Here is a 140855-nt window from a genome sequence, read left to right on the forward strand (position 1 = left end):
ACAATGATCTCCAGAGGTTCCAGAGGAGTCCCCAGAACAGAACCAGCCTTTTTTATCAGCTTGTTGAGCTTTTTTAAGTCCCCGGCTCTGATGCTGCTTCCCCAGTAGATGATGGCAGAAGAGATCACACTCTCCACAACAGACTTATAGAAGATATGCAGCATCTTGCTGCAAACACCAAAGGACCTAAGCTTCCTCAACAAGTACAGTCTGCTCTGTCCCTTCTTGTAGACGTCTTCACAGTTGCATCTCCACTCCAGTCTGTTGTCCAGGTGAACACCGAGGTATTTATACTCCTCCACCACCTCCACTTCTTCTCCCATGATAGAAATAGTTTTTGACTTATTCCTGTTTCTCTTACAATCTACAATCATCTCCTTTGTTTTAGTCACGTTCAAAATGAGATGATTCTCATGTACTGTTACAAAGCTGACAGAGGTATTGGGATCATTTAGCTGCAACATAACAATACTTGCCAGAAATAATGTAAAGAGATTTCTGCATTCATCCATATTCCAGGAGCCATCTTTTAATTACCCTCATCATTGTTTTCTCTGGGTTTTGAGTGTTTTTTTTGTTTGTTTTTTTAGATAATAAAGAGGGCTCCAGCATATAATTTAAATTCAATTCAGCATAAAATTTTTTTTATTTTTTCATCGATTACTTTGAACAGTTTTTCCTGACAATAAATAAAATCAACCAAATTAAATTGATACAAAAATTAGATTAACTTCTTCAAAGTTTCAAATTGACAATAAAGACAAAAAAATTTAATGATGCATTAACCATTCTGTAGTGGTTCTTTTTTAGAAACTAGAATGGTGCAGTCCAAATCTTTCTATTCACTTGTTTAATAAAATAAAAATTTAATAATTCGTATTGCAGGCTACACTATTAAAACCTTATCTGCTTCTCTTCTAAAGTGTGAAACTTGGAGGAAAGTAAAAGCAAGTTTCTGAGGGGGGTTTTTCTCAAAGAACATAAATTGTTCGAATTTCATTAGGCTTAAAGAAGCATCTGATGTTGTTATTTTATTGACCAGCCTTAGACTTAATTACATTGTACCCTATGCTGGTAAATACAGTGTTGTACTGTGTGAAGTCTCATGGTTCAGAGCTACCAGAAGTACTGCCTAATAGTTTCAGCCAGCAACCTACATAGCAGCAACTTCTCCAGATATTGCTGGGTAAAGAATGTGGTAGACTGGAGTTGGCTGTCACACTTTCTTATTCTAACTGAGCTCTTAACAAACCTTTAAAGATAGAGTGTTGTGAAAAGCTCCTTTATAGATTTCCCGTTTTGCTTTTTTCCACTCATATCTGTTTCAGATCAAATTTTAATATCAGACAAAGAATAGCTGCGTAAATACAAAAGGCTGTTTTAAAATTATGATGTATTAAGGGATATATGAAGACAGACTACTGTTCAAAATTGTGTAACCAGGTCTTATTTTTTTTATTTGAACCTTTAAACTTTAATGATGTACCGTTACTTAGTTACTGTAGAAATGACTGAAATGTGTGACACTCTGCCCAGTTCAAATTATGATTTCACTTATTAAAGGACAAACGCTATACAAATCAGCCTGACTCTTTACGAAAAAAAATTGGCTTCTGAACCTGATACCCGGTTGTTCCATCCTAGGCAGCAACAACTGCCATTAAGTATTTGTGATAACAATTAAGCTTCTACTTTAATGTGAAATGATTTTTTTCCACTCCTCTTTGCAGAATTGCTTAATTCAATCAATTCAAAGGAATTTAAGTAGAGACTTTGACTAGACTGCTTCATTTTGCTTTTTTTAAAGGTTTTTCAGAGGTGAACTTGCTTGTGTGCTTTGGATCATGTTGCACTTGAGCTCAAAGTCACAAACTGATGGCCAAACACTCATCAGGATTTTCTGATAGAGAGCAGAATTCATAGAGGATTCACCACTTTTCTTTTGCCTCACTGTAATTCACTGGAGTTTCAAACCCATAGAAATGCCCCAGTAACCCCTTTCCAGACAGCAAGATGTCAATAACTTTGTTTCTCATCAGTTATTACATATCTTTAGATCAGGTCATGATGTGTTGCCTACTTCCTGTTGTCAGAGAGGTTTTATTAAAGTTATTTCTTTATTCTACAGCTCTCAGATTAATTAGAACTTGGTGTGGCTAGTGAAACTGAGCCAAAGAATTTGGTTAATCATAATTAATGCATGATTTAGCAAGCAGGGCAAGCATATTTTTTTTTGTCATTGTCTGCTATTGTCAAGTTTGAATAAGCATCTGATTTTTCTAATCACCCATGACTCTGAAAATTACAATATGCTACATTTTATACTGTGGTAATAACAAGCGATGCGACAACCATGGTCTACTCTAAACAGTAATATCCTGCTTTAATAGCTCCGCTTCTGACATTTTTTTTTTATGAATCACTTGTAAAACGTGATGGCCAAAATATGGTACATTTAGAACGTTTGAATTGAGATATCATCTCAAGACCCAAAACTTGATGTTTTATGACCCCACAATGACGTGATGAGCCTAAGGTTGGGAACCACAGATCCACAGTAGATAGTTCCTTATTTTCCAAGAAGTACGGGGAGGTGAATGGTTGGATGTTAGGAATCCGTTGTCAAAATAACCTCAATATGGGCAGAACATGCGGTTGATTCTTCAGCCTCATGCGGGACTCGACTACATCAGATGAGTTGTATCTTCAGCAGCAGCAGGCTGAACTTCTTACGTCTCCAGTCAGTCCAGAGAGCCAGCGCTCACATCGAGGATATCCTCAGAGCAAACTTTTAGGAAATCCAAAACGGACCGAAATGCGAAAAGATTATTTGAACGAATATGAGCCTTTGCTTATGAAAGGAGGCAAAGAGCCAAAAGGGTTAAAGGTATGCGGATTTGTGACGATTTATGACTTTAGAATAGGTTGGATAATCTTGATGCGGTAAATCTGATTTTTCTAATTCAAACTTTTTTAATCCTAATGATGCGCTTGTTTTTTTCTGTCGGCGGTTTTTCTGTTTCCAGTTCCCAAACAAATTTCTCCTGCTGGCTATGTTTGCGACATGCATAGGAGGCACATTTCAGTGCGGATATAATATATCCGTCATCAATGCGCCCACTAAGGTAATAATCCTTCTCACTGAAGCTGTGCTTCAGACAGATGCATTGTTAGGGGGTGGGGGTTGTTATTCTGTTGAATCAGTGGTTTACCTTCAACAGCGGGAGAGAGCATTATGATTATTAGTTACAATACTAACAATAATCACCTACTAACAAGGTAATTAATTGTTCATGTCAATTTAACGCTTGTTAGTGGTGGCTCGCACATCTGCGCATGCTTAAAGCGGTGACATGTAAAGACCACTCGAAAAAGCCCTGCATTCATTCTTTTTCAGCTAGTTTTATTGGTGTTCAGTGGTTAACCACAACATGGTGGTATGACTGAACCAGTACAGACTGGACCAGACTGGTGGCACATATATGTGCCATGAGGGATGTATGAATTTCTGAAGACAAATTGGGTTGTTTTTATGAAATTTGTCACACTGTGGACTTCTCCACAAGGACCAATTCTTAGAAATACCAATAAAACAAAAATAAAATGGTTTTCTTGTTTGACCAAATATGGAGTTTAAACAAAAATTCAACTTTGAAGACTCACCTCTGCTGTCTCCGCTTCAACCAATCAAAGTCAAGTCCTCATCCTTCTCCAGCCAATCGTCTTTCAAGCTTCGCTTTAAAAGACTTTCATTCATGGAACCACCCGATCTTCAGCCAAGCCTCGACCCTCATCCACCCCATCTCCTCCATCCGGCTTTCAAACTCCTCCAGGCTCCCTTACCTCCTCAAGTCTCCACTCCACCACCAGTCGGATCCCAGGGGGAAGACATCTCTAATTCTAATTCTAAGATGTTCCTCCAAGCTCACATCATTCTCAGCGTTCAACTCTTCCTCCAGGGTCCGAGCGCCAAAGAAATAACATTTCGCTGATAAACTTTTCTAATTGTCATCCGTGTTTTCCTAATTTCTGAGTCTTTACAGGTTGAAATTATATTGTCCGTTTCCTTTTTGAATATAGGCTCTTATTCTTTCAACATTGACGCACAGAGGTTATTGAATTTATGCCATAAATCATTGCAAGATACAAGTTTGAAATCGGTAGTTTTGCATTGGTTAAGTGGAGAATCTTTCCATGTCTTAGCTCACATCAGCACTATGTTATCTTTTGCAAACAACATCCTCCATGATTATTGACAACCCTGGAAAATATGTTTGAAAGCCCAAAAATATAACTTATCTTGGGAAAATGTCCCACTGAAAATTTTAGAAAAGCCAACCTTAAATATACTTACATTTAAGTGGAAAAAATGTGGCTACTGTATGCTTAGAAATAAGTGCCTGATGAATTATTTCATATCACACAATTACTTCTTAACATGGGGTACGCATATAAACGCATATATTTTTCAAAAATGTTCAGTGTGAGGTTTTACAACTGCAATAAAAGAGATATAATTTATTTTTAGGATGTCTGACACATTCTCAGCAAGGGTGCCAGTGAATAGGGCAAAATTTAAACCTATGTGCTAAAAAAATCTAAAATCTGTGCAGTTACCATATAGCAAATTTTGACATTAGACAAAAATAACCTGAGTAAATACAAAACACAGTTTTCAATAGATGATTTCATTCGTTAATCATAACTATGTAACCAAATCTTCTTTCTTTTATTTGAACATTAAATCTTTGTGATGTACTAGTTTGTCTTGGTTACTGTGGGAGAAATATGTGAGACTAGTTTCCAATACTTCTAATATTATCATACCATTTCTTTTCTTATTTCCAGTATGTGCAAGACTTCATAAACCAGACCTGGATGCAGCGTTACCAAACAGAGATATCAAAAGATGGGCTCACACTGCTCTGGTCCACCATTGTGTCTATTTTCACAATAGGGGGATTTATAGGAGTATCAATTGGCGGGACTTTGTCTGTGAAGCTGGGAAGGTACAGTAATTTTGAAAGAATTAAATATGTTGGGCATTTCTTTTTTTTGTACAAAAATCTAATATTTTCCTGTGGTGTGGTTTCCTTTAGGAGAGGGACACTACTCGCCAATAATGTGATTTCATTGGCTGCTGCTCTGCTGATGGGTCTGAGCTCCTCTGCAGGCTCGTTTGAGTTGCTCATCATTGGACGTCTCCTCATTGGAATAAATGCAGGTAAATACAATATTTTACAAACACATCTAAAGTTCTCTCTAATATCTGCTGAAAAATCAGAACAAGTTCATCTATAGTTCCCTAGGCGCATGGCTTTGTCTGAAACAGCAAATTATGTCCCTAACACTTTCAAAAGAGAATATTTTTTTAACACTTTTAAATACATCAGTTTGCACAAAGAAATTACACAAGAACAAACAAAAAAAAAAGTCATAAAAAACATTAAGAATTTATTCAAGCTTACCCTGGCAAAAATACATTATAAATACAGTATAACTACAATGAATTGCAAAAGATTTCAGACTTCTTGAACTTTATATGATAGGCCAGCATAGAGTAATAATTAAAGGTGAAGTGAAAAGATAAGAATACAATGTTTTTAACTATTTTAGATTGTTCAGATTAAAATCTGAACAGTCTGTTGTGTATTTGTATTTACCCTGAGTCAATATTTTGTAGAGGCCCATTTATTTGTCCAAAATAGCTGAAGTTCAGTCAGATTGAACGGAGATCATGTGTAAACATCAATTTCAATTTCAAAGTCTCGTTACAGATTCTTAGTTGGTCTAGAAAGTAACTAATCTATTATAACACACGAATATGCTTTGGGCTGAACCATTGCATACTAGCTCTGGCTGCATGTTTACAGTCATTTTTTGGCTGGATGACGAACCTCTGACCCATTCTCAAGTCTTTTGCAGCTTGTTGCAGGTTTTCTTCTTGGACTGCCTTATACTTAGCTTCATCCATCTTCCCCTAAACTCCAATTAGCTTTTCTTTTTCCTGCTAAAAAAACACAGTTCCTCACCACAATGCTGACACTGCCATGTTCCACCATGTGAATGCCATTCAGGGTAAAGTGCGATGTTAGCTTGCTGCGACACATAGATTTTACATATAGGCCTGTTGTGACTATGAATCTGAAAATATTATTTAATATTTAATAATAATTAAATATTTTATCAAATATTATTTCAGTCTGTTAAGGCTTGTCCTGTGAATACCAGCCTATTAAGGCGGTGGTATTAGGACAAAATCAAAAGGGTGAGGCAAGCTCTGACATTATTGAACAGCAAAACTCTGCACACACATGGAATGAATTCACACAATTTCTTAAAATACAAACATTTATTAACAAAATTAAGTCAACTCAAAGTCAAACATATTTCAACCAACAAACTCTTTACCATGCTAAAACAATCCAACTAAACTACCTAGCAGAATTAAAGAATAACGAAAACTAATGGACTATGTACAATATAAACAAGTTGATTAAAGATGATTGAAAACAATGACCAAAAGAGTGATACAACATTAACATACAATGTTTATGTTTGAGAACCAAGGATTATCTTGAAGAATCTGGAAGTGAAGTGAAGTTAGTCTTGGAACCAACTTAATCAGCAAACGTTTAGACAACCATTCACAATGCAAGATCAGATAAAATATTATTTTAATAAAAAATGTTTTAAAGAATGATCTGCTGAATAAAACCAACCTTCTGGATGACTAATTCTCAACGGTGTCTCATTAGCTGCCTTTATTTATTAAAATAATATTTAAAGAAATATTATTAAGGAAATGGTCAAATATTTAAGGAAATATTTTGGAAAAGAGCCAAATCTTTCTGGAGAAATGGGGCTTAATGGTGTTTACTTAGTTATCAAATTTTGTAAAATAATGTTAGGGAAATATTATTTACTGGATTGAAAACTAACAACCTTTCTTGGTAAATATTCTTTAGCAACAAGCATATATTCTTAGCTGTTAGCAGTTAAAGGTAACAAAAGAAGCTGATTGCTGAGCACCAGAATCAAACACACACCCATAAAAAATACCGTCAATAAAAGGGTTAAAAGGCATATGCGCGGACGGCGCGTTATGATCAATCTTCTGTGTTTAAAATTACCCCTTTAAATAAAGTTTGTCTTAACTTTAAAAACACACAAACACAGAACACAAACTGAGCACGTGGTGACCAGATAGCCTGCTAGCACTAAGATAGCTGAGTTTCACACAAACAAAACCAAACTTCATAAAATGAAAAACATTCAGATCATAAATCTCTCTCTATTACTCTGTCCAAACCCTAACCTCATATGAACCGTGCTGATGAGTTGTCCGGGTGACAACGAAGATTGAAGAAAGCTCTGTGAACGGGCCGCCCAGAGCAGTGGGCGGCCCGTTCTGTCCACTGACCACACTGCACGTTACCACGGTGATGCGGCTCCCATTGTCCTCCTTTCAGACTGGGAAAACCGTTCCACTCGGCTTCATAGAGACAGCGTCTCTGCAGAGAATTCTCTGGAACACCGTTTGCTTCTGCAGGCCTCAGAGAGAAAGTCAAGCAAGGCTTGTACCTTAATTCCCGTTCATGAATGAATCTACCGGATACACAGACAGATTCATTTGTACTTATCTTAGTGCATATGATCAATGATCAAATGACACTCTCGGATCCAGTGGAAAAGTTATGTCTGTTTGCCAGCAAAGAGACATTAGCGCGTTTTGTGTAGGCCCTGACATGACTTACACAATCATGCAGAAGACTGCTGACCTCATACTAGTCAAGTACACAGTCACTAACACCCACACCAAAGAAAGTAAGCCACAAAAGGTCATTGCTAAAGAAGCTGGAACCCTATATTCAAGCATATTAAAGTGAAGTTGAGTGGAAGGCAAAAGTGTGGTAGAGAAAGATGCACAAGCTGTCCCCCAAGAGTTTGGAGGACATTTCTATTTCCTGGACTGCTGCAGGAGTCAGTGCTTCATTTGCCTCCACACACAGACATATCCAGGACATGGGCTACAATAACTCCAACATACCTTGTGTTAAACCATCGCTGAACCAGGTACCATGTCAGAAGCTTGTCATCTGCTTTAAGGAGAAAAAAGACTGGACTGCTGATCTTTAGTCCAAAGTTTTTTTTTTTCAGATTAAAGTAAATGTTGTTTTTCCTAAGGAATCGAGGTCCCAGACCCCAAATTGTTTGAAAGCCAGGGTTCGTTTTTTACAGTCAGTAATGATTTGCCTTCCTCTGCTGAAAAGCTCTATGGAGATTCAAGTTTTCTTTGTACCAGGACTTGGTAGCTGCCCACGCAAACCCCTTAGAGAATCTATGAGGTATTGTTAAGAAGAAGATGAGAGGGATAAGATCTAACATTGCAGATCAAAGGGACCTAGGCTTCCATTACACCTCAGCAACACCACAAGCTGATCGCATCCATGCCACGCTGCATTGATGCTGTAATTCGTGCAAAAGGGGTCGCAACCATGTTTTGAATGTATACAATATTGTAATTTTCTAACAAACTGACTTTTGGGTTTTCATTAGCTGTGAGCCATAATTATCACAAATAACAGAAATAAACACTTGAAATGTATTCCTATGTGTAATGAATCAATTTTGAGTTTGATAACTGAAATAAATAAACTTTCCAATAAAATTCTAGTTTGTTGAGACAACTGTGTAAGACTGTGCCTTATTATTTTTGCAGGCATGGCTTTGTGTGTTGAGCCTATGTTCTTGGGGGAAATAGCTCCAACGTCTTTACGTGGTGCTATGGGAACGGGCTCCTCCATTTTTCTCACTGGTGGCATCTTGTCTGGACAAGTGATGGGCCTCAAGTAAGTAAAAAATTTGTTTTACTAAATTCAACCTGCTGCTGTAAATTGATATATAGCTGAAAAAAGAAAACTGATACAAACATCATTGGGTGTTGATGCAGAGAAGTGCTTGGTAAAGCACAGTATTGGCCCCTTCTGCTCTCCACCACTTGTATCCCAGCGTTACTGCAGCTCCAGTTGCTGCCCTGGTTCCCTGAGAGTCCACGCTACCTGCTTATTGATAAAGGAGATGAGGAGAGGTGTAAAAAAGGTAAAATACTTCAATGCAAGTGCTGTTTCTTTACTCCTAATTCCAATTAAAGAGGGTTTATGTGTTGCATGCCAAGAAGACTTAGTGCATGTGATGGTGAAACCTAGAAGGCCAAATACTTCTCAAAAACTGCCAGAGGTTATCAGTTAAACCATGTGAGCTTCTTCTGATAATTTCATAATGATGTGAAGAAACTGTGGTTTGACCTTTGGTTTCTTAAAAAAAAAGCAGCTTGTTATAGTTTGACCATGTGAGCGGAAACGTGAACAGAGGTCCTCTTTTTCTGTCTGCAGCCCTAAATCAGCTGCATGGCTTAGCAGGCTCTGACAGTGTGCTGGAGGATATCCAGAGGGAGAAGAACAATTTGGTTGGTTTCAAAGCCAAGAAACCCTGGGAGCTCTTTGCAGATCGCAGTATACGCTGGCAGGTCATCACTATCATTGTGCTCAACGCAGCACAACAGTTGAATGGTGTCAACGCTGTATGTATGAGCTTCCTGCACAGTCACCTTCAAAAAGTTTATAAAATGAAAGTTTTAAAAAGCTTCCCTTGTCTGTATCAACCACAGATGTACTTCTATGCTGATTATTTATTCAGACAAGCTGGAATTGCTGAGGAAAAAATACCTTACGCTACCGTCGGTACAGGTGCCTGTGAATGCCTCACTGCTTTAACATGTGTAAGTATGCGCTTGTTATGACATATTTAAGAACATTTCTGCAACAAAAAGCCACATAATAAAGGTTTTGCAAGTGGCAGACAACTATCAAAAAATAAATCGGCAAATTGTTTAAAAGATTATACAATAGACTGGGGGGTTTTGAGAGGAAACATCCCATTTAAAGCTTGGAGATGGTTTTTGGTCTTGTGACGTATGTGTCTTCCAGGGCATGCTTGTTGAATCTCTGGGAAGGAAAGTGCTCATCTCAGGAGGATACATACTGATGAGCATCTGCTGCATTTTATTCACAGTGACGCTCGCTCTGCAGGTAATTCATCCTAAGGATAGATCTTTAAATTAGCCTTCATCTATTATTTTTTACTTTTTAACCACTAACGAATTTACACAGCCAATAAAAAAAACAATTGGGTAATACAATATGGATTTCCACAACTAGACTTCCCCAGATATAATGTTTTTAAACCGCAGAGCAGATAAACTTATGTGCATTTATTTTGATGACATCACAAGAGGCAGCTGATCAGCTGATATTAGTAAGCGCTATGGTGGACAATTCACTTTAAATAGATTTTGGCCTAAATTCTGAATCAATGAAGTTGAATTTGGATTACACTTGGTTTAAACTCATGTGTTTAAAGCCTCCACTGGTGGTGAAGCTTAAGCTTATATCTTCATATTCTTGTTTGATTTATTTGATCTGACTGGTTTATTTGCATATGCATGTCCCGTGAAATGATTGGGTGCCGTATTCTGCATGTAATCTGAGCTCACCTGAGAGTGATGGGATTTGACTTTCTTTTCTCCGGTGTTGATTGGCACGAAGGCAATGTTATAGAATGTTGTAATTATTCATATGAATATATTATTTAATATTAATATTTTAATATTTTTATGAAATAATATTTCGGTCTGTTAAGGGTTGTCCTGTTAATACCAGCCCAATAAGGCGGTGGTATTAGGACAAAATTTAAAGGGATGAACCAAGCTCTGACATTATTGAACAGCAAAACTCTGCAAAAACACGGAATGAATTCACACAATTTCTTAAAATACAAGACTTTTTTAACAAAAATAAGTCAACTCAAAGTCAAACATATGTCAATCAACAAACTCTTCACCATGCTAAAATATTCGTTTGTTCGTCATCTTCCGCTTTATCCGGGACCGGGTCGCGGGGGCAGCAGACCCAGGAGTCCCTCTCCCCAGACACCTTCACCAGCTCCTCCGGGGGGAGCCCAAGGCGTTCCCAGGCCAGCCGAGAGACATAGTCCCTCCAGCGTGTCCTGGGCCTCCTCCTGGTGGGACGTGCCTGGAACACCTCCCGAGGAAGGCGTCCAGGAGGCATCTGGTATAGATGCCCGAGCCACCTCAACTGGCTCCTCTCGATGTGGAGGAGCAGCGGCTCTACTCTGAGCCCCTCCTGGATGGCCGAGTTCCTCACCCTATCTCTAAGGGAGTGCCCGGCCACCCTACGGAGGAAGCTCATTTCAGCCGCTTGTATCCGGGATCTCGTTCTTTTGGTTATGACCCAAAGTTCATGGCCATAGGTGAGGGTAGGAACGTAGACCGACTGGTAAATCGAGAGCTTCGCTTTTCGGCTCAGCTCTCTCTTCACCACAACGGACCGGCACGGCGCCCCCATTACTGCGGCAGCTGCACCAATCCGTCTGTCGATCTCCCGCTCCATTCTTCCCCCACTCCACGAAGGTGGAGATCTCGGCAGCCCAATCCCCGGATACTTAGGCGTAGGCCCCCCATGCTAAAACAATCCAACTAAACTACCAAGCAGAATTAAAGAATAAGGAAGACTAATGGGCTATGTATAATATAAACAAGTGGATCAAAGATGGTTGAAAACCATGACCGAAAGAGTGATGCAACATTTATGTTTGAGAAACAAGGATTATGATGAAGAATCTAGAAATGACGTTGAGTTAGTCTTGGAAAAACTTAAGCAATAATTGGTATACCTTTAAACAACCATTCACAATGAAAGATCAGATAAAACATTATTTTAATAAAATAATATTTTAAAGAATGATTTGCTGAATAAAACCAACCTTCTGGATGACCAATTCTCAACGGTGTTTAATTAGCTGCCTTTATTTATTAAAATAACATTTAATGGTAAATGGTAAAATAATATTTAAGGAAATATTATACTTGAATAAGAACCTAATCTTTCTGGAGAAAATGGGCTTAATGGTGTTTACTTTGTTTTCAAGTTTAGCAAAATAATATTTAGGGAAATATTATTTTTGTCATAACTGTTGTTTTGGCTGGACCAAAAGGCAGACAAGCATGGAGAAAAGCAGAGAGGGGGTCGAAACTCCTTTAATTTAAAGAGAGTCCACTTACATGCAGGCGAGGTACTGGATGACAGGATAATCCTGATTACAAGGCATCTTCAAACTAGAACTTAACAGGATCCGGAGCAAGAACGAAATCCAAAGAGACATAACGACACCGCGTGGAACAAAGGACGAAGGCAAACTTAAATACAGACAAAGGTGGGCATGAAACAATAGGGCAGGTAATCAGAGGAACAGGGAACAGGTGAGACAAGGAGGCAGGGAAGCAGAGAGGGCAGATGAACCAGATAGGGACAGATGAGGACCTGGAGTAGCTAGACGAAGAACAAACTGTAACGCAGAAACCAGAACACAGAACAGAAATACGAAGGACAGGGCAGAAAATAAACTTCAAAACTAAAAACGGAGGAACAGATCTAGACAGACAATCATCAAACCCATAAAAACACAGAACCTAGACAATCAATAAGAAACCCAAATTCACACATGAAGCAAAGAAACTAAAACTACCATCACCAGAAGTAAACAGGAAAAACACCTGACTAAATGAAAGTAAACAAACACCAAACCAAAAACCTCTAGCTAAAGTAAACAAAAACCCAAAACAAAGTCCAAAACCTAACATCCTGACAATTTTACTAGATTGAAAACTAACAACCTTTTTAAATGATCTTTAGCAGGCAACCGCGTGTTCTTAGCTGTTAGCGGTTAAAGCTAACAAAAGAAGCTTATAGCTTCTCATCAGAGTCAAACACATACCTTTACAATACCATTAATAAAAGGGTTAAAATACATAAGCGTGGATGGCGTGTTATGGCCGATCTTCTATGTTTAAAATCACCCTTTAAATAAAGTTTGTCTTAACTTTTTTTTAAAAACAAACACAGAACACACAAACTGAGCACATGTGCCAAGCAGATAATCTGCTAGCACTAAAATGGCTGAGTTTCAACACAAACAAAACGTTATAAAATGAAAAATGTTTAGATTATTTAATTCTAAACTACTTACTCTCTGCCCAAAACACAACCTCTTATGTGAACCATGCTGAGGAAAAGTTGTCCGGGGCGACGAAGTTGAATAAAGCATCCACAGTGAACAAATGGCTGCAGCTAACCTCCGTAGCTGTGGGGTGGGGCGGCTTGTTCTGTCAGCCGGCCAAACTGCACGTTACTGCTGTAACCACGGTGATGCGGTCCCGTTGTTCTTCCTTCAGACCGGGAAAACTGCTCCACTCACCGTCGTAGAGACACGGTCTCTGCTGGGAACTCTCTGGAACACAGTTTGCTTCTGTAGACCTCAGAGAGAAAAGTCAAGCCACGCTTGTACCTTAATTACCCCCGTTCATGAATGAATACCGAATACACAAACAGCAATTCATTCCTACTTAACTTAGAGCATATGATCGTGTGATCTTATGACACTCTTGAATCCAGTTTGAAGATTAATGTCTGTTTGCCTGCAAAGAGACATTAGCGCGCTGTGTCCCTCCGTCCAGTTCCGCTGGGGACCTGCGTGGAAGAGATCAGTTTGTTGCAAAAGCGGGGTTTTTATTCGGACAGTGACGTCACGGGAAGTCCGTTGTTACCCCTTTTCCTGGCTGTGCGGGAAGTAGGTTAATGTGATTTATTTTGAAAGTTCCAGAAAAGTTCGTACTGGCCTTTCCTTTTGTAACCATGACTGGGTCCCAACAACACTATACTGTAGCTACATGCATGAAGGGGTTACCTGGGGGTCTGGGCTTTATAAGTCTGCCTTGCAATCAGTTTTGGTGGATGTAATGAAATTTAAAAAACATCTTAATTAAATATTTTAACCAGGTGATACACTTTTAGGATAACTGATCGCTGAAGATCTTTATTAATGAAATTTTGACGTAGTTTGCCCTTGTCTTTTTTCCCAAATGTGCTTTTTTGTCTTTGAATTTTCATGAACTTCATGTAGCGTTCTCACTTTCAGCTCAAGCATCCTAGCTGCACAGAATACGAGTAAACACCTTTGAAGGAAGAATTTGACAGAGAAAATGTAGCGTTGGCGATGTGATAAAACTCGTGATGTCACGGTGTGGTTTTGGATCGGACCAAATTGCAGACAAGAGCTCAGCTGGATCATTTTTATGATTCATCGGTTTATTTACAAGATTCAAAAACGTAGCAAAAAACACTGCAGGACTGAACCAGAGTCCAATTACAAAAACTCACAAAATCACTGCAGGTAACAAGGCAAGACGTAGCATAGATTTTCCAAGGCGAGGCAAGGCATAGCATGAACATGGGCGAGAACGAAGTATGACAAACACAAGGAACCAGCCAAAGACACAAAACCAACTTATATACTGTGAGATAACAAAGGCAGATAATCAACGGAACAGGGAACAGGTGTGACAAGGAGGCAGGGAAGCAGAAGGACCAGGTGAAACAAATACAAAGGCTGAGGAAGAGTGAAGGACTAATAAACAATAAACATAAAACACCATCTAAGCAAGATAATAAATCAGAGGAGGAAAAAGAACTAGAATAACTATGAACTAAAGTACACAGAGAAACTAGAGGGAAACCATAAAAACAAAAACAATAACTTAAGAATAAACAAAGAGCCCACAAGAAGAATCTAAATTACAAAATAAACAAACCAAACATAAACAATAACTAAAACTGGGATAAGAACAAATACCTAACCATAAATAAAACACAGAGATACTAACTAAGAATCCAAGGATGAATAATCATAATAATAATAATAATAATAATAATAATAATAATACCACAAAAGAAACTAAGAACTAGAGGAAGACAAAACACACACGGAGATGGTAGAGGGAGAAAAAGGAACTAATAAACATGAAGCCAAAACCAAACTAGAAACAACTAAACAAAAGTAAAAACACAAAACAGCAAACTAAGTCCAAAATGTCATGTCCTGACACGTGACCCCTATTCAGAGGCTTCAGTTCTTGATGCAGCCCGTTGCGGGTCCAACTCCCGGGCCCAGCTTTGTTTGATGTCTTCCCCCTCTCTCCACCCCTTTCCTGTCAACAAGAAAACTTTTAATGGTTAAACACAACATAACTCTGATCAGATATCTAAAGCCTTTTATGATGTCACCAGAGACGTGGAAACTTGCTTTTAGGAGTGTAAACAAAAAAAGTAGACATTAAATGTTTATATAGAGATGACAAAAAATATCAAATTTGTCATTGGTTGGTTTCACAGTAAAGTCTGACTTGTAGCTTTATATTGCAGTGTCAAGCTTGTGGTTATTCATCTTTTCAATGATTGTCTCTCTTCCTTCAGGATGTCAGCCCAATTTTTCCATACTTAAGCGTGGCCTGTGTTTTTGCTTTTGTCTTAAGTTTTGGCTTGGGACCAGGTAAATTGGTTAAGTATGAAATGCATGCTATTTCATTGTCTGCATCAGTAAAGCAACAGTTTTTACTTGGTTGTCTCTTCCTCTGAAGGTGGTGTAACAAACATTTTGACCACAGAGATGTTCAAACAAACCACTCGGCCTGCAGCATTCATGATTGCAGGATCAGTGAACTGGCTAAGCTTCTTCTTTATTGGCTTGCTCTTCCCCTTTATTGTGGTAGGTGTTCAAAATAACGTCTGGCTTAGTTTTACGAATGCTTTGACAATATTTGTTGCATGTGCAGTGAGCTAAAAAGAAATACATATTTGTCCTTTTTGAGGACGCCATATTTTGAAGAAATTTCATAAATAGAAGTGTTAATTTTGATAATAATACGATTAATATGTCTATTGATAAATTTCCCTTTTTGTCTGAGGTTGACTCTTACAATCTGTTCTACCATCTATTTCTGAAATTTCTGGTTGTATACAGGAGACCCCAGTGACAAACATAAACTTTTGTAGTTTATGTATGTTTCTTTTTAATTGCTTTTAACCTGAACCTGCTCATGTCCAGCAACATTAGACTTAGCACTGGTTTCTGAGTCTGGTATGCAATCAGGGGCCCCACGCAACAAAGCAGGATTATTTTCCCTTCACTCTATGATTTTGTATACATCTTGACTAATTTAATTTTCCTCTCTCCTCTGTTCTTTTAGAAAATTAAACCATAATGTGTCAATCTAGTGCATGGTTCCTGATTAAGGTTAATAATGGGATATAAAGCACTGGATGATACAGAAAAATCCAACTTGGTTCTACAGCAAATTTATTAATAAGCAATAATCTCATTAGGTGAGAGATTTTCCACAGCAGCGGCTGACAGAATTATAGTACTTAGTGAAGGATTTTTGCAGGCTGAAAACAGTGACCTGTCGTTCAGACAAACATTATTCTTATCTTTGCTGGAATTAGGTTTAAAGTAATCTTTTAATTTTGCCAATATGTTGCTATGAACTGGAAGTTGAAGTGGCCATGCCACCCCAACTTAAATCTCATGGAGAATTTGTGGAGAGAGCAAAAGATTAGGGTAATGGGAAGGAGGCTTTCCAACCTCAAAGACTTGTGAGCCACTGGTCGGTTTATGTCATATATATTTCCTATTTCAGCAAGTGTTTAAAATAGCTTTTAGTACTCGAACTTGGCATGTGTACAGGCTAACAAAGATGCCTGAGTGGATGCTTTTATCCATCAACAACATATGTTAGTTTTATTAGAATTTAAATTCAAAAAAATATACTGAAATATCGAGTGTATTGCTTGCTTTCGTGACATCAAATTGAAAGTTGATGTTTTCATCTCAATATAATCCAAATACAGCTATGAAAAGTTTAATGGTTTAGGTTGACTTTTGTTTTATTTTTCTCAGATTGGGCTGCAGCACTATTGCTTCCTGGTTTTCTTTATCGTCTGCATCTCCGTAGGGATATACATAATCCTTGTTCTTCCTGAAACCAAAAACAAAAGCTTTGTGGAAATCCAGAAAGAGTTCCAGTCCAGAAGGAGTAAAGAGACCAACTCTGATGAAGCAGAAGCTTTACTTATATCCACTTCCTTATGATGTGCCTCTGGTCCAACATAAAAGCAAACAATAACCTGCTCATCTGTTAAAAACAGATGAACAATGAAGATTTATCATCTGCACAGAACACATCAGTTATAAACAATGCAATCTACCTGTGGAGTATTTCAAGATGTGTCATTGTTATTTTGTTTTTCTGCTGAAAACTTGAACTGTAATGATTTGCGTTAATTCTGTTGTGCAAAAATGTGGTTTACACAATTTTCTAAAAAGGTGCTGTATTGCAGTTCTACGAAAAGGATAAGCACACTAAATAAAAGCTTTTGTAACTAATGAGAAGTCTGCATGCCACTGAGGCTCCTTGGTGTTTAATTTTTGTAATCCCTCAGGGGGCATGTGATCTGTTAGACAAAGTATTCACTGAAGTTTTGGTCATGCCTGGTTTCGGAGGAAAGTTAGACGAGAATTAGGGGGTGTAATTTAGGTCAGAGAACATAAGATTTAAGGCTGTTGGAAAGTATTTCAACAGGTATTGAGTTTCATATTGCTAGATAAAATCTATTTAGACTGCTATTGTATAGAGCTTAATTTGAAAAAGCTGTATATATATATATATATATATATATATGTATATATATATATAATTATTTTCCAAATGTCTTCATTGAGATCAAAGTCGAACCACAGTCAAAGAACTTGTTTGTGTGCACAAACGTGGTGAATAAAGCTGATTCTGATTTAACAGTTTTTATTTTGGTTCCAAGTTAGTTGTTAGTTTGCTGAGAGTTTAATTTGGAGAAGTGAATGTTTCTTTAATATGCTTCAGGAGAACCAACAAACCAAGGCAGCTGACTGCCCGGTTACAATAATTTGACTGGACATGTATTTAGCTAATTTATTAACTCCCTTAACAGAATTAACCTTAAGAAAAACCTTCTGACGTAGTTGTACAAATATCCCAGATTTATGAGCCATCTTAGGCTCATGGGCTCAGACTACCACCTTATTGAAATGATGTGCTTCACTTCGCAGAAAAAATGAGGTTAATCAGTGTGCTACTGGTATTGAGAAACAAGTTCTCAGAATTAGGGAAAAGACTTCCTCTGAATATTTTCAGTTTTATACACGTCTCACAAAAGTGTTCATGCCCTTTATCACATTCAATTCAATTCAGTTTATTTTTATAGCACCAATTCACAACACCTGTTGTCTCAAGGCACTTTACAAAGTCAGTTCAATCAAATCATATAGTTTTCACGTCAGGAGCATACATTCCAATTGATCCTAACTATCAAACAGTGCAGTCAGATTCCATTTATTATTCAAATTGGTTAAAACATTTTTCTGTCTAAGGAAACCCAGAAGATTGGGAGTTTGAGAGAACACACAGAAGCACTGATCCTGTCATTTTACATCCACAAGCCTCATCGTATTTTATTGGGATTCCAAGATAATTCTTAGTATAACCTCCTTTTGCTGCAGTTACAGCTGTACGTTTTTCGTGATATTTCCCTTCTTGTTTTGCACATCTAGGGACTGAAGATTTACACATTTTGCTTTGCAAATAGCCTCAAGTTCAGCCAGATTGGATGTGTGAATATCGGTTTTCAAGTCTTGCCACAGATTTTCAATCCGATGTACACCTGGTCTTTGATTTGGCTATTCTAACAATGGAGTGTGTTTTGATTTCAATTTTTATTATTGTAGTTCTGGCTGTATGTTTAGTCACTGTCCTGCTGGAAGGTCAGCCTCCACCCCTGTATCAAGTCTTTTATAGTCTCTAACAATGATTGTTCCAGTATTGAGCTCTGTCATCTTTACATTAATTCTGTGCAGGATCCATGTCCATGCATCAGTAAAGGAGGATGCTGCCATCACCATGGTGTGTTCAGGGGTGATATTCTCTGCCCCAAAGTGTTTTGAATGCAAGCCAAAGAATTCAGTTTTGACATTATCTGACAAGAGCACCTTTTTCTCAATGTTTTCTATGTCTCCTACATGGCTTTAAGTTTACTTCCTGAGATTTTCTTTTTGCAATGTATTTCTACTTGACACGCATAAGGACTGTGGATCTCCAACGGTCCTCTAGAGTTGCTATGTGCCTCTTGGTAATTAACTGCACTATATGTTTATTTAAGTGTATCAGAACAAAAGGGGCTGAATGCAATTGTACACCACAGTTTTTCAGATTTTTCCTTTTTCTGTTTTTTGCCAAATATTTTGTAAACTATCATTTTCCTTCCACTTCACAAGCAAATGCTATTTTCTGTTGATATACTACATAAAAGCTCATGAAGTCACATTTGAGTTTCTTATTGGCTTGGTTGTAATGTGGCACAATGTAGAATAATTCAAGGGGTATGAATACTTTGACAAGGCACTATATCATTCAAAGGATCTAAACCAAAGCAATAAGAGCAGCAGTTCAAGTGAAACAGACCTATGTAGGGATATAAGATTACCTGAATGTGGATCTGTTCACAATATGGGTAGCAATAGATTGAGCAAAGGGCAAAATTATACTTTTTAGTCATGTGTTCTGTAATATTTAGCATTAGAGCAACTTCAGCTTGAAATAATCAATACCTGATGATTAAAAGAAAATATGGATGTTTTTAAACATAGTGAGAATAAAGGCAGATTGAAAATAGATGATCTAACTCCCAATTATTGTGATAGAATAAAAGAACATGAAAACATTTGATCAAGAACCATTAAAGAGATATGGTAATCATAATCCAAACACTTAAAGGCGATACTTATTAACATACATTTTCTTTATATCAGGTAGCATCCATCTATGGCAGATTACAATTGTCCAGATATAGAAAAAATACAGACATAAAGAAGTTACTCAGTAAATTAAACACAATGCCAAATGACACATGACTATAGTGAAAAATGAACCTCCACTCCAATGTTGTTCTGGCACAAAAAGCTGCTTTGTAGCCAAGTGAGGACAAAACAAATAGTCACAATCTCAGCAACAAAAACACAATATACTACAATTTGGCAATCCCAAAACAGTCATCAAACATTAATAAAATATTGCAAAATGAGTGTTTAACTGTAGGTTGTTTTGAGTGTACTTTCAAGTACTTTATTTCCTTCCTGTTGGAGCAATTTGAATCTCCTGGCAGAGGAGATTTCCATGCAGAGGCTATATGGGGACAAAAACTGGAAGGGTGATACAAAACCCAATAGACTGAAAGTTTATGCCAAAACTAATAAGTCAATATCTACTTTTAGCTAATTTAATTGGGTTTTTATGGATTTTATGGAGTTTATTATGGACTTCTGAAGATTGCTCAAATAAGAGTTGAAGAGCTGGAGGATTTGGAGATGGATTTGTATTTGTTTTCTGAGCGCAAAATGAATTATTGAAACTGTAGTGCACCCTTATGACCAAAGGGTGGCGGTAATCACCGCCAAACCACAGAGAAGGAGAAAAAGAAGAAGATGAACTGCTTCCTCCTCATGTCAATATGGCGATGTAGGTGTTCGGTCCACGTTGGTTTGTTGACATTTTTTAAACACCTTTATACCTACGGTTTTAGTGGATTTACAGCCACATATACCTACGGTTTTAGTGGATTTACAGCCACAACAACCATGTCAAGACTGATCGTTAAAAACCTCCCGAATGGGGTAAGTAAGAATGGGCTCTGGTAAATTTAGCTAAAAACATTAGCTACAGATAATCTGAAGATGGTTTCTTGTGTTCAGATGAAAGAGGAGAGGTTCAGGTCGATGTTTGCTTCCTTTGGCACCGTGACAGACTGCTCACTGAAGTTCACCAAAGAGGGAAAGTTCAGAAAGTTTGGCTTTGTGGGCTTCAAATCCGAGGAGGATGCGAGCAGAGCGCTAACACATTTCAACAAGAGCTTTGTGGACACATCCAGAGTAACGGTGGGATTTCTATCAACCCCAAAACGCAGATCATTATTTTAACTGTTGATTCGTCCAATCATGATGTTCGTCTGCGTTTAGGTGGAGATGTGTAAAGCGTTTGGAGATCCCACTAAAGGAAAAGCCTGGAGTAAACACTCTCAGAGAACAGAGCAGGAAAAACTCTCTGCTGCTGCTCCCAAAGACACCAAAAAGGTAGGAGGGAAATCGCTATTACACCTATAGACATCATTTGTTAATTCAGCAACTGTTGGTGCATCTCAGTAAATCAGAATATAATTGAAAAGTTAATTTATTTCAGCAATTCAGTCAGAAAGTGAATCTTACATTTTACATGGATTCATTATTTCCAGATAAGTGTTTATTTCAGCTGATGTTGATGATTGTGGTTCACAGCCAATGAAAACCCAAAATTCAGTTTCATAAAATGTCATTATTAAAAAGTAATACCCAACCGTGTTAATGGAAAGTTGAGTGTAAGGAAAAAGTGTGGTAGAAAAGGGAGCACGTGCAACAAGGATAGCCGCAGCCTTGATGGGATTGTGAAGCATTGCACATTTAAATGTTTGTAGGAGATTGACCAGGTAATGACTGCAGCTGGATACAGAGCTTCAAGAGTCACCTCACACAGACACATCCAGCACATGGACTACAGCTGTCACAATCCTAGTGTTGAACCAGAGATGTCAAAAGTGTCTTATCTGGACTAAGGAGAACGGGGCTGGGCTATTTTTAGATAAAAGTAAAGTTTGCATTTCATTTGGAAAAAAAGTGGAGAGGCACTGAATCTGTGTTGCTTGGGCTCCAGTTTGACGTTTCCACAGTCTTTGATGATTTAAGGTGCCATTTCATCTGCTGCTGTTGGTCCACTGTGTTTTATCAAATCCAAAGCCAACGCAGCTGTCTAGAAGGAAATGTAGAGCATTTCATGTTTCCATCTGCAGACAAGCTTTATGGAGATCCCTGGAGTTTTCATTTTCCAGCAGAACTTGGCACCTGCCCACTTTGCCAAAGGTACCAAAAGCTGGTTCAATGACCATGGTGTTACTATGCAAACAGTCTGTAAACGGGCCTGACATTAATCCCACAGAGAATCAATGGAGAGGTGTCAGGAGACGCAAGTGCCATATTAAAACAACCTTGGCTTCCTGAACCACACAGTAGATCCACACACACTGCATTGCTGCAACAGTTCATGTTGAAAAATTTCAGACCCAGTCCTGAGAGCATATACTGTGCATTGAATTGACATTTCTGAATTAAAAATCCATTTTTTTAGTGTGTCTTATGTAATATTCAAATCTTCTGACAAATAGAATTTTGAGTTTTTATGAACTAAATGCCACTATCATCAAAATTGACAAAATTTAAATACAACAAGCGTCCTCTTTAAAGAAAAAAAAAAGTTACGGATCTTTCAGAGAGGAAATTGTGTTAAACCAGCAGAAAACAAAGGGACATGATCTGATTTATGTATCAAACAATTCAAAGAATTTACTAAACTCAAAACAAAGAGCATCGATTTTTGTGGGAATTTTCAGATTTGATGCATTTAATTTGATGCCAGTCGATCAATTGGTGCAACCCTAATCTGAGAAAATGTAGTCAGAAGCAACATTTTTCACATTTTTTAAGTAAACTGTACTGTATGGTTTTTTTTTATTTGTTTGTGTTTAAATTCAGAAAAAGACGGGAAAAAAGGAAACAAGCAGTGTACTGGGAACTGTGAGTAAAACAAAACTGCTTACAAATATAAAGAAGTATTAAAAATACTATGAAATGCAAATTTTTAGGCTACTTTTAGGTCAAGATTTTAGATTTCTTTAAATTTTAGATTTTAGGTCAACACTTATTAGTAATGGCTTTTCTGTTGCTTTTTGAATAATTATTTTAATGTTCACTTCCTTGTCCTGTGTCAGCTGGAGGAGGAAGATGGATTTATTGAGTTTCTGTCAGTGCATCAGAACCGCAGCCAGGCTCAGACCTGGGCTAATGACATGGCTCAGCATCCGACTGACCCTGGTAGCATACAAAAAGAGAAGAAGAAAAAGAAGCCAGCCTCTGATGATTACCTCAACTTTGACTCAGATCAGTCAGAAGATGAAAAGGAAATGGAGGATGGTGATGATGATGATGATAAAGATGAAGGTTGGTGGTTTTTTCGTATCCTTCTGTTATATGGAAGCGAATTTCCTAAAAATGCTGCATGTTTCACAATTAAAACTGTATCAAGTTTAAGTAGAATTTGAACATATTGGTGTTTTTAGTTGCCTCTAAAGAAGCCATGAAGTCTAGCCTGTCAGATATGGACTACCTGCGCTCCAAGGTGGCACAAGTTATGGAGGAGAGTGATGAAGAGAATGAAGCCAATGAAGAGAAAGGTGATGGTCCCGTTCCGCATGGAGACAGTGCCTATGAGAGCGGTGAACGAGAAAACATCTCAAAGTCTAAACCTATCTCTGGAAATAGGAAACAGAGTGTCAAACAGGAGGTATAAGTTGGTAAAACTGCACATTAAATATTAAATATAATCATTTGGTTGTAAGTTTTTGTTTACGCGGCGTCTCTGTGTTCAGACGGAGCCGACGACAGAGTTCACTGTGAAGCTGAGAGGAGTCCCGTTTAATGTGAAAGAGGTGAGTTAAGCCTCATCACTGAGGATGTTCTGTTTCAGTAACATGCTGTGTTTGTTAAACCTTTTTAAAATAAAATTCTTTTAGCAACAAATCCGAGAGTTCATGACTCCGCTGAGGCCTGCAGCAATCAGGATCGGGAGGAATGAAAGTGGAAACAGAACAGGTGTGTTGCTGAAAGTATGAAGATAAAATGTTTGCACCATTTACCTATCTATGGTCTCAGTTTAAACAATTTAAAGGTCAATATGTTAAAACAAGCTACATGTGACTGCTTTAGGGTATGTGTATGTGGACGTGCACTCTGAAGAGGAGGTGGAGAAGGCTCTGAAGAAGAATAAAGACTACATAGGTAAAAAAAATAAATCAATAACTTAATGAAGAATATAAAATAATTTAGAACTAATAAGATCACATTGATCACTTTTTATTGCTTTTATAGGAACAGGTGGTATTGGATGCTCCTGAGAGTTTTATTAAAGACATAAAAAACAGGTTCCTGCTATTTAGAAGTCATGTATCGAAGAGATACATGACATAATTATCTGTACAGTGAAATGACTAATTTTAAAATCTTTTGAGACCTCTCTAAGCCCCTAACATTGCTCATTAACTGCTGCAATGTTCTTTCTGAAGGCCTGAGACAGTTCTGCTTGTTTTCCAGGGGGTCGTTACATCGAAGTCTTCCGTGTTGATTCTTCAGGAGCGAAAAGCAAGAGGAACAAAAACGACAAAGAAATTGACAGAACCTTCGCCAGGAAGCTGAAGGAGGATGAGGAAGAGGAAGATGTTTCAGAGTCTGGTCGACTCTTCATCAGAAACCTTCCTTACACCTGCACTGAAGAAGAAATCGAAGAGCTTTTTAGTAAATACGGTGAGTTAAAGAACCAGTAGTGAACATGCAGTTTTTTAGTTGTGCCTACAAAAATATTTTGTCTCCCGCAGATGTTTTATTATTCTTCGTACTTCACAGGCCCTTTATCGGAGATGCTCTTCCCTATTGACAATCTGACCAAGAAACCTAAAGGATTTGCTTTTGTTACCTACATGATACCAGAAAATGCTGTGGTAGCTCTCACAAAGTTGGATGGACATATATTCCAGGTATTTATTTCTCATTCTTTAAAAATGTACAGGACTTCCATCACCTAAAAGGGTATATAACCTATTTTTTACCCTTTTTTACTGTTCAGTTGTGTTAAGACTTGTAACTCAACGGTAACAATCACTACCGTGTGTAAGCATGAAACAGAACATAAGCACAAGACAGCAGAGGAAACAACTGAAAGTTGCAGACGAGTGATTATGTTATGCACAGAACATTGGACTCGAGCATCAATGCATGAAACAGTGTCCCCAAAAGAGGAAAATGGTGAATGTAGAGTCTTCAACTTGAATGTGAGATCATAAGGTGAAGATTTATATGGGAAATTATTCAGTGAGCAAAAGGATGTCAGGTTAAATGAGAATTCACTCTGATGGAAACAGTGGCCATGTAAAACATAGTGGCAGTGAATGGAAGTAGCTGAAAGTCTCACTTTTCAAAACATAATCAGTCAGTGTTTTAATTGTGAGGGTTAAACTGAACTACTTCAAGCTAATCCAAAACATGTGATGATTGCCAGGAATTCAGTTGGTTCAGGCATGATGGGAAAAAAAGAAACTTTTTTTCTGAGAAACTTTATTCTCACAAACAACACCCTCGATTGCCTTCACTGTCTGCTGGTTCACTAGAGCTGTATGGCGTACCATAAACTGTTGTTTTCACTCCTCAGCTTTAGGTTGTTGCTTGTCATGTTTCCATCTGTTTTTGGTGTGTAGGGAGAAATCCAAAAACTCCATCCATTAGTAATTTTTTTTCTTTACAACTACAAATAGTGGGCTGCATGGTGGCGCAGTTGGTGGCACTGTTACCTTGCAGCAAGAAGGTCCTGGGTTTGATTCCCGTCCGGGGGTCTTTCTGCATGGAGTTTGCATGTTCTCCCGGTGCATGCGTGGGTTCTCACCGGGTACTCCGGCTTCCTCCTACAGTCCACAGACATGCCAGTTAGGTTAATTGGTCACTCTAAATTGCCCTTAGGTGTATGAATGAGTGTGTGCGTGGTTGTTTGTGTGTTGCCCTGTGATGGACTGGCGACCTGTCCAGGGTGTACCCCACCTCTCACCCATAGACTGCTGGAGATAGGCACCAGCTTCCCCGCGACCCACTATGGAATAAGCGGTAGAAAATGACTGACTGACTACAAATAGTCACATATATTTTGAGTGTGGCTCCAAAAGTAGTTTTTTTTTAATAAGGTGTATTTTAAAATATCTTTATGGTGACATTTGCTCTTTAAAAATATTTTGCAGGGGGCTCTCAGTTCATCATAACTGAGTAGCAGCTCAGGCTGACAGGGTGCGTTATTTTTTTCTTGTGATTTTAGGGTAGAATGCTTCATGTTCTTGCCTCCACTGTGAAGAAGGAAATATCTGAGACTTCAGAATCTGGTGGTCCTGGCTCTTCATCATATAAACGACAGAAAGATGCTAAAAATAAAGCTTCAAGTTCTAGGTATGCATAACACGATAAAAGACCTTCCATTTCTGGGTGGTGTTGCTGTTTTAAATTGCACACTAATTTTCTTTGTCTTTCCAGCACACACAACTGGAACACGTTGTTTTTGGGTACAAGTGCAGTGGCCGATGCCATTGCTGAGAAATATAACACTACAAAAAGCCACGTCTTAGACCATGTGAGTGACCCTACATCTGGGGCTTTATGCTGAATTATTTTATTATTTTTTTGAGGATGAGCAAAACTAATTAAGTAAACATTCTCTGTATTATCTTCCAAAGGAGTCAAAAGGAAGCGTTGCTGTGAGGATGGCTCTAGGAGAAACTCAGATTGTCCAGGAGACTCGACAATTCCTGCTGGACAACAGTGTTTGTCTAGACTCCTTTAGTCAAGTAATTGGGAGGAAAAAATTTGAGATTCTGTATGCATAATCCATTCATATGTGTAAACATCTAGTTATATTTGTACAGGCAGCAGCAGCGAGGAGTACGACTGTGATCCTGGTTAAAAACCTCCCTGTGGGAGTGACAACAACGGAGCTTGAAGAACTTTTCTCGCCTCACGGCTCTTTGGGTCGAGTCCTGCTGCCGCCTACAGGACTCACCGCCATCATCGAGTTCCTGGAGCCAACCGAAGCCAAGCGAGCCTTCACAAGGCTGGCTTACAGCAAGGTGTGTGAGACCTTTCATCCACAGCGCCTTGCAAAAGTCCTTATATGTCTTAAACATTGTCATATTTTTTACAACTTCAAACGTCTCTGTATTTCATTGATTTAGGATGATAGACCAAAAGAAAATTGTGCATAGTTGTGAAGTAAAAAGAAGAGAACAAATGATTTTCAATTTTTTTATAAATGCACAGCTAAAAAGTGTGGCAAACCTTTGTATTCAGCCCCCACTTGCACCTCTTTTTGGGTATATTTCCACTAGCTTTGCACATCTAGAGCCTGAAAATTTCCCCGAATCTTTGGAACATAGTTCAGCTTGAACTACTTTGAATGGATAGCATATTTGAACAAGAATTTTAAGTCTTGCAACTGTTTTGCAATTGTATACAAGCTTGGCGATTATTCTAACATGATTATAGTTAAACCATTCTGTTGTATCTCCGCTGGTATGTTTAAGGTTGTTCTGTGTGATGGTGAACCTCTGCTCTGGTCTTAAATCTTTTGCAGCCAACAATAACTTTATTTTTTTCCAATCTGCCACATGGCCTAGATTTGTGGTAGACATAAGTAATAGTTGCCTTGTTAACAGATTTTCCACCTGAGCTGTAGATCTCCCCAGGTCCTCCAGAGTCACTATGGGCCTCTTGGCTGCTTCTTTTCCTTTTTTTCCCCCAAAGACCTCTAAAGCCTTCAAAGAACAGCTGTGTTTACAATGAGATTAAGTTACACACAGGTAGACTCTATTTACATATGCCCCTTTTTCACAGGCTCTACTTTGGCAGGCTCCGCCTCAGCCCGTTTCCATTACTGGCTTTCTTGGTACCTGTTCGTAATCAGGCCCCATTGGGGTTGAAATGTGTTGTGAACAGACTGCTGTTAAATGAGGGGACATGAGCGTTGTCAGCAGTATGTCGGCGGCATGAGAAAGTGTTCATCAAGATTGTAGAGAGAATGACAAGCCATTGATTGTACAGCACATCGCAGTGTGAGGAGAAGCTCAAAAAAACTCAAGAGCGACTACAAAAATATTAAGGACCACAATGGCCGAAGCAGGTCAAACTTAAAGCTGTGGCGGCGGTTTGTAATCACTGTTGCAGGACATGGTGTGCGATGGTGAGAGTTTATTTTACTTTGCATGTTTGTACTTGAAACTTATCCCATGTTTGGTAGGCTCACACGAATCATAAGACAGTAAGGGTTAATGGCAGCACAGTGGTGACGGCTGGAGGTGGAGTTTCATGCCATAACTCCAGCTGTCAGTGAGCCAATGGAAACACAACAGGTTTCATGTGAAGCAGAGCAAGACCAAGCAGAGTTTAGGCGTGTGGTCCTGGAACCGTGAATGGAAAAGAGGCATATTCAGGTTACTTCTGGAGGCAGTTGGTTGCACTGGATTTTCTTTAGGGGTATCAGAGTAAATTCTGCAGAATTAAAAAACATTTTGTGCTTGGAATTTTTCACAATGATGTGCTACTTTATGTCACAAAGAAAATTTAGATAAAATACATTAATATTTGTGGGGGTTTTTTCCTTAAACTCTAGTTCCATCATGTCCCACTGTATTTGGAGTGGGCCCCTGTTGGAGTGTTCACACCCTCCAAACCAGAAACAGGTAAAATCACCTACACACTGGACAGCCTTTATGTTTGTATTATAACACTGTATTGTTTCCTGGACATTATTTTAGAATACATATTGGGTCTGCCTAACCAAATACTTCCAAAATAATCTAATATCAGATAAAAAAGAGCCAGTGAAGGAAGAGAGCAAGACAGAGGATGAGCAAGAAGAGGAAGAAGAAGAAGAAACTGTACCTGGTTCTACACTTTTCATTAAGAATCTAAATTTCAACACAACAGAAGAAAAACTACAGGAGGTAAGTCACCTCTCACACCTCTGCTATGTCTAGTGACATGTACAGTAACAAACCAGTATATAAGATGCTGTTTTCTTTATTTACTGCAGGTCTTCTCCAAAAGTGGAAAGGTCAGGTCTTGCAGCATTTCCAAGAAGAAAGATAAATCAGGTATTTCACATTATTACTTGAATCCTATTTTGATAAAGGACTGGCAGTTCATCTAAGAGCTATGTTCGTATGAACTTCATTTTTCTTTTATCTATAAATATTTGAGTTGATTTGTATGCTTCAACTACAACAGTGATCCTGCCTGTGAGGTCCCCATCCCACTAATTGGTCAACAAAGATAACAAAGATTTTAAATGTCTGTTTGAGTGTGAAACATGGTAAATGGTTACAAATATAAATACTTATAAATTTATGTTAAAACTGACTGAGGTTAAATAACGCTAAGCTACAGGAAGTTCTGTTCAGAGCCTTGGTAGTCCTCTGTCTCCGTTATTCCTTCCACTTTGTGTAATGGAGTAGCATACAGCAGGATGCTTCCACTGAAATGCTTGAAAATAGGTACAGTGTTATTTAAAAGCCTTGTTGTGGCATTCTAGCTAATTATGACATATGCTGCTGTTGGCATAACAGATCATGCTAGTTACGTTTTGAATAAATACTATTAGTAGCATTTTAAATAATGCTAGCATATTAACACATGGTAGCATTTTGCCCATCTTGACTTATTAGATAACATTGGCCATTGATAGGTAACATGCTAACATTGCATTTTAGCTGATAAAAGCAATTTGGAAACAATTTGCACCTTTGCAGATTTTTATTTATTGTTAGCAACGTGCTAACAGTAGCTTGTAGCTATCACTATTTTATTAGCTAATGTGACCACAATACTTGTACTTGTACTCGTCGTCTTCCGCTTATCCGGAACCGGGTCACGGGGGCAGCAGACTCAGCAGAGACACCCAGACGTCCCTCTCCCCAGACACCTCCTCCAGCTCCTCCGGGTGGGACGTGCCTGGAACACCTCCCGAGGAAGGCATCCAGGAGGCATCCGGTATAGATGCCCGAGCCACCTCAACTGGCTCCTTTAGATGTGGAGGAGCAGCGGCTCTACTCCGAGCCCCTCCCGGATGGCCGAGCTCCTCACCCTATCTCTAAGGGAGTGCCCGGCCACCCTACGGAGGAAGCTCATTTCAGCCGCTTGTATCCGGGATCTTGTTCTTTCGGTCATGACCCAAAGTTCATGGCCATAGGTGAGGGTAGGAACGTAGACCGACCGGTAAATCGAAAATTTAGCTTTTCGGCTCAGCTCTCTCTTCACCACAACGGACCGGCACAGCGCCCCCATTACTGCGGCAGCCGCACCGATCCGTCTGTCGATCTCCCGCTCCATTCTTCCCTCACTTGTGAACAAGACCCCGAGATACTTAAACTCCTCCACTTGAGGCAGGAACTCCCCTCCAACCTGAAGAGGACAAGCCATCCTTTTCCTGTCGAGAACCATGGCCTCGGACTTGGAGGAGCTGATCCTCATCCCAGCCACTTCACACTCTGCTGCGAACTGCCCCAGCGCATGATGTAGGTCTTGGCTAGAGGGGGCCATCAGGACCACGTCATCTGCAAAAAGAAGAGACGAAATCCTCTGGTCCCCAAACCAGACCCCCGCCGGCCCTTTGCTGCGCCTAGAAATCCTGTCCATAAAAGTTATGAACAGGACCGATGACAAAGGGCAGCCCTGCCGGAGTCCAACATGCACTGGGAACAGGTCCGACTTAGTGCCGGCAATGCGGACCAAACTCCTGCTCCACTTGTACAGAGATCGGATGGCCCCTAATAAAGGGCCCCCGACTCCATACTCCTGGAGCACCCCCCACAGGGCTTCACGAGGGACACAGTCGAATGCCTTCTCCAGGTCCACAAAACACATGTGAACCGGTTGGGCAAACTCCCATGAACTCTCGAGTACCCTGTAGAGGGTATAGAGCTGGTCCAGTGTTCCACGGCCGGGACGAAAACCACACTGCTCCTCCTGAAGCCGGGGTTCGACTATTGGCCGGACTCTCCTCTCCAATACCCTGGTGTAGGCCTTACCAGGGAGGCTGAGGAGTGTGATCCCTCTGTAGTTGGAACACACCCTCCGGTCCCCCTTCTTATGAAGGGGGAACACCACCCCAGTCTGTCAGTACAGAGGCACTGTCCCCGACCGCCACGCAATGTTGAAGAGGTGTGTCAACCATGACAGCCCCACAGCATCCAGAGATTTGAGGTACTCAGGGCAGATCTCATCCACCCCCGAAGCCCTGCCACTGGGTGATGAAAGAGTCCAACCCCGAGTCCCCGGCTTCTGTTTCCACCAGGGAATGCGTGATGGCAGGATTGAGGAGATCCTCAAAGTACTCCTTCCACCGCCCGATAATGTCCCCAGTTGAGGTCAGCAGCCTCCCACCCCCACTATAAACAGTGTTGGCGAAGCACTGCTTCCCCCTCCTGAGGCGGCGGACAGTTTGCCAGAATCGCTTCTAGGCCAACCAGTAGTCCTTCTCCATGGCCTCACCAAACTCCTCCCAGGCCCGAGTTTTTGCCTCTGCCACCGCTCGGGCCGCGGCACACTCGGCCTCACGGTACCCGTCACCCACCTCAGGAGTCCCACAAGCCAACCACAGCCGATAGGACTCCTTCTTCAGCTTGACAGCGTCCCTTACTGCCGGTGTCCACCACCGGGTTCGGGGATTGCTGCCGCGACAGGCACCGCAGACCTTACAGCCGCAGCTACGGGCAGCAGCATCGACAATAGATGTGGAGAACATGGTCCACTCGGACTCTATGTCTCCAACATCCCTCAGAATCTGGTCAAAGCTCTCCCGGAGGTGGGAGTTGAATATATCCCTGGCCGAGGGCTCCGCCAGGCATTCCCAGCAGACCCTCACTATGCGCTTGGGCCTGCCAAGTCTGTCCGGCTTTCTCCTCCTCCAGCGGATCCATCTCACCACCAGGTGGTGATCAGTGGACATCTCAGCCCCTCTCTTCACCCAAGTGTCCAAAACATGCAGCCGAAGGTCTGATGATACGACAACAAAGTCGATCATTGACCTCCTGCCTAGGGTATCCTGGTGCCAAGTGCACTGATGGACACCCTTATGTTTGAACATGGTGTTCATTATGGACAATCTGTGACTAGCACAGAAGTCCAATAACAAAACACCACTCGGATTCAGATCGGGGAGGCCATTCCTCCCAATCACGCCTCTCCAGGTGTCACTGTCGTTTCCCATGTTGGCATTGAAGTCCCCCAGCAGAACAATAGAGTCCCTGGGAGGGGCACTATCCAGCACCCCTGACAGGGACGCCAAGAAGGCCAGGTACTCCGCACTACCGCTCGGCCCGTAGGCCGAAACGACAGTCAGAGACCTGTCCCCAACCTGAGGGCACAGGGATGCGACCCTCTCATCCACCGGGGTAAACCCCAAGACGAGACGGCTGAGCTGGGGGGCAACAAGCAAACCCACACCAGCCCGCCGCCTCTCCCCGTGGGCCACTCCAGTAGAAGAGAGTCCAGCCCCTCTCAAGGAGATGGGTTCCAGAGCCCACGCTGTGCGTGGAGGTGAGCCCGACTATTTCGAGTCGATATCTCTCGACCTCCTGCACCAGCTCAGGCTCCTTCCCCCCCAGCGAGGTGACATTCCAAGTCCCTAGAGCCAGCCTAAGCATCCGGGGATCGGGCCGCCGAGGTCTCCACCTTCGTCCGCCGCCCAATCCTCTTTGCACCGGTCCCTCAAGGTTCCCCCTGCAGGTGGTGGGCCCAATGGGGGATGGCCTCGCCTCTCTCGTTCGGGCTTGGCCTGGCCGGGTTCCGCGAGGAGCAACCCAGCCACCAGGCGCTCTCCGACGAGTCCCGACCCCAGGCCTGGCTCCAGGGTGGGACCCCGGCTCCGCCGTACCGGGCGACGTCACGTGCCTAGATATAATCGTCATCATGAGGGGTTCTTGAACCGCTCTTTGTCTGACCCGTCACCCAGAGCCTGTTTGCCATGGGAGACCCTACCAGGGGCATTTAAGCCCCAGACAACATAGCCTCTAGGATCATTCGAGCACTCAAACCCCTCCACCACGTTAAGGTAGCGGTTCAAGGAGGGGCCTAAATTTAATTTAATGTTTGCCATTTGATTGCAAATATGCTAATGCTAGCATGATGCTGTTTTGAGCATTTGGAAAATGCTAACATTGTCATTGTTTAAGTGTCAAAAAGTTTGGTTACAGACACCTGATAGGCTTTAAAGATCAAAGCAGTTGTGGTTTAGGCCCAATTCAGTAATTATGGGACTGGGCAGTACTCATTGCCTGTGTTTACAAGTGGGAGGCACCATTAGAATATGTGCAGGAGTTTTCTGGTTTTATTATTCTGCATGTTTTTTGTGTTTTTGAACATTTTTGGCAGAAAAAAAGGGGAAACCTTTCAGAAAAATTTGCTTAAAATTATAAAACCAAAATATTTTATTTAACATAGATCAATTTTTATTGGTTTATCTAATTTTGTGATTTTCAAAAAAATAAAAAGTAGTTAATTTATTGTTTCTAGTTGTTGATTTTTTTTTTAATGTTAGCAATTTTTAAAACAACTTAAATACACAGTCCTTTTTACATGTTCTAAGTCTAGTATTGTAATTTGTCATTGTGTACGATAATTTATCTATTTCTTTGATTTTTCAATGCTCTTATCCTCCGTGAAATCTTTTTTGGACTTGCAGGTAACCTGTTGTCCATGGGTTACGGTTTTCTCCAATATCAGACAGCAGAGGCTGCACAGAAGGCTCTGAGGCAACTGCAGGTAGCCACGCCACGTTCTCAGTGAAGCGCTTCCACTTATCAACTCCACACCCTGAATTTAGAATAATGTGTGTGCTCTCTCTCCTCTAACACTGCTACAGCACTGTATGGTGGATGATCACCAGTTAGAGGTGAAGATTTCTGAAAGAGCCACAAGGTAAGTTGTGTATTCCATTTGGTAATACAGGCAAAAAAAGTTAACTTTTGCATAACAATAAATTCCTAAAGTCACTGTTTACTCAGTCCTTTCCCATCTGTGTGCAGGACTGCTGAGGTGTCGCACAAAAAGAAGCAAGCTGAGAAGAAGCAGACAGGCTCCAAGATCCTTGTGCGCAATGTTCCTTTCCAAGCCACTGTCAGGGAAATTCGAGAACTCTTTTGGTACCACTCGCACATCCCTCACTGCCCAATTTATTTACTGTGCTTGTCCTGTTTGAAGGTTTTGACAACGATTGTTTGCCTCATATTTTCAGTACATTTGGGGAGCTGAAAACGGTCCGTCTTCCAAAGAAAGCAGCTGGTTCAGGGAATCACCGGGGCTTTGCCTTTGTTGATTTCCTTACAAAACAGGATGCCAAGGTTTATTTTTCTTAATCTATAATATACATTCTCAGATGCAAAATTCAGTGATTTAAATTATATATTTGCTTAAGTATAGCAAACATATTATAAATTGTCTTATTTTCTTTTGTTTGCAGAAAGCCTTTGCTGCACTCTGCCACAGCACCCATCTGTATGGAAGACGTCTTGTGCTGGAATGGGCTGATGCCGAGGATACAGTGGAGACACTGAGACAGAAAACAGCCCAACATTTTCATGGTGATCTACCAAAGAAGAGACGAAAGGCAGATGTTATGGAAGGGATACTAGAGTCAATGGAAACTGATGGAGGTGTTGAAGACTGAGGTCAACCAAATTCTGATCAGAGGAGATTTGAACTGTGAATAATAGCAGATCTGACTAGAGAATAACTTATATTTGATGATCTTGCAGTGATTTTTACAAAGATAAAATCTTGACTGTGACTGTATTAAGTTTTTATCTAAGATAGTCTACATAAATATTTACATGCTGAATAATGTCTCGTGTAGTTTATTTCTTACCAACGGAGGTCGGTGATATATCAGTTGCAGTCAAGTCGACTTGTTTAATAGAATGACAGGAACCCATATTTTTAGTTTTCCAGTACAATAGACTTTTGTTTTATCGCTTCTATTGTTCCAGCATTTTACAGCTAGTTCTATCATTTTCTCACTGTTTTACCTCATTTTATAATTTTTTTCGTTTATTCATTCTAATTTTTGCATCCATTATTTCAGCCTGTGTTGTTTGGTTCTCTAATTCATAATTCTTTTGTTTTATCTTTTGTTCTGTTTTATCTTTCTTTTATATCACCAGTTTTTCTCAATCGTTTTATCATTTATTGTAGCCTCATTTTTATTCTGTAGTTTTAGTGTTAATTCTTCTCATTTTATTTGACTATTGTTTTATTTGTTCTACTAAATCATTTGCTTTATTTATTTATTTCCTATTCTATTGGAAAATGAAACGGTATAATTTGTGGCACCAGTGGTCTTTGTTTACAGTTAGTTGGGCAGAGAGAACAGGGGAATAAAAGACGGGCTTTTATTTTGAAACGGAAACGTTGTGGTAAAGTCACGTGACGACGGTCGCTCTGTGTCATATGACTTTCTGACAGCAACATGGCGTCGATGAATAACAAGATGTTTGTCCCTAAAATTCCGCCACAGATTTTAAGCTTGTTTGGGATTTTATTCGGCTTGTGTTGTTCGTCCGTCGGAAGTGAAATCCAAACGGCCATTATAGACAGGCAAAGCGGGCAGCTGTCTATCGTCGAAGGTTTTCACAAAGATTTTGTTGCCTGGGCAAACTTCACAGACAACATCAAAACATCAGGGTGAGTTCAAACATACATGTCAATTTAGGCAAAAGTCGGCGAACGTTTAAAATAAATTTTAAATAAAACTTTTATGCGATGAAGTAAATTTGTTTTGATTTAAACGTTTTTGTATTAAATGCGGTGGAAATATAAACATAAGCTGACTGAAACTGGACCAAAGATTTCCATAACGTTTGAAACAGACATTTTCTTTATAGCATCTGTGAAATGTTTGGACTCTTAACGCTAAGTTCAAGCCTAAATGCAGTAACTGATTAGAATGGTACATATAGAATTAATTGAATCAATCTATTTTATTCTGAAAAAATTATGCTTGACAAACCTTATTTACTTCTAGTAAAAACCTTCTCTACAACAGACCTATAATTTCCTTGTATCATTTAAAACAATTTCAAACTAGTTCTTGTGAAGAAAGATATTAAGAAGGATGGATTTATTGATTGTCAAACAAACTCATACCTTTGAACTATTCATGCACAAAAAGCCTGAAAGCTCATAAATCCAAGGGCTCAAGTACTTTTTTATCTACAGGTAACATATTAGAAATAAAAAATCACAAAATTTGGAAATACCGCCAAAGGCAAGAAGCAAGAAGTTGAGAAGACTGGTATTTTGTACTGGAAGATCCTTAAGAGTAGCATGTATTTCTTATGAGGTGGTCACGAAGGCATGATTAGCATACACACAGACATTTCACTGCCCTTTTTAAATTTATATTTCCATTCATTCTGCTATGCTCTCATGTCAGTTGGTCCTTTTTGGAGATCACTACCAGCAGTCGGTACAATGACAGCATCCAAGCTTATGCTGCTGGAGCAGTTGAGGCTGCAGTTACATCTGGGGTAAGCTTGGCCCTCTTTCTGACCAAAGATCAGATGTTTCTCTTTAGGTTTTTCTTTACTTAAGGATTTTGTATACAGGTCCTTCTCAAAATATTAGCATATTGTGATAAAGTTCATTATTCTCCATAATGTCATGATGAAAATGTAACATTCATATATTTTAGATTCATTGCACACTAACTGAAATATTTCAGGTCTTTTATTGTCTTAATACGGATGATTGTGGCATACAGCTCATGAAAACCCAAAATTCCTATCTCACAAAATTAGCATATTTCATCCGACCAATAAAAGAAAAGTGTTTTTAATACAAAAAACGTCAACCTTCAAATAATCATGTACAGTTATGCACTCAATACTTGGTCGGGAATCCTTTGGCAGAAATGACTGCTTCAATGCGGCGTGGCATGGAGGCAATCAGCCTGTGGCACTGCTGAGGTCTTATGGAGGCCCAGGATGCTTCGATAGCGGCCTTTAGCTCATCCAGAGTGTTGGGTCTTGAGTCTCTCAACGTTCTCTTCACAATATCCCACAGATTCTCTATGGGGTTCAGGTCAGGAGAGTTGACAGGCCAATTGAGCACAGTGATACCATGGTCAGTAAACCATTTACCAGTGGTTTTGGCACTGTGAGCAAGTGCCAGGTTGTGCTGAAAAATGAAATCTTCATCTCCATAAAGCTTTTCAGCAGATGGAAGCATGAAGTGCTCCAAAATCTCCTGATAGCTAGCTGCATTGACCCTGCCCTTGATAAAACACAGTGGACCAACACCAGCAGCTGACACGGCACCCCAGATCATCACTGACTGTGGGTACTTGACACTGGACTTCTGGCATTTTGGCATTTCCTTCTCCCCAGTCTTCCTCCAGACTCTGGCACCTTGATTTCCGAATGACATGCAGAATTTGCTTTCATCCGAAAAAAGTACTTTGGACCACTGAGCAACAGTCCAGTGCTGCTTCTCTGTAGCCCAGGTCAGGCGCTTCTGCCGCTGTTTCTGGTTCAAAAGTGGCTTGACCTGGGGAATGCGGGCACCTGTAGCCCATTTCCTGCACACGCCTGTGCACGGTGGCTCTGGATGTTTCTACTCCAGACTCAGTCCACTGCTTTCGCAGGTCCCCCAAGGTCTGGAATCGGCCCTTCTCCACAATCTTCTTGAGGGTCCGGTCACCTCTTCTCGTTGTGCAGCATTTTCTGCCACACTTATTCCTTCCCACAGACTTCCCACTGAGGTGCCTTGATACAGCACTGTGGGAACAGCCTATTCGTTCAGAAATTTCTTTCTGTCTTACCCTCTTGCTTGAGGGTGTCAATAGTGGCCTTCTGGACAGCAGTCAGGTCGGCAGTCTTACCCATGATTGGGGTTTTGAGTGATGAACCAGGCTGGGAGTTTTAAAGGCCCCAGGAATCTTTTGCAGGTGTTTAGAGTTAACTCGTTGATTCAGATGATGAGGTTCATAGCTCGTTTAGAGACCCTTTTAATGATTTGCTAATTTTGTGAGATAGGAATTCTGGGTTTTCATGAGCTGTATGCCACAATCATCCGTATTAAGACAATAAAAGACCTGAAATATTTCAGTTAGTGTGCAATGAATCTAAAATATATGAATGTTAAATTTTCATCATTACATTATGGAAAATAATTAACCTTATCACAATATGCTAATATTTTGAGAAGGACCTGTATTATTGTTTCAGCTCATTTATCAACACTGGATGAATACACTGATTGGTTACTGTGGGCCCTTCTTGTCTGAACCTGTTTACTGTGAGCGCCTTAAGGCTTTTATCTCAGCCAACTTACAGTGGGTTCAGGAGCAAGTGGAGAAGCAGCCGACTTCACCGTACTGGTACCAGGTAATGAATTAACTTTTGTAACATTCCTGTTGGTGCACTTTTTTTAGAGTTCTTCCAGCATTTGTCTCTGCTCTTCAGGTGCGACTGGCACTGCTACAGCTTAAAGGTCTTGAAGATGGCTACCATGACCAGCTGGGCTTTCCTACAGAGCGCTTCTCAATCAATCCATTAGGCTTCATGTAAGCTCAACTTTAGCTTTCACTGCTCAAACCTGAGCCATGATGATAAACTGTTATCTCACATGCCCAACTGCTGCTCTTCACAACTAGATTTTTCCAAATGGGTGGAGATCTTGAAGACTTGGAGTCAGCACTGAACAAATCCAGCCAAACCCGACCCCTTGGTTCTGGTTCCTGCTCTGCACTCATTAAGCTGCTGCCGAACAATAAAGATCTGCTGGTATCACATGACACCTGGAACACTTACCAGGCCATGCTGCGCATTATGAAGAAGTACATCTTTGCCTTCAAAACCTCTCCTTTAGGTAGCTCTAAAATATGCTATTTCATTGTGGTTGTTTGATTAAATTTCAGAATGAAACTCAACCATGAATATATAAGTGTGGACTTTCAAGGGTTCTCAGTTAACTTAATAGAGTAAATGACAATATCCCAGTATATAAAACCAAAGTTTTATTCTGTGTGAATTAAATCAACATAATAGGCTATAATTTATAGGTGTTAAATGTGCTGGTTCTAAGTGTTGGACATGGCAAGGTTCCCTTTTTTTGAGGTTCAAAAGTGACACAATTCATTGTAAAAAATAATAGTTATGTTGGTGTGCAATAAATAAACTAAAAAACAAAAGTATAAAAACCTTTATTAATTTAAAGTCATATGCTGCAGCTCATAATAACATTCTTGCATCTGTGAACCATACTGATCAGTCATTGGGCCTAGAACTGCTCTGGTCAAGATAATTACGTTTACTGAGCATGTTAACCAATGAAATCACAGTTAACTGTTTCATTATGCGCTGTAATATACATGAGTTTAGCATGACTATACATTTTAATGAATGATTCTCACATTTCCTTGGCATATATTAATATAAATTGTTTGTATTTTAATTATGACCTTTATAAATATTAATTGAACAATTTATTAATTTAATACATTTTGGCATTCAATACCTACCTTCCAATCTAATGGATTTCCTTTGAAATATTTTCAAAAAGGTCTCAATCCACTTATATGATATTCTGCTAATTTTATTGCATAAAGCAAACATGTGTATTTCCCCAGATTCCAGACAGTTCATACTGTCAGCTAAATTCAAAAGCATGCGTTCTTTCAAAGAAGAATATGAAACCCCTGTGGTGTGTTTTTGTTTATTTTGTAGACAATTATGCTCTTCCTGGAGGAACTCAGGCCTTCTCATCATATCCTGGATCCATCTTTTCTGGAGATGACTTTTACATCCTCAGCAGCGGCCTGGTGAGAATTTTTCTTGGTGATAATAAAATGTATATATATATATTTATTTTGTATTTTAAATGCATCTTGTGCCCGCAGGTTACACTGGAAACCACCATTGGCAACAGCAACCCTGCTCTCTGGAAGTTTGTTCATCCGAAGGGAACAGTAATGGAATGGCTGCGAAACATTGTCGCTAATCGGTTGGCGACTACAGGCAAGGACTGGGCAGAGATTTTCAGCAAGTACAACAGTGGAACGTAAGTTTTGCAAATGGGAGAAAAGAACATTCCACTAACATTATATTCTGAATAGATGGGCTTGGTTTCTGTTGCTCATATCATAAAAACATGATTTACAATCAGTTTCAGTTCTAATTTTACCTCCAACGAGTTAACACTACTCATAAAAATATTTAATATATTAAATGCACTCAAAAATATTCCACTATTTAGTTAATTATTTCATAAATTTCATAAATTTATATTTTCTTTTATCCATACCATTAAAGCCTATGGGCAGAGCTAACAGAGGTTGTGCAGATTAAGGAATCAGATGCTAACAGTGTGAAATATGAAAGGACAGTTATTTCATGCTCCAATGTGACAATAAATCGAATAAATAAATGCTAAGTTGATTATTAATATATGTCTTCCAAATTAACTAAACATATTAATTAAGGAATTTTACATATAATCATGTATGTATTTAATAGTTTAATTTATTAATATTCTTTTTAATTTTAATAATGACTAATTTATTTATGACACTGTGGCTCTTTTGCCAGTCTATAATAGCCCAAAGATCGTGTATACTCCTTAATTACATACCATTGCTGTAAAGTTGAATTTGCATTTCAATGATAAAACAAAATACTTTTTATAAAGCTTATAAATTAAACCAATACCCTGTCATGTGAATAAAGGCTGAAAACAACTGATTATGACGTGAAGTCACATGAGACTTCAGGTCAGTTGTTTCCTCAGGCTAATCATGAGTGTTATCTGTGAAATGCTGAAGCAGTTAGCTGAAGATCAATCACACAGGCCCACAGTAAATACATGAAAATCCGTTTGATCAAAGGTCTGTGTGCATTCCAGTCTGTTTTCTGTTCATAGGTACAACAACCAGTGGATGATTGTGGATTATAACCACTTTACTCCAGGACAGGCTGACATTAAAGAGGGCCTCTTTGTTGTGTTGGAGCAGATTCCGTAGGTTTTTTTTCTCGCACATAGATCTGACTGTTTTTGAACCATTTTCAACTAATTTATTTAAAATGATCACTTTTTATTTTCCAATTCTGCAGGGGACTTATTGTTTACAGAGATAAGTCCCAGGAGCTCCTGAAGAATGGTTACTGGGCTAGTTACAACATACCGTAAGCATCCAGTTAGAAAACATTCAGCAACATCTACATGTGATTATGTATGCTGTTTTTTTCTGATTCATGTCCATACATGTTCGTCTTGTAGTTACTATGTGGAGATATTTAATGCCAGTGGCTGTAATAAGCTGGTGGAGGAGTTCGGCCCGTGGTTCTCTCTGGATCAGAATCCTCGGGCTCAGATATTCAGGAGAAACCAGACTCGTGTTACAGATTTGGACTCCATGGTGCGCCTTATGAGGTAAAGTTTGCAAACCACTAGTTTCATGCTTTCATTTGCTGGTGATTAGAATTTAACAGTATGTTTGTGTGCCTCCAGGTATAATAACTTTAAAGAAGACCCATTGTCAAAGTGTGATGGATGTGATCCACCTCAGAATGGGGAAAACGCGATCTCAGCCCGTTCGGACCTGAACCCAGCTAATGGAACATATCCATTTGGTGCCTTAAAGCAGAGATCGCATGGAGGAACAGACATGAAGGTCTCCTTTTTCTTTGTCCATGTGTTTGTGTATCAAATTATTTTGTTTGGGTGAAATGAAATGACTTGGCACCATTATTATCTGTGTTTGATTAATGTTTGTGTGTTCCCATATAGCTGACGTCCTATGAAATGTTCAAAGAGTATGGCATGTTAGCAGTCAGTGGGCCAACCTGGGACCAGTTACCACCTTTCCAGTGGAGCACTTCCCCTTATGAAGACTTGGTCCACATGGGCCACCCTGATGTGTGGGATTTCAACCCTATAAAAGTCACCTGGGCACCTTGATTGTTAAATGTGAGAACTGAGTGCATGCTCTAGTGTTATAACAAAGGGAAATAATCTTTGTCTTCGTGTGACATTAATTTTTTTTCCTGTCTTTGTGTTTTGTTAGTTAACAGACCTCTATGGCTATTGAGAGAATCGCTGAATATAATTTATGATATCACAATAATATTTTGATTATGATTACACTGTTTCATTCTTGTAATTTTTTTGATAAATGATTTTTTTTTTTGTTTAAATATTTTTTCAATAAACAATACCTTGATTTTATTTTGGTAAATGTGTGTTTTTATAGCACAAGGTTGAGTCAGTATACAGGTGGATCTTAGTCAATTCGAATCTCATTGAAAAGTTTATTTCAGCAATTAAATGTAAAAGGTGAATCTCAGTCAAACAAGCAGTGTATTTCTGTTCCTTTTGCACTATAAACCTTTATTAGAAGGTCCTGGGCTCGAATCCTGGCCTGGCTTCTTTCTGTATGGACTTTGCATGTTCTCCCTGTGGGTGCGTGGGTTCTCCACCTGCCTCCCACAGTCCAAAAATATGCATTTTAGGTCAATTGGTTTCTCTAAATCACCCCTAGGAGTAAGTGCATGTGTGGATAGTTTGTCCTGTGACTACGTTGCCATGTGATGGATTGGTGACTTGTACACCAGTTATAGACAATGAATGGATGGCTTACAGCTAATAAAAACATTACTTATTTTCATATGGTATTCTTATGAGACCAACTGTTCTCACATAATTATAATACGATATGAGACCAACTGAAACAAAATATTGTTTTTCATACAGAGTTGTCAGCCTACTGAAAAGCATGTCCATGTAGTATACAATATATGTACAGGTCCTTCTCAAAATATTAGCATATTGTGATAAAGTTTATTATTTTCCATAATGTCATGATGAAAATTTAACATTCATATATTTTAGATTCATTGCACACTAACTGAAATATTTCAGGTCTTTTATTGTCTTAATACGGATGATTTTGGCATACAGCTCATGAAAACCCAAAATTCCTATCTCACAAAATTAGCATATCATTAAAAGGGTCTCTAAACGAGCTATGAACCTAATCATCTGAATCAACGAGTTAACTCTAAACACCTGCAAAAGATTCCTGAGGCCTTTAAAACTCCCAGCCTGGTTCATCACTCAAAACCCCAATCATGGGTAAGACTGCCTACCTGACTGCTGTCCAGAAGGCCACTATTGACACCCTCAAGCAAGAGGGTAAGACACAGAAAGAAATTTCTGAACGAATAGGCTGTTCCCAGAGTGCTGTATCAAGGCACCTCAGTGGGAAGTCTGTGGGAAGGAAAAGTGTGGCAGAAAACGCTGCACAACGAGAAGAGGTGACCGGACCCTCAAGAAGATTGTGGAGAAGGGCCGATTCCAGACCTTGGGGGACCTGCGGAAGCAGTGGACTGAGTCTGGAGTAGAAACATCCAGAGCCACCGTGCACAGGCGTGTGCAGGAAATGGGCTAAAGGTGCCGCATTCCCCAGGTCAAGCCATTTTTGAACCAGAAACAGCGGCAGAAGCGCCTGACTTGGGCTACAGAGAAGCAGCACTGGACTGTTGCTCAGTGGTCCAAAGTACTTTTTTCGGATGAAAGCAAATTCTGCATGTCATTCGGAAATCAAGGTGCCAGAGTCTGGAGGAAGACTGGGGAGAAGGAAATGCCAAAATGCCAGAAGTCCAGTGTCAAGTACCCACAGTCAGTTATGGTCTGGGGTGCCGTGTCAGCTGCTGGTGTTGGTCCACTGTGTTTTATCAAGGGCAGGGTCAATGCAGCTAGCTATCAGGAGATTTTGGAGCACTGAATGCTTCCATCTGCTGAAAAGCTTTATGAAGATGGAGATTTCATTTTTCAGCACGACCTGGCACCTGCTCACAGTGCCAAAACCACTGGTAAATGGTTTACTGACCATGGTATCACTGTGCTCAATTGGCTTGCCAACTCTCCTGACCTGAACCCCATAGAGAATCTGTGGGATATTGTGAAGAGAACGTTGAGAGACTCAAGACCCAACACTCTGGATGAGCTAAAGGCCGCTATCGAAGCATCCTGGGCCTCCATAAGACCTCAGCAGTGCCACAGGCTGATTGCCTCCATGCCACGCCGCATTGAAGCAGTCATTTCTGCCAAAGGATTCCCGACCAAGTATTGAGTGCATAACTGTACATGATTATTTGAAGGTTGACGTTTTTTGTATTAAAAACACTTTTCTTTTATTGGTCGGATGATATATGCTAATTTTGTGAGATAGGAATTTTGGGTTTTCATGAGCTGTATGCCAAAATCATCCATATTAAGACAATAAAAGACCTGAAATATTTCAGTTAGTGTGCAATGAATCTAAAATATATGAATGTTACATTTTCATCATGACATTATGGAAAATAATAAACTTTATCACAATATGCTAATATTTTGAGAAGGACCTGTATTTAGTACTTGATCAGGGATCCGTCTGTGGCACTATTGAGGGGGATTGTTGTGCCTGGTGTCTTTCATTTTCGTCTTTACAATGGTCCATAGATTCTCTGTAGGGTTTAGGTCAATGCAATTTGTTGGACAATAAAGCACAGTAATACCATGGTCATTAAAGTAGGTTTAGGTACTTCAGGCAGGTGCAAAGTCCTGCTGGAAAAAAGAAATCAGCGTCTTCATCAAGTCTGTCAGCAAGTTTGACGTATAAAGTGCGCTAAAATATTCTGCTTGATGGCTGTGCTGACTTAGAACTTCATAAAACACACTGGACCAACGTTGGCAGATGACATGGATCCCAATATGATTATTGACTGTGCAAACACGGGAGCTCTAACAACTTATATTCTGTCTCTCCACTCTTCCTCCACTCTGGGACCTTAATTTCAAAATGAAAAGCACAACTTACTTTCATCTGAAAAGAGAATTTTGGATCACTGAGCAACGATCCAGTCCTTTTTCTCCTTAGCTCAAGAAAGACAGTATTTCAGGAGTGGCCTATCTATGTGTGGTGGCTCTTATTAAAGCACTAACTCCAGTCCACACCTTGTGCATCTCCCCCAAACTCTAGAATGGGCTTTGCTTCAAAATCCTCTTAAGACAACTGTTACTTGTGCAGCTTTTTTCTACCACACTTTTTCCTTCTGCTTAACCTTCCATTAATATGCTTGGATACAGCAATCTGTGAACAGCGAGATTCTTTAGTAAAGACCTTTGGTGGCTTACCCTTGTTGTGGAAGGTGTCAATGACAGCTGGAAAACTTTTAAAGCTGCAGTCCTCCACATGCGTAGGTCATTGCATGGTTGTAACATAACATTTCTCTATTAAAAATTGTTTTACATTGGTCTTTTAATTTTGTGAAAAATTACATTTCCAACTATTACTAGATGTAAGCCCTAAGCATCAAAATTAATAGAAATAAACACCTAAAATATATCACTCCCAGCTTCTATTTCTGATTTAAATTAGCCTACTATGTTTTTTAATCTTCTAACTTCTTAAGTTATTCCTGTAAATCTTATTGTTGACATTAAAGGCTCAGCGAGCGTTTAAACTATTTTGTTGGCAATTCATAAATATGTTGGAAACAACTAACTCAGACCGGCTATGTCATGTGACTTTCGTAATCACAGTCGTCCTGGTGATGTACGGTCGTAAACTGCCAAAGCTGTCGTGACTATGTTTGCGCTGTCATTTCCGCTGCGCTAATATTAAAACTTTGCTGGAGACTTTAAATCTACTTTCCACTAAGATGCTTTTCTTACAGACGTCAGGGTATCTGCGATGATCTGAAAACGTTGTTTAAGGTATGGAAGTGTCATGCGTAGCTACGTAGCTAGCAACGTTATAACATTGACAGTGCTGCTCTAAGTTGTCGAGTCTTATGACAAGTACACGTCTGCTATAGAGATAGCTTGATAACGCTGTTGATTAGAGCAGACGTTCAGTATTTCTGTCTAAGTTATGTCATATTGAGAATATTTTAAAACATCTTTCATTTCTGCTACAAGATGATAGCCATATATGTCCTGTTTTCTACAGCTTGACATGATTTCTTTATGTCTTAACGTGATATTTGTAACGTCCCATAATCAAAACCCACTTTAGTGTTTTTAGACCTACGAGTGGCTGTTGGCTGGCATAATACTCCTATTCCAATCTTTATTCTTCACATACTGACACTACATTCATGAACCATGATGTCCCGTCAATTGTTTTGTGTTTTTCAGGCCAACTTGAAGTAATGCTTCTTCTATATGCTAATGTATTCAAGGTGTGTTCAGTATTTTTGTATGGGCGAAATGGGCAGTTGCCCAGGGCTGCGTCAGAAGGGGGTTGCCCAATTACTAGATTTATACAATATAGTACTACATTTATGCATGTGCATTGAAGTAAGCTTTCCGTGCTTACTGCTGAGTACTGTGAGACTAGATTATGGGCTTTCTGCTGAAAAACATTGTAATAATTGCTTGCATTTCAATTGGTTCGGGGCACAGCAAAAGGAGGGGCCTGCCCAGGACTCTATTCCTGCAAGAACAAACAAATGGGTTTGTTTACTGGTTATTTTTGTTATGGCGGTTTACATCAGTGACCTGACATTACATGACGTATAACACATTATATTACTTAAATAATTTGGGCAAAGCAAAGTAAGCACCAAGCTAGGATAATCATGATCAAAACATAATAGTTTAGTATAATTACATTCAACCCTAACTTGAAAAAAACAGGCCACAATAAAACACTTGAAAGGTTTACAAAAGTACCAGTGGTAGAGAAACTATTGTTAAACCAGCTTTAGCTGTAATGACTTCATACTTTTCTGGTTGCAGCTTCCAGCATCCCAGCTGTACATGGAAGTTTGAGGATGACTTGCAGGCAGAGAGGCTCTAACCTCAGAGAATATGTATCCCGTAACCCTCCAGGGGCAACTTTCTTCCTGTGCCTCTTAACTCTTGCATTGTCATTCATCGTTCTCAGCTCTTACAGCAACTCTCACACGCTACCTAACCCTGACATAGCACAGGTAAGGATTCATTTAACTTCATTCATGCTGAACACTGGGTGATATGTTGAAACACTTTATGATGTCAAGAATTGATCTAACCTATGAATACAAAGAGATTGAATGTACTTATGCATGCAAGCATGAAAGGTCATTCACCCAGGGAAGTGTTGGAATAAGTAAGGGCTTTTTATTAGAGTGCTGTTACATAGTGTTGTTTGCACTATGTATGTTTGTATATATTTTACTTAGTTAAGCTGCTCCACATGTGATGCTTTCCATGTTGTTGAGTCATTGACTTGAATAGGAATAGGAATATGATTTACAACTATCCTTCTTGGATTATTTTTCCAGGTATTCCAGGGTTGGATGCTGTTTTACTCTGGCATTCATTTTTATTCTTGTTCTTGCAGGACTGGAATACACTACTTTCATCCCTCTCAAAGTTTTATTTGTGTGAGAAGGAAAATGCAAGTTCTCCAGTCCACGCATTCCCAATATCGCTACTGCGGACAACGCAGGAAAAGGATAAAAAAACATCAGTAAATACAACAAGGCCTCTTTCTTCTGTCACTGTTTTGCATCTCCGTGTTCCTCTGACGGTGACATCCTCCTCACCAAGTGCCATGCTGACAGACATTGGTTTGTCCACAACAATAACAGCCCGTCAGCTTAATCTTGGAGGTTGTTTTCTTTTAATCTAATTAGTTTGAATTGACAATAAGCTTTTGTTATTTCATTAACAATCTGTTATTTAATTTTCTAGACAAAGACCTTGTTAATTTGACATTTGAGATCTCATCTGAAGACAGTAAACACATATGCCTCTCTATAAGTGCTCCAACATACATCCTACCAATGACTCTGTAAGTTTATTAATAGGTTTATTTGCTATCTATATTTTTTTAATAGTTACCTTTTTGGCCTTTTTCGTACTACATAAGTTTACACTAGAAATTTTATAAAAATCCAACATATAACTTGAGTGCATTTATTCAATGGGGAAAAAAATCATGTTTAACAAAATCTCCTGTGTTACATTTATTGGCTCTCCTAAAAGTTTTTTGAATTTATACTTAATTTTCTTCTATGGGCTTTTAATATGTGATCCATGGCCTCCAATTTCTCTGAGGCAAGATTCACTTAGATGCTCTTCAGCATGGGAAAGACAATGGAACATGCCATTCCAGTAAGGCAGATGTGTGTTGATCTCTATAAGCTAGGCAATAATTAAGCTACTCACCTACTTTGGGCCATGTCTGCAGTCAAAGCAATAGCTGAAAAGCTTAAAACACTTGCAATGAAATCAGTAAGGCTGTTTTTACTTACGAGGCGTCAGGTGCAGAGATCGCCACGTGGCAAGAGCTGAAAACAGGAGAGAAAAGCCTTCTGCAGGGCACACAAAGGGCGCAACTATGTTAATAAGGGCATAAGGGTTTAACAAAGTATTATCTTTGACCATCACATGGTACTTGCTGATACCAGAGAAATGTAAGGGAAGACAATTGTGTTCTCTAACAGGTTTTATAATCTAAACATTTCTGCTACTGTTAAACATTCACTATCAAATTATTAACTATGCCATTTCAAATCACAGCTTTTTTCTTTACATCACAATATGTGCAGATGGCGTCACAGAGGTCAATAAAATGCCAGATGCCACGCTTACTAGTGGACTGCATTTTGCACGTTGCTTAGCTTGGCATATTGCAGCCCCGCTCTGCAGTCGAACAACAAATACACGATAGTGGGTTTTTAAGCAGTGAAAGCAGCCTGAAGCTGGATGAACTTATCTTCGCACCACATACGGTGAGGAGGAAGGTTCAAAAGCATCTTAAAAGCTCACTGTTAGAGAACTCCATCAAAAAGTTGCATCTTGGGGTCACCAAGTCTCTATAACAATTTACATGCACTGAGTAATGAAAGTCAAAAACTATTTTCTGTCCTACCATCACAAACGTGAGCGTGTGCAGTTTTCTAACTGCTACTTGGACCTTAATTGTTATCAATATACTCAACATATATTCACATATACTCAACGTGGTACTGGCATAAAACAAAAGATGAATGTGGATGGATGTGGGAAAGCACCTCTCATCCACTGTTAAGTATGGTTGAGGACATGTTATGCTGTGACATGCGACCCTGTTTCTCAACCAAAGGTCCTGAGATTGTTGCAATGCACAGCATTATGAACCCTTTAAAATACCAGATATTTTATATGACAAATTTGATGGCCTCCACAAAGGAAGCCTAAAATAAGGTCTTTCAGTTGGAAAATTGTCCAAAACAAAACACTAAATCAACCTTCCACCGTGGCCACAACAGCACAGGTGCCAATAAATGCTATAACAGTGATTTTGTTGAAAGAGTTACTACTTAACATGGATTGATTTACCCATAATGTAAAGGTATAAAAATTTAAATATATATTTTTTTAATTCAGCATTATGTTCTGTTACTACAATAAAAGCTGAAATTATTTCAAATCTTTTTACATATATTCACCAGTTGTGTTAATAAGATGACCAGTTTTTGTTTAATTTTTGTAAACATACACTCTCGTGTTATATTTAAAAAAGCCTCCCTCCAGAGTGCTCTACATCCGAGACAAATATTTCAAGCGTTCCTGTGGAAGTGACCGATCAGCTGCCAGCCTCATCTCAAACCTTCTACAGTCTGTACTTTCAGAACGACCCTGCACTGACAGTCATGTTAACACTGGTATGGCGTGTCAACATCCTGATTTCTGCCTTGATACTAGTCAGTTTTATTTTTCTCCCTTTAATCCATTCTCCAATTTGTATTTTTTTTAGGAAGAGCAAAGTGTGGCGGTGCGACATCTGGTTGAAGTCAGCGCGTGTCTGCTTGGTATTTGTTTGATTCTCTCTTTAGCTGCAAGCCTGAAAAATGCAGCCGCATACCGCGACTATCTTAAAGGACAAGACTTCCAAAGTGTAATTAGCTTTACTACCGATCCTCAGTTTTGATCACTTTGTCTTTAAAATGAGTCACATAGAGCATACTATAGCAGCTGTTTAATCTAAATTAACTTCTTTACTTTTTTTTTTTACAGGAGCCCTTGATTGAAAGCTGAAGAAGTGTCCTGCACAGTAAAGAAATTATCCGGTGGATGAAACAGACCAAAACATGCCAACACTTTTTAATTCCCCATCTCCCCGGTTTCACAACACACCAGTTTACATAATGTAGTTTGAATTCAGAATTGTTTATTGCTGCTCACCATGTAACAATGGTGCTCTGATGTCCTAAATAAAGTATTTATATAAAAGCTTTAACAACCGACTGAATAATAGTTCAAATTGTATATTTCTTTGTATGTATTAGTGTCAAAAAGATCTTTGTATTTTCAGATCAATTGCTTTACAAAGAAAATTCAGTTTCAGAATTATAATGTGAGTTCTGAAATTACTCTCTAACACTCTTCCCTTTAGAGTGGTATCACTTTTAATTACGATCACAGTGGACGGAACAGGTATGGTCATTTTGCCCCTTCGCCATTTCAACTTAAGGGGCACAAAATGGAGTCGTCTTGTACAGGAGGTTTTGTACGGGTCAAGCATTAATTTATACCCACTGTGGAGATTTGTCGTGTCCACTTTGACAACCATTTTTATGTAAGTTTCTATATTTTACTCATAATCCACTGAGGAAATGTAGTTATGAGTCCATTAAATAATATCTACTAGCAGGAGGTCATTTAGATTTATTTTGGTTTGATCATGGGTTAGAATATCTCATCTGTCATGCATTATCTGGCCCTACCAGGAACTAGAAGCACAAAAAAATAGAAAAGAAAGTGTACACTTTTCCAGACTCAACTTTCCAGAGTTCTCAGTTTCTTATGTTAATTCTGTACTAAATTTGAGTATCATTTTATGGCAGAAGGCTCTATTGTGGGCAAACTTTAAAAATGCAATCTAAAGGGAAACCATGAAATATGACAAAAGGAAGGAAGGTCACAAGGATGACGTTTGAGTGACTATTTGGACAGAAGGAAGACAGGTGGAAGTAGGGTGGACACAAGGTGGGGGGTGGCTAAAACACAAGAAAGGATTTACACATGCAAGCAGGTAGTAAGGAAACTCGAAAGGAAGAGTGGAGAGCAAATCTTCATTTAATGAAGCAGTTTAGATTTTTCAGCAATTTTTTAATGAAGCAAACATGCAGATTCTATGCATGACATTGCAGCATTACTGTAATGCATCTGACAACCTATAAATGTTTGTTTTAGACATTAAATATTTAACAACAACCTAAAATATTTTATAATTTGTTCATTTTCTTTTAGAAAAAGTGGCTTCATATAAGTCTCACATTGCTACTCCGGTAAAACATAAATTTTCTTCAGGTTTTGTTAGATTCCTGTGGTAAATGTGGCAGTCACTGTAAATCTATGGGATTTAACATAAATTGCTGTAATAACACCAAAAGGAAGGGCATAACGTTTCTTCAGCAGAGGTTTCATTATAGAACACTTGAGAATAATGATAATCCTGGAGGTCTAGTTCACGTTCGAATCTGAAGTGCGGAAGAAGCCCCTTGCCAAAGTGAATTTGTGGTGAAAGATTTTCCTCATCATCATTATCCCTTTCTACCTTGGAGCTCATGTCGTAATCCCTAGAGTCCTCTCTAGAAACCCCAAGAGCCTCTGCAACTTCCAGAAGACAAGTGAAACTCTGACTCCTTCTCATCAATAACCTCTACCTGATCCACGGAAATAATCTCAGACAAATGGGGAAAAGTGGAGAAGTCACAGAGATCATTACCCTTAACCAGGTTTCCCATCACTACTGGGGATCCATCAGCTGGATGCTCCACTATGTGGGCTGTGAGGAAAGGACAAAACACAACTTCAATATCTAGAGCTTCGCAAAAATTAAGAGCAAAGTTCAGATAGAACATTGAAATAAAAAAGTAGCTTGACCCAGGTTTGTAGTATGTTTGTCTGACTTGAGTAGATTTAATAAATAATAACATTGACATAACTGTCAGATGTGATTATACAAGAGTAACTTGAACTTAAGACATTTTCAGTTTGAAAACTACTGTACTTTAACTGTACAACAGTAATGTAAAGTTTATCTCCATTCCATAAAAACACATATCCACTTAAAACAAGAAAAATGAAAAATATTCCTAACATTCCAACAGATTACATTTTTTTAATTTAACACATTCTAAATCTCGATGACCCTTTGAACCACCCCGAAAAATAAATGTGCAGCTTTACGTTGCGTCAAGGACTGAAACCTCTGAATGTGGGTCGTGCATTTTACCCCTGCGCCACTGCAGCGCCCCCTTTAAATAGTTTTGTTGGGATTGGGTCTAACATACAAGTTGAAGTTTTAAGTGAAGCTAATATTCTTGATAACTCAAGAAGCTCCACTGGTTTAAAGCAGTCCAAACACAGATCATGTTCTACAGTTAGCTCCAATGCTGTCTCACCTACTGAGGATGAAGTATACATGTTCGGTAGGATGCAAATGATTTTATTTTTAATAGAATGCATTTTATTTATAAAAAAATCCCATAAAGTCATGACTTCTGAGAGCTAAGGGAATGGATGGCTCAACAAAACTATGACTCTGCATAAGTTTAGCAACTGTACTAAAAAGAAACCTAGAATTATTCTTATTCTCTTTCATGAATTTTGAGAAAGTATCTTTTTATACAACATTAGACAATTTTTCCTGATTAAGTAGAACTCTTCTAGATGTCTAGAGCGCCATTTTCTCTCATGTTCTCTTACATTGTGCTTTAAAGTACACAGATCTAAACCAGGAAGCCAGCTTCCTAAGCATATGGGGCTACATTGTACATGCACCGCGCAATGAGGAAGTTCGTTCGTTCGTCGTCTTCCGCTTTATCCGGGACCGGGTCGCAGGGGCAGCAGACTCAGCAGAGACGCCCAGACGTCCCTCTCTCCAGACACCTCCTCCAGTTCCTCCAGGGGGAGCCCAAGGCGTTCCCAGGCCAGCCGAGAGACATAGTCCCTCCAGCGTGTCCTGGGCCGTTCCCTGGGCCTCCTCCCGGTGGGACGTGCCTGGAACACCTCCCGAGGAAGGCGTCCAGGAGGCATCCGGTATAGATGCCCGAGCCACCTCAACTGGCTCCTCTCGATGTGGAGGAGCAGCGGCTCTACTCCGAGCCCCTCCCGGATGGCCGAGCTCCTCACCCTATCTCTAAGGGAGTGCCCGGCCACCCTACGGAGGAAGCTAATTTCAGCCGCTTGTATCCGTGATCTCGTTCTTTCGGTCATGACCCAAAGTTCATGACCATAGGTGAGGGTAGGAACGTAGACCGGCCGGTAAATCGAGAGCTTTGCTTTTCGGCTCAGCTCTCTCTTCACCACAATGGACCGGCACAGCGCCCCCATTACTGTGGCAGCCGCACCGATCCGTCTGTCGATCTCCCGCTCCATTCTTCCCTCACTCGTGAACAAGACCCCGAGATACTTAAACTCCTCCACTTGAGGCAGGAACTCCTCTCCAACCTGAAGAGGACAAGCCACCCTTTTCCGGTCGAGTACCATGGCCTCGGACTTGGAGGAGCCGATCCTCATCCCAGCCGCTTCACATCGGCTGCGAACCGCAATGAGGAAGTGACACTATAAATAAGAACATCAGTTTGTGAAAGGAAGAAATGACATTACCTTTCTCCACTGTGTTTTCCAGTAATAATGAGGAAATATTCAAATGTTGTTACAGCATTGTCTAATAATGACCTACTATAATCATATTTTTCTTCAGGTGTGGAGTACTCAGCTAAATTAAACACAAAGGTCTTTTTTTGAAAAAAAAGTTAAACAGGACAGGGTTATGTATATGTCAGCACAAGGTCCAGAGCATGGAGACTAAGCAAACTCATTCTCATGATTCAAAATAAGAGTTGTCTTCAAATGAGTACACCACAGTAAATATTCCTGACATTTTGGGGATTTAAATCTCGAAAATCTATGCTAAAAGAATGCTAATTGTGTTTATAGAGCAGTTTTTTTTTTAAAACACACCAACACAAAATAAACTAAACAATTCAATAACATTTTAGTAAAAACTAGTTTATTAAAATAGTATAGGAATGACATTAACCTTCTGGCTGATCACCCAGCAGGCACTCCTCTGGGACAGCAGGCACCCGGTCAGCACAGCACAGACTTTTTCACCTAGTTCAAACGTTCTGAGGCTTTTGAAGCTCCTTTAGGTGTTTACTTTCAAGGTCCAGGTGCAAAAGGAACGACTGTAGAAAGCAAGGGCCTTTCACAGGCGAACGTTTTGTATCCATGGCTTCCACTGAGGAACACACATGCGTGAAAGAAATTGGACTACAGAAGCATGCCTATTGCACTGGCTGATGAGTGGCAGGGCACCTTTTCCTGCTGTAACAGATACATCTCTGCATGTAGGGTAGTTCAGTCAGAGCTCATACCTAATAAGAAGGCAAAATCATATGTTATAATGCTCAATGGTGGTTGTCTTATTACCTAAGATAGTACCCTTGTATGTCAAAGCCTCATGGCCTACTGCAGAAAAATTGGCACATGGCCATTTTGACATGAGTGGATAAGGTCAAATCCCTTGGATCAGTTTCCCAAGTTTCTGTCAATGTGGACTTGTGGTGCAGCAGAGGAAATCAAGCTGATAAGAGGAATTATATGCAGAGCAAAGAGTTGTGTCATTGCCATAATTTAAAATGGCCCATAATATGTCCGCTTGTCCACTTATTTGACAAAATGAAAGATACTGGGTAAACCTTTTAGCTTAATAATAATAATGTGTATTTATAGGGCAAGCTTGTTAAGGTGGGCATCTGAAACCAGCAATTGTGTCTTTAAATCCATCAGAATCCCCCTCTGATCGCTGTCTGGTTTGAGACTTTCTGTGTCTATACAAAGGTCAATGGGAGTCAGGGGCTGGGTCAGCCACAGGAACCTAAACTCTACTCTCAGTATTATTTTCACACTCTCAACATTTCCTGTTTCCTTTTGTATTTTAAATTTAACTTTTTTGGCCTGCCTGAGTCTTAAAGAGTGTGCAAATTCATGTAAACCACAACTGTATTTACAAGTTTTTATTTGGTTGTTAAAGAGATTTGCAATTAGGAAACTTGTCAGTCAAATTTTACCTCCTGAAACTGAGTGTTTTTATTCTTTGATAACATTTGAAACGGTAGAATAACTTTCCTTGGGATAGAACTAAAATGTGACAATGTGACATGGAGGCCAATTTACATTTGTCACCAGCCATGAGGCTGGATGAGGATCCATATTCATTTACACAGGAAGCCAGTCTAGGGAGTCCAACCAGGTGTAATATGACCACTGTGTTTTTTTTCGGTCAGATAATACGTTGTTGCCTCACCAGTTACTATAATCCAATTGGTATATTAACAAAGGCTTAATTGTTTGAATTACTTTGTCAAGAAGGAAAGAAAGAAAGAAAGAAAGAAAGAAAGAAAGAAAGAAAGAAAGAAAGAAAGAAAGAAAGAAAGAAAGAAGGATACACACAAGGAAAGGAGGAACAACACATGGAAAGGTACAAGGGAGGAGGTTAAGCAGAGAATCAGAAAGGAACGAAAGGACAGAAGTAAGCAAGGTTAGAAAGAAGGAAGATAAAGATTGATAAAAGACAGGAGAGATTCAATGAAACGAGGCAGGAAAGTCACAAACGAAGTATACCAGGAGTAAAGAAAGAAAGGACAAAAAATTTGATAATGGGATATAAAATCTGGAAATACCAATATTTTCCACACACACCTTTCTTTTCCCATACTTATCTACACCTTGGATAACACTGAAATCACATTCCCAACTTGTCCAGACTGCATGGAAGCCTGTGTTGAATTGACCTGCAGCCCCATGTACCAAGCATCTCTTCTAACTGTTGGGCCTGTTAGCAGACCTGGAAAACACTTCAAAGGCAGCCCATTACCAACGGTGGTACTTATAAGCCACAGTTTGAGAACCATGGTCTTAGACTAACACTAATCAGAAAATTTGGTTTCCTTTTTTGCATAATAGAAGGTGGGGGATACCTATCGTTTAAGACCTCACCAACAAATGGAGTAACGTTTTTGCTCATTTTAAGATTTATCTTTCATTTTGGCGCAAACAGGTGCATTTCAATGCCCGTGTGCGCCGGTGTGTAATCGTGTTTACGTAGACAGACCTATCTACCAATAATTGTTCAGAGTCTTGTCATGGTGTTTTCCTATTGGCCTGCGGAAAGACGGAGGCGGGGGTTGTACATTGTCAGGGCACTACGGGGAATCAACTACCGCCGTCGAAGAAACTGGATTTTACGCGGCCTGTGGGATTGATTTATGTCAAGGAGACGAAGACGTAATGTTGCTATCTATTCCTAAACGTGTCATTATTACAATGTGAGGTCGAAGTCATATTACGGCGGCCTGCAAATTTAGTCAAAATATCATGATTTAGGTAACGTCCGTGTGATGCTAGCTAGTAGCATCGCTGCCCCATAAACAGCCATGGGATGCTAATGTCCCTTAGCTACTGTTTTAGCCAGACGGTAAACGTTTGTAACATTTTATGGCTAAAGGATAAGCCGTTTATATCATGCATTCATGAGTAAACGTGATGTTGCATTGGTTCTCGGAAGCCTAGCTTGTCCATTAACTGATTTTGGACAAAGAAACATGGAAACATGTTAACTGCACTGTGCTCAAAGGCGCTCCTTGATTAGGTCACAACATCTTGTTGTTCTTCAACAGGCCTCCCACGTGGTCCATTCGTTACCTTCACCTGCAGGGAGTCTTTTACGTGAGTGCTTCTTTTGATATGTTGTCTAACATCTATGTCAGCTAATGTTGGCTTACGGTGCCTCGGATAACGAATTAAGGAGCTATGCAGTTATACACATAAGACCTGTGGGAGTATTTAACTCTCTTTTTTCAGGATGAAAGCGCTCGACTAGAGCTCGTTTGGTCAGGAAGAAGACGAACAGGAAGGAAGTAGACCATAACTTCGACGGGCCATGGCTTACTCCAGCTACAGCAACCTGAGCAGAGCTCAGCTTACCTTTGAGTACCTGCACACAAACTCGTAAGTACAAACATTGGCAGTATCACCAGTTTATGGCCTTGGTGCAGTTCAACTTTATGACAAAAAGAAATATGGTCTTACTTATTCAAACCTTTTAGTTTTTAAGCAAGATAAAAAAGGGTCCCTCCATAAAAGAAATTCAATTCCTCTGTTAATAAACACACTGACCGAAAATACAACAGTTTGTGAGGAAGTGGTGGCACAAATGTTTTGGTACTCTAAAAAACCATTGAGTCTTGTGTGAGATCAGAATCAGCTAGAGGCAGGTTATCAGCACACTCTGTCGTCTGTGTCCAGAATGACATAGAGCACAGAGTGCACACTGTTACACATTCAAATCCTTGTACACAAATCTCAATTTAGGTTTTTCCAACAAGTCTTGCCTCCTGTACACGCATGTGTTGATTTAGTTTGCACAGGGTCATCTCAATAAGTTACAATATCATTGAAAAGTTATTTTAGTAATTCATTTCAAAAAGCAGAACTCATATCTTAAGTAGATTCATTAACAACATAAATGTTATGTTATCGATAAAGACAGCTTAGAGAGGATTGTGAAGCAAAGCCAAATCAAGAGTTTGGGGATCTTTTTATAAGGTGTTGGTTGCAGATGTATTGATGTAGTAAACAATTCAAGAGATGCAGGACGAATTGAATGCACACTATACAGTGTATAAACATACTTTTTATCTCTATATAATGAGTTACATTTGAGTCGTTTTTAAAGTCATTGGGATGCACATGTGTCTGCATGTGCCTTAAGTTTTGGAAATGTAGGAAGTTTGAATGTGAAAGATCCATACCTGATTATGTTGCCATTGGTGTACTTGGCTGGCACAGTTTATGGTGTCACGGGAAAACATGTCAGTTATGCTCACATAAAGTTCATATTGCATTTCTGAGAGGTAAAGACTGCACTGTCAACGTAGACAATGAGTCCAGATACTTTATATTGGGAGATGTGCCCTGGTACGGATTTTTGGACTAAATGTTTTATTTGTATGTTCTCAGAACAACCCACGAGTTTTTATTTGGAGCCTTGGCCGAGCTTGTGGACAACTCCAGGTAACCACAATGATGACTGGATAATTGGAGGCCTCTTTTAAAGTTTAAAGTGACAAATGATGCTGCTAAGATGGCTTTCGTTAACTTGACATTTTTTTTTCCTACAGAGATGCCAATGCAACGAGAATAGACATCTACACCGGTACACTTATAAGTACTTTACCAGTTTTACATGTTGGAATTGTTCCCAAAGATTGCATTTAATAACTGTTGTGTTTGTGCTCCTATTCCAGAAAAACAACCAGAGCTGCGTGGTGGTTTTATGCTCTGTTTTCTAGATGATGGCATTGGAATGGACTCAAGTAAGCAAGACTTAATGTAGGTTCCCTGTGGGGTTTTTGGCGGTGTACTGTATTTATTTTGTTTTTTCGAAACATCTTCTTTTTAATAGTTGAGGCAACCCATGTGATTCAGTTTGGAAAGTCAAACAAGCGTTCTCCAGAGTCCACTCAGATCGGCCAGTATGGAAATGGATTGAAATCGTGAGTCCTTAATGTGCTGTTTGTATGATGGTTATATTACGCAGTTGGCACACAAGTGTCTGGTGTCTCACATGGTATTTTAACTTTGTTGTTCCAGGGGCTCGATGCGAATCGGGAAAGACTTTATCTTGTTCACAAAAAAGGATAATACACTAACGTGTCTTTTCCTATCGAGGACTTTCCATGAAGAAGAAGGGCTTGATGAGGTCAGACTTCTTCTTTTTTTATACTTGCAAAATCGGACCAGGTATGATGATTTCTACCATTAAATTATCACTGCATAATAATTATCACAATTGTGAAAAAAAACTTACTCTGTATGTGCTGCAGTATATAGGGAGGCATAGACACAGGCGTATCAGTAGCAGGTATATTTAAGGTATTCTTTGTCATTTGTCATGTAAAACTACAGTTATTTTTAAAGAGACCTTTCAGCGATGTTGGAGTGGAGCTAGGTTTTTTATTTGTTTGTTTGTCTTGGTTTTTCACAAGACCCAATATAACTTTGAAGTTGTTGACCTGTTGAACAAAGATTCAGTTGGTGATAGTTGCTGCCCCTTGATCAGCTTTTTACCCAGGTTGCAAATGTTGCTTTATCCACCAAACCGGTTCCAGAGCTTAACTAGTTCCAGAGCTTACTTTACACCAGTTCTTTTGTGTTTCTATCCCGCAACCTCTGGTCTCAGTTAAAAAAAACTGTTCTTTCCCAGAATTAATTTGACTGTCTCCTATCTTCCCTTCTCCCATCTTCCTGATGTTTATTTAGAAATCACTGGTCACAGGGTTTAAGAGGATCAATGTGCTGCTTATAGCTGGCCATCTTCTGCTGAATTCATGAGCTTTTTTCTGACTCTTCAACAGTGTCAGTCCTTATAGTTCTTCACGTCATGTTATTTAAATTGTTCTCTAAAAGCTGTGTTTAGCTGCCGTTTTCCAGTTGCTGGTGCAGATATCAGCTAATCAGTATTGTGAGCCACTCAAAAGACCTACCCGTTGTTTAAAACTGTGTTAATAAACTATGGTGGTAATTTTACTGCATCTGTTGCCAGAAATCATGTGGTTGAATTGTCTCCAGACAATTCAACCACAATTTACTCTTTTACATAGACAAGTACTGTATGCCAGTGAAAAACATCAATTCATTCTTTTGTTTTTTTTTACTTAAAATGACCCATAATAAACGTATAGTCTACTTTTCAGTCAGTCTGTATGAACCAAACTTTATTTTCTGAGTTATTTGATGCCTGCCTTTTAGAGCGAGTGATAAGGTTTCACCTGTGCAGCTGTCAGAGGACAATTTACCCAGGGATTTTATGTGGAAACTCAGTGTTTGAGGAAGGAAACTTGTTTCTCTGACATTGCTGTACACTAAGTGAGGAATATGACATTTACATAACTGTATTCAAGGTAAAATAACCACATAACTTTGTGTGGGCTGAATAGATATCAGCATTTCTTTCTTTTCATTTGTGAGTTGCTTTGGATAGAGGCGTCTGTCAAATGCATAAACATAAAAGATTTCTGAAGTCAAGCTGATGGTTGGGAGCAGCAGTGAGCTCTGTTAAGAGGACGTGTTTGGATAACAGCTCACCTTGGTATAAGGAGGAACGGATCACATTTTAGGCCTTAATAGTTTTAATAATGAACATATTTCCTTCATTTTCTTTTACCAATGCACCAGCAGCATCATTTGTTTAGTGGGTGTTAATGTTGGCTAAAGAATCATGATCATATTAAGCTTTGGCAATACTACACAGCACCTGGTGCAGGACAGCAGAGAGCCCTGTCGGAAGCAATTTATAGCCCAACGTTGGCCATTCCAGGAAACATTAGAAAGAGACACAAAACATGTGAAAGCGCCTTATTCGTTGTTTAAGGGAACTGAACTGAAAACATTACTTGTTGCCAACCCCTTCAGGAGGATCTATATTAACAAGGTCTTTCTTAAAAATACAGAATTTAGTACTTTGCAAAAACTTTTACACGATGGTATGAAATTTAGGTAACTTGAATGCAAAATTAATTAACTTGCTCAACAGAGCTAAAAAACACCATGATACACTGGCTAATTATATTTACCTCAATTATTTTAATTATGGTTATTATCTTAAGCATGTTTAATAAATAAATATGTAAGTACTTAAGTTATTAACTTATTTTTCATCTTTTTGTAGGTTTTAAATTGACATAATCCAATTGAACCCTGAGCCAAAACATTAATCCTGTAAGAAGGGCCCATGTCAACAGTGCTTAGTTATGGTTCTTTGTTTCTGGCATGCTGCTACGTTTCATGTAAAATACATCATTGCTGACTGTGCTGAGCTCCTAGTGGGTTGAGAAGAACCAGGTGAGCTATGGAGGGGGTTTGTGTTTGTAGTTTATTCACAAACTTTGGTTTGACATGGTCCAGAGTAGGACTGTGATACGGTCACAAGAAGTATAAATAGATACTGAGGATCGGGACGTATTATTTGTTTTGACAGATTTTATACCCCCAATCCCAGTTAGGGAACGTCTGCAGTAGCGGTGGCCAGTCGGTTGGGACTGCAGGAACAGAAATCTGTGCGAGAGAGGGTGAAGACTGGAGTGTGCAAGTGTGAGGGGGGGAACCGACCCGATCTGCTTTGCAGTAAAACAGATGTTTTGAATATTTTGAGCCAAATCTGAATGTAGCTCAGTAGTGTGAACTGATTACCAACGCAGCTGCAAACACGTGTTGCTGACAGCCAATGAAAAATAGAGGCTGGACACGACATCAGCTGCGAGCCAGTTTTACTTTTTCTTTTTTTTTTCTGCTAACTTCATTTGTAACTATATAGAGCAATAAAACATAAACGCAACACAACAGTGGGCATAATACAAACTGTCACCTAAATAATTACAGTCGCGTATTGATTAACACTTCTATATTTAAAATACAGTTAATAATAAAGGATCTTTATTAAAATAAACCAATTAATTTGGATATCAAACATAACAATAATGGGACTTAATTTAAAAAGTTGCATTTTTGAATAACATATTTTCCAAATAGAATAGATGTGTATTTATCATAAACTGAAATTTATTATTTACGTGATCCAGCCCAAACATTATATGTTTGTCTGTTAAGACAGAAATAATAAAAATGTTATATTAAACCCAACAATGAAAGTTATTCCAAATCCCATAAACAACCACACATGAAATAAATTGTTCTCAACATAAGTAAAACAAAAATACAGTCAACACTAAGTCATATTAACTTGTGGGATAAACTGGACTCTTTTCATTCTTCTATTTTCAAATCTATTATCGCCACCTTCCAGTCTGTTTTGTTTAGCCTTCAAACTGACATTTAGTTCAATGTGTTTTATCCCCAGTCTTTCCGTCGTGAAACTAAAATCTGCTGAAACCGGTCTGTTTGTTTGAACTCCCAAGTCTTTTCAAGGTCAGCGAAGACGGGGGGAGTGGTGTTGTGTGTGCTCAGCTTAGGCTTCAACTCATGAAAGCATTGGTTTCCTTTGTCTTCTTCTTGCTCCTCCTTAGTTTTATTTCTGCTTAACCCTGGTTCTTTAAAACAACCAGTTAAAAACATCAGAACAATTCATTTGGAAACTGTAGAGATGTGCAAAAAATTGATGGCTTTAAACACCTTCAAACTGCCACCCAGTTCATTTGAGAGCGTTGTTGTTGTTAAAGTTTCATAGCAGTTTGTTGAAGCTTTCTGATCCTGTCATTTCAGGTGATTGTGCCGCTCCCCTCCTGGGATCTGAAAACCAAGGAGCCGCTGACCTCTGATCCTGAGAAGTATGCTATAGAAACTGAGCTCATCTTCAAATACTCCCCATTTAAGAATGAATTCCAGCTGATGGAGCAGTTCAACAAAATAGAAAGCAGCAGTGGTAAGCACATGAAAAGCCTTTTTATTTCTGCTTGTGAATAATTACATAATTAAAACTGATCGTTAACTTCGTCTGTTTATTTTCAAAGGTACTCTTGTGGTCATCTATAACCTAAAGCTGATGGACAATGGAGAACCAGAGCTGGATGTAGAGTCAGATCACCAGGACATCCTTATGGCTGGAACACCAGCCGAAGGAGTGTGAGTTTAACAAAAAAACGACAGCATTATGTGAAAGACCTTATCTATCGTAACTGGTTGCCTGCGTTGGTGAGAAATGTTTTGAATACCTGCACAGGAAACCAGAACGGAGATCGTTCAGGGCATACACCGCTGTCCTCTACATTGACCCACGCATGAGGATTTTTATACAGGGACATAAAGTCAGAACCAAGAGACTCTCCTGCTGTCTCTACAAACCAAGGTAATACGAAGTGAAATGCAGGGACTGTGAATTTACTTTTTTAGCTTTCACTGACTTCATGTTCATTGGTATTTCTGTTTTATGGAAAAGGGTTTATAAATACTCATCGACACGTTTTAAAACCCGTGCTGAGCAAGAAGTGAAAAAAGCAGATCATCTTGCAAAAATAGGTGGGCCTCTGTATGATTTGTTATATTTATTTAACAGCTGCTTTATTTGTAAGTTAACCTGTCTTAATTTTGCTCCATAAATCAGCTGAAGAGAAGGCAAGAGAGGCAGAGAGTAAGCGTGTAGCCATGGAGGCCAGATTAGGAGATAATCTGTCAAAAGAATCAAGGGTAAGGAAAAAACATCTTTTGTCCAATTTGTTAAGTCATATTGAACAAGTTGTTTGCTGAGGCAAGTTTTAGTACAGCACCTCTTTTACGAAGGGACACACAAACTGCTTCACATAAAATATGAACTTCGCCTCCAGCTCCATAACTACTGACTCCTCTGTATTAATATAGGACCTCTACTTGGTGTATGGATCTGTTTTAATTATTTCCACATTTGAGTTTTGTGGTGCACCAAAGGGGTGGGCATACATCATACCATCTGTTGTAAAAAAAAATGTCTTCTAATTCCAATTAATGATGATTTAAAACTCCAAAACCTAGCTGCATTGTTTGAGTTGTTGTTTCTTTTACTATTTCCTCCACTCTTTGCTCCATGAAAGCATCAATAAATATTATTACATCTAAAAATAAGATTAAATCCAGTTCAGTGATGAAGACTTCACATCTTTATGTAACTGGTGTCCTTAGGAAGCCTGTTTTTAAAATGGGTATTTTATTAAAGTACAGTATTTGTGTTTGTGGTGCAATGACAGCTGGGACATGCAGTCCCAGCCACACAGTTGCCTAAAAAAGACTGAAGAAAATAATAAATAGTTTTTTGTCGTCACTTTTATCTTTATCAAAGTACTGCCACAGCACATTTTTTTAGACGTCACCTTTCATTTAGAGATGTGAATCTTTGTGTGCCATTAACTTTTTGACTTGTCAACTTCTTTCTTTTTCTTTAGGCGATTCTGAGAAAAGTACAGGATTCTGCCATGATGCTGCGAAGGGACGCTGACATTCGAAAGAGGAATCTTGAAGCCAAACAAAAGTACGTTAAAGTGTGAAAAACTTGTTTTTAATCTTAAGACGGTTCCAAGTGGGTGTATTTCAGTCAGACCTGCTGTATGTACTCGTACTCATCGTCTTCCGCTTCATCCGGGACCGGGTCGTGGGGTCAGCAGACTCTGTAGACACCCCCAGACGTCCCTCTCCCCAGACACCTCCTCCAGCTCCTCTGTCGGGGAGCCCAAGCGTTCCCAGGCCAGCCGAGAGACATAGTCCCTCCAGCGTGTCCTGGACCGTCCCCTGGACCTCCTCCCGGTGGGACGTGCCTGGAACACCTCCCGAGGAAGGCGTCCAGAAGGCATCCGGTATAGATGCCCGAGCCACCTCAACTGGCTCCTCTCAATGTGGAGGAGCAGCGGCTCTACTCCGAGCCCCTCCCGGATGGCCGAGCTTCTCACCCTATTTCTAAGGGAGTGCCCGGCCACCCTACGGAGGAAGCTCATTTCAGCCGCTTGTATCCGGTATCTCGTTCTTTCGGTCATGACCCAAAGTTCATGACCATAGGTGAGGGTAGGAACGTAGACCGACCGGTAAATCGAGAGCTTTGCTTTTCGGCTCAGCTCTCTCTTCAGACCGGCACAGCGCCCCCATTACTGTGGCAGCCACACCGATCCGTCTGTGGATCTCCCGCTCCATTCTTCCCTCACTCGTGAGCAAGACCCCGAGATAGTTAAACTCCTCCACTTGAGGCAGGAACTCCCCTCCAACCTGAAGAGGACAAGCCACCCTTTTCCGGTCGAGAACCATGGCCTCGTACTTGAAGGAGCTGATCTTCATCCCGGCTGCGAACCGCCCCAGCGCATGCTGTAGGTCTTGGCTAGAGGGGGCCAGCAGGACCACGTCATCTGCTAAAAGAAGAGATGAAAATCCACTGGTCCCCAAACCAGACACCCTCTGGCCCTTGGCTGCGCCTAGAAATCCTGTCCATAAAAGGACCGGTGACAAAGGGCAGCCCTTCTGGAGTCCAACATGCACTGGGAACAGGTCCAACTTAGTGCGGGCAATGTGGACCAAACTCCTCGTACAGAGACCGGATGGCCCCTAATAAAGGGCCCCCGACTCCATACTCCTGGAGCACCCCCCACAGGGCACCACGAGGGACACAGTCGAATGCTTTCTCCAGGTCCACAAAACTCATGTGGACAAACTCCCATGAACTCTCGAGTACCCTGTGGAGGGTATAGAGCTGGTCCAGTGTTTCATGGCTGGGACGAAAACCGACAGTCAGAGACCTGTCCCCAACCCGAAGGCCCCACCTCTCACCGTGGGCCACTCCAGAGTAGAAGAGAGTCCAGTCCCTCTCGAGGAGATGGGTTCCAGAGCCCACGCTGTGCGTGGAGCTGAGCCTGACTATTTCTAGTTGATATCTCTCGACCTCCCGCATAAGCTCAGGGTCCTTCCCCCCCAGCGAGGTGACATTCCACGTCCCTTCCTGAGATTGGGCTGCCGAGGTCTCCACTTTGTCCGCTGCCCAATCCTCTTTGTACTGGTCCCTCATGGTTCCCCCTGCAGGTGGTGGGCCCACTGAGGGATGGCCTTTGCATCTCTTGCGATGAGCAACTCTCTACGACGAGTCCCGAACCCCTGTCTCCAGGGTGGGACCCCAGCTCCGCCGTACAGGGCAACATCACATGCTTCAAATGTGTGGTCCTCATGAAGGTGTCTGCTGTACGTATCACCTCTAATTTCCTGACTCTTGTTGCTCTTTAGTAAGTAGGACTGTGTACAGTTTGTTTTAATGACACAGCTCAACCTCGATGATTATAACTTATTAGGTTGACCTTAATGTTTTTTTATGATTACTAAGCCATCAAAAATAGGACTTACAAAAATATAATATCAGTTGTAATTTATTGTTTTACATCATTATGTAATAAACGACTCGGGTCACATTTCAGCCTGAGGACGGTAAACTTTCAACCTCAATGTTGTCAGTCAGAAAATACCTCTCTGGCCCTTTCCACACTAACTCAGATTTAGCCATATGGAGCATTTCTGCTCCATTTGCAAGCTAATCAATATTACTCCAAATTTCACATAAGGAGAATTATTTATGAGTTCACACTTGCTACCAACAATTTGGGAGGAAAGTCTACTTTGTAGAAACCTTTAAAACAAACCTTCCTAAAAACTAGGTGTTGATTAGTTTCTAAATTCTGCATAAATTAATCCACCAAAGTCATTGCAGATACATGCTCTTCTCCTCTGTCACTTGTTTTTTCAGAGCATTAAAGGAACCCAAGGACTTGAATTTTATATTTGGAGTAAATATTGAACAGAGGGAGCTGGACGGGATGTTCGTGTACAACTGCTCTCGTCTTATCAAAATGTATGAGAAAACGGGTCCTCAGCTCGAGGGAGGCATGTAAGTAAACACAATGAGACTTCAGTACTCTGTCACTTTACAGTTCTGTTTGAGTGTTGAAAAAAAATATGTTTTTTGTGTTTCTTCTTTTGTTTTTTGCAAGGGCGTGTGGCGGTGTAGTTGGAGTCGTCGATGTCCCATATTTGGTGCTGGAGCCGACCCACAACAAGCAGGACTTTGCAGATGCTAAGGAGTATCGACACTTACTGAAAGCCATGGGAGAGCATTTAGCTCAGTACTGGAAGGACACCAACATTGGTAAGTGGTTTTTATTTGTTAGACTGCTGTTTGAAACATCCATAATAAAGCTCATCTGTGAAGGCTTAGAACCAGGTTAATGATTGTTCTGGTTATTATTGATAGGTTTAAATTACAGAATCCCTCTATGAGTGACAGATTTACAAAGTTATTGTCGATATTTGTGTGAATAAAGTTCTAGATGCATCAGAGGAGGTTCACGTTTGTACTAGAGAGTTCTGTGTCTGATATTAAATTTCCAGCTTTTTGTACTGCTGATGCTGATTTTAGCTGATTTGGATTTTAATCTACGGTATATACATTTTTTACAGTCTTTCTGAGCGTTCAGTAATTAAAGGAGAAGCGGAGGCAACGTCTTCTCGTGCGTGTGAGATGTCTCGGTAAAAAGGGGTTTCCTATTATAAAAAAAATACGGAGTTTATTTGTGAACATTGTTCAACATCTTATATTGGGGATTAGTGCGTTTAACAAGGGTTCAGTTAGCGCAGATCTTCCTCCCAGCAGCTGTTAGACTTTATAAGGGTGTATTCACACCAGGAAAGTCCTTTGGTCCGCTTGTTTGGACCGGACCAAAAGCGAACTTAATTTTTTTCATTTGGTGCAGTTTGTTTTCACATTGTACTTTTTGCAAGTGAACTATTACTTGTAAACAAAGCCACGCAGCTGACGATCATTGTTCCCATTGGACAGAAATGACGGGGGCGGGACAGAGCACAGACCCGGAAATTTAGGAAAACAGCCGTAGAAGTGCTGCGTGCTGCACCTCTGTTCTGCATATTTGTGCTGTTATTACAACTGCAACATTATTGTGAGGGTCAAGAGCAGCTCATTCAACACAGATTTTGAGACGTTCCATTTATAATTCTGGAACCCTGTCGGAGAATACGTGCTGAACGCCGACGTTCTTTACGTGCCTTGTTCCACAACAAGTCGGTAGCGTTGCTAAGCAACACACAGCTTATCAGGTATGATTACCTTACAACACACACCTTTGTTAACGGCTACGGTGGCTTTTTATGTCCAAAGAGACGTACGCTTTTTATAGTTGGTTTGGATCGGAGCCGGTTTGTATTCAGACCATAAGCGAACCGCACCATTAGGAAGCGGACCGAGACCACCTCAAAAACTGGGTCTCGGTCCGGTTGTTTGGTCCGGACCAGGGTTCGCTTGAGTGTATTCACACCTGCACAAAAGTTCCGGACCAAGGGGGGAAACGAACTCTGGTCCGTTTTAAAGTGGACCAAAAGTGGCAAGTGTGAATACACCCAAACATCACTGCTTCCAACAATCTCAATAAGTGTTTACTGCTGTTGTTTGCAGTTTGTCCATTTTTGTGTCAATAGTCTGTTGTTTTTTCCTCATACACAATTACAAATCACGCTTTTGTACATTTTCAAATCACCCTACTCATTTGTGAGTATGCTATTTTTAATAACTGTACAGTTTTTCCTTTTCTAATGTTGTAAATTTTTTCCTGACAGTACAGTCTGTACACCTTTCCCCTGTAGGACAATAAAGGGTATCTCTGTAACTATTTCTCCTGCTATCTGCTGAAGTCCGACTCTCTAGCCCCTTTCAGATCAAAGCTTTGTTCCGCGATCTTCACTTAAATATTAGACCCATATGATCTGCAAGCACTTAAGGCCCGTGAACGCTGTGGATGGAGTTGTATAATGTAAAAGGATAGAGTGGCCCTTAACTGGGGTGTTTATGGTTGTGTGTTTACCATGGTGCTCGATATTAAATGGACTTGGACTTTTTGGTTTCATTCTGAATGAAAAGTTTACAGGATTCTGTTTAAAAACAAATGGTTTATTTTAAATAGCTCCTTACATTTCTCTGCTTCTTCTCACTTTTACACTTTTAAACTCACAACTTCCACACCGTAGATTGTTGTTGGTGTAGGTCTGGTCTGGTCTGGTAAATGATCAGAAAAATGGTGGAATATTGACTTTCCTACCGGTCAGTCACAGCAAGCTGAAAATCCAGTTTTAGACAATTTCTCAGTTCATCTCTGTTTTGTTACGCTTTACTACTCTTAGGAATATTGGCACCGTGTCTACATTGAAGATGTTAAAGTAAACGGTAAATAGCAACTCCAGTTGGAAAAGGTAGCAGAGGGCTGTTTCCTTTTGGAATAACTGATTAGTAGCTTCATTAAATTGTCAGAAATTGCATTTTTGTGTTTTTGCAGCCCAAAAAGGCATAGTGAAGTTCTGGGATGAGTTCGGATATCTGTCTGCCAGCTGGTCTGCACCTCCATCTTCAGAGCTGAGATACAAGAGACGCCGTGCCATGGAGATACCAATTACTATTCAGTGTGGTGAGTTACACATTCATACACTAATTCAGTCTTTCATTATCACAGAGTATCATAAGGCTGACGATTTTTCTCAAGGTGTTAATTAGATCAACCGTGCCCTGTGGTTCGGTGTTTTATTCTTAGATAAGTGTTTGAAGTGGAGAACGCTGCCGTTCCAGATGGACGCAGTGGACAAACGCTACCCGGACAGTTGGGTGTGCCTCATGAACCCTGACGGCACCCAGGACAGGTGCTGTTTCATTGGACATGTTCATACCTAATTATTAGTTAAATAATTTGTATACCATGCGTCCTGATGCCAGTGTTGACGTTCTGTTCACTGAATGTTTGTAGTTTAAAATGTTTGTTTTTTGGGGGTTTTTTGTGATTGTCTTGCTTTTGTTTGACTCGTTTTAGATGCGACGCTCCAGAACAGAAACAGAATTTTCCCGTCGGTGTTTTGAAGAAAGACAAACAAACAGCGGAAGATAAGCAGAAAGAGCTAGCAGAGAAAATCAAACAGCAGCAGGAGAAACTACAAGTCTTACAGGTATTTTATCTACCTGTTGTTTTCTGCTTTTCTCTTTTGTGAAAACTACCGTGTGAACATTTGGTTTCTTTCCGTCAGAAAACCAGCACCATTAAATCTGCAGCAGACATCAAAAAGCTCCCGCTTGAGGTCAGCATGAAGCCAACAGAGACCTCAGGTCAGGTACGAGTTTCTTGTGATTCAGATTCATTTTCCTTTCCCCTAAATTTTGTTAGATCCTGTTTGACAAAGATGGGACAAAAAAAATAACTATCATGGTGTCGGTCCCATAGGCTTATTTTTATTGACCAGTTTAGGCCTTCATCTGTTCTCATTACCAGACATCAAAAGTAGATTGTTTTTGGTAATGTTGTATTATATCTTCTCAGTTAATAAATGCATGTTTTAGCAGCTGCTGTAAAAACCTTCCACCGTTTCAACCTTCAGACGTGTTTCTAAGGTTTTGTCAAGTATTTTAATAAATGTGTTGCTACATTTTAAAGGAAAGATTGTGGTATTATTTAAAAATAAATAAACCGGTTGTAAAACTTATCTTTTGGACTTTTCAGTATGCCTACCCCTGTATTTCTTATTATATTTAAATCCATCTGCATCTTACATGAAAAACACTTAATGGATTCAAGAGATTTAAAAAGGAAAACAAAGCTAATCATTACTTGGAACTGTATTGTAGTGCCTAAATTATATTAAAGTGTGAATAATATTTTACAATCTTCATCTCAAATGCAAAGAAGAAAACCTCAGATTTGACATTGGAAGCTTTTTGAGGGTTTTAAGTTTATACATTTGATCCATGAAAGATCCTGGACTAGTTCTCCAGAGCTATTTTAACTTTGATTTAATTTGATTTTTTCTTTCTATCATGTTATTTAGACGACTAGGTCTTCTGATAGGTCTGTAACACGCCCACGCTCCCCACCTCTCCCAGCTCACCTGAAGAATGCTCCGAGTGTCCCTCCATCACGTACAGCTTCTCAACGTCCCACCCGAGCATCTGCGGCTCCTCCTACACCGCTTAAACCAGAACCATCCAGGACCAGAGCTGCAGCAAAGACTCCAACAGCTGCAACAAAGTCTACACCCAAAGCTTCTGCAAAAACGCCTCCATCCAGTCGCAGCTCACGGGTAAGCTGAAGGCTTCGGGTACCCTAAAGGGTTTCTTGGTGTTCCCTTCAGAAAGCATCTGAAATCTGCTTTCTTCTTACATAGATGTCTACCAAAGCATCTCCTGTCAGACCAGCTGCTGCTGGACGGCGCAAGAGAATAATTGAGCAGGACGAAAGTGAGGAGGAGGAAGAAGAAGATGATGAGGAGGAGGAAGAAGAGGAAGAAGACAGTGAGGAGGAGGAGATTGAAGAAGAACCACAAACAAAGAAATCCAAGATGGCCACAGCTGCCAGTAACCGTGGTAAAGTGGTGGAGAAGGCCCCACCTCCAAAACGGGGGAAGTTGGATGAGGTAAATATCCAAAGTTGTTGGAATTGCATAAGAAGCATCTTAATTATTTTTATTTATTAAGAGTATTTCAGGTCCTAATGTTGCAACAAGGCTATAATCCTCTAAAAGCCAAAGGTTAGGTGTTTGTACACACAAAGGGCTAAAAACGGTACTAAAATTGTTGATGAGGCACAAGAGCTTTCAATTAATATTTATTTAGTCAAGGACAATATTACAACAAAAACTTTAGCATTGGAAAATACAACGAACCACACATTGTTGTGTCACTTTTGCTTAACTGATTTATTCCAAAATATAGTTGATCACTACCTTTTTAAATGTGATTTTTATCTGCTCCTTGCAGCTGAACAACGAAACATGACCTGCTCCTTACTGTAAATAATTACCTGTTTAGAAAAATAATGAAAAATGTGCAGGTTCTTGTTTAGTCTGGCTTATTTAATGCAAGTTCAAGCTGTAATCCTGATTAATTTCCCTACCGACAGAGCCACTTAACCTTCGACCTCAGTAAATAAATACTTAAGAGCTGTGCTGCTCAATAGTAGGACCTGGATTCTAATATTATTGCTTCCAAAACCTTCTATGACTTTCAGCATCTTGAGAAGTATCATCTGAGTCAGGTGTGGCCCTCTACTATAGTAAAACTACACCCAGCAGGCTGCATTCGTGATAACTGGAAGTAGCAGCTAGCACACATTGAGTTCCAGGCAGTTCTTTGCTTGCAAAGTTAAGGCAACGCTGTTTTACAATTCAGCTCGCAGTATGAGTGTTTTCTATGCTTCTTATCTGTGGGATCAGACTGTTATGATTCAGTTTTAATGAAGGCATGATGGTCTTCAGCTCATTTCTGACCATCCTTTAAAATCCATGAAGTACATGTGCTCTTTACACATTATGATCATTTGCAAGGTGTCTGCGCAAAATAAGGGGTTCGAAGCTGATCCATCCCAGAAAGATGGGACCACAGAAGAAGTGTGAGGTAGTGATACGATGCCAAGCAAAAACGGCAGCATGGTTCTGTGGGTGAAGACACAGCAGAGCCATTTTATGGTCCTTCAGTGTCCTTTATAAGGTGTCGATCAGCTGAAGCAGGTGTAGGTAACATCTTGAAGCTGGCGCACAACAACTTTGCTTTTATTTGAACCAATTAATGTATTTGGACAACCTGAATGATGATTATAACACATAGCTCAGCCAGGTAGATTGGGTTTGCGGAAATGCATCTGGATACATTGTATGCATATAAGTCCGGGGAGGACTGCTGTGTTATAAACCACGTCCAGTTCAGAATCAGAATCAGCTTTATTGCCAAGTTCGTACATACAAACAAGGAATTTGACTCCGGTACACTTTGCTCTTTGGTTTTGTTTTTGTATTACAGAATATACATATTTACAATGTACAATATACACATATCTAATAAAAAAGGTGCATTTGCAACATCTGTATGCTGTTGTTCTGTACTCTATTGAATGTTCAACAGAGAAACAGCCTGGGGGAAGAAACTGTCTCTGTGGTGGCTGGTTTTAGTAAACAGTTCTCTGTAGCGGCGGCCTGAAGGTAAAACTGAACAGTTTATGTGCAGGGTGTGTGGGGTCTGCAGAGATTTTAGCAGCTCTTTTCCTGACCCTAGACCTGTATAAGTCCTGGATGGAGGGAAGGTCAGCCCTGATTATTCTCTGCAGTCTGGACCTGTCCTGTTTGGTGGATGAGCCAAACCACACTGAGATGGATGAAGACAGGACAGATTGAATGATGGCAGTGTAGAAGATGACCAGCAGCTCCTGTGGAAGGTTGAACGTCTTGAGTTGCCTCAGGAAGTACAGTCTCTGCTGGGCCTTCTTTCAAACAGTGTCTATGTGTGATGACCATCTCAGGTCCTCAGAGATGGTGGTTCCTAAGAACTTGAAGTGGTCCACGGCCGATACAGTGTTGTTGAGGATGGTGAGTGGGGTGTATGTGGGTGGTGTTCTCCGAAAGTCCACCACCATTTCCACAGTCTTGAGTCCAGTTGGTTCCACAGTCACAGCTGCAGGATCTGTACGCCCACATGGCCCGGTGAGCCTCTTAACTTCTAAAAGGTGAAAAAGAAAGTGATTCCTAAAGGAAGGTTTGATAATCCAACTAGGATCTGAAAGGATCATAAAAATCACTTCTGAACGTCAACATTTTAGCACAAGTACTGCTCAATTAACTTTTAACAGTGCTTGTGCATTTAACCGTCCACCGAGTCTCCAATCAGTACCCCTCTGCTATGGACCTTGCAGGATAAAACACACACTCAGGCTGAGAAGAAAGGAATATCCACTCCTGCACGGCAGCAGCCAACTACACCAGCCTCTGTCCCTAAAGCTGTTCCTACACAACAGCAAGGGGCTAAAGAGAAGGTAGCTTTACAGGGCTCCCTCACTTCTTGCGCTGGGTCTTCTAACAGTTTCTAACAATCAAGATATTTCTATTAACTCATATGGGTCTCGCGTCTGATTAACATTCTCCTTTCTTCTAATCACTCTATTGAAGTGCAGGCGGGTGTTTTCTTAACATGTAGTACTCTTCTTTAGGTCTGCATGCTAGATTCAACCAATGAGCACGATTACTCTTAAGCCTTTACCTGTTTCATCACTGTGTCTTTTCAGTAAAATGTTATTCTGGTACTGTGGTGGTATTAATATGTCGGTGTTCCTGCAGGCTCCTGAGAAACTGCCACAGAAGGAGCCAGAGAATGACACTAAAAATGCTCAGAAGGGTGAGATAATGCACACAAAACTACGTGTCAGGAATTAAGAAAAGGCTTTTTCTACAGATGTTTTGTTCTTGCAGACAAAGGTCTTCTGGTAGAAGTACGTGTCAATAAGGAGTGGTTTACCGGTAAAGTCATAGCTGTGGAGGCGAATAAACAGAGCGTTCGCTGGAAAGTCAAGTTTGACTACGTACCACGAGCTACCCCCAAAGACCGATGGTAAGATAAATCATCTCTGCTTTTTCAAGAATCTTAATCCACACCGCAGATAATTATTTTCTTATGCACATTCTATGTTTTTCTAAAGGGTGTTCAAAGGCAGCGATGAAGTACGGTTGATGCGGCCACCATCTCCTAACTCTCAGACCCCTGACACCCAGCAGGAGACTGAGAAAGGTTCAGCCCCCATGGAGCCAGACACAACACAGCCTGGAACCAGTCGAGAGGTGACCGACAGCCTGGTCGCCATGTTGAGGTGAGCCATATACTGTACAGCTGCTTATCCTCAAATGAAAATGTCAGAAAAAATTTTTTAGTTCTTCAATTCCCTCATAGATTAACATAGAAACCATAGGTTTTTCACACAGGATGATATCTTTCAGGTGTTTATTTCTGTAAATTTGACCAAAATTTCATTTTTTTTTTTACTAAGAGTATTACTTTAAATTAGGGCAGAAGCAATTAATCGTATTAATTGTGATTAATCGATAATTGAAATAATCTGCAACTAATTTAGTAATCGAATAATCGATAACTGGAGTATGCACTCTAAAACATGCCATATGCTGAAAGAACAGCCCACTCAGAGCAGTAAGGAAGCCAAACCTGTACAAAACATTTATACATTTTGCATTTAAGATGAAAAACCATCTTTGTTTGTAAATGTTCTTTATCCAGAAGTCCTCAAGTGGCATAGCTTTAGCTTCACATAGTTCAACACCTGCAAAGAAAAATCTCCTATTAACTTTTCTTTATTATTTCTTTGTTTTTGCACTAAAAAACAAGAAGATTGTAAGTTGGCAATTAAGTACACTACAAGAGGTCCTATTTTGGCTGGAAACATTTTGCGTTTAAAAACAATTTCCTAAAAATTAGCTTTTGACTATTTGATGTTAGAACTTTATGTTTTAGCTGCAGATGCGTTCTGTGTTAAAGTGTTAACTAAAGACATTTTAGGCAATACAGTGTTGAATTTTAATTGAATTATTTCTTTACCTGCATTTTTCTTTTATGTATTTCTATAACTGATAAAATAGGCTTAAGTAGTTGAATTAAAAATCTGCAGAATCTGCCAATTTTTTTTTATCCGATCACTCGATCATAATCGATAGAATACTCCTTTACTAAAATAATCGTTAGCTGCAGCTCTTCTTTAAATCAATGTAAAAAGATTTTAAAAACAAATGTTATGACCTTGACAATTCTGGAGAAAACAGTCATCCCATAAGCTACCTAAAGACATTATCTAGAAGCTGGGTTTTCAGACTGGCATATCCAATTATATTGGATGGAAAGTTGAGTGGAAGGATAATGTGATTTACAAGCAACAGCGATAATTATAGCCTTGAGGATTGTGAAGATTGACGAGGCCTGGATTACAGCTGAAACCAGAGCTTTAAGAGCCACCACATGCAGGCATATCCATGAAAAAGGTTATAACTAAGACATTTGTTGTGTTAAACAACACCAGAACTCCACAAGTCAGAAATGTCTCACCTGGCCTAAGGAGAAAGGGGACTGGTCTAATTTTCTCTCTTCAGATTAAAGTAAAGTTTACGTTTGATTTGGAGATCATTGTCTGGAGTCTGGATGACGATTGGAGAGGCACAGAATAAAAGTTGCTTTAAGTCCAGAGTGACGTTTCCACAGTCAGTGGTGGTTTGAGGTGCCATGTCCTCTGCTGGTGTTTGTCCACTGGGATTTATCAAGTCCAACGTCAGCAAAGACATCTACCAGGACATCTCAGAACACTTCATGTTTCCTTCTGCTGACAAGCTGTATGGAGATGCTGACTTGGGCTTGGCACCTGCCCACACTGCCAAAAACAAAAGCTGGTTCAATGACCACGGTGTTACTGTGCTTGACTGACCAGAAAACTGGTCCGACCAGAACCCCATAGATAATCTGTGAGTTATTGTCAAGATAAAGATGAGCAAGACTAGACCCAACAATGCAGATGACCTGAAGGCAACTATTTTAATTTATTTATTTAAAATGGGACAATGCATATTAATTAACATGAGCAGAGGTTCACATCTAAATATGCCAGATTGAGCCATAAAGGCTAATTTTCATCTGCAGTCCCATAGCAGGTTGGTGTAAAAACATGACAAAGACATGATGCTCATACATACTGGACAATTTAAAACAAGCAATTACAAAAATACTCAAAGTGTGGGTAAAAACGGTTATACAGTATATAAACAATATAAGTTAGACACATTGTTAATAATAAAATGTTGATCAAACGCAAATTGTGTGTGCATATTTGATTGTCCAGGAGCCACGTTTTTACTGATTTAGAGAAACTTTTGAGTGACGAAATGTTCCTGAGGTCTGTGGGAAGAAATGTTGCAGGTGTGTGATGCTCTCACAGAAAAAGATAACTGCCCAAAACTGCTTTTTCTAAATGGAACGTCACAATCTCCTCTGCTCTGGGCTCCATTGCCTAAACTGCTTCTCTGTTTTGTGCTTTAAAAAAATGTACATACAAACTGTTTTATCCAGATTTAGGTATAAACATGAATTGTTCAACCAGTTTATAACAGATACCACTGCTGATGAAAGTTCCTTAGCAGCTTGAGTCTTAGTTTTTGAATGTAAGTAGATGACTGTGTCATCTGCCTACATTTGACATGTTGCACATGGACATGCGTCTGGTAGATCGTTGATATATAGGGTGAATAAGAGGGGGACCAAGGTTGATCCTTGTGGCACACCTATACAGTTATCAATCATAGAAGAAGTATTGTTATTGACCCGAACACACTGCATTCTATTTTCCAAATATGATTTTATTCACAGTATTACAGTGGGTGAAATGTTGTACTTATGCAGTTTATTCATCAAAATATGGCCCCTTTATCGAGTTTAGATCTGATGTTTTCCAGTAACAAATTGGGAGCAGTTTCCGTGGAATGGTTTTTCCTGAAGCCAAACTGTGTGGGATGCAGTGTATTTTCTGTAGAATTCAAATGTGATGTGATTTGTTCAGAGATAAATCTTTCAATAACTTCAGACAGTGCTGGAATAATGCTAATGGATCTGTAATTGGACAAATCTTGATGGTTCCCTGCTTTAAAAATCGGTGTTATTACCGTGGTGTTCCAAGCGCTGGGAAACATTCCTGCACCGATTGACCAGCTGATGATTTTGCGGATGACTGGAATAAGAGCATCTTTGTGAGTTTTTGAGAAAACGGTATCCATCCCTTAGATAACTTTAGCATGTGATTTTTGCAAATAACTGAGTGAAATTATGTGATTTATATAAAGTCTGAGTTGTCATCCTAAGTCATGTTTCTAACTGCATCAACCAAATATATGTTAAATGCATTTGCCACAATACCAGGATCACGTCACGTTCCCTTTGATTTCCAGTCGAATGGTTTGGTTCTTATTTCTTTGTCCAACCCATTTTTTTTAGATTTTGCCAAATTTAGTTTGGCATTGCCCTTTGCTTCAGTGATGGCATTAATGAAGAATGTGGCCTTAACATTTCTGAGTTCCTTTATAACTTTCTCTTAATGCAGTGAACACACGTCTGTCATTTTCTGACTTGGTCTTTAGCGCCACCTTAAGGGCACCGTCTCTTTGTTTCATTAATGAACATATCGTTTCATTTTACAATGGGAGATGTACTTTCTTTGTCCTGACTTTTACCTTTTTCACGAAGCGATTAATAGTTGTTTTAAGTTCATTCATAAAAGTCGAGCAGTTGTTATCCATATTATTTCCTGATCAATATTGATTCCAGTCAACATCTTTAAAATTCAAGATTTAATAACTCTTTCTGGAATTCTGAGATGATCTGACTTATTGAATGATGAGTAAATGAACCTCTTTTTATTAATCTTTCTCAGAAACAATTTAAAATTATGATCTGATAGCCCTGTGACCAAATTATCTTTTCAAAATGCTGTCTGGCTGATTTGTAATGGCTTGATCAATAAGAGTATCTGCGGCTTTTACATCTCCAAATAGGAGAGAATTTAACAGATCATAAAACACTGTTTATATTAGGTGGCCTATACATTCCTATCACAGTGTGTGTCATTTGATCTGTAGGGATTACTTCAAGCACAGTACATTTCAAATCATTGATATGATTTCCGTTAAACTTCCTTAAAAACTTTTTTTTTTTTTTTTAAAGATATGTTTTTGGCACTAGTGGCCTTTATTTTTGTATTTTTCTTTTGACAGTAGGCAGACAGGAAAGACGGGTAGAGAGAGGGGGAGACATTCGGCAAATGTCGCCGGGTCCGGGACTCAAACCCGGGACGGCCGCTTCGAGGACTGTAGCATCTGCACATGGTTGCGCGCTTTCGCTCCTACACCATCAGCGCCGCGCCCAACTTCCTTTAAACTTTTCTATGACATAAAGAAAGCAACCGGGCCTTCCATTACACCCGAGACGAACCACAGACGGATCGCCTCGCTGCACTAATACATTGAATTCATGTAAAAGGAAGTCCCAACCATGTATTGAGTGCAGATAATCATCTAAATTACCAGAAATGAATGAAATTGACGATAATATTGTAATTTGTTGAGATGTACTTGTGTGTCTATTTTCATCGAATGTCCACAGATGTGACGGACGTCCTTCATTCTGTTCTTTTTTCAGGACGATGCTGCGTTACTTTTTCCCTCCTGCTTTCCGGATTCCCAAGGAGGATGTAAACAGCATGACAGCTGAGGAGCTGATGGCCTTTCCTTTGGTAAGATACGTGATCCAACCAAGCATGTCCTGATCAGTTTGGTTTTTGTCCAAGAAACTGATAAGATTCATCTGACTCAACAGTTATAAATAATCAGTTTGCCTTCTTCTGAACATCATTGTAAAGGGTAAATACATTTTGTTGGGAAAAGCCCAGATTTGTTAGAAAAACAGATTGATATGCACTGCCTATGATGCAGATTTGTAAGCCAATGGCTGACCCAATTGCAGCTGCACAGCAGGCTGTGAATACAACTGACATGAAATCATAGATGGTGGACCAACAGCTGGTTCCTGGAGTTGAGATCAGAACGTCTAATATTGATGATTTTAAAATTCATTGATTTGATGCTGGATATCAGGAGAGAAAGAAACATAATACATACAAGGCTGGTGGTTCTGACCCTGATTGAAGGGCTATTCTGACATGTTTTTTCCCCTCTGTGTAGAAAGAGTACTTCCAGCAGTATGAGTCGGGTCTCCAGTCGTTGTGCAACTCGTATCAGAGCAGAGCTGATGCCAGGGCCAAAGCTGTGGAGGAAAAGAACAACACCACTGAGCTCAAACTGAAGGAAGCAGATGAAAAACTACAAAAGCTACGAACTAATATTGTAGCACTTCTACAAAAAGTGCAGGAGGTAAGACTTACCACTCTGCAGTACGCATTGTTTCTCATGTTACATGTTTGGCCTGATTTGGACTTCTTCCTTTTTCTTGGCATTTTAAGGATATTGACATAAACACGGATGATGAACTGGATGCATACATAGAGGACCTCCTCACCAAAGGCGACTAAAGAAGACCGGAGAGTGTTCAGCTACAACCGATGCTTACTGACAACTCCTAAAGACCACTGCTTCTGTCCAGTGATCCATGAGTATTTGGGGATGTATTCATTTCTCGATCTCTCCACATCTTAAACCCTAAGTTTGATTTATTTCTGTATTGTCGGTTAGCCCTGTGGTTTTCCTTTTAGTCCTTTTTATATATTTGCTTATAGATTATATCCATCTGTTTAAAACATGTTATCCGCATTTAAGGTTGTAATTTGTGTAGGTTAATGAAAGCTCCCTTTTATATGTGATGAGCTACACTTGTTCTTCATTTGGCCCTCCATCAGGTGGGGATTACACACCGCAAGTGGCAGCACAGCAAGTCAAAAAATACTCCTCTCAACAGTAGCTTTTATTTTTGTACACTAAAATAAAAATATGCATCAGCGTTGCCCGTTATCTTTGTTCATCCTGGTTAGTTTGTCCATGTTAAAGTGTGAGATGCCACATCCACCAACAGGAGCTACAAGCTTGGTTTTATCAGTATAAATGTTCCTTCAAAGCCTCTACGTTTATGCTTCGATTCCTCTTTGTTTATTTTTGAAAGAAAAGCTAAGTGTATGTTTATTATTTAGTGGCTGTGTTCTTCATTTTGAAAAGATTTTTAACGAGTTATGGAAACGTTTTCATGAACGGTGCATGCTTTTCAGTCCTAATTGAAGCAAGTGTTGTGTATTTTTGACAAACTTTACTTACAACAATAAAACCGGTTCAGGATCATTTCACTTTTATCTGCCTGTGTTTGATGCATTGTGAACATAAAAGTCCAAAGTGAAACACTTTTTTGTTACCTGAAACCCTGATTATACAACCCCATTTCCAATGAAGTTTGGATGTTGAGTAAAATGTCAATAAAAACAGAATACAATGATTTGCAAATCCTTTTTAACCTATAAGCAACTGAATACAAAGACAATATATTTAATGTTCAAATTGATAAACTTTATGGGTTTTTTTTGCAAATATTCACTCATTTTGAATTCGATGCTTTCAACACGTTTAAAAAAAGCTGTTACACATTTAACACTCAAAAATGTTCAGTTTTGCATATTTGTGATTCTCTTATTTATCAAAAAAAAAAAAGAAAATCTTACTGGTGGATTTATCACCAAGGCATTTTTCTTGTTTTACTTCAAAACAGACTATGGGTAATGGATGTAAAGTTGCGCAAGTGTTCAGTGATACGTAGGATTCCATTAAACAGAAGACTGGATGGACAACTCCAGTCCTCAGGGGCTGATGTCCTGTCAATTTTAGATGTGTCCCTGATCCAGCACACCTGAATCTAATGGCTGAATTATCTCTTCAGCGTGCAATGAAGTTCTCCAGAGTCCTGCTGATAATTGAATAATAGGATTTGGGTGTGGAGAAGCAGAAACATACAAAAGCTGCCCGTCCGTTTTAAAACGTGTAACCAACTGACACTTATACTGCACTACACTCACTAGAACCCTTTAATTCACGCTCATCTCCATGTACTGTACAGGTATATTGTTCTGGCATGCTTCCGATGTCCCTGTGCTGCAACCACAACAGTGCAATTCTCAGTATGTTTAGGAAACATCTGTAAATACTAGGTGACGTTTCTTTGTGGAAATGTTCATTTTTATTCTGAAGTGTTCATAGAATTGGCACTGTGGGATTTTTTGCTTTAGTAATAACTATTAAATGCAGTATTCATTATTTGCTTCCTCACGACTTGCTTTAAATAATAGATGAGATGGCAGTAGTGTGGAGAACACAGCTTTAATGGAAAAAAAGAATGATGTATCCTAATACCTTATTGAAACAGCACTAGATAAATCATTGTTTTTGCAAAAAAGTTTAAAAATGCAAACTGGACATCTATTTTGTAGCAGAATATATTTTATTTGGCTTCTCATCTGAGGTCTTTCAGTTCAAATCTCAGTCATTCATTTCCTTCCTCCTCCCCTGGGCAGCTATGTGGGTGGTTCTGGCACCTTTCTGAACCCCCAACAGAGAAATTATGCAAAAAGCAGGCTGCCAGGACAATCATCACCACAGCATCCAGTCTTGTGTTCTGCAGATCACAAAGATGCCTCCATTTGGACTTTAACCGCCGAAAGGCTTGTTCCACAATCACCCTTCCACGGCTGATCTGGGAGCTCTGTTGGTGGTCTGCTACAGTAAGAGCACCATTGTCCCATTTAGGAGTGATGGAAAAATGGGATCCTGTCCGATGTAGATGTTGTCTCCCAGCAACCTGTACTTGCCCATCCTCTGCCATGTTTCAGAGAAGCTGGATGCTCTCAGCATCCATGCATCATGAACACACCCTGGTGGTCTGGTAAAAATGTCAAGGAATCGCTGCAGGGACAGGTGTTGGACCTTGACAGTGTTCCTCAGTTATGCCTTACTCCTGCAGCTGGTTTAGAATGGATGTAAACTGAGGCTTCTTCATTATCACTGCCCACTGAGTTCCAGCTGGAAAATAATAGTGGATAACTAGCAACTAAATAGGAATTTTGCTGTTGTGCTGTACGTGACCACGCAGAGAACAAAAAGAAGTACTCAAGTAAAAATAGCACTACAACATTTTTACTCGAGTAAAAAGTGAGAAATCCAAAATCTTACTCAAGATTAAGAGAATATTTGTCAGAATGGCTACTCAAGTACTGAATAAACTGACCATAAAGTGATTTAATAATAAACGATAGACAATATAAAGTTATACACAAATTTTGGTTCTTTAAAGTTAGCTTTTTTCCAGGTTATGACTTTAGTTCTGTGTATTAATTTTAATATTTGACAGTGGTTTTAACAGGAATATTATTGACTGACTAGAATTATGAATAGGTAACAATTCTTGGAGATTTCAGTTTAGTCTGGGTGCTTTAGAGAACGATTCTATTGTATCAAGGATTTTGTAGGATTTGTATGAAGGGAGTTGGTCGCAGTTTTTCATAAATTTTGCTTTATCAACTGCCAAATGATTAATTGTTTACCCTATACTGAGTTTTTAAAAATCAGATTTTTGATAAGAACAGAAGGCGTCTCTGCCACTGCAATAAATAGTGGGGGCGAAATTTGACATCCATTTTATTGAGTTGTATGGGGGGAGGATGTCGATTATTTTTAGATCTTTGCCGGGTTTGAGAATTAGGGATATGAATCCCTGCATCATCGTAGTTCGTAAAATAAACATTGTAGAGACTTCTTTTAGCATTTTAAACATAACATATTGTCAAAAGTGTCTATAAAAGTTACTTCTTAGACCATCTAAGCCTGGAGATTTATCTAAAGCTAAACATTTCAATGCTTTTTCTACTGCCTCTGCTCTGATTTCTGGTCACATAAATTCCTTAAGCACTTGTCAACCATAGGGATTTGTTCTCTGATAGAGTCAAAGAAAATCTCTGCATCTGCATTGGAATAAAAGGAGTACAGCTGGCTATAGAACTGGAAAAGTGCCTTTAAAGTCCTGACATGATCAGTAAATTCCAGGTTATCAATTATTAGTTTCTTTATTGTGTTTTGTTCCTGTCTTCTTTTTTCAAGTCTGCAGAAATATAGTGAATTTCCTTCCCCCTCTTCCATTTATTAATGTAAATACTGTCTGGTGAGGACTGTGAGAGGATACATTTTTGTTTGGGACTTTCGTTTAGTAGAGTCTTATTACAAATATCGTGGATTTGTCTTACATTCTCAGCTTTCTTTTGTTTACTGGCTAAACTTGAAAACTTTACTATATGTGATGGTCAGAGGAGACTGAAACGGAACTTTCTTGTCAATATGAAAAACACAATGTGTGGTGGAAAAACGTGCACATCACTCCAAACACCATTCCTGTTGTGAAACACAGTGATGGCCGTAGCATGCTGTGGGGATGCTTTTCTCAGGGCAAGTTGATGGCAAGATGGATGGAGCTAACTCCTAGGAGAATACCTGTCAGAGGCTGCAGAAGATTTAAAATTGGGGCGAAGGTTCACCTGACTGCATATATAGCAACCCAAACATTGAGCCAAAGCTACAGTGGAACGGTTTGGATCATAGAATACTCATGTTTAAGAATGGCCCAGTCAAAGTCCAGAGAAAAATCAGATTGGTAATCTGAAGTAAGAACTGAAAAATTATGTCCACAGAGGCATCCAATCGGACTGAGTTTCAGTTATTCAGTAAAGAATAACGAGAAAAAGCGTCTTTCTGTAGATGTGCAAAGTGTAAGAAACCTACCTCAAAAGATATGCAGCTGAACCTACAGCAGAAAATACCTTAAATGTTGTGATTCTGATGTGACAAAACGCGAAAATGTTCAACGTGTATGAATACTTTTGCAACGCACGTCACCATACCCGACTTTTATTTTGAAGGCGAGGTTTCCTGCTGCTTGGTGCTTCTCGGCTAACGTCAGGTTCGTGTCTTTGCGCGTCGTTTACACCTGAAAACCCTTTAAATCTGATGTGAAACTGGTTCAGCATTGAAGTGGCTAACAATGCAAAGTTGCTAGCAGTTATAGCATTAAACTGAAAAGTAATCAGCTCGTTAAAACGCTTCCGTTTGCTCGCTTGTTTCCTGCTGTTGTCAAAAGTCACAACCAAGCAGCAAAGTCCGACTAACAGGGTTTTAGTCAGATTAACCATCAGATTGTTGGTAAAAATGAGTAACAGCAGGTTAATAAAACTGTACAGCAAAGATCTGTTCATACGTAACAACGGAGTCAAATGAACTTTGACCCACTTCTCTGGCCCTGTTGTTTATTTTCGGTATTCCATATCATTACATGACATTATAATTAAAGCTGTATTACTATTTATTAATGAATAGTAATAGTCCTTCCTCTGTTGTTAAAGTTATAAACGCCAAAACTTCTCTAAAATGGACAACAAATACATTTTAAATTGATTTCATAGTAAAGCGGTAAAAGCCCAAACAACAAATCCAAATTGATTTCTACGTTTTATTTTCTGCATAAGAACCTAATATATTTCAGTTTGTTGATATCTCTTCAGTTCATTACCACAAACCAAAATCACTTGGAACAGAGGTCATTGAAGACTGGTAATCAGATTACTGAAAGGCATTTAATTGTAAGAAATGTCTGCAAAACCAGTGCTAATGAAATGATAATCTCATAGGGTATACCTAGAGAATCCAGAGATGGTTAACCACTGTCTGAGAAATTCATTAAGCTGTTTTAAAGCAATGTTCCTCAGAGAAAAGCGTAAAAAGGGTTTGCAAATTTCTGCTTTTAATATCTCTGTCGTCATAACATGATTTCCAAAAAGGGCCTAACCCGGACACTCAGGTTCTCTGATTCCCTCAGATGCCAACGGCTACAAAATTCGACAGTGGTCAATACAAATACACACAAGAAGGACAAACTCCACAAAACATTTATCATGGACAAAATGTGAAATTGCGTTCACAAAAGCCTTTTCCATGTGTACAGTGCAAAGAAAAAGCCTGGCTTTGCATAATATTTTCTGTGTGCAGAGGTGATGCTTATTCCTTTGGGCTCAGTTTCTGAATGTCATGCAGACTTTGTGATGGAATCATGAATGAAGAAACTGAAAATGAGACATTAGTGTCGCTATATATTTAGCTGTGAAATATCCCACTCTGAAGATATTACAAGAACACAGCACTGAAGTTAGCGACTGGCCTTCCTACAGAACTGCAGAAATGATCTTACAGCAATAACTTTATAGTGACACACATTGTTCTTCTACATGAATGCATGAAGTAGGGAGGGCTAACTTACACCTGAATTGCGTTTACTGGAGGCCTATTTTTCCTGATGGTCTTTCAGTTCTTGTGAGAGGGAATGATGACATCTCCTAGTTGTAACGTCTCTACCATTCAAACATGTTTTAAATGTGTGCTGATATTGTGAAATTGACAGAAATGAGATGTGAAATTTTTCAGGTTTGCCTCTGTAATAAATCCTTGTTAATTATTAGATGTTTTTAATAAAATCCTCAGTGTCACAATTATTGGCATAACAAGCATTACAGAAAATTATTTATTTTAGTATTAGTCAATCAGTTTGTCTAGAAGCTGTAAAATCAGTGACCTCCTGTTTCCCTGGTACATAAATGTAATGAAACACAGAGGTCTATTTCTCTTACTCACTGTTCAAAGTAGGCAAAACAAGAGAACATGCCATTCGACTAAGCCAGGAAACGACTCTATAAAAATATCTCCTCACCCTAAACTTTCCTTTATCTACAGTCAGAGCTTTAATTGAAAGGTTTTGATCAACCCAAATCATGACAAACAAGGCTGGAAGAGGATCCATGTCTATTTTGCTACCATGTAGAGGATTAGGATGATACGGGAGGTAAAAGCAGAAACAATTTCTTTTTTTTTTTTTGCAGAAACAAGTCAGCGACTCTAGTTTCTGTTAGCAGGCAGATCCTAAAGCCATGGCAGCATCCCCAGCCATCCTGAGCAGACGTGCAGCTGGCAGCAGCTGCTGTAGGCTGTGGTGTGGCGTTACCCGACCGCTTGTCCACATCAGATCAGCCCGTGCAACTGAGCCTGGGGCAAGAAAACGTGATGAAGAACATCTGTGGGAGGCAGCATCAGATGCAGCAGGTTACCTGCCTTTCAGCAGAGCCAGCGTGGGATCTTTCTTTCAGGGCCAGCCAGTCCTGAAGAATCCATTTCTGGAGGATGTCTTGCTTAGGGGATACCTAAAGAGACACCTGCCACAGGAGGTATTCTGAGCAGAAATCACCTATTGCAACACTACTTTTGTTTTTTTGTAAGATTTGAAAAACAGCCTGAAAACAGTTTAACTTAATCAGATTAACTGGATCTACCATTTTTAGGTGATTTTATGTGCTTTGTCTTGTTCTCAGGCTGTTTGGTCTGACTTGAATGCATTTGGAGAGCGCGTGGCAAAAGAAATAGACATTTGGGGTAGAGAGTGTGAGCTTAACCCTCCTCGGCTAGTGCATTTTGATCCCTGGGGTCAGAGAGTGGACCACATCGTGACCTCTGCAGCCTGGAAACGCCTCAAGGACCTCTCAGCACAGGAAGGACTGGTTGCCATTGGCTACGAAAAGTCTTTTGGGGAGTGGAGGTAGGCCTGTTCTTTTCCTTTTTTTATTACTTGAGTTTAATGACCAGAGTTTGTTAGTTTCTGGTTGGATACATTTTGTGTGTGTATGTGTGTGTGTGTGTGTTCTAGTCGTGTTTACCAGATGAGCAAGTTGTACATTTTCTCCCCCTCGTCTGGTCTCTACACCTGTCCTCTTGCCATGACAGATGGAGCTGCAAAGGTCATCCAAGTAAGTTTAAAATCCCCGAATCCTCGGTAAACTTTGCTTCAGCAGCGACAGGGAAGCTGGTCAGAGTTGATGTAGATGGAGGTAAACACATAGTAATTATTTAATAAAACCTGGTACAAACCTGGAACACCCCCCCCCCCCACCCCCCCCAGACACAGGGGAATACAAAGGCACACCACACCACACAGAGTTTTACTAATAAAACAACCTTCGAAAACCACTTTGAAATCACTTTCCATATAAAACATATAAAATCCCAATAAAATATGCCGAAGTTTGGTTTCACTAAAGTTACTTAATGTAAACAAAAGATTTATGTTTCAGCTTGATTTACATTTAAGTTTTTTTTGTCCTGCAAAGTCATGCTATGTGTTTAGCAGCTAAAATCTGTCTACCTGTGTATGTGAAGTCTACAGGTGTTTCACTGCCAGTGGAGGAAGCCTACGGTCGCTTGATCAGCCGTCAGCCTGAACGTTTCTGGACGTCTGGACAGTGGATGACTGAGAGACAGGGAGGATCAGATGTGGGTCAGTTAGAGACACATTTTTCTAGTGTGAATCAGTGCTGCCTTCATTTTAGAGATAAACAATAGGGGGCACTTTCTCCACCAGAGAAGTTTAATGACTCATGAAGTTCAAACTCAGGAGAATGATTCTAATGTGTTTATAAATCACTTAGGTCCCTTTGTATGTTTAACAAATCTGGATAAATACATATTTGAATATTTACTTATTTAATAGCATCAGGACTCTGGAACCTTCTCCCATTCAGTCTGAGAACTGTTGAGTCTTTGAAAAGCAAATATAACTCTATATAAATGTACTTGCTTTATAGCTTCTCATTTTCTTCAGGCACCGGCACGGAGACGGTGGCCGTTCCCCAAACAGATGGATCCTATAAACTACACGGCTTCAAGTGGTTCACGTCGGCCACAGACGCAGACATGACTCTCACCTTGGCAAGAGTTCAGGACAGATCGGGATCAACAACACCCGTACTGCTGATTTCCACTGCACTGTGTCTAACATAATCCAAGGCGGCCCGAGAGCGTGTGATTCCTCTGACTAGGCTTGTTTCTGTCCGCAGGGTAGCAGGGGCTTGTCTCTCTTTTACGCAGAGGTGAGTCGAGGTGAGGACGGCCGACTGCAGGGCATTGAAGTTCAGAGACTGAAGGACAAGCTGGGGACACGACAGATGCCAACTGCTGAGCTGCTCCTGGATGGCCTGCCTGCATATAGAGTCAGTGAAGTGTGCAGCATCATTGCTTTTTACAGTAATACTACAGACTCCTTTTAACACAAATGAGTAGCTGTGTGTTAATAAATGCAGGGTAGCTAACATAGTTGTGCAATTTGGAGAATTCACTGTAATAAATGATAGAGCAACCACCGGAAAACAGTTCGAAAAGGATGAAGAGACTAATAGAAAATGGATTGATGGATCTTAAAGAGCTATTGACTACTAGAGAATAAACAAAGGCTCAACACTTCATCCGTCACCTTCACGCCGCTGACTAACTGGAAAAGGCAGATTTTTAGTGCAATATTTTAACCAACAAGCTCATACGAAAACTATTTGTATCTGTGTCGGTAGAGGTTTCTCCATCCACAGAAACTGTGCAGATGTTACAGTCTGTTGGCTTTTAAATTATGACCAGTAAACACATGCCAAAAACAACCAAATAAAATAAAAACAGTTTGCTTATTTCTAATAGTAATCCAGCATGAAACAGTTAATTCATATTTCTAGCTAAATTCAGTCCTATGTTATTTTAGCTTTGTGTCACAAACAAGAACAAGAAAAAAAAATTTATTCTAATAATAATATTAATAATAATAAAGGACTGCACGAGTAAGAAGGTCTGAGTTTGAATCGTGGCCTGAGTCTTTCTTCAGGTAGTTCTCCAGCTTCCTCCCACAGTCCAAAAACATGACTGTTAGGTCAGTTAATAACATTGGACTGTGTGCATGGATGTTTGTCCTGTTTGTCTCTGTGTTGCCCTATGATGGACCTGTCCAGGGTGTAGCCTGACTCTCGCCCAATGACCACTCGAGACAAGCATCGGCTGCTCCATGACCCTGCAAGGCTAAGTGGGTATAGACAATGGATTAATGGATGGATATCTGATAATCATTATAACATATAAATCTACACCAGGCTATTAAACCTCTCTACGTTTAGACAGAATTACTCAAAACCTCTATCCATTACATAAAATACAGTAAAAGCTGCTGTACAACAGTAAGCTGGGATTTCAGATTGCTGTCTTGACTTGCCCCAATGTTCAAATATGTTTTATTTAATCTCCTTAGCTTTGGGCTTTATGCTGAACTGAACAGCTCCAAACATGCTGAATCTGTCTGTAGTCTGGACTCAAGGCACATCCTGAGTTATACTTAGATATTTCATTGTGATCAGTGTGTGGAGCAGCAGATCATTTATGAATATTTGGATTTTAGATTTTCAGGCTGAGTGATCTTGCATCAGCTCCAATCCACAAATGCTTTATTGTGTAATGCAGTGCCTCATGTTGTAGTGCTGCTTTACTGCTCTGTCTGATCCAGATTTTGTTTGTCACCAGCTCTCAGAAGAAGGCAGAGGCGTGGCCTCCATAGCGAACATGCTGACAATAACCAGGATTCACAACAGCGTTTCTGCAGCCGCTGCAATGAGAAGGCAGGACCCCTCATCATAATACTTCCCCTGAATTCTGCTCTGATTCTGTGGGGGCCTCTCCTCAGTAAGCTGATGAAATAATGTGTCTGCTCACAGAGTGGTCCAGTTGGCGCGTGACTATGCCACCCGCCGCACTGCCTTTGGAAAGCTTCTTAAAGACCACCCACTGCATATGCAGACTCTTGCAAGGATGGAGGTAGAGGTGTACTATGCATTGCAAAAGTATTCACGCCCCCTTGAACCTTTTCACAGTTTGTCATAATAAAACCACAAACTTCAGTGTATTTTATTTGGATTTTATGTGACACATCAACCCAAATTATGAACTGAAAGGAAAACATGGTTGAGTCCTTTGAGTCTATACTTTGTTGAGCTACTCCTCTCAGCAGTTAATGCTGTGATTCTTTCGAGGTATGTACCTGACAGCTTCGCACATTTAGAGAAACTTTTGCCCATTTGCAGCTCAAGCTGAGTTAGATTGGGTCGCACCTGTGAACCTGACATTTTCAAGACTGGCTAGTGTTCAATTGGATTTAGGTCTGGACTTTGATTGGGCCATTCTAAAACATTAATATGCTTTGATCTAAACCAGGAGTTTGCAATCCGCGGCTCTGGAGTTGCCTGTGGCTCTTAAGGGCCTCCATAGTGACCCTTAATAACTTTGGCCAAAATAAGAAAAAACTGTGCAATGTTTTTATAGGGCTGCACGGTGGCGCAGTTGGTAGTAAGAAGGTCCTGGGTTCGATTCCTGGCCGGGGGTCTTTCTGCATGGAGTTTGCATGTTCTCCCCGTGCATGCGTGGGTTCTCAACGGGTACTCCGGCTTCCTCCCACAGTCCAAAGACATGCCTGTTAGGTTAATTGGTAACTCTAAACTGCCCTTAGGTGTATGAATGAGTGTGTGCATGGTTGTTTGTGTGTTGCCCTGCGATGGACTGGCAACCTGTCCAGGGTGTACCCCGCCTCTCGCCCATAGACTGCTGGAGATAGGCACCAGCTTCCCTGTGACCCACTATGGAATAAGTGGTAGAAAATGACTGACTGACTGATGTTTTTATATATAAAGCTTATGAAAATGACTTTTATGACAGTTTTTCTGTGTTTTTAGGCAATTTCTGCAAAGTATTTGTTCAACAAAACTAAATTAGTGGTGCAATTAAATTTTTTTTATTAAGTCAAAAAGTTTTTTTTGTTTTCCATATATATAATGTTCAAGAAAATGCATTTATTTATATATTTATTTATTTTTTGAATAAGTAATTTTTTTTCTTTATTCTTAAATGTAAAAATAGAAATAAAATAATTGTTTCTTGATCTGATCATAGAACAAACAACTTTTTCTATGGTATTTTGAACAATTTGTTCTTTTTCAAATGATCATGTATCTTTGTGACTCTGGACAAAGTTCATTTGTCAAGCCACAAGGCTCTTTGGATAGTAAAGGTTACCGACCACTGATTTAAAGCATCCCAATGTATTTCTGACTGTATGTTCAAGGTAGTTGTGCTGCTGAAAGTGAAGGCTTTCTGTCCACCACCATGTCTCATCATAGGTGTGTTGTGTTTGGGCTGTGATGTTAGTTTACCGCCACACATGACCTCTAGCATGTGGGCTAGAAATTTCCAGTTTTGCTCTTATCTAACCAGAGCATCTTCTTCCTGGTGTGTGCTGTGACCCCTTGAAAAATTATAGCAAACTGGAAACAGGACTTCTTCACAAAACACCTGGATTTATACTGTGGCTAAATTACACACACAGGTGAACTCTATTTACTATTTTGATGACAAATCCAAAGGCTAAAACTAGATTACTTTGTGTCATCAAAGTAAAAGGGGGCAGAACTTTTATCTTGCCACATTTCTCAGATTGTTATGTGTAAATAAATCCTGTCATTAACGCTACCATTCGCTGGTGGAAGCATGGTTGGTGTAGACTTTCCCACATTAAATCACAATAAAACACATTGAAGTTTGCAGTTGTAAAGTGACAAAATGTGATCAAGTTCAAGGAGTGTGAACATTTTTGTCAGAACACAGTACAACCAATTAAACTCTGAAACATCTACTTGATTTGGACAGGTGGAGACTCGTGCAGCTTTTCTTCTGGTGATGGATGTGTGTCGTCTGTTGGGCCGAGAGGAGAGCGGCCTTGCCAGCCAGCTCGATGTGCACCTCCTTCGTCTGCTCACCCCTGTGGTTAAACTGTACACTGGGAAGCAGGTAAGCTGCTTTTGCAAATGTAAAAGTAGTTTTTGATCAGGGTATTCAGAGTATCTGACAGTTGTGATTTTGTTTCTCTTAGGCTGTGGCTGTAGTATCTGAAGGTCTGGAAAGCTTTGGTGGACAGGGATACATTGAAGATACTGGGCTGCCTGGAATACTCCGCGATGCACAGGTGGAGTTGCTTCAAACAACTTTTTCCTGTCTTTTTATGGTTTTTGAAACTCATAGTTTGTTTCTCTAATAGGTGTTGAGTATATGGGAAGGAACAACAAATGTTTTGTCCCTGGATGTGCTGCGCTGCGTAGCTCGTAGTTCAGGAATGGTTCTGCATGCTTACTTCACACACATCAAGGTACGGAGACGGAAGCAGATCCTGTTGGGAAAGATTATTTACTGGAAGCAGGAATGACAGCTGCGACTGTTTTCTTGCAGGCACTGCTTGCAGGTGCCTCGGGTGTTTCCTCAATGGCCCCAGCCGTGAAAGCAGTCGGTGATGCTCTGTCTGAACTGGAGCAGTTTGTTCAGATAGCAGCTTCCAGATCACCCAGTTACCTGGAACTGGCAGCCAGAGATCTGGGATATAGCCTGGCTCGCATTTACGCAGGTGGGTGCTTCACAGGCACTTGTCAATTTAGATAAGCATAAGTTACAGTGCTGTGCAAAATGATGCACATTATTTACACTTTTTACATGTCACCACAACCACTAACTTTAATGTATTTTATTCTGATTGATTCTCAAAATATTAGCATATTGTGATAAAGTTCATTATTTTCCATAATGTCATGATGAAAATTTAACATTCATATATTTTAGATTCATTGCACACTAACTGAAATATTTCAGGTCTTTTATTGTCTTAATACGGATGATTTGGGCATACAGCTCATGAAAACCCAAAATTCCTATCTCACAAAATTAGCATATTTCATCCGACCAATAAAAGAAAAGTGTTTTTAATACAAAAAACGTCAACCTTCAAATAATCATGTACAGTTATGCACTCAATACTTGGTCGGGAATCCTTTGGCAGAAATGACTGCTTCAATGCGGCGTGGCATGGAGGAAATCAGCCTGTGGCACTGCTGAGGTCTTATGGAGGCCCAGGATGCTTCGATAGCGGCCTTTAGCTCATCCAGAGTGTTGGGTCTTGAGTCTCTCAACGTTCTCTTCACAATATCCCACAGATTCTCTATGGGGTTCAGGTCAGGAGAGTTGGCAGGCCAATTGAGCACAGTGATACCATGGTCAGTAAACCATTTACCAGTGATTTTGGCACTGTGAGCAGGTGCCAGGTCGTGCTGAAAAATGAAATCTTCATCTCCATAAAGCTTTTCAGCAGATGGAAGCATGAAGTGCTCCAAAATCTCCTGATAGCTAGCTGCATTGACCCTGCCCTTGATAAAACACAGTGGACCAACACCAGCAGCTGACACGGCACCCCAGACCATCACTGACTGTGGGTACTTGACACTGGACTTCTGGCATTTTGGCATTTCCTTCTCCCCAGTCTTCCTCCAGACTCTGGCACCTTGATTTCCGAATGACATGCAGAATTTGCTTTCATCCGAAAAAAGTACTTTGGACCACTGAGCAACAGTCCAGTGCTGCTTCTCTGTAGCCCAGGTCAGGCGCTTCTGCCGCTGTTTCTGATTCAAAAGTGACTTGACCTGGGGAATGCGGCACCTGTAGCCCATTTCCTGCACACACCTGTGCACGGTGGCTCTGGATGTTTCTACTCCAGACTCAGTCCACTGCTTCCGCAGGTCCGCCAAGGTCTGGAATCGGCCCTTCTCCACAATCTTCTTGAGGGTCCGGTCACCTCTTCTCGTTGTGCAGCGTTTTCTGCCACACTTTTTCCTTCCCACAGACTTCCCACTGAGGTGCCTTGATACAGCACTCTGGGAACAGCCTATTCGTTCAGAAATGTCTTTCTGTGTCTTACCCTCTTGCTTGAGGGTGTCAATAGTGGCCTTCTGGACAGCAGTCAGGTCGGCAGTCTTACCCATGATTGGGGTTTTGAGTGATGAACCAGGCTGGGAGTTTTAAAGGCCTCAGGAATCTTTTGCAGGTGTTTAGAGTTAACTCGTTGATTCAGATGATTAGGTTCATAGCTCGTTTAGAGACCCTTTTAATGATATGCTAATTTTGTGAGATAGGAATTTTGGGTTTTCATGAGCTGTATGCCAAAATCATCCGTATTAAGACAATAAAAGACCTGAAATATTTCAGTTAGTGTGCAATGAATCTAAAATATATGAATGTTAAATTTTCATCATGACATTATGGAAAATAATGAACTTTATCACAATATGCTAATATTTTGAGAAGGACCTGTACATATATTGTATACTACATGGACATGCTTTTCAGTAGGCTGACAACTCTGTATGAAAAACAATATTTTGTTTCAGTTGGTCTCATATCGTATTATAATTATGTGAGAACAGTTGGTCTCATAAGAATACCATATGAAAATAAGTAATGTTTTTATTAGCTGTAAGCCATCCATTCATTGTCTATAACTGGTGTACAAGTCACCAATCCATCACATGGCAACGTAGTCACAGGACAAACAACTATCCACACATGCACTTACTCCTAGGGGTGATTTAGAGAAACCAATTGACCTAAAATGCATATTTTTGGACTGTGGGAGGCAGGTGGAGAACCCACGCACCCACAGGGAGAACATGCAAAGTCCATACAGAAAGAAGCCAGGCCAGGATTCGAGCCCAGGACCTTCTAATAAAAGGTTTATAGTGCAAAAGGAACAGAAATACACTGCTTGTTTGACTGAGATTCACCTTTTACATTTAATTGCTGAAATAAACTTTTCAATGAGATTCGAATTGACTAAGATCCACCTGTATACTGACTCAACCTTGTGCTATAAAAACACACATTTACCAAAATAAAATCAAGGTATTGTTTATTGAAAAAATATTTAAACAAAAAAAAAAAATCATTTATCAAAAAAATTACAAGAATGAAACAGTGTAATCATAATCAAAATATTATTGTGATATCATAAATTATATTCAGCGATTCTCTCAATAGCCATAGAGGTCTGTTAACTAACAAAACACAAAGACAGGAAAAAAAATTAATGTCACACGAAGACAAAGATTATTTCCCTTTGTTATAACACTAGAGCATGCACTCAGTTCTCACATTTAACAATCAAGGTGCCCAGGTGACTTTTATAGGGTTGAAATCCCACACATCAGGGTGGCCCATGTGGACCAAGTCTTCATAAGGGGAAGTGCTCCACTGGAAAGGTGGTAACTGGTCCCAGGTTGGCCCACTGACTGCTAACATGCCATACTCTTTGAACATTTCATAGGACGTCAGCTATATGGGAACACACAAACATTAATCAAACACAGATAATAATGGTACCAAGTCATTTCATTTCACCCAAACAAAATAATTTGATACACAAACACATGGACAAAGAAAAAGGAGACCTTCATGTCTGTTCCTCCATGCGATCTCTGCTTTAAGGCACCAAATGGATATGTTCCATTAGCTGGGTTCAGGTCCGAACGGGCTGAGATCGCGTTTTCCCCATTCTGAGGTGGATCACATCCATCACACTTTGACAATGGGTCTTCTTTAAAGTTATTATACCTGGAGGCACACAAACATACTGTTAAATTCTAATCACCAGCAAATGAAAGCATGAAACTAGTGGTTTGCAAACTTTACCTCATAAGGCGCACCATGGAGTCCAAATCTGTAACACGAGTCTGGTTTCTCCTGAATATCTGAGCCCGAGGATTCTGATCCAGAGAGAACCACGGGCCGAACTCCTCCACCAGCTTATTACAGCCACTGGCATTAAATATCTCCACATAGTAACTACAAGACGAACATGTATGGACATGAATCAGAAAAAAACAGCATACATAATCACATGTAGATGTTGCTGAATGTTTTCTAACTGGATGCTTACGGTATGTTGTAACTAGCCCAGTAACCATTCTTCAGGAGCTCCTGGGACTTATCTCTGTAAACAATAAGTCCCCTGCAGAATTGGAAAATAAAAAGTGATCATTTTAAATAAATTAGTTGAAAATGGTTCAAAAACAGTCAGATCTATGTGCGAGAAAAAAAACCTACGGAATCTGCTCCAACACAACAAAGAGGCCCTCTTTAATGTCAGCCTGTCCTGGAGTAAAGTGGTTATAATCCACAATCATCCACTGGTTGTTGTACCTATGAATAGAAAACAGACTGGAATGCACACAGACCTTTGATCAAACGGATTTTCATGTATTTACTGTGGGCCTGTGTGATTGATCTTCAGCTAACTGCTTCAGCATTTCACAGATAACACTCATGATTAGCCTGAGGAAACAACTGACCTGAAGTCTCATGTGACTTCACGTCATAATCAGTTGTTTTCAGCCTTTATTCACATGACAGGGTATTGGTTTAATTTATAAGCTTTATAAAAAGTATTTTGTTTTATCATTGAAATGCAAATTCAACTTTACAGCAATGGTATGTAATTAAGGAGTATACACGATCTTTGGGCTATTATAGACTGGCAAAAGAGCCACAGTGTCATAAATAAATTAGTCATTATTAAAATTAAAAAGAATATTAATAAATTAAACTATTAAATACATACATGATTATATGTAAAATTCCTTAATTAATATGTTTAGTTAATTTGGAAGACATATATTAATAATCAACTTAGCATTTATTTATTTGATTTATTGTCACATTGGAGCATGAAATAACTGTCCTTTCATATTTCACACTGTTAGCATCTGATTCCTTAATCTGCACAACCTCTGTTAGCTCTGCCCATAGGCTTTAATGGTATGGATAAAAGAAAATATAAATTTATGAAATTTATGAAATAATTAACTAAATAGTGGAATATTTTTGAGTGCATTTAATATATTAAATATTTTTATGAGTAGTGTTAACTCGTTGGAGGTAAAATTAGAACTGAAACTGATTGTAAATCACGTTTTTATGATATGAGCAACAGAAACCAAGCCCATCTATTCAGAATATAATGTTAGTGGAATGTTCTTTTCTCCCATTTGCAAAACTTACGTTCCACTGTTGTACTTGCTGAAAATCTCTGCCCAGTCCTTGCCTGTAGTCGCCAACCGATTAGCGACAATGTTTCGCAGCCATTCCATTACTGTTCCCTTCGGATGAACAAACTTCCAGAGAGCAGGGTTGCTGTTGCCAATGGTGGTTTCCAGTGTAACCTGCAGGCACAAGATGCATTTAAAATACAAAATAAATATATATATACATTTTATTATCACCAAGAAAAATTCTCACCAGGCCGCTGCTGAGGATGTAAAAGTCATCTCCAGAAAAGATGGATCCAGGATATGATGAGAAGGCCTGAGTTCCTCCAGGAAGAGCATAATTGTCTACAAAATAAACAAAAACACACCACAGGGGTTTCATATTCTTCTTTGAAAGAACGCATGCTTTTGAATTTAGCTGACAGTATGAACTGTCTGGAATCTGGGGAAATACACATGTTTGCTTTATGCAATAAAATTAGCAGAATATCATATAAGTGGATTGAGACCTTTTTGAAAATATTTCAAAGGAAATCCATTAGATTGGAAGGTAGGTATTGAATGCCAAAATGTATTAAATTAATAAATTGTTCAATTAATATTTATAAAGGTCATAATTAAAATACAAACAATTTATATTAATATATGCCAAGGAAATGTGAGAATCATTCATTAAAATGTATAGTCATGCTAAACTCATGTATATTACAGCGCATAATGAAACAGTTAACTGTGATTTCATTGGTTAACATGCTCAGTAAACGTAATTATCTTGACCAGAGCAGTTCTAGGCCCAATGACTGATCAGTATGGTTCACAGATGCAAGAATGTTATTATGAGCTGCAGCATATGACTTTAAATTTAATAAAGGTTTTTATACTTTTGTTTTTTAGTTTATTTATTGCACACCAACATAACTATTATTTTTTACAATGAATTGTGTCACTTTTGAACCTCAAAAAAAGGGAACCTTGCCATGTCCAACACTTAGAACCAGCACATTTAACACCTATAAATTATAGCCTATTATGTTGATTTAATTCACACAGAATAAAACTTTGGTTTTATATACTGGGATATTGTCATTTACTCTATTAAGTTAACGGAGAACCCTTGAAAGTCCACACTTATATATTCATGGTTGAGTTTCATTCTGAGATTTAATCAAACAACCACAATGAAATAGCATATTTTAGAGCTACCTAAAGGAGAGGTTTTGAAGGCAAAGATGTACTTCTTCATAATGCGCAGCATGGCCTGGTAAGTGTTCCAGGTGTCATGTGATACCAGCAGATCTTTATTGTTTGGCAGCAGCTTAATGAGTGCAGAGCAGGAACCAGAACCAAGGGGTCGGGTTTGGCTGGATTTGTTCAGTGCTGACTCCAAGTCTTCAAGATCTCCACCCATTTGGAAAAATCTAGTTGTGAAGAGCAGCAGTTGGGCATGTGAGATAACAGTTTATCATCATGGCTCAGGTTTGAGCAGTGAAAGCTAAAGTTGAGCTTACATGAAGCCTAATGGATTGATTGAGAAGCGCTCTGTAGGAAAGCCCAGCTGGTCATGGTAGCCATCTTCAAGACCTTTAAGCTGTAGCAGTGCCAGTCGCACCTGAAGAGCAGAGACAAATGCTGGAAGAACTCTAAAAAAAGTGCACCAACAGGAATGTTACAAAAGTTAATTCATTACCTGGTACCAGTACGGTGAAGTCGGCTGCTTCTCCACTTGCTCCTGAACCCACTGTAAGTTGGCTGAGATAAAAGCCTTAAGGCGCTCACAGTAAACAGGTTCAGACAAGAAGGGCCCACAGTAACCAATCAGTGTATTCATCCAGTGTTGATAAATGAGCTGAAACAATAATACAGGTCCTTCTCAAAATACTAGCATATTGTGATAAGGTTAATTATTTTCCATAATGTAATGATGAAAATTTAACATTCATATGTTTTAGATTCATTGCACACTAACTGAAATATTTCAGGTCTTTTATTGTCTTAATACGGATGATTTTGGCATACAGCTCATGAAAACCCAAAATTCCTATCTCACATAATTAGCATGTCATTAAAAGGGTCTCTAAACGAGCTATGAACCTAATCATCTGAATCAACGAGTTAACTCTAAACACCTGCAAAAGATTCCTGAGGCCTTTAAAACTCCCAGCCTGGTTCATCACTCAAAACCCCAATCATGGGTAAGACTGTCGACCTGACTGCTGTCCAGAAGGCCACTATTGACACCCTCAAGCAAGAGGGTAAGACAGAAAGAAACTTCTGAACGAATAGGCTGTTCCCAGAGTGCTGTATCAAGGCACCTCAGTGGGAAGTCTGTGGGAAGGAATAAGTGTGGCAGAAAACGCTGCACAACGAGAAGAGGTGACCGGACCCTCAAGAAGATTGTGGAGAAGGGCCGATTCCAGACCTTGGGGGACCTGCGAAAGCAGTGGACTGAGTCTGGAGTAGAAACATCCAGAGCCACTGTGCACAGGCGTGTGCAGGAAATGGGCTACAGGCGCCGCATTCCCCAGGTCAAGCCACTTTTGAACCAGAAACAGCGGCAGAAGCGCCTGACCTGGGCTATAGAGAAGCAGCACTGGACTGTTGCTCAGTGGTCCAAAGTACTTTTTTCGGATGAAAGCAAATTCTGCATGTCATTCAGAAATCAAGGTGCCAGAGTCTGGAGGAAGACTGGGGAGAAGGAAATGCCAAAATGCCAGAAGTCCAGTGTCAAGTACCCACAGTCAGTGATGATCTGGGGTGCCGTGTCAGCTGCTGGTGTTGGTCCACTGTGTTTTATCAAGGGCAGGGTCAATGCTAGCTATCAGGAGATTTTGGACGTTTTTTGTATTAAAAACACTTTTCTTTTATTGGTCGGATGAAATATGCTAATTTTGTGAGATAGGAATTTTGGGTTTTCATGAGCTGTATGCCAAAATCATCCGTATTAAGACAATAAAAGACCTGAAATATTTCAGTTAGTGTGCAATGAATCTAAAATATATGAATGTTAAATTTTCATCATGACATTATGGAAAATAATGAACTTTATCACAATATGCTAATATTTTGAGAAGGACCTGTATATCAATCAGTTATAATTTGCATTTAACAATTGGAAGTAAAAGCATACATGGTTTTCAAATTTTCTTGCAAATAAAAAGTTGGAAACTCTGGTGTGTATTTGTATTCAGCCCCCCGAGTTGATACTTTTGGGGTATGTCAGCACCAGCTTTGCATATCTAGAGACTGAAATGTGCGCACATTCTTTTTTTTAAAAATAGCTCAAACTCATTGAGATTGTAAGACATGTCAGTAGACAGGAATTAAAAAATTTTTTGCCACAAATTCTCAATTGGACTGGGTTCTGGACTTTGACTTGAATATGTTTTGATTGAAACCACACTATTGGTTTTCTGGCTGTATGTTCAGGGTTGTTGTCCTGCTGAAAGGTGAATCAACTCTCCAGGCTCACATCTATTGCAGCCTCTAACAGGTTTTCTTCCAGGATTTCTCTGTATTTTTTCTCCATCCATCTTTTAATGAACTCTGACCAGCTTCCCTGTCCCTGCTGAAGGAAAGCTTCCACACAGCATGTTGCTGCTCACTTTTTTCACCACTGGAATGATATGTTGAGGGTAATAACAAGTGTTAGTTTCATGTCAAATGTTTATTGTCTTATAACCAAACCCGAAATTGGTTGCACGGCTTGATTTTTATTTAGGGTTATCAGAGTAGAGGTTGAATGCAAATGCAAACCACACTGTCCAGATTTTTTTACATATAAAAAGTGTATGATTTACCTTCTATTTCACAATTATGTCACCTTGTGTTGTAATATCAAAGAAAATCCTAATTAAATGAATTGAAGTTTGTGGTTGAAACACGACAAATTGTGAAAAGGTTGCAAGGTACTGTAAGTGACTGAGCAATACTGTCTACTCATTAACCTCCACTGCTGTGTTGACCTTCCCTTGTGTAAAAAGTGCTAAGATCAGTGCTTTAAAGTGGTCCTTCCTAAATCTGTGTGTTAACAGGTGCCCTCCTGATTGACCATGCATCCTGGAAGGATGCCTCCTCACATGACAAACATGCAGCTCTCAGGTAAGAAAAGGACAAAAAACCAGAACAGGCTGATTGAAACAGATTACATAATCTTTCAACATGTTTTTATTTTGCTTCATCAGATGGTGCGAACAGGAGATGTGTCTCGTGGCATCTAAGCAGAAGAGAGGCTGCTATGATTCCAGCACTGCATCCCTGGATGCTGCGTTGGTTTTTGATCAGCTGATTCAAGACTGAACAAGCTCCGGATCCTGATGAGTTTATGGTCTAATCTGATTTAGCCCGTGTTGCTGAGTTTCACTATTTTTTGGGGTGAAGTGGGAACGTGTCTATTAATAAAGAAAATCTTGCCTTTAATAAGCACCACAAGAATTATGTTCTAGATTAAAATATGTTTCTGCTTCTCTTGTGTGATGCTTGGATGTTTGCCTTTTAGATCATATTACTTAACTAGTCACAGTTTTGTCTTTAAATACCAAAAACTAGACAATACATGCAGTAGAAGAAGAATCCTGACTGATGCAAATGCCTGACGAGTTTTTCTTGGTCCTGATAATAAATTTATTTTCTATTTCTTTTTACATATATTCTATTAGGGGATGAAGACAAAGCATGTTTATTTATTTGAGTTTAATATATAACTGTTGCATAATTGTAAAGTGGTAGGAAAAGGATACACAATTGTAAGTATTTTACACTTCACAAAATTAAATCTATGAAGTTGTATGGGAATTTCTATTCAGTCTACTTTACTCTGTTAATCCTAAATAAAATCCAGGGTAACAAATTCCCTTCAGCTGTCACCTAATTGGCAAACACTCCAACTGTGTGTAATTTAATCTCAGTACAAATACAGATACTCTGTAAAGGCCTGGGAGGTTTCTCAAAGAACAATGCTGAACAACACATAAAAAGACACTTCGCCAAGCCAGGACAGCTTATTTCTCATCATTGATAGAAGAGAACAAGAATAATCCTAGGTTTCTCTTTAGTACAGTTGCTAAACACAGAGTCATAGCTCTGTTGAGCCATCCATTCCCTTAGCTCTCAGCAGTCATGACTTTATGGGATTCTTCCAAAATAAAATTGATTCTATTAAAAATAAAATCTTTGACATACTCTAGAAGATGATTACTTCATCCTCAGCAAGTGAGACAACATTGGAAATAACTGCAGAACCGGATTTGTGTTTGGACTGTTTTGATCCTGTGAAGCTTCCTGAGTTATCAGAAATATTAGCTTCATCTAAACCTTCAACTTATATGTTTGACCCAATCCCAACCAAATTATTTAAGGAAGTGTTCCCTCTGATTACCAGCCCCATTTTAGATATGATTAATCTATCTTTAGTAAATGGATATGTACCACAAGCTTTTAAGGTAGCTGTAATTAAGCCTTTACTTAAGAAACCTTCGCTTGATCGAGATGACTTAATAAATTACAGACCTATATCCGATCTTCCATTCTTATCTAAAATTCTTGAGAAAATAGTTGCTAATCAAATGTGTGAGCATTTACACAGCAATGACCTGTTTGAAGAGTTTCAGTCAGGCTTCAGAGCTCATCATAGCACTGAAACAGCTCTGCTGAAAGTCATTAATGATATTCTTATGGCCTCAGATAATGGACTTGTGTCTGTTCTGGTTCTGTTAGATCTCAGTGCTGCATTTGATACAGTCGACCATAATATTCTCTTAAAATGGCTGGAATATGCTGTAGGGATCAGGGGAACAGCACTAGGCTGGTTTAAATCTTATTTGTCTGACAGATTCCAGTTTGTTCATGTAAATGATAAATCATCTTTAAACTCCAGGGTTAATTGTGGAGTACCACAGGGTTCAGTACTTGGGCCAATTCTCTTTACTATATATATGCTTCCAATAGGTCAAATTATCAGGCAGCATAGAATAAATGTTCACTGTTACGCTGATGATACTCAGCTTTACTTATCCATGAATCCTGATGAACCCAACCAGTTAAACTACAAGCATGTCTTGAAGACATAAAAACTTGGATGACTTTAAATTTTCTGCTTCTAAATTCAGACAAGACAGAAGTTGTCGTCTTTGGACCGAAGTATTTAAAAAAGAAACTGCTTAGTCAATCACTTAACCTGGATGGCATTAAATTGACCTCTGATAATAAAGTAAAAAACCTTGGTGTTATTTTTGACCAGGATATGTCATTTAAATCCCATATTAAACAGATTTCTAGGATTTCCTTTTTTCATCTCCGGAACATTGCCAAAATTAGAAATATCCTGTCGAGGAGTGACGCTGAAAAACTAGTCCATGCATTTGTTACTTCAAGGCTGGACTATTGTAATTCTTTACTATCAGGATGTCCACAAAATGCAGTTAAAAGCCTTCAGCTGATTCAAAATGCTGCAGCAAGAGTTCTGATGAAAATTAAAAAGAGAGATCGTATTTCTCCTACTTTAGCTTCCCTTCATTGGCTCCCTGTTAAATCCAGAATAGAATTTAAAATTCTCCTCCTCACATATAAAGCCCTTAATGATCGAGCTCCATCATACATCAGAGATCTGATTGTTCCATATATTCCTAACAGAGCACTTCGTTCTCAGACTGCAGGTTGACTGGTGGTTCCTAGAGTCTCCAGAAGTAGAATGGGAGGCAGATCTTTTAGTTATCAGGCTCCTCTTCTGTGGAACCAGCTCCCAGTTTTAGTCCGTGAGGCAGACACCCTGTCTACTTTTAAGGCTAGGCTTAAAACTTTCCTTTTTGATAAAGCTTATAGTTAGAGTGGCTTAGGTTATCCTGAGCTATCTTACTTATTTTTTTACCTCCATCTTCTTCCCTCCCTGTTGGATGGAGTAAGGGGGAGTCAGGTTTAGCCTAAACCGGCTCAGTTATGGTTGAGGTGCAAACACACCCTCCATTTCAGCTACCTGTATGACCCCTTCTCTTTTCCAATGGTTATAATCAATCTGACAGAGAGAGGTATCCCAATCGTGGTTTTTAGTATAACAATGACCATCAGTGGGCTCTAGATGGACAAACTGTCTACTTTTAAGGCTAGGCTTAAAACTTTCCTTTTTGATAAAGCTTATAGTTAGAGTGGCTTAGGTTATCCTGAGCTATCTCTGTAGTTATGCTGCTATAGGCTTAGGCTGCTGGAGGACATAATGACCACTTTCACTCTCTCTGCTACAGTCTCATACTACTCTCCAATTTTGCATTATTTGCTGTTATTTCAGTTTTTAACTTTATGTTCTTTCTCTTTTCTCTTCCTATAAGCTACACCTGGCCTGACTCTGTCTACCTGTGACCTGTAACATTTACTTTTCCTTCCCATAGAAAGTACTCCTGGATCAGTGCTTCTTTGTTCTCTTTGTGTCTCTGCTCTGTTCTCTCAAACCTCCAGTCGGTCGTGGCAGATTGCCGCTCACACTGAGTCTGGTTCTGCTGGAGGTTTCTTCCTGTTAAAAGGGAGTTTTTCCACTCTACTGTCGCTACATGCATGCTCAGTATGAGGGATTGCTGCAAAGTGAACGCCAGTGACTGTCCACTGTCTCTACATGCTCATCCAGTAGGAGTGATCGCTACAAGTCACTGACTCGATGCAATATGCTGGGTTTCCTTAGATAGAAAACCTTTTTATCCAATTTGAATAAATAACTGAATCTGACTGTACTGTTCAATGGTTAGTTATTAATTGGAATGCATGTGCCTGACTTGAAATCTATATGATTCGATTGAATTGACTGGTTTTTAGTATAACAATGGCCACCAGTGGGCTCTGTATGGACACACTTTATCAGTATATTATTTTACTTAGTACCCCTACACATAGCCCATTCTAAAATGGCCAAACTCTAGCACTCAGTAGTTTATTCTAACCTCCCCAACAATCCTATTCCATTCCAAACCCTTTGTGAAGTGCCTTGAGACGATATGTGTTGTGAATTGGCGCTATATAAATAAAAACTGAATTGAATTGAACCAGTATCATGAAGTAGATCAGGGTTGATAAGAAAATGGAATAAAGAATAATCCTGGAAGAAAACCTGCTAGAGACTGCAAAGACTTAAGACTGGGTCAGAGGTTAACGTTCCAGCTGGATAACGACCCTAGATATGCAGGCAGAGCTACAACAACAAAAACATATTTCTTTATCGTGCATTTATGTCACTTGTTACTTTTAAAATTTTATTTTTTAAATAAGTAAACCACTGTTAATTATTAACCTACTGACATGCAAAAATGACGCAATCTTCTGTTGATCTATTTCCTTTTTTTAATTGAGTGTTTTAAATGTAGAAATATGTTTAGACAAAATTGCAAAGATGCCAATAGGGAAAGATTTCTAAAATGATTTTATAAGGGCATTCGTCATTTATCTAATTATAGGCTTCAACTGTATGTAACTTCGCTAGGATCATAGCTATAACATTAATTTGGATATTTTCTATAATTCTTGGGGAAAAAGGTAGAGGCGAGTGTGAATACATTTTTACTTCAAATTCTTTTAATGTATTTTTTTGTGATGCCTAAAAGCTCAACTAAAATCCTAAATGTTATATTCTATGGCTTTGCAAGCTTAAAAAGGGTCATAAATGAGTTTCAGAGTCATAATTATGAGATTGAAATGAATATTTTTGACCTTTAAAGGTATATTTGTGAAATTTAAAGTCATAATCCTTAAATCCAAATTTATAATTTCTAAATTCAAAGGTATAATTATAAATTATTCAGAATAATGACATTTAAAGTTAGAATATAGACTTTCAAAGTCAGACTTACGAGGTTCAAAATTTTACTTAAATATGACATTGTTTCTCATTATTATTATTCTCATTATTATTCTCATTATTATTTGAAAGTAATGTCAGCTGTATCTTTAAATCTTTGAATCTCGGTGTTTTTGAGGAGTCTTTGAACGCATCACGGGTCCTTCTTTAAAAGCAGTGGGCGGAGTTTCAGAGGAAGGTGTACTGGTGTCACCTAGAGCGGGGGGGGGCGGAGGGTTGTTTATTCAGGCAGATAAACAACATTGAGGTCTTTAGTTCGTTTCTCTCTGGTTTAATCACGCAGTCAGATCGGCAGTTAGTAGGACTCCTCCAGCCGAGGTCAGAGGCCTGTTAGCGCAGCAGCAGCAGCAGCATGGACGCGGTTCCAGGATAAAAAGTGGATCCTCGTCGGTGGTTTCCTACCTCTGTTCCTGCCTCTGATTTTTAGCGGCCACCTACTCGCCTCGGGCTCCGGGGGAACCTCAGCACCCAGCTTGGTGTTGGATTAACCGGACTGACCCCTTTAGCCATGATGTCTGAAAGCAGCAGCGACGCGGTGGGTGAGAACCAGTAACTCTAGTTTGTGCTCAGTTGTCACATGATTAACGAGGCTACAGGTATGAAGAAAATCCTGTCCGTTTAGTCTGACATGTCTCTGGGTCGTAAATGTTACTATAAAACAATTCCAAATGTCGTCAAAATAAATTAGGCTTTGGCTTCTGAGAAATTGACATGACTGTCAATAGAAGAACTGGGTAAAAGAAAATGTTAAAAAATTAAGGGGCTATTTCACGTTTTTTGTGGGATCTTGTTCAAAAATCTAAAGTACTTAGACTGATCAAACGTTAACTGGGTTATTCCATACTGAAAATGTATTCCCTGAAATACACATAGCGATCTATGGATTTATTCTGTTCTATAGTTTATTCTGTTTCTGTTAGGGTGCACTAGGAAGGGCCCGTCCAGGGCACTATTTATTTTATATATATTATATTTTATATGTGTTGTTCAAGCTGATACTGTAGGGTTTAACACAACAAACACTAACCTTTTTCTAAACAGGGTCTAAACAGTCTATACTGTTAAGGGAGCATTCTCTGAAAGTTACTTTCAACAAGAAATTAACTTTCATAAATACCTACAGTCAAACATGGTGGTGGTAGTGTGATGGTCTGGGACTGCGTGGCTACTTTAGGTCCTGGGTGACTTATCTGATGGAGCCATGCTGTGTAGCAGAAAACTCAAGGGGCATGTCTATCAATCAGTTTATTATCTTTAGCTGAAGAGCACTTTTGGGCACAAAGGCAGGTCCACTTCTGAATGTTTGACAATATGAGGTTTTTAAGTGACCTAGTCCAAGGCTGGTCTAACATCAAGTGAAGAGGCCAGACCTTAAACATGCTGTTTATGCTCAAGAACGCTCCGATGTGGCCGAATTACAACAATTCTGCAAAGAAGGGTGGGCAAAAATTCCTCCGTTGTGATGTAAAAAGACCCTCAGTGTCAGTTGGTTAAAAAAGCAAAAACAGAATAAATCTGGAGGTAGGTAAATACATTTTCACAGCACTGTAATTTACAATGCATAAAAAGACTTGATGTTATGATTGATGATTTGATAGATGGCCCATTTCCTTTTTTTCTAAGACATTCAGTCTGGCATTCCTTTAGTTAATATGAATAAAAATGAAAAGTTTAGGTTAATGTAGGAAAAAATATATTGGAATTTCCTAAATACTGCAGATATTCCTTTTTCCAGATTTCAGTTACAAATATGCTTCAGCGGATAATTACACTTGTAGTTTAGAAACTTAACAATGTCAGTAAAACTGTTAAGAGTTGATCATAGTTCAACAAATTGGTTCTAAGTAAAAGACTTACAGAGTTGTCGTGAAGTATCCACATCAATCAGTATATTGATGAAACCTGGAGAGAAGCAGTTAATTATTCTTTTACTCTATCTGGATGCCTTTTTATGTTCTTGTTAATTTGTATTTGTGCAGTGTGACCTCGTTATGAACTACAGCGCTCCGGAGCGATGCGCTTTTGTGAAGAGGACGCCGGACTGCAGCGTGGCGGACGGCTTCATCAACTACCTTAAACTGGCCTTCTGCTTGCTGCCTCCCAACCTCACTCCTCTCACTATCACCCTCTGTGTAAGACTGTGTGTGTTTGTGTGTATTTGCATGTGAAACATTTATAAAGCAACAGGAAAATATGCAGATCAGCAGCTTATCAAGAGGAAGTGGACTCAGCTGTGGAAGAAGAGGGAGAAGTTCAGTTATCTGACATGAAGCAATAGATTTACTGTTTGCTAATTCATGTACTTTCACTGGAATTCTTAAACCTCTTCAGTTCCTCTAATAAATAAAATTATCAAAATGTGTCACACGAAAAACAGAAGAAGCGAGATTGTGCTGACAAAATCTAACACAAACAGGTTCTGGAGAAGGTTAATTTTGCCCTGCAGATAAGAAACTGTGGGAACATTGTAGTAAACCAAAGCCGTGTGTATCAGAGTAAATGTGATCCACTTTCTTGTTTGCATTTGATTAATTCGAGTGTAAAAAGTCATTAAAGCAGTTTGTCTGTACTGTGTCTTTGTAGATTATATGGCTGCTCGTCTTGTTTTTCATTCTGGGACTTGCTGCTTCAAAGTTGTAAGTATTTTGTAAGCAAAATGTTTCCTCTGTGTGGTCGCAGCCTCAGATAGTGAAAGGACATGTGAGCCGACTTCACAAACATTTATGCTCTTAGCCCTGTCAGGTGATCTGACAGGGCACACCTGTCACATGACGGTAGAGAGAGCTCACTGTTGAGATGTGTTTAATTTTGTCCAAGGAAGCAAAGTTCTTTCTGATCCTATTTTTTACCCTTCCTATTGAAACACCACTCTGCTGTTCAGCCAAATGTAAAACATTTTAAAGGAAACATTTATAAATGCATTTTATTTTATTTTTCCCTCCCCAGTTTTTGTCCCAACCTGTCAGCCATCTCCTCCACTCTTCACCTCTCTCACAACGTTGCTGTATCCTTTTTTCACTTCCTTTGACAGTGTGCAACAAGTTCATGGTTTTCCGTCTCTTTTCAGACTTCCATAAATAAATAGGAGACGTCATGTATTGTTTGTTGTGTTTATGTGGACTAGGCAATGGCCAGCATGAATTTCCTTGAACTTGGAGTAAAAACACCACACAGGTGTTAACATGACATGATATAATTGCTTTTACTTAAAACAAAGACGCAGCAATTATTCCTGGTGCTGCTAAAATAATTTAACATAATGATTATTTCAGTTAATGATGTAATAATGTAACATGTATTTGTTATTTGGGTTTTACTCATCAAATAAGGAAAACTGTAGTAAAAACATTCGCTAAATGTATCAGTAGTTTTCAGTTAAGCCTTCTTATTGAACAGAATATTAAATCTTTTTGGCAAGCTGCTCTTTTAGAGTTACCATGAGGTCATAACAAGCTGATATTAACTGGTAAGGCTATCTAGCCTGCAGTCGGCTGCTTTACAGATGTGCTCCTCTTAGCTTGATGACTGTAGTTTTAAAACAGCGATTTTTCAAAGAGATCGATGGATGGAGCTCCTCTGGTTTCCTCACCAACACTTTAGGTTTTCTGATATTCAAAATATGTCAAAACAATCAATTTTCGCTTTCTCGTAAGTCAACATTTCAGCCAACTGACCTGCAGGGCACAGCAACACGTGGGGCATAGGCAACATTGTGTTACTCTATGCTCCATGCTGCTGCAGAAAACTCAGGTTACTCTGGCAATTTCCCTGGTATCTTATTAAAATGACTGATCCGTAGAAATTGTCTGACAGAATATTTTGTTTGTTTTAAGTGTCGCTTTTTACCACCTTGGTAGAACTTGATACCAGTAATCCTCCTATGCTTGGTGGGAATTTTTTCCTTGACTCAATCCGTGCTGAGGGTGTGACGTTCCTGGCTTTGGGTAATGGTGCTCCAGACATCTTCAGTGCAATAGCAGCAATCTCCCGTCCACATACTGCTGGGCTGGCTGTTGGAGCCTTGTTTGGTACATGGAGGCCTTTTTTTTTCTCTCTCTCATACACATAAACATAAACATAAATAAACAAACACACTTAAAGGATAAAAACCTATGTCTTTCCAGGAGCTGGCATATTTGTTACAACAGTAGTTGCAGGAAGTGTCTCACTGGTCAAACCCTTTCCTGTGGCTTCCCGTCCGTTCCTGCGTGATCTTGTCTTCTACATGATTGCAGTGTTTTGGACCTTTCTCATCCTCTACAGAGGCAGTACAACCCTGGGAGAAACACTAGGTAAACATCAACACACAAACGGTCTGAAGGGAAGTGTTTGAGTGGACAGGTGCATCTCAGTAAACTGAAATATCTTTATTTCTCAGAAGATTGGGGCATTACGTAAGACCAATATAGAAAATAGATAGGCAAGCTTTCTGAAGATGCTAATTTAATTTTAGAGGAGAAATTTGCTCCTGCCCCACTAAAAGGCAGGTCCATGCTATTACTGTAGTTGATTGGCCAGCAAACCTGACTTACCTCACCCTGTAATAAATGTCTGGTGAGACTCCAGACCCAACAATGCAGCTACACTGACCGCCGCTATCAAAACAACCTGAGCTTCCAATAGACCACAGCAGAACCTCAGCCTGAATGCCTCCATGGCACGCCGCATTGATGCAGTAATTCATGCTAAGGGAGCCTCAACCAAGCATTGAGCGCATATACTATACAGTACATGGGCGTACTGTGAGCAGGCTGAGATTTCTAAACTAAATAATTGTTTTTTGATTTGTCTTAAGGATTCTAATGTTCAGACAAACTGAAAGTGGGGTTTTCCTTATCTGTTAGCCATAATAGTAAGAAAAATAAACAATAGAAATATAACCTTATAAAGAATGTATCCATGTAATATCTGATTGTGTTGATTTTCTAATTTATTTAGATGAATCTTTATTATTTTCATTTGTTGTGTATCTGTTTAGGATTAACAACATCTTTCAGAAGGCTTAACAAAAAGCACAGCCTCTTCTGTGGTCTCCCAATCGCCTGTCAGCACTTTGCCTGTTTGGTTTCTTTAATGCCGTTATCAGACTATTTAAGGAACTGTCTAAAGATTTATGTTAAATTCAGAACAAAGTTACAACACATGCTAGGTATTTGCAGTTAGAAAGGCCTAAAGCAAATTAGAATAAAGTATGTATAATTATTCAGTTTATTTAAAAATAGGGAGTATTCTAACCTTTTGTGGAGATATAGTTGGTCTGACTTAGTTTTTTTCTGTATCTTTTTCTTTTGCTCCTAAGTTATTCACTTTTATAATTTCTTTCTCTACCAACACTACAATTTTATGTTATTTTTTTAATTATAACTTGTGCACTGTAAAAATGACTGCTCAAGTTAAAAATCATGAAAATCACAGGAAAAAATCAATGAATGACAATTCTTAAAAAACACAAACAATAACACATAAAATCAGGTTGGAGTTCTGATGATTATTTGCATCCAGAATGCTCCGCTCAGTTCATATTCATGTGTGTAGCCTTTGCATATCGCTTTATTTCTCTTGGTAGTTAAATATTTGTGGTAAATCATGGACAAAAATACCACTAAAATGCTCAGATTTAATGTGATTATTTTGAGATGATTTTCTATTTTCCCTGTTGGGACAAGGCGTTACTTACGAAATGTGAAAGATTATGAACCCTGATCAAAGTGACTATGGGCGACTTCTTGCTGGTATTATTTATTTAATAATAATTATTATTCATATATATAATAATTGCTGGTATATTTTATATTTAAACGTTTCTGTACAGCAGACTATGCATAGATATATGTGTTGTCCTGTGATGGATGCCTCCTTTTTGAACCTGACATTTTTTTTGGGTCCAAAAGGATCTAAACTATAGAATTACAAATTGGCAACAGGTAAAATGAACAGCACCCATCAAATACAAAACACTACATTTCAGGAAAGAAAAGGGGGGAATGGGCCTCCCATGTCTACGGGATTACTATTACGCCGCCCAGATGAGGCCATTAGTTTGTATTGGTTCAGCATCCTACACATCAGGTTGGAAGGAATTGGAAGGTACCACTGTGAGGGGTATTCCAATAATGGCCCTCTAAACTCCAGAGTGAACTGATGGCTTCAGAGGACCCCCTATTGGACTGTCTATTTTACCCCCTAAAAAGCATAATTAAAATCTGTAAATTAGAAGTCGCATCCAGAATGTTGAGATGGTGCGGCTACGATTCCGATTTTGAACCCAACAAAAATGATGACAGATTTAAAAGGTGGTCTTTTAAGGGCCTCACATGCTATAATTCAGTTCTTCACAAAGGGTCATTTAAAAGTTTTGAAGCTTTACAAACTGAGTATGGTTTAGAAAAGGCAGACTTCTATAGATACCTTCAAGTCAGACATTATTTTAACCAAATTCTGAAACAACCCTTGAGTGATAGCAATGTTGGATTTCTGGAGGTCTTCCGATCATTAATGAGTCTGGGACAGTGTAATAAAGTGATTTCCAGATTGTACAATGGAATTCAGCTTTCAAAACAAAGGAGTACTGACTACATCAAGAAGAAATGGGAGGCTGATTTAAATGAACTGATCTCAACTGACACTTGGGAAAACATATGCCAACTTCAATGGACCTTAACAGAATCAAATGTATGGCGGGAGTTTTGTTGGAAGAACTTTGAGGTTTTTCATCACACCAATCCAGAAAAGACATCTGGGCAGTAGAGATTCATGTTGGAGACAGTGTGGGACTGGGGGAGCCACACGAACATCTGTTTTGGGGCTGCCAGGTTATTAGACACTTCTGGAAGGAGGTACACTGTCATGTAGAACATGTTTTTGGAGTTAAGATTCCTTTTAAATGTACCACTGTGTATATGGGTGATGTACAACAAAAGTTGGATAGAGAAGATAAAAAAATAATTTGGTTTACGTATTGCAGTCACACGAAGATGGCTGAAAACAGAACCACCTACCATTGAGGAATGGATTGCTATTGTGCATATTTATATCATGGAAAATATTACATTTTCTCTCAGGATACAAAAAGATACATTTTCTAGGATTTGGTCAAAATGGTCGGAATACGTAAAGCCTGTAAGGTCGCCCCTTATGTAAAACCACATCCTCCCACCTAATACCCTTATTTTAGGACACGGCAAGGTGTTCGTACCAAGATATCTGGTTGTCAACTGAGCCTCTATTGCTTTTTGTTCCATTTCTATATTTTTTTTTATTTACTCATTCATTTTTCTGATGTTTTTGTTTCTTTTCTCATTGGTGTTTTTCTGTTTGTCGGAATGGGTTATTTGCTTTGATATGTTAAACTACCAGTTAAAGAAATAAAAAGAAAATTACAAAAACAAATAAATGAACAGCACCCATAATGGTCATCATCCTCTCAAGCAAAATGTATGGCACTGTGTTACCATTCAGCAAGCATAACTGGGCCTCTTTTCCTCTCTGTTTTCCAGGATACATGGGCCTGTATGTGCTTTATGTTCTGACTGTTATTATCAGCACATACGTCTACAATCGGCAGAAAGGTTCAGTTACAAACGGTGTCCAAAATGTTCCACATATTCCAGGTTAGACTTTACATTCACATGCTCTACCTTTATTTTCTTTCTGCTGCTTTTTACAGATGAGTTTGTTTTTCTTTGAAGCAGAATTTAACTCGTCGTACTCCACTGATGAGGACGACGTTCCTGATCTGATAGACGGGACAGTCCAGCAGGAGTACGGTAAGAATGCAGCACCTCAAACAACCGATCGTTTCCCTCGTGATCCACACCATGCAATCACACGTTTGTGCTGCAGAGTCCGAGTACAGTCCACTCCTGCCTTACTCTGAATCCACGAGTGAAATCCTGCTCAGCTCTTTGAATCCGGTGGACAACAGGAAGTGGAGGAGGAAACCATGGACCTGGAAAGTCCTTAAAGTAGTAAAGGTTTGAATAAATCTGGTGAACAGAGCAATAGGAAGCACTGAATTTAAATCTGTGGTTGTAATTGTGGTTCTCCTATTGTCTGACCCTAAGACTCCCCTGGAGGTGCTGCTGCTGTTCTGTGTCCCTGTGGTGGACCCGGACAAAGAAGACAAAAACTGGAGGAGACCGTTGAATTCCCTCCATCTAATCACTTCTCCTCTGCTGTGTGTTCTGGTCTTCCAGTCTGGAGCATGTAACCACATCACCCCACATAATAAACTAATGACAACAAACTGAAGCCATCATTATGTAAGAAATATGTGGTCTAAATATTGAGTTTTTTCATCTTCTAGATGGAGACCTCATGATCCAGGGGGAGTTGCCTGTCTGGCTGCTGACTCTCCTGCTGGGAATGTTCTTGGCTGCTATAGTTTTCTGCAACACCACCAATGACCATCCTCCTAAATATCACCCAGTAAGTGTTTTTGTTGATCCACATCAGGAACAGATCAAAATTATATTGTGCATAACACGAAAGAAAAAAGTAAATCAGTTGGATTCCCCTTATCTGGACTCTGAGCTGATAAATGAAAATGTACAGTAATGCCTTGTTTAGATTCAGGTAAGTCAATTTATTGACATGCAGCTTGTTGTTATAAGCTTGGCTAAATATATGTATGTACTCTACATTTAGTTAAGGACAATACCTTTTCATTACACTGATATTTATCTTTACAAATCAGCTAAATCCAGTCGGTTTGGATGGAGAGCTTGTTTAGGGTCTTCCTGCTAGAAGGTGAACCCCCCCAGTCTCAAGGGTTTTTCAGTTTCCAACAGTTTTTCTTTTCAGGATTGCCTTGTATTAAAGGCCAATGCATACTTCAAGAACAAAATGACACCTCTGTTCTTGAAGCCCTGGTTCGGCAGTTCTTGCAGCTTGTTGCTGACAATTTTTCTGGTCAGAACGTTTTTGTTGTTGTGAGGTTGACCGACAACACTTTGTGATTGGTCAGAAATTCGCTGTAGTGGAAGAGACCTCTTAGTACTTCCCATGAGTTTTGCTCATGACATCTTGCATGCTCAGTATGAGTTATTGCTGCAAAGTTCACAACTCGATGCAATCAACTGTCTATTGTGGCTACAAGCTCACTCAGGAGGAGGGATTGTTTGCAAGTCAGTGACTCTATGCCACTTTCCTTGGATAGGAAGTTTTTTCCCCCAGTTTACATATTAAACTGCACTTGACTGCATTGTTTTATAATTAGAATTGAAATGTTTGATTGGATTGAACCAACTACATGTTTCTGTATATAAACTGGATCTATTTAGTGCCTTGGAACAACGTTTGCTGTGAATTGGTGCTAAATTAATAAAGTGAATTCTTGTGAAATATGAAATGTCCTGACCAGACAGAAATTTGATCTTCTTGAGTAAAGGAACCAGTTCCTCTGTTTTAAGCAGAGTCTGTACAGGCCTTTAGGCCCATTCATCTTTTCATCAACCCCACAGTATGATGCTGCCATCACCTTGTTTCTCAGTTGTGATAGTGTGTTCGTGGTGATCCACAGTGTTATTTTTTTCCAACACAGTGTTTTGTTTGTAGGCCATGTTTGCCGTGTCTCCTACATAGATTATAGCAAAGTTTAGACGGGAATTCTTGTGATTTTTCATTTCCAACTCAGCCTTTTTCCTTGCTACTCTTCCATAAAGACCAGATTTGTGGATTGCAGGACTAATACTTCTCCTGTTAATAAACTCTCTTTTCTGATTTATGTCCTCCTTTGCCAGCCTTGTTGTTTTGCCGTTGTGTCATACTCTCTCTATTTCCAGATGATGGATTGAACTGTGCTTCATGAGATGTTCAAAGCTTGGTTTATTGTTTAAAGCCTCACTCTGTTTTTAAGTTCTCCACGTTATCCTTGACCTGCTTAGTGTGTTAAAGAAATAAGAGAAGTCCAGTTGCCTTCTACTTGAACACTTTGGATTGTCACTTTGTCATGTCCTGGATGGCTGAAAGTCTACACCTGCATTTCTGTTGTGTTCCCTTGTCTTCATAATGCTGTTTGTTCACTAATGTTCTCTAACAAACCTCTGAGGCCTTCACAGAACAGCTGCATTTATACTGAGATTAAATTACACTCAGGTGTAACTTAAAAATGACTTCTGAAGGTAGTTGTTGCATTGAATTTGATTTAATGACATCACAGCAAAGGGGATTAAATGGAAATGCACACTACATTCTTCTCATTTTTATTTGAATGTAGAAAACCTTTCATTGTCACGTCTTTTACATTCTGTTTTATTAATGTATATTTATGTTGGCCTGCTGCATAAAAAGTTTATAATGTCAAAAATTATCAAAAGATTGAGTTGGTATGAGGGGAAGGCTGTGATGATTAAGGTTGTGCTGCTGCCTCGGAGTCTAATTATTTCTCTGTTCCTCCAGCTTTTTGCACTTTTGGGCTTCGTGGTGAGCGCGGTGCTGATCAGCGCCGCAGCCTCAGAGGTGGTCAGTCTTCTGCACATGCTCGGTGTGGTGCTGAGTCTCAGCAACACCGTGCTGGGCTTGACTCTTCTGGCCTGGGGCAACAGCATCGGAGGTGACGTCTGACAATAACAATCTGATCACACAAGAAAATCTGCCTCACATTTAACCGTGTAACGCGTGGTTCATTTGACTGTTTTAGACTGTTTTTCTGACATCACCATCGCTCGGCAGGGCTACCCACGCATGGCCATAGCTGCTTGCTTCGGAGGCATCATTTTCAGTATCCTTTGTTCTTCTTTTTCCAACGTGCAATGAAGAAATAGCTTTCAGATACAGCTAGGGGATATGATTTAAGATGAGAACGGAAACTAAAAGTGCAATGTGTCAGGAAAACCTTTAAAAGTTTGTTTATTTCCAGGAGTAAAATTATGGAGTCATCTAACTGATGAATGTAAACACATTTTTTAACAAATGTATCAAAACAAAGAGCAGCTGTTTAATCCAGGGACAGTAATGTAAAATACAGATATATGTTGTTTTTATGCAAGAAAACTAAATATTGGTTAGAAACTCTAAATAGTGTAAAGGTTGAAAAATTGGCAAAGTAGCTGTTAAACTGATTCATGTGATGGAGTGGGAATATACATTTATACTTAAATGTAATACTTGTTTACATTACATGTTTGAGGAATATGGAATATCTGAGAAAACGTGACATGTTAACATTATGATGACAAAAAAAACAAACAACGGTACGGTTTCCAAGATAGCATCAGTTCCAGTACAAACCTACAGTACAAATACAAACAAAACTAATAAGATTTCTTTTCAAAATATCCCATAAAATAAACACACTAATCCCTACAGCAGTGTGGGGCATCAAGGGCTACAGAGAAACAACTCGTCTAGCAATATATGGATGTGAAAAACCCATTTTGAGAAATGTTTAAGAATGCAAATATGTTTCAGTACAAGCATAAAATATTGGAGCAAATCAGGTTCACACTACTGGTATAAATAGTGGTGGCCCCATGTACTGCCTGATACACCGCATTATATTGTCTTATTGAACTTCAAAGCCTACCTTCATCGATGCTATTGTCATTCTCTGTCCCTAGATAAATAATACATGTATACAAATGCATACAATTACATAAAAGATGTGGCACCTTGACTGTATTTCAGACATGCTGTTTGGAGTAGGGTTGGGATGTCTGGTGCAGATGTGTACAACACACTCTTTTGTGCAGGTAATCCTCTCCTTTAAACACCTAGAGAAGACACTATTCTGGACTCAATCAAGCTGATGGTCTTGTTTTCCCTCCTCAGTTTGAATCGCAGGGCTTGTTGACGTGGATTCTTGCAGGTTCCCTGGGCTTGTCCTTGGTCCTGTCCTTTATCATTGTTCCACTCAGCCAGTTCCACTTGGGTCGGTCCTATGGAATCTTCCTCCTCATTTTCTACTCCATATTTCTGGTCATTGCACTTCTCACAGAGTTTGGAAAGATCCACTCCTGAGCTTACACCAGACTGACATCTGCCTGTAATGATGCTGCGGAAAGCAGAAATGTACTTTGCTGCTCTTGCTTGTAGTTAGTAAAGCCATCTGGCTAAAGACTTTTAAGTGCTCAGGGCGGATTGAAACCAGCCTCACTGTGCCTTTTTATTGGTCCCCTTGGACCCCTGGTGCTGTGATTTCATACAGATGTCATAATTTTATATATTTTATATGGTCTGTCAATCAATATATTTGTGATTTTTAACAAAGCTGCTTTTTTGGTGTCTTGGGAGTTCTGGTTTGTTTTTTTCTGATTTTGAATTTGCCATCCTCATAATAATGCAGCAACAATGCACACGTGCATTATTTGAATAGTTTATTCAAATCTGCTGTTACTTTCAAGTACATTACAGAATGAAAGCTTATATAAAATAGTTTGAGTCTGCTGAGATGGTTAGAAGAAACCTTTTACATAATAAGTGGTAGGATTGGCCTGTAAGGAGTGTTTAGTGTTCTTTTGGTCTTTAAAGAATCTAATATAAGTACTGTGTGTTAATACTGTTCACAGAAACTGTTAAACTAAGGCATCAGGTTTAATTAATATGATAAATACATAAAGAAATTGTGGTAATAGAAGATCTCTCGTAGCTTGTTTAGGGGCAAGTCAGAAAGTCCTAACACTTCCATCTGGCTCCAGGAAGAGCACAGCGTCATTTTCTCACCAACATCAGTTCAGAGACTCATGATTTTTATTCCTTCCCTCCACCCAATGGGCATTATGGCGAGTTTGGGGGAAGTGGAAGTGCTGGGGTTTCCTCTGTTCAGATGAAGCGCACGTCCATCATGCCAACGTGTTTTTTTTAGTTAATGCTGTGATGTTCACACTGTGAGTTTGGCTGATGTTCTTGGAAGGGAGACGGGTCGGTGACCGGACTGTTCTGATCTAGGTTGAGGTTTTCATCTCTTTGAGGCAAACATTCTCTCGAGTACTCTGCATACCACTCCTGATTTAAAGAGAAAAAAATGAAACAAAACAAATTAGTAAAAAATGATGCAAGTACAGCTACGACTATAATACAGTGCTTTATAAAAGTATTAACACCTCTTTTTCAGATTTTGTCGACATATTTTGATTTTATGTGATTGAACAGCATGAAGTAGTGCATAATACTGAAGTGGAAGAAAAACAATATGTGGTTTTAGACATTTTTTTAGAAATATGAAAAGTGTGGCATGCATTTGTATTTAGGTCTGGACTTTGACTGGGCCACCTTGACACATGAATATGCCTTGATCTACACAATTTAATTGTAGCTCTGGCTTTGAGTTTGGGGTCATTGTCCTGCTCAAAGGTGAAATTCTGCCTCAGTCTCATCTTTTGCAGCATCTAACAGGTTTTCTGCCAGGATTGCCCTGTTTTTAGCTCCATCCATCATTCAGATTCACTGTCTCTGAAGGAAAGCATAAACCCAGAATAATACTGCCATCATGTTTCACTGTGGGGATGGCATGTTCAGGGTGATGTGCAGTTTTTTGTTTGCCAACATGTTTTCATGTCAGCCAACAGTTCCATTCTTTCTCTCATCTGTCCAGAGCACCTCCTTCCTGTCCCGTTCATGGCGTCCCATAAATGGCTTGTAGCTAGGGTTGCTTGATAAAAGAAAATCGTACAATGGCCATATTATTGGTAAATATTGCAAGGATGATATCAGTTGTGATATATGTGTATTTTCTCCTTTCCTCTGCTTATCATCTGTGCTTCTAACACTCTGTGACCTTTATCATTTTGGGCCATCACATTCGTTCCAGATGTAAACATCTAAGACTCTGTACAGCTGGCTAAATGTTACATTACATAAAATGCAAGTTCATAACACTTGGAATATATGAGCCAACAGTTATTGCACTCCAAACAGAGCTTTGCGATATGAATATATTCGCAGTATATTGTATTGTATTACTTGTAGCAACCTTCAAACTGGCTGTCGTTTTGTGACCACCTTCTTGCTACTCCTATAAAGGCCAGATTGGTGGAAAGCACAACTAATAATGGTGCTGTTGACAGATTCTCCAACTTGAGCTGTGAATCTCTGCAGCTCCTCCAGAGTTGCTGTGGGCTTCTTGGCAGCGATAACCTAACTGTCTGCTAGGTTCCTTGGTCTTCATGATGCCTTTGTTCTCTGATGTTCTCTAACAAACATCTGAGTCCTTCACAGAACAGCTGCATTTATTCTGAGATTAAATCACACAGGTGCTAATAAGAAAACATCTAAAGCATTTGGTTGCACTAGAATTGTTTTTAGATTTATTATTAGTAAAAGTAAAAACATCTTGTGACACATCCATTAACATTTACTTTTCCTTCCCATAGAAAGTACTCCTGGATCAGTGCTTCTTTGTTCTTTTTGTGTCTCTGCTCTGTTCTCTCAAACCCCCAGTCGGTCGTGGCAGATGGCCGCTCACACTGAGCCTGGTTCTGCTGGAGGTTTCTTCCTGTTAAAAGGGAGTTTTTCCTCTCCACTGTCGCTACATGCATGCTCAGTATGAGGGATTGCTGCAAAGTCAACGCCAGTGACTGTCCACTGTCTCTACATGCTCATCCAGGAGGAGTGAATGCTACAAATCTCTGTCTCGATGCAGTCTGCTGGGTTTCCTTAGACAGAAAAACTTTTTATCCAATTTGAATAAATAACTGAATCTGACTGCACTGTTCAATGGTTAGGATTAATTGGAATGTATGAACCTGACTGTTGTAAAGTGCCTTGAGACGACATGTGTTGTGAATTGGCGCTATTTAAATAAACTGAATTGAATTGTTATACTAAAAACCACAAGGATTGAGGGTACCTGTCTCTGTCACACTGATTACAACCATTGGAAAAGAGAAGGGGTCGCACAGGTAGCAGAAATGGTAACTACAGGTATGGGTACTTTTGTGAGGCCCTGTATACAGCAGAACTTCTTCAGTTTCCTACCTGTATCTCCTCCTCGTACATTTTCATACTGAGGTCACTCTTTGTTCTTGACCTGCGCCCCAAGTAAACACAAGATGTGTGCTGTACATGAAGGAGGAGGAAGAGGACAGGTTAGCAAGGTTCCCCTGAGATGCAGAGGAAGAAATGTTAAGAGCTCATGTTCTTACCCCACTCTTGTCCATAGCTTGCAGGACTGCAGTCAGCGAACTGAGCGAAGGAGGTGTTGGGGATGTCTGCTTGTACAACTCTAAGGTGGCAACGGCTTCGTCTCTCATCACCTCCACTTCAAACACTATCCCGTTTTCATCTACGGCACAATCACACACATTAAACTGACCTCTGCTTACTAACAGTGACATTGGTGCAATAAATTAGGGGGAAAACCTTAAATACTGTATGCATTTATATTAAAACATGCACAAGACCACTGTCAGAATGCTACACATTAATTCAAACGCACCCTTATCCACCGGATCCCGGTTCTTGCGGCTGTAGTTCATGCGGAACACAAAAGCATCCAAAATGAAAGCCACAATGATGGTCATAACGACCTGAAAAAGAGAAGAAATTTAAAATCATGGTCACATTCAAACCATCAAACTTTTGCTTCTAAAATTAGGAAATAATTAAAAGGGAAACACACCAAGCAAGTATAAAAAGGAAATAAACCTCGCTCACCATGGTAACAATGTAAAAAGTCATAAAGTACAGACGGCTCCAGTGGCTCGTCATAGACGTCACTCCTTCCTGGGAGAAAGGGAGAATGCAGCGGCCGTCAAACAGCGACGCCTACATGTCAGCAGTAAGACTGCAGGATGGGGACCTCTGACAACAATTAATGACTGAATCTTACCATGGTGATGTACCAGTTGTTGACCACAGTCAGTTCAAACAGAGTCACTGCAGGAAAAATGAGCAAAGTGTTTAAAAAACATCTGACTTACACACCGAAAATGAGCAAGTGGACAACCATCATCCTCAAAATATTCTGTTTGAAAGCATTTGTACATTTTTGTTCTCTTGGTTTTTCTTATGAAATATAAAGTATCATGTAACAGAGATAAATAACTATTTACTTTTTCATAATTAACAGTTTTCTAAAGTTTTCTTTTTGAAATCTGTGCTTTATGCTGTTCCTTACACTTAGTATTTTCAGATAATTGTTTTGTTGGAAAACAATTTAACATTGACACACAAATCTTTTAAGCTAAGAAAAGGCACCTAACTCATTGGGATGAGACAGTTTTCTGCCTCCTCTTAACAACTAGAGTCAACTACAAGTATAACTGCAACTAAAAATGTGGAAAGAAATTGTATTTTCTTGCAAGTGAACTGTGTCAAAAGATCAAGTCAAGAAATGAATTGGAAATAGGTAAAAAGAAAAGCAAATGCCATCAAAAAAATCTCTAAAAACAAGCTTCAGGAAAAAGTCAGGCTCCCAAAGAAAATGAGGGATAATTTGATGACTTTTGGATGGTACTGAAAGGTAAAAAATAATAAAAGCAATTACCAAAGGTGCTGAGGATGTTGTTAAAATTGTTGAGATAATAATAGCCTTCTTCCAACACTGTTTTGTTGCCGTACGTTTTGTTGATCTGTCTGTAGGAATCTGCCACTGTGCTGGTGCTAAAAAGAAAATATATATATAAGGAACATTCCAATAATTATTTACCTATTTGCAGCTAAAATGTAGCAAAGCACAGTTCATACGATTAAATCCAACATTTTTAAATGAACCAACATGTTTTATTTTGAAAACTTCAGGTTTAAATTTCCACAGAGAAGAACATTGACACTCACTTGCAGCAGTTTGGGTAAACTACATCTGCAAAGAACTCCATACCCACAATGGAAAAGGAGTAATAAAAGATGATTAAAGTCAGTCCCAGACTGGCCATCCTGGGGAAGAGCTCAAACATGGTGTCCAACACGTTACGGTATCGCTGTTTTATCTTAAACAGGCTGGGAGAACAGGAGCATGGACATCTGAGTTAAAACTGGATCTAAATTAAATTATATGGAAACATAGGGTCTAATTTCAAAATCAAGAAAACAAACCGGAGTAGCTGGAAGGGTCTGAGGACTACAATAAAGTAGAACGGCTCCATGTTGAAGGCCAGAGCGATCAGCCCCAAGAAGGCGAACACAGTCACAGACAAGTCAAACCTGGATGGAAAATAAAACAGTGAAGACACCCAGCAGAAGCACAGAAACAGAGTTCAGAATGGTTTCTAAACCCCTTCAAAAACTTTACAAAGTTTAACCACCACACAATTACTAAATCAAGACCTACGGACGCATTTACAAGTAAAAGGTATATTTTTCTACTTGATTTTTTGCAGACAGGGTTTCACTCACAGATTCCAGCCGGAACTGAAATAAGCCAACGGCCCCAAACCGGCTATTTTCAGCAGCACTTCCACACCGTAAACTAAAACCAAGATGGAGCAGAGGAGGAATTAGTGCCAGCTCCAATCATCATCATCATCATCATCCAATCCTGTGCAGTCTTTAAGCATACGTTACATCTTTCAGTGAGCAGGAAGCAGCGGGTTTCTACTCACTCGTCAGGAAAATGATATAACTCAAGGGAACAAATTCAGACCAAGAGTATCCACCTGCAGAACAGAAGGAAGGTACGAGGTCAGAGCTGCGTCGAATATGTTTCTTATGTTGCCTCTGTGTTCACTGGAGAGGTCTTACTGTTCATTTTGAATGTCTCCACGAGGATCCACACACCGTTAATGGCCACCACCACGTCTGCAGACATAACGCAGATTTAAAGAGGGAATGTTTGAACAGGGTAAGTGCTGGGAGAACTGGGAAGATGATGATACTTACACATGGCATACTGGAAGGCCGTAGACTTCACCACCAGGTGGATGCCTGAAAAGGACCAAAGCTCTTATACGTCTTGCAGAAGTATTCTAACCACTTGAGCTATTCAAACTTCAATGATGTCTATGGAGTTTTATGTGATAGAAAACACAAAGCAGCACATTTTAGTGACGTAAATAAATAAATGTGTGCGTGGTGCAAGTTTTATTTTACTCCTTCAACTCAGATACCCCTAAATATAATCCAGCGAACCCACTTGCTTTCATGAATCACGTAATTAGGATAATGGAGACCAACGAACACAGCAGACAGGTCAGGGATGTAGGTTTGCAGAAGTTAATAGAAGGTTAGAAATTACTTTCTCAAGCTATTAACATCCTCCAGAGAACCGACCAATTCATCACCTTAAACTGCACAGATTATGGCACAACTGCAAAGTTCTGAGGACATGGCAGTCCACCTAAACCAACAGACTGGGCAAGGAGAGCATTGATCCAAGAAGCAGCTAAGAGGTTTGTGGTAACTCTGGAAGAGCTGCAGAGATCCACAGCTCAGGTGGGGTAATCATAAGTCTTGCACTCCCTCCTATCTGGCCTTTATAGGAGAGTAGAAAATGTCCTCAGCAAGCATGTGGAAGAAGGTCCTCTGTTTAGATGACACCAAAACCGAACTTTCTGGCCTACATGCAAACTGTTCTGTGTGGAGGAAAACAAACGCTGTATATAAGCCTAAACACACGATCTATGAGTGATTGTGCAAGGCACTGAATGGGGAAACACGACATCCTTTTCACTACTGCTACAAATGGGAAAAAATGGAGAACTCACCCTTGAAAATGAGGAAGGCCGTGTGCGGAAGATCATCAAACCAGTGTTCTCTGCTCCGTCGAGGCTGAAGGGAAAAACACGTTTACACAACGTGCACATCACGGTCGGCCAGAGCAACACAAAATAAAAACAGTTCTGACCATAAAACAAAACATACAAAAATAATTACCTTCCATTTAAGGCCAATGACCTCATAAAACTTATAAAAGTCTTGCAGGCTGTAACAGAAAAAAGACTCAATTATATTTACTGATAACAAAGCAGTACACTTTCAGTTTCAAAAAATCTGCCAGACATTACCTAAGCATAGGAGCCCCTGACGTGTTCAGAGCTTTAAATGTGAGGAAGCGGCCTCTCGCAGACATCCGCGGTCTGTAAAAACGCATCAGACCATCAAACTGCTTCAGAGACACACCCATCGGCCTCTGGAGGGAAAGACAAACAGCAACACAGTTGAATGTTAGCGGAAACTTCCCAGGGCAAAAGCGAAAAAAGCCCACGTACCTGTCGGCTGACCAGCAGCTGAAAGGCGTGGTCAATGGCAGAGCGTTTGTGAAGCAAAAGAGATTTAAACTTCATCTTCTCCACATCATTAAAAGTATCAAACACGACAGCGAGGAGCTGGAGGGGGAGTGTGAGAAGAAATCATGTCAGAGAAGTTTATTCAGTGCCTGGCAAGAAGTATTTATACCCCTTCCTATTTGCATTTTGTCATAACCACAAACTTTCATGTATTTTATTGGGATTTTGTGTGATGGACCAACACAAAAGTAGTGCATCATGGTAATCTGGGAGGAATATAATATTTTGATCTTTCTTTAGCCTCGTTTACTCGAACACCCCAAATAAAAATGTTAAATTCATCGCATCCCACTGGCTTCAGAATTTAGGTTAGAAATGTAAGAAGGTTGAAGAGTAATGAATGCTTTTGCAAGGCGCTGTTTATTGATGCTAGGTTTGTTTTAAAGCACAGTAAAAATATCTGTACCAGGTTCATGATGAAGTAGAGCTCTATGGAGAGGTAAACAATGAAGAACACACAGGACCAGCGGTTCTTGGAGTACGCTGGCATCATCACATCAGGGAAACTACAAGAGAGAAAACCTCATTCACACCAAACTAAATAAAAACAGCCTAAAAACATTCAGAAAAATGAACTGCAAGAGAACTAGGAAGAATAAATAAATAAAATCACCAAACAATATTATTTCTGCTTACTTTGCTGTGGTCAGCAACACAAACAGGCTGACGAGGCTGTTCTCCAAAGAATTGAAGTACTGTGGTGAGAGGACAGAGTCTGAGTGAACACACAGATGGCACAAGAAGAGAAAACCAACTCTCCACACTGGCATAACAATTAGAAACTCCAGCCATGCAAACCAGTGAGTTGACATACCGGGTCAGCTGTGTTTGTAGAGAAGAGGCAGAAACCTGGAGGAGATGTAAACCAGATCACTATTAACCCCCATTTAAACAGCAGCATTTATGTGAATTCAACCAAGACCAATTCCTACCTAAGATGGCAAATATGACCATGAAGAAAAGCAGCAGCAGGAGGATGTCGATGAAAGATGGGAGGGACTGGAAGATCTGACGTAAGTTTCTGATTGGATGAAAGATACCTTTGTCAGCAGGTAATTAACAATAATCATATGAAGTTATAAAGTAACAACAATATGTTTTTATAAAAATCTTTTTGTAATGTGTAGAGCTGTGTAATTTAATTAACACTTCACTAACTGTGTGTGCAGCAGTGCAGAATCGTTAATAAGCTCAGAAACTGGCTAAGCTGCAAAACAGATATTTATCAGAAAGGCTGTAGTATTACCTTTATTGGACTTAAATGCATAAAACCTTTACTGACATACTAAAGTATGGCAAAAAAGAGAGAGAGAGGAGGGAAGGAAGGAAGGAAGGAAAGAAGGAAGGGAGGGAGGGAGAAAGGTAGGAAGGAACAAATGAAGAAGGAAGGAAGGAAGGAAGGAAGATTTAGATGTAATGTTGAATGCAAATACTGTTCCAAACTTATCCGGGTCTAGCAAATGAATACTTTCCAGACTGCACAGGAACCCTGTACTGTAGCTGCTACTTTGTAGAATCAACCTTGTGTGTGTGTGTGTGTATCTGCACATGTTTAGATAATCATCCACCTGCGCACAGCACCGCAGTATCTGCAGTCCACCAGAAATATTGGTCTGAGAGCTCGGGTCACACGCATGTGCGACGTTTGCCTGACCAGAACCACGATGGCCTCCACAAACTGCAGCAGCAGCACACATGTCTGCAACAGGGGAGAGAAACAAAACAAAAACAATGTAGTAACCAAAAGCAAAATGGTTATACCTACATAATGCTTGCAGACACCGAAGACCGGACATGTTATACAAGATGTCAGGGTACCTTCACCATGGTCCTCTTGTGCCGTATGAACGTGTCAAAGCCTAACCAGCGAAGTTTCATGCACAGCTCAAATCCCACCAGAAGCAAAGCCAGCAGCTCCAGAGTGGCATGGACCTGGAGAGGAGAACAGCACATACAACAGCATTTAATGACAGCTGCGTTTAAAGGATTGTGTGAATACACTGATGCTGATTTCTACAGATGACTACAAACGGGTAACAAAGGTTTGAAAAAGTATCGATAGCCCCTGGAGCTTTTAGACATTTTGTCAAGTTACAGCTAAAAATGTCCACAAGAAGGATTAGTGCATGTTTGTGGAAAGAAAGTAAAAAAGAAACATAGTTTTGTAAATAAAAATCTGAAAAGTATGGCGTACATTTGTATTTACCCCACCCCACCCTCCGACTCAATACTTACAGTATAAGGCTGCAAGTTTTTGTATGCCTCTACCAGGTTTGCATCTCTAAAGACTAAAAACTTTTGCCCATTCTTAATTGCAAAAAAGCTAAAGTTCAGTCAGATTGGAAAGCCTCTGAAAACATCAGTTTTCCGAATCTCAACTGGATTTTGTCAGGATCTGTCGCCTTTTGGACTCTGGTGGCTTTGTGTTATTTTGAGTGTTTGGTTGTTTCTTCCCCCCTCGTTCAAAGCTCCTTTAGTTACTGTTGTTTTTCTTATGACTTAGTATGGTTTTCTCTTTATTGTCATTGTTGCCATTATTATTATGATTGTTTTCTGTTTTCCTTGGGTTCTTTAATTAGTTATCCTTCTGGTTTCTCTGTTTTTTATTTGTGGTTAGGTATTTGTTTCTTCCCCCCTTGCACTCTTCTGCTTATTAGTTTCTATTTCTGTTACTTTTCAGTTATACTGTGTTCGGTCTTTGTTTCCTAGTCCTCCCAGTCTGGTTCTCTTTATCTTAATTCTCCAGTCCCTCTTTATAGATTAGCTTTTGTTATTGTTTACTTTCATTCTTGTCCTCGCTTCCTCTGCCTCATTCACAGTTTGTTCTTTCAGTATTGGTTTTTAGTTTCTTTTAGGGTCGGCTCACTGTCTTGTCTTTAGTCCTTTTCCTCATTTAGTTCTATTAGGTTCACCTGCTCCCTCTGCCTTACTGCCTCCTTGTCTCACCTGTTCTTAGTTCCTTTGATTACCTGCAGTTGTTCTTCCTCAGTATATTAGTTGGTTTTGTTTCTTTGTCCTTTGCTGGTTCCTCCGATCACATTACCTGATTTTGCTCAGTGTTTGCTACGTTCCTGCAGTACAACGCAGAAGTTTCGATTGTACTCATACCTTGCACCTGCGGTGGGTTCTGCTTTGTTTGCTTGTTCATGACTTGTGAATAAAACTTAAGTTCATGATGAAGATGCTGCTGCCAAGTTCTTGCCTGCGCTTCAGTCCACCCCAAAACCACAACGTGACAGATTTACGTCTGGACTTTGACTAGGTCTTTCTAACCTTATGAATTTGCTCTGATCTAAGCCATTCCATTGTGGCTCTGGCTGAATGTTATCAGTTCCTCCTTCTTGAGCTGTGGATCTCGGCAGCTCCTCCAGAGTTACAACCTTGGCTGCTCCTATGATTAATGCTTTCCTTGCCCGGCCTGTTAGTTTAAGTGGAAGGTCATGTTGCTGTTGGTTTGCAGTTGATCTGCTTTTTTCCATTTTTAGATGATGAATTGAAAAGGGCTTCATGACATGTTTATAGCCTGCTATAAACTTCTCAGTAACGTTTTCCCTGACCTGTTTGCTGTGTTCAGTGGTCCTTATAAAACCTCTGAGATCTTCACAGAACAGCTGGATTTATACTGAGATTAAATTACACATAGGTGGACTCTGTTTACTAATTAGGTCGCTTCTGAAGGCATTTTATTTAGAGGTATCAGAGTAAAGTGTCTGAAAAAATGCATTCCATAGTTTTCAGATGTTTTGACTGTAAAGAAAATTGACAATCATCTTTTTTCTTTTGCTTCACAATTATGCTTTATTTTGTTTTGGTCCAGCAAATAAAATCTTAAAAAGGAAATGTGGCAAAATATGGAAAAGCGGCAGGGATAGGAATACTCTGCCTGGCCTGTTTTGTTAACTTACTGTATGTAGAATAAAAGGCTGTTGTTCTTTGGGGGGATTTATTTGGTTGAGCTGAAGGAGAGATGACTGACTTTAGACTTCTTTTGATAGAAGTCCAAAGTCAGTTAAAAACTTACGTAAACGTCTAGGCGCAGCGAGGGCACGGCGGGAGTTTCACACAGCGACAGCATCAGCAGCAGCAGACCCGTCACCAGCTCCATCATGTAGAACAGGTGATTATGGGCAAACAGGTATGCCGCCAGTGCTTTTGGGTTTCGAGGGTGAGTAAAGAACTTGTCATTGTTCTCGCCTTCCTACAGGATCAATTGAAAACATAAATTAAGTAAAACATCCTTATCTGACAGGATGCAGTGAAGTTTGACATAAGCGCTGCTTTTTTATATGAATGACCATTGATCTAAAATTCTAGATGGAGAGCCTTATAATCAATAATTATTTGAGTTACTGTACTTCCAGCAAACGCTTCTTTTTCTATTACCAAATTCATTACTTCCTGTAGTCCAAGGTTTACCCATCTGCAGGTTGTATTTAGCCCAGAAGCTATAATAAAACCATTAACAGACCATGTCAGAGTGTGTGTATAAACCATGAACATGAACCTGTTGTATACCTGCAGGTATATGGCCGCCTCCTGGTAGTTCATCTCCCAGCTTTGCTTTAAAGACACATTTTGGGTTTTGCTGCCTTGCGCCCCAGGAGTGGAAACCACAGCATTGGTCACTATGTCATAATTGCCTCCTCCATCTGGAAGAAGAGATTCAAGTGTTAGTGTGTTGGTGCAGACATTATTTAGGCGGGTAAACTGACACAAACGCATGCAGGGTTTCAGGGTTACTGGACACTTAAATAAAAACTTTGACCTAATTAGGTTGAAATATTTGTGTGTTCAACAAATCATGAAACAATTTAATGCTGGAATTAACATCTGAGTTGGCAGAGAGGTCCCAGTTTTTTTGGCATCTGGACCGACTTAGCTCAGCCTTATTTCAAAACCCATCATACTCTGACTTGTCATTTCTGACTGGGATAATCCAACATTAAATACAAATTCTTTAAATTACAGTTGTTTGTTTGTATGACAACCAATGGCAATTATTTGTTGGGCATCTAAACTGGACACAATTTAAAAATCACAGGTCCAGTTTGAAGCCCAGATCTAAGAGGGTCTAGTTGAAAAACTATGAAATTGACCCATTTAGATTTTTGTGAAACTCACAAATTTATTACACATGCTGATATATTTCAAGCATTTAATTCAGTTGATTGTGATGATTATGGCTTAGAGCTTATGGACATCTTAAAATCCTTTCGCATAAATGACTGCATCAATGCAGCATGGCATTGAGGCAATCGGTCTGTAGCTTTCTTGCTTTCTTCCTTTTTCTACCACATTTTTTCCTTCAACCCAACTTTCCCCTGACAACCCTGGATACAGCACTATGTGAAAAGTAGGCTTTTTTAGCAGCAACGTTTTCTGGCTTACCCTCTCTGTGAAGGATGTCGATGACTACCTGTGGGGCATCTGTAAAGTCTGCCGTCATCCCCATATTGTATAGGCCATAGCATCATATCATCGCTTTTCTGTATGTAATACCTTCTCTTATTGCTCTTATGTAATAAGAATTATAATAGTTTTTATCAGCTGAAAGCTAAACAGAAATAAATACTTAGGTCACTCTGTGTGTAATAAATGTATATAACATGACTAATTTTTAAAAGCAATTATTTTTCAATAATATTCTGCAATGCATATTACATATATCCATAAAAAAAAAATTCCAATGCAGGATTTTATGTGTTAGATATTGAAAGAAGAAAGAAAGCATTTTTCTTTTTTTTTTTACATACTAATACTGACTTAAAAATTATAAAATTAACTTCCTTACTTTGCAGGAACCCTGAACATAAACAGTATAGAGACAGGCATGAGCCTACCGATGCAGTCAGCTTCGAACTGTAAGGCAAAGGAGGAGATCGCAATGGGACTCTCATCGTTACAGGACTGATCGGCTTGGAAACCAGCTCCCTGCTCACACAAGGACTCCATCGGTAATGCTATGTGAATGAATCAGGGTCCCTGATGTCAAATAAATAGTGTGATTAGCCGCAGACCGATATCATGGCAGCACTTGATGACGTCTGGAGATACAGATGGAAAAACTTTCCACTCAGGCCTGATGGAAACACCAGAAACAGTCACGAGTCCAGATTAGATCCTCACAGATGTTCAAACATCCCGGAGGTCAAAACGGCTATGGAGACAAAACACTGTCTCCAAGTAGAGTAACAGTAATGGTAAAAAGTCATTAACACCAAGCTGAGGTTGAACTTTGAGCTCAACGCTGTTATTTAAAAAGAAAAAGCCGAGTTTGCAGCACTGACGTGATGATTTTTTCTCCTTCCTGCTACGATCAGGATAAAGACAGGGTGCTGACACACCACAGGAGGAATTGATCCTGCATTATAGCAGAAAATGTCAAAAAGTCATGCAAAAACTCAATGCAAAATTCAGTAAAATCACTCTTCTAATAACAGCAGAGTTGTGAAATTAAATCCAGGGGTTCCAGAGTTGTTTCAGATGAGCGACTCCTCCAGGTGATCCTCTGCAGCTGCACATTTTACTCCTCTGCCTTCCTGTCTAGTTGTCCTCATCTCACGCACAAACACTACGCAGGCAGTAAGAAAGAGTCTCAGAAATGTGCTACCAGATGTTTGCTGGCCACAGCAGACTGAGCTTAAGCGAAAAGATCATGTTCTGACCCAGCAGCAGCCTGGGCTTCCTCCTGACACCAGCAGACCGAGAGTCTGCATGTGAGCCATTCAGATCAATTATTTGTCTGAGAACAATAAAATGCTTGGAGCTCTGTGTGAAAAACACGGTGAAGTCAGCCTAAAAAAAAAAAAAAACAAAACAAGTAAATCTGCTTCTAGATCAGTTCAAACTCTACTCTTGTTTCCAGGCATGTGACTCCTCACTCAAGTGATACTCTGGCACTATCCTTCAAAGTTCCTCCCGTTTCCAGAGGGCTCCGGCAGCAACAAGCCAAACCCAGGAGGTTGACACTTCTCTCTCGCAAAACCACTTCTAGATGTCCTGAAAAATAAATACACATTCTTCTCTTCTTCCTGCTCACCCGCTGGACAGGAGAAAACGATCCAGTGAGCTCACAGAAAAACACACACACTCTGTAGACACTCCTAAATACAACAGACACACGCTGCCCAGGAACATCCTGGAGGGACTGAGGGAGGGCCGGGGATGGTCTGCTGAGCAAGCTGTTTCTCACATGGGTTATTTTGTAGTTTATATGTGAGCGAGACAAAGAAAACAGGAGGACTGTAACACTGTGTACCCTCACACTTTGGATCGCTAAGTCTGCTGGACAATAATATATATATATATATATATATATATATATATATATATATATATATATATGAATGAATGAATCATGATGATCTGGATGTGCAGGATATTTACAGCTGCAACATTTGGAGGCTTTCAACTGAGTCAGTGCAATCATGGTAAGCAGACAAGCATGAATATATACAAGTATAATATCCATATATCCTGAAGATGCAATGATCACGCTTTTCCTGGCCCATACTGATTTCTGGTTTTGTGTGAGGTCTGGCCTTCTGCTTTTTAATACAAAGTACTGTAACACATGGAAGAATGAATGTGTGGTGGGTTCTTTGGTACAGGTAGCAGTTCCAAATCGCAACAGTCTAAACCTTTTAAACTCAAACAAAGTGCATGAAAATACATGTTGCTGGTCGATGCGTCTACATACACACACCTAAATCCTGAACAGAACTGAAAACCCAGGACTCTGAATGATCTTCTTATGCAAAACAGAAAGGTTAAATATTTCTGTATCCTCAAACCTGGTGAAATGCTTTTGAAATGAAATGAGTATCACTGCCCTGTTGGCAAAAGGCAGATGGTACCAAAAATCTGTACCACTATTTTTTATTATTATTATTTTTTTTTTCTGCAGGTGAGATTATACTACTGCAACAAAATATCAATTTGCATCTACGGACGTACCAATGTATACAATCTCCCAACAGCATTAGTTTGGTAAGGTGCATTTAATATGAGGCAACAGGAAGTGCATGTCAAATAATGACAGCAGCGGCGCCAGACTAGACACGCCGTCATCCGTGACTCCACTCCTCAGACTTACTTTGGTCTCCTCTTTCAGTCTCGTCTTCGTTCAGCAGACCGCTGTTTGCTTCGTCCCAGGTCAAGATGAGAGGCACGTCGTCGTCAGACTCCATACTCACAAATAAATATGCTCCAATCCGCTTTGAAAGTCACTCCAAAGGCCCAAAGTTACCAAATAAGAACGCAGTTTGCTCCACAGACAGCAGCAGAACAGCACATCATTAGTGCAAAAAGCAGACAGGATTAACAGTTTGTTAGCTAACAGAGTTATCCGTCTGCGTAATCTGTGCTGACACCTTCAGCGGTTACAGGTGCAAATATCTCCAGTTAAAGGTCCAGTTAGCACAGTCCAAGTTCGGCGACACAGACGAGGATCGGGTTGTTTGCCGATTTAAACATATCTCACCGATTTACTGGTTCTCTGTCCCTCAGACTAACGAGCTCAGGTTGTCGGTCTGTGTCCATCACGTCTGCATCAGAATCGGTTCACAAGATTCCCGCTTCAGAACAGCGGCTTGGACCACCTAGAACCGAAAAGAAAGGCAAAAGCACACCTGATCCATGGAGCCCACCTTTAAATCCTCACCCTTTCCCTCTACAATAACATTAGAGTCGACCCTACGAAATATAAACAGCTAGATCAACAATAGACCTTCCCGACACTAAAGGAATTTACGGCAGCGAAATTTCAAAATAAAAGTCAAAGATGGTTGGTTATGAAAGAGACATTTTAAGAAAAAATAAGTAAATGGCAGATGTGCCAAATCCGGACAAGAGTATTTTAAACAAAACATGTCTTTAAAACAAAGTTATTGAACCGTAGAGCATTGAATATGTTTGTAAAAATTCGCTTTTTTTCTTTCTTTGCATAATGCTTTTAGGACAGCCTATCAAACAGAAATAGCAGTGGATACAGGATTTTTGACACAATTAACATAAAGTGAAGAAAAAAGTAACAAATCCTGAATATACAGTTTTATAAAACTATTCCTTCCCCCTGACAGATTGAAGTTAAAACTAATTGTTTAATTTAATTTTATCAACATGTTCCACCAACTGTAAGTAATTTTAAGGCTTTGGGTTGGCCCAGCCAGAGTCTGGATCTGATTGAGAATCTGTGGAGGGATCTATAGATTAGGGTGATGGCAAGGAGGCCTTAAAACATTAAAGACTTGGAGCTCATCACCAAAGATACATCGTCTTAATACCAGTGGAGACATGCATAAGCTGCTCAGCAATTATAAGAAGGGGTTAATTGCTGTAATGCCAATAAAGATTTTTGGGAAAGTTATAAGTCATTTTTAACATGCCACTTTTTAATAAAAAATGTGAGTTAAAACAGATAATTTTTTTCAATATTTATACTCCTATAAGAAGGAAATTTCTCTGTTAAATGGAAATAATTGTACCATAACTGGCTGTAGCCCAGGGGTCCAATCCTCCTAAATCCAGCCCTGAGTGGAACCTTAACAAAGGTTTAGAGCAAACCTCAAATCACTGGATATTTGGAAAAGTTACCACAAATTACCAATTAAAAATTCTGTATCCGTGTAATTCTGTAGTATGCTATCAAGTGACAACATGTCTGCAGAAGAAGCCACCAAACCAACAGAAGACTCTCCCTTGATCCCAAACAAGAAGCTCTCTAATGAAGCTCAGTGTATATCACGTGTTTTGATCAACTGCATCAGCCAGGTTGAGATTGCAGCAGCTCTACCTTGCATCCTCCAGAATTATGCTGTGTGAATGTGCTTTATGACTTAAGAGAAAGATAAATATGGAAGTACGCAAGAACGTGTGCACGTTAATCAGAATGCTTCAGATGTTTCACCGCTATATGGTGAAATGTGTTCTGAAAAGGGTCTGGAAGTACCCCAGGGGCAACAGCCTTTATTTCTTGACCAAACTCTGGAGCAACTGATTACAGAGGAAGACAAATTAGCTGCAATCTTGAAGAAATGAATGAAATGGTGAGGCATCATTCTGCCTCACCAAAGTCTTCAAGACTTTGGTTTGACATTTCCAAGCTACTCTCACCTGCTCTGTCTGTTTGTCATTCCTGCACGGGTGGAGAGAATTCTCCAGAAGATGAGTCTACAATTTTTAATGTTATATCCACAAACTGCAATGCATTTTATTGGGATTTTATGTGACAGACCAACAATATTGTGCTTAAATGTGAAGTGAAAGGGAAATGATACATGGTTTTTAATGTAATTTCTTCTCACATAAAAATCGGGTCATGGGGTGCATATGTAATCAGCCCCCCTTCTTTGAATACCTAACATACTATCTGGTTAGAAAAATCAGTAAACAGTCCAGTTGCGTATGCTCTGAAGGCCTCAGAGGTATGTTGGAGAAAAATAGTCAATAAACAGATCCATGAATACCAAGGAACACAGAGATAAAATTAGAGGTTTAAAGACCGGTTAGGTTATAAAAGAATGTCCCAAGCTTTGAACATCTCACAGAACACCTTTCAATGCATTGTCCAAAATAAAAATAAAAACGAGTATAATAACTACAAACCTGCAAATACTAAATTAAAAGGCCAGTGAAGGAGACCATAAATTAGAGAACCAGCAAAGAGTGTCATGGTAACTCTAGAGCAGCTACAAATATCTACAGCTCAGGTGGGAGAATCTGTTAACAGGACAGGTATTAATTTCCTTAAATCGTTATTTATGTAGCAAGAGAAAAATAATTGTTCAGTGAAAGCCACCAGAAGTCCCATTTACAGTTTACCACAAGCCATGTAGGGGGGCAGCAAACATATGGAAGAAGGTGCTTTGGTCAGATGAAACCAAAACGTAACCATTTGGCCTACATGCAAGAAGGTAAGTGTAAAGGAAAACTAACACCTTACATCACCTTGAATAAACCGTCCTGAAGGTGAAACATGGTGGTCGCTGGATTAAGCTGTGCTTTTCTTAGGTAGGTAGAGGAAAACCAGTCAGATTTAGTGAGATGACAGGTCTAGTTAAATTCAGGACAGTCCTGGAAGACAACCTGTTAGAAGCAGCAAAAGACGTGAGAATGGGGCCGAGATTCACATTCCAGTAGGACAACAACCGTAAACAAATAAACAGAGCTGTAATGGATTGGTTTAGATAAAAGCATATTTATGCGTTAGAATTGTCCAGTCAAACTCAAATCTTAAATGAGAATCTGTGGAGTTGAAACTGATGTTCACTGATCATCCCCATCTGTATGAATTAGATTTGATCTACATTATACTGCCAAAAGTATTGGGTCACACCACCAAATCAATGAACCCCGGTGTTCCAATAATTTCCGTGGCTGTAGGTGTATAAGGTTTGGTGTGGAGAAAAGAGACTAGCCCGCACAGAGTCCTGACCTCAATCTTCTTGAACACCTTTGGGATGAATAGAGCAGAGGCTGCAATTCTGGTTTTCTGATCCAACTACGAACACACTCCAAAACCTTGCTGGAGATGTTTACAGAATAGTTAAAGTTGCAATTGTTGGGATTTTTCTTTTACAGCTGGGATAGATTAAGATTAGGGTGTCATCAACGTTCATGTACATGTAAAAGTAGACAGACAAATACTTGTGGCAATATAGTGTGTTTTGAAGAAGACTGTGCTGAAATACCTCAAAATACTGAATATAAACCACACTTTTAAGATTGTTATTTGTAAACGGTTTTGAACACCGTTTATCTTTTTCCTTCCATTTTATAATGACACTAGACTCTGTATTGGTGTATCCCATAAATATCTCAAGAAAACACATAAAATGTTCTGTTTCAACACTTTAACAGCACTGTAGCTGCCACTGCTTTCTTTGTTTTTGTGACAGAAAAATGAATCTATAAAAATAGAAATTGAAAACATTATACTATGCTTTGACAAGAAAATGTGGGAATGGCAGGTAAAACCCAGAACAAATCTGCTGCTACAATATGTTGTTTTTTAACAATACATTTATATTCAGAACTGGCCTTCAGTAGAAAGTAAAGTCTTGTAAATCCAGTTAGCTCATAATGATTACCTTTATCACTGTTCTCATAAACCTTGAAAACAGGCCACTTTTTCTAAGAGGGCTTTTCAAAAATACACATTGCTTCTCCATCCTTTCACATTTGTCTTAGGGTAACCTGGAGCTGAGTATATCAATGTGCAAAGGAGCTTGAGGAGCGAGGAAGCTGGAAGGACCCTTTAATGTTCTACAGGAGCAGTACAACAAGATCCAGAAGAGGAGGCGCCTGGCAGAAGAGAAGAGATGAGGAAGGAAGAGATGAGGCAGCTGGAGCTGAAAGCCAAAGCTACTATCATCATCCAGGCATGGTGGAGAGGGTACAGTGTTCACAATGCCATAAAGAACAAGTCCAAGAGGACCAAAAAGAACAAGGCAAAGATGACCAAATAAACCAGCCTGCTTCACACTTTATCTGTAGATGCCTGTAGGTTTAGATTTTATACAAAAAGCTTTTCGATTGTTAATTTATGGTGTTTCTGTCAAATTTGGAACATCCCTGGTCTCAGTTGTAAGCTGAAAACATTGGGTAAATAAACTGTTGTTTTATGAAACGGCCACAGGATGGCAGTGCAGATCTCCTTGTTCATATTTAGTAGCCATTATGGTTAAAAGGAGTGAGTTGTTACCCATGGCCAGCTGCAAGTTTGTGAACTTACAGTACCAGCCAGATTTATTGGCCCTCCTGGTAAGCATGTGTAAAAAGCATTAAAAACAAACTTAGCTTTTATTGCAGACGTATAATCTCAAGCAAATGTTTTTTTAATCAATCTCTCCTATGTGGACAAACACCAGTATTTATCTTGTCAGCTCTCAGTGGTTGCTTGTGACAAAATGACTGAATTTTAAAACTGGTTCTTTACTAACTTGTCTGTGCACAATGACGGCTCATCCCTTAAGTGTATAGGCACATTTTTGTGCTGCAATCATTGAGAAGTCAAGGTTAGGTTTTGCTGTGGAAAAATAAGTATTATATAAGCATTGTTATGATGAAGAAGACTTAGTCAAGTTTATTAAAGTAATCTTGTGCAAGAGGGAGCAATCCGTTGTTCTTTTAGAGAGTTGCTCTGTTGCACTAGCCTACACAGTTTTTACACGTCTCTCATACTCAGGACAGGAGGGGTGTGGAAAGTATTTACAGATGAACTGTGGGACACTGAATTTCTCAGTAAGTCTGGGTGAGAACAGACCCTGCTTATCTATCCTGCTTTGCAGCAGCAGGGCTTATTCTAACAGGCAGACTACCTTCAGAGGCAGAGCAGAGCCTAACCCAGTGTCTCATCAGCATTTTAGGAAAATAAAGACATAAGTTCACGGTAATAAGATTATGGAAAGAAAAGTTCAACCCATGAGACTTAATGAGATTTAAGCAAGCAAATAAAATCCTATGACAGTTCATAAGACAAAAAAGAAATCTCAGAGCAGGCAAGTATTACACTGAGAATGGTTTGATGAGAACAGATAATGAGCAACCATGTTAGACATGGGACTTGTGATTGGTTAATGATAAGTTAACAAAAACAATGTTTGCTGCATGGTGGAACAGTTGTTAGCACAGTTGTCTTGCTGCAAGTAGGTTCTGGTTTCAAATCCTGGCCAAAGGGCTTCCCACATGAAGTTTGCATGCTCTCTTCAGGTACTCTGGTCACAAATATGCATGTTTGGATGCCTTAAGTGTTTCTTCAGTGTGAGTCTGAGTGTGTATGTGCATGGCTGGGTGTCTCTGTGGTGCTCCTCCATCCATCCATCTATCCTTTGTCTACACCCGCTTATCCTTGCAGGGTCAAGAGGGAGGCGGGTGCCCATCTCCAGTAGTCACTGGGGAGGAGGGGAGGTGCACTGTGGACAGGTTGCCAGTTCATCTCTGTCCTGTCTCTCCAATTTGACAGCTGGAGATATGCACCCATGACCCTGTGAGCAATAGGTAGTGGGTGATGTTTGCCATATAAACCCCATAACTGGGTTTAAACAATTAACTAATGACAATCAAAATTTACATGAATATACTCTGGCTTTGTATTGTTACCTAGCCAATGTTACTTGACAAATATTAAAATAAATATTCTCATTATAGTCTCATGTTTCTGTTGTGGACAATGAAGCCAAACCAAGGTTAAGAAGGCCCTAAGCAGTATTTAACTTTTTGCTCCTGACCAGTTGAGCCCACTTTCACTGATCTTTTTTATATTATCCATGTTTGATCATTTTTTATTTTGTATTTAAGACAACTGGTTTTACAGTTAACCACAACATGTGGAGAGTACATTACTTATCAAATAAAAGCTGGGGAAAGTGGACACATTTTCTGCAATATATTCATGATATTCCTAGAAAACTGAGCTCAGAAGACAACATATTTGATTGAACTTAGAATAAACATGATAATAGAATGATGGTCGTTTGTTTCTTTATTGTTCTTTAAATTAACAGTGAATTCAAGCAATATTGGTGTTTGGTAATTTCCTCAGCCGTTTTACTTTTTAATTTTTTTTCCAAATGACCTTTTTCATTTAATTTGAACAGAAAAAGCAGAAAGATGAACTGTAAAAACTTTTGATAATTTACCAGAATGCACCAAGCACAACTGCAGTGTGCATTAAATGTGAACCCAGCTCAGATACAAACAGTGGGAATTAATAAATCAGCTTTGAATCATGAAACCTTTTAACTTTTACTCCAGAGCCCCTTTTCCACTGAAAGCCCCAGGATTTGTTTTACCTGGGTAAAAGGAATCCCAGGCAATCTCAAACTTTCTTTTTGTATTGCCAAGGACCATTTATTTAAATCAGCCTAAAGACATATGGAGAAGAAAACTTCAATACACTTTCATTCCAGCAGATGACATTACTCCTTTCCTCCGTTTAAAAGTTAATAAATCATTTTTTTGTGTCAACTGTTAAATAATAGATGAGCAGCTTTAGAGTTATACAGATGATTAATTCCTTCCATTATTCCTTATATTTCACTGGATCCATAAACAGGAAAGGTTTTAATTATTATTTTACATTTAGTTTTTTACCAACCTGCATCAGGCCAGAGTTGTTGCTTTACAACTACATTTCATTTACAATAATTGCTAAACACTGAATAACACACTTATTTTTCTTTTATTAACATCAAGGAAACTCATATCAGATAACTACAGAACACGTTTTAGTAAAAATCTCAACACTGCATTAAAACACTTTTCTTACAGAATTGTGGCGAAGTAGTTAATAATTACTGCCAACAATAACTTAAAATGCCACAAAGATTCATCATTCTTGATGAACTGACTGCACAGATCAAGTTTTGAGGTGTACTTTCTCACTTACAAACATCTTAAAACTACTTTTTGTGACAATGGTATAAAAACGATTAATTTGTATAGTAACCTCTGCCATTACTGAAGCTGCTGCTGCCAGGCCTTGCTGCACACAGCTCCACCCCTTTAACAAAGCCCGGGGAAAGCTGAAAAGACCATGTCCAGTCCAGGACCTTTTACCCATGAAAGTAAAGCCCCGGGAAAGTGAAATTATCCAGGTAAAGTTGTATCAAAACCCGACCTGGACTTTACAAAGCCTGGGGCTAATCAAACGCCTGGTGCAAACAGGCAAGCAAGAAGGGGCTTAGGAAGGTTTTCATTAGGATGAGCATAAGTAGTGCACTTGTCAACTTGTTCCTACTGTTTTATTCTGGATCCCAAGATTAGAACTAGGCCCTAAGCAGCTGCTTATACCTCAGGCTAGCCCTACTTGACTAATAAGGTCATCTGCACATAAAGGTCAGATAAAAATTTGAAAATGATGCAGAGTTTCTGGTGCTTCCACAGTTGTCCAAAGTGCTTATTTGGTTAGCACTCCCCTCATCAGTTAGTCTAAGTCATCCTCTGAACTCCCCTAATAAATCACTTTTCTTCTATGAATAGAATAGAATAGAATAGAATAGAATAGAATAGAATAGAATAGAATAGAATAGAATAGAATAGAATAGAATAATCCATGATTCGTCCCTCAGTGGGCAAACTAAAGTGTGTCAGCAGCAAAGTGACAGGAAAATGGAAAGCACATAGATACACATTACACAAACAGGCAACAATAATACAAATAAAATAGAGACAGTACAGTCAGGTCAAATGTACAAAGTACGAAAAACTATAAAACTATTAAAAATAGGTGTAGATTCTTAGAAAAGTATAAATATAATAAGATAATGTAAAAACTGCTTTTTGTATATTTGTTTTAAAAAATGACTATTACCTACTCTCTCTAATAGATCCAAGATGATGGAAACCTGTAAAACAAGAATAGCAGGAATGTCCACAACTTATTTGGGTTTGTTGGAAGCACAGACGGTTATACGGTCTAAC

The 140855-nt window shown here is 39.5% G+C and overlaps 9 protein-coding genes and 1 long non-coding RNA gene across 17 annotated transcripts; 8 read left to right on the forward strand and 2 right to left on the reverse strand.

Moving 5' to 3' along the window:
• The first annotated feature begins 2593 nt into the window (after window positions 1-2593).
• Window positions 2594-17776, forward strand: LOC124878079 (solute carrier family 2, facilitated glucose transporter member 11-like). Its single transcript, XM_047381849.1, has 12 exons — window positions 2594-2887; window positions 3027-3125; window positions 4849-5009; window positions 5100-5224; window positions 8723-8852; window positions 8954-9102; window positions 9396-9583; window positions 9671-9781; window positions 9990-10091; window positions 15390-15465; window positions 15554-15681; window positions 16873-17776. The coding sequence occupies exons 1-12, from the start codon at window positions 2672-2674 to the stop codon at window positions 17062-17064; spliced, it is 1677 nt and encodes a 558-aa protein (XP_047237805.1). The 5' UTR covers window positions 2594-2671; the 3' UTR covers window positions 17065-17776.
• Window positions 17777-20486: 2710 nt separating this feature from the next.
• On the forward strand, window positions 20487-34558 carry rbm19 (RNA binding motif protein 19). The gene is made up of 23 exons (XM_047382374.1): window positions 20487-20673; window positions 20752-20934; window positions 21016-21129; window positions 22618-22659; window positions 22854-23082; window positions 23202-23425; window positions 23511-23570; window positions 23655-23733; window positions 23848-23919; window positions 24232-24441; window positions 24541-24671; window positions 25994-26121; window positions 26206-26302; window positions 26406-26516; window positions 26595-26795; window positions 28334-28403; window positions 28531-28667; window positions 28757-28817; window positions 33404-33483; window positions 33584-33639; window positions 33747-33863; window positions 33956-34061; window positions 34181-34558. Exons 1-23 carry the CDS (start codon window positions 20503-20505, stop codon window positions 34385-34387), a joined length of 2886 nt encoding a protein of 961 aa, XP_047238330.1. The 5' UTR covers window positions 20487-20502; the 3' UTR covers window positions 34388-34558.
• Window positions 34559-35140: 582 nt separating this feature from the next.
• On the forward strand, window positions 35141-41940 carry LOC124878430 (putative phospholipase B-like 2). The gene is made up of 12 exons (XM_047382375.1): window positions 35141-35400; window positions 36152-36245; window positions 37944-38102; window positions 38181-38281; window positions 38372-38586; window positions 39444-39538; window positions 39617-39777; window positions 40636-40731; window positions 40827-40898; window positions 40993-41145; window positions 41224-41386; window positions 41503-41940. The coding sequence occupies exons 1-12, from the start codon at window positions 35186-35188 to the stop codon at window positions 41671-41673; spliced, it is 1695 nt and encodes a 564-aa protein (XP_047238331.1). The 5' UTR covers window positions 35141-35185; the 3' UTR covers window positions 41674-41940.
• Window positions 41941-45315: 3375 nt separating this feature from the next.
• Window positions 45316-49972, forward strand: zgc:158398 (uncharacterized protein LOC568894 homolog). Its single transcript, XM_047381798.1, has 7 exons — window positions 45316-45474; window positions 46501-46694; window positions 47087-47357; window positions 47440-47539; window positions 49256-49397; window positions 49490-49630; window positions 49750-49972. Exons 2-7 carry the CDS (start codon window positions 46536-46538, stop codon window positions 49768-49770), a joined length of 834 nt encoding a protein of 277 aa, XP_047237754.1. The 5' UTR covers window positions 45316-45474; window positions 46501-46535; the 3' UTR covers window positions 49771-49972.
• A 5937-nt stretch (window positions 49973-55909) lies between these two features.
• Window positions 55910-79944, forward strand: morc2 (MORC family CW-type zinc finger 2). 3 transcript variants are annotated; one of them, XM_047381576.1, is made up of 29 exons: window positions 55910-56034; window positions 56427-56475; window positions 56611-56757; window positions 57769-57822; window positions 57930-57964; window positions 58056-58124; window positions 58214-58304; window positions 58402-58510; window positions 62029-62188; window positions 62277-62388; window positions 62486-62611; window positions 62702-62781; window positions 62867-62949; window positions 63678-63763; window positions 66005-66145; window positions 66249-66403; window positions 68598-68726; window positions 68850-68955; window positions 69123-69255; window positions 69334-69417; window positions 70129-70380; window positions 70465-70713; window positions 72981-73100; window positions 73402-73459; window positions 73534-73672; window positions 73761-73928; window positions 78299-78392; window positions 78841-79029; window positions 79119-79944. In XM_047381576.1, the coding sequence occupies exons 3-29, from the start codon at window positions 56690-56692 to the stop codon at window positions 79185-79187; spliced, it is 3159 nt and encodes a 1052-aa protein (XP_047237532.1). In that variant the 5' UTR covers window positions 55910-56034; window positions 56427-56475; window positions 56611-56689; the 3' UTR covers window positions 79188-79944. The 3 variants fall into 3 exon arrangements, with proteins under 3 accessions (XP_047237532.1, XP_047237534.1, XP_047237533.1); XM_047381577.1 differs by lacking the exon at window positions 55910-56034 and adding an exon at window positions 56058-56075; XM_047381578.1 differs by lacking the exon at window positions 72981-73100 and having other exon boundaries at window positions 55913-56034.
• A 3569-nt stretch (window positions 79945-83513) lies between these two features.
• LOC124878600 (acyl-CoA dehydrogenase family member 11-like) lies at window positions 83514-100906 on the forward strand. 3 transcript variants are annotated; one of them, XM_047382644.1, is made up of 15 exons: window positions 83514-83596; window positions 85563-85904; window positions 86049-86272; window positions 86381-86480; window positions 86890-87007; window positions 87332-87474; window positions 87567-87719; window positions 89062-89156; window positions 89253-89352; window positions 91234-91374; window positions 91457-91549; window positions 91622-91729; window positions 91810-91981; window positions 100475-100541; window positions 100625-100906. In XM_047382644.1, the coding sequence occupies exons 2-15, from the start codon at window positions 85611-85613 to the stop codon at window positions 100737-100739; spliced, it is 1923 nt and encodes a 640-aa protein (XP_047238600.1). In that variant the 5' UTR covers window positions 83514-83596; window positions 85563-85610; the 3' UTR covers window positions 100740-100906. The 3 variants fall into 3 exon arrangements, with proteins under 3 accessions (XP_047238600.1, XP_047238598.1, XP_047238599.1); XM_047382642.1 differs by lacking the exon at window positions 83514-83596 and adding an exon at window positions 85417-85525 and having other exon boundaries at window positions 85593-85904; XM_047382643.1 differs by lacking the exon at window positions 83514-83596 and adding an exon at window positions 85440-85525 and having other exon boundaries at window positions 85596-85904.
• LOC124878601 (putative phospholipase B-like 2) lies at window positions 94293-98330 on the reverse strand. The gene is made up of 10 exons (XM_047382645.1): window positions 98131-98330; window positions 97952-98052; window positions 97647-97861; window positions 96694-96788; window positions 96457-96617; window positions 95503-95598; window positions 95336-95407; window positions 95089-95241; window positions 94848-95010; window positions 94293-94731 (listed from the first exon to the last, which is right to left on the reverse strand). Exons 1-10 carry the CDS (start codon window positions 98269-98271, stop codon window positions 94561-94563), a joined length of 1368 nt encoding a protein of 455 aa, XP_047238601.1. The 5' UTR covers window positions 98272-98330; the 3' UTR covers window positions 94293-94560.
• A 4550-nt stretch (window positions 100907-105456) lies between the features above and the next one.
• slc8b1 (solute carrier family 8 member B1) lies at window positions 105457-117495 on the forward strand. Of its 3 annotated transcripts, none has more exons than XM_047381054.1 (15): window positions 105457-105812; window positions 107253-107405; window positions 107857-107909; window positions 108220-108277; window positions 109196-109301; window positions 109398-109565; window positions 112770-112883; window positions 112962-113039; window positions 113116-113246; window positions 113337-113478; window positions 113579-113700; window positions 115672-115825; window positions 115913-115993; window positions 116899-116963; window positions 117043-117495. In XM_047381054.1, exons 2-15 carry the CDS (start codon window positions 107265-107267, stop codon window positions 117229-117231), a joined length of 1602 nt encoding a protein of 533 aa, XP_047237010.1. In that variant the 5' UTR covers window positions 105457-105812; window positions 107253-107264; the 3' UTR covers window positions 117232-117495. The 3 variants fall into 3 exon arrangements, with proteins under 3 accessions (XP_047237010.1, XP_047237008.1, XP_047237009.1); XM_047381052.1 differs by having other exon boundaries at window positions 105457-105808; XM_047381053.1 differs by having other exon boundaries at window positions 105457-105808; window positions 112965-113039.
• A 77-nt stretch (window positions 117496-117572) lies between these two features.
• On the reverse strand, window positions 117573-133185 carry tpcn1 (two pore segment channel 1). 2 transcript variants are annotated; one of them, XM_047381051.1, is made up of 26 exons: window positions 132529-133185; window positions 128949-129082; window positions 128455-128631; window positions 126252-126365; window positions 126002-126132; window positions 125366-125454; window positions 125248-125282; window positions 125070-125128; window positions 124840-124939; window positions 124356-124472; window positions 124152-124276; window positions 124021-124069; window positions 123852-123915; window positions 123028-123072; window positions 122890-122946; window positions 122751-122804; window positions 122545-122617; window positions 122245-122352; window positions 121987-122148; window positions 121697-121812; window positions 121040-121086; window positions 120865-120933; window positions 120647-120737; window positions 120354-120493; window positions 120187-120267; window positions 117573-118215 (listed from the first exon to the last, which is right to left on the reverse strand). In XM_047381051.1, exons 1-26 carry the CDS (start codon window positions 132620-132622, stop codon window positions 118072-118074), a joined length of 2475 nt encoding a protein of 824 aa, XP_047237007.1. In that variant the 5' UTR covers window positions 132623-133185; the 3' UTR covers window positions 117573-118071. The 2 variants fall into 2 exon arrangements, with proteins under 2 accessions (XP_047237007.1, XP_047237006.1); XM_047381050.1 differs by lacking the exon at window positions 132529-133185 and adding an exon at window positions 130274-131306.
• LOC124877664 lies at window positions 131732-137072 on the forward strand. The gene is made up of 2 exons (XR_007040583.1): window positions 131732-131863; window positions 136623-137072. It is a non-coding gene; the product is annotated as an uncharacterized LOC124877664 (long non-coding RNA).
• Window positions 137073-140855: the final 3783 nt, after the last annotated feature.

Source organism: Girardinichthys multiradiatus, chromosome 12 (genome assembly GCF_021462225.1).
Source record: "Girardinichthys multiradiatus isolate DD_20200921_A chromosome 12, DD_fGirMul_XY1, whole genome shotgun sequence".
Classification (NCBI taxonomy): domain Eukaryota; kingdom Metazoa; phylum Chordata; class Actinopteri; order Cyprinodontiformes; family Goodeidae; genus Girardinichthys; species Girardinichthys multiradiatus.

Bases quoted from the DNA above. Each gene is read 5' to 3' on its own strand.
- LOC124878079 (XM_047381849.1), top strand. From the start codon at position 2,672: ATGCGGGACTCGACTACATCAGATGAGTTGTATCTTCAGCAGCAGCAG. The intron at 2,888-3,026 runs GTATGCGGATTT...TTCTGTTTCCAG, and splicing joins AAGAGCCAAAAGGGTTAAAG to TTCCCAAACAAATTTCTCCT. The intron at 9,584-9,670 runs GTATGTATGAGC...TATCAACCACAG, and splicing joins AGTTGAATGGTGTCAACGCT to ATGTACTTCTATGCTGATTA.
- rbm19 (XM_047382374.1), top strand. From the start codon at position 20,503: ATGTCAATATGGCGATGTAGGTGTTCGGTCCACGTTGGTTTGTTGACA. The intron at 26,796-28,333 runs GTGTGTGAGACC...CTTAAACTCTAG, and splicing joins CAAGGCTGGCTTACAGCAAG to TTCCATCATGTCCCACTGTA. The intron at 33,864-33,955 runs GTACCACTCGCA...TCATATTTTCAG, and splicing joins GAAATTCGAGAACTCTTTTG to TACATTTGGGGAGCTGAAAA.
- LOC124878430 (XM_047382375.1), top strand. From the start codon at position 35,186: ATGGCGTCGATGAATAACAAGATGTTTGTCCCTAAAATTCCGCCACAG. The intron at 35,401-36,151 runs GTGAGTTCAAAC...CTCTCATGTCAG, and splicing joins GACAACATCAAAACATCAGG to TTGGTCCTTTTTGGAGATCA. The intron at 41,146-41,223 runs GTAAAGTTTGCA...GTGTGCCTCCAG, and splicing joins TCCATGGTGCGCCTTATGAG to GTATAATAACTTTAAAGAAG.
- zgc:158398 (XM_047381798.1), top strand. From the start codon at position 46,536: ATGACTTGCAGGCAGAGAGGCTCTAACCTCAGAGAATATGTATCCCGT. The intron at 46,695-47,086 runs GTAAGGATTCAT...TTGTTCTTGCAG, and splicing joins CTAACCCTGACATAGCACAG to GACTGGAATACACTACTTTC. The intron at 49,631-49,749 runs GTAATTAGCTTT...TTTTTTTTACAG, and splicing joins AAGGACAAGACTTCCAAAGT to GAGCCCTTGATTGAAAGCTG.
- morc2 (XM_047381576.1), top strand. From the start codon at position 56,690: ATGGCTTACTCCAGCTACAGCAACCTGAGCAGAGCTCAGCTTACCTTT. The intron at 73,673-73,760 runs GTAAGATAAATC...GTTTTTCTAAAG, and splicing joins GCTACCCCCAAAGACCGATG to GGTGTTCAAAGGCAGCGATG. The intron at 78,393-78,840 runs GTAAGATACGTG...CCCTCTGTGTAG, and splicing joins AGCTGATGGCCTTTCCTTTG to AAAGAGTACTTCCAGCAGTA.
- LOC124878600 (XM_047382642.1), top strand. The intron at 86,273-86,380 runs GTAGGCCTGTTC...TGTGTGTTCTAG, and splicing joins AAGTCTTTTGGGGAGTGGAG to TCGTGTTTACCAGATGAGCA. The intron at 89,157-89,252 runs GCAGGACCCCTC...GTCTGCTCACAG, and splicing joins GCAGCCGCTGCAATGAGAAG to AGTGGTCCAGTTGGCGCGTG.
- LOC124878601 (XM_047382645.1), bottom strand. From the start codon at position 98,271: ATGAATACACTGATTGGTTACTGTGGGCCCTTCTTGTCTGAACCTGTT. The intron at 98,053-98,130 runs GTAATGAATTAA...TCTGCTCTTCAG, and splicing joins CTTCACCGTACTGGTACCAG to GTGCGACTGGCACTGCTACA. The intron at 95,242-95,335 runs GTAAGCATCCAG...TTCGTCTTGTAG, and splicing joins TGGGCTAGTTACAACATACC to TTACTATGTGGAGATATTTA.
- slc8b1 (XM_047381052.1), top strand. From the start codon at position 105,782: ATGATGTCTGAAAGCAGCAGCGACGCG. The intron at 109,302-109,397 runs GTACATGGAGGC...ATGTCTTTCCAG, and splicing joins GGCTGTTGGAGCCTTGTTTG to GAGCTGGCATATTTGTTACA. The intron at 115,826-115,912 runs GTGACGTCTGAC...TGACTGTTTTAG, and splicing joins CTGGGGCAACAGCATCGGAG to ACTGTTTTTCTGACATCACC.
- tpcn1 (XM_047381050.1), bottom strand. From the start codon at position 130,385: ATGGAGTCCTTGTGTGAGCAGGGAGCTGGTTTCCAAGCCGATCAGTCC. The intron at 129,083-130,273 runs GTAGGCTCATGC...CTCTTCTTCCAG, and splicing joins GTTCGAAGCTGACTGCATCG to ATGGAGGAGGCAATTATGAC. The intron at 125,455-126,001 runs GTGGATGATTAT...TCATCCAATCAG, and splicing joins TACTGCGGTGCTGTGCGCAG to AAACTTACGTCAGATCTTCC.